This window comes from Chelmon rostratus, chromosome 8 (genome assembly GCF_017976325.1).
Source record: "Chelmon rostratus isolate fCheRos1 chromosome 8, fCheRos1.pri, whole genome shotgun sequence".
Taxonomy (NCBI): domain Eukaryota; kingdom Metazoa; phylum Chordata; class Actinopteri; order Chaetodontiformes; family Chaetodontidae; genus Chelmon; species Chelmon rostratus.
Window position 1 is genome coordinate 6,044,542 of NC_055665.1, and position 134,502 is coordinate 6,179,043.

Genomic DNA, 134,502 nt, shown 5'->3' on the forward strand with positions numbered 1-134,502 from the left:
AGATAGAATAGAACTAATAGAGCTTTTGGTGTGACCCTTCAGCTCCGTTCTATTGAAAGGCTGCTACAGGCCGGTTTCTGTCCACGTCCAGGTGGGTTAAAGCGACAGCTGACCCGAAACAGTTGAATAGGGGAAGTGATGCTTTTAATCAGACCAGAATTACTCCTCCATGATTATGATTTGGCCACACAGCCCTGCATTGAGCCCGGCCCATCAGGTGATCTCAGGAACGCAGAAAAACATCACGTGGCTACGAAAAGATTCGCCCGCCTTGCAGGAACACATTGTGCTGCCGCCGGTCACCTAAGTGAAACCCTCAACTGTGCCGTAATTCAGTCTCAATGGAAACAGAAGTCATTTTGGTTGGGAAAAAAAAAAAGCGGGCAAATATTTTAATCAGGTGGTCAGATATGTCGTGGGAGGGGCTAAGTTCCTGAAATGCATCATCTGCTCAGGGCTCCAAATGCAGCCTACTTTAAGATTAGGAAACAGATGTGTTGGCTCTCCATCATGAGGAACCTGAAGCAGTCTGTTGATGCTGAAAGAAGTGAAGGACACTTCAAAGAAAACCCAATGAAGTTAGTCAGTTACTAACAAGCTCTCATGTTTGCTGAAGGACTTCTTTGTGGGTCAGCTACCACAACCTACATCCAAACCTAGCCATCTCTAGTGGCTTACAGTGAAGTATTCTAGCAGTGGTGGGGTAAGGATGATTGTTTTTACAGATCATTTGACTTAAAAAGGTGTTATTGACTAAATGCTGTGGCCATGCATAATTGATTTATTGGTCGTATTAATCTTGAAGAGATCGGAAAAGAGATCGGCTGCCCATGTCAGGCTTTCGATTACACCTCAGGGATGATTCCTCTCTCTGTGAAGAGCAAACCAACCACTGCAAAAAGCTTCCCATAGCATGTGCATTATGTTCCTAAAATGAAAAAAAAGGACAGCCCAAGCCATTCCATTGTGACCGTTCGCTTTTGCATCTGTTGCATCAGTACGTTGCTACTGACAGCGGAAAACGGCGAGTATTAGAGAGCTTTAGCTTTACTGGCTAATGCAACACGTGATTAGTCAGAAATTTGGTAATCAGCTTTAAATCGATCCTTTGTCCGTCCTTTGCATTCAGATTTTCTGATATTTTACAGAAAACAGTCACAAAGCTATGTGCTTCATGGATAACATGGTCCAAATAATGTGTTTATTTTTCCGTATATTTTCTAAATTGCCGACACTTGTTGTACTTAATTTTTTTTTTATAGTAACAGTGGGTTAAATGTGTAGTATGAACAGGCGTCATAGCATCATAGATTTTCAGCTCATTGTTTTGGTTTATAGGTGATAATATGTCAGCGCTGTGTTTGCAGTTTGCTGCGCTGCCCCCATGTGGCCAAGAACCAATTAATTCCGGTTTAAAGTTTTTGATTGGAGTCTTTATTTATGAAAATTATACTGACTCAGGCCTCTGCATCAAACAAACTGAGTACAATGAAGAATTTCTAAAACCACAGACTTTCACCTCTCGGTCCCCCTCCTCACACCGTGATCCTCTGTCCTCCCTCCTCACATACCAACGTCTGGGCAAGACCCAACAAGCTTACGTGGCACTGCTATCTGAATACGTGTCAAAGAAAACTCTCAACTATGGAGCTTTATAGCTGGTGTCACAGAAAGTATGTCTGCTGTTGTTTTCAAAATGTAACCTGAGGCGTCTTTCAGATCCTTTGACACCTCGTCCCTTTTTAAACAATGTGCAAGCAATGACTCCAATATCTGTGACACCAGCACAAACTATGCGAAGCCTTCAGACATCTCCATCTCCTTGGAGCACCTCAACTCTTCTGATGCAGGAACACAAGTTCTGGCCAGTTAATCAGTATTTTTTAACCTTTTTTATTAAACCAGAGCTGTGTCGCTGAGAGCAAGGCTTTGTTTTACAGAAACACTGTTAACACCGTTGAGATCCCTTTTAAAAAACACATGAATTCATCACAGGAAGCACATTTTACATGTTTAACGCATGTTGGAAGCCATTTCACATGTGGAAAAAGTCACATCAAAAAGGCCAATGTTAATTTGCAAATATTTATTAAGTGAAATGCAAGAAATCATCATGTGAAAACAACAGTTTTACATGTAAATATCAAATGTGAAACAGTCTCATGTGATGAATTCAGTGTACGCATGTGATACTTCACATGTAAATATTTAATGATGAGTTTCACATGTACTTTTTAGTTGGGCCTGCACAAGCACACTCAGTGGTGGGAATGAGGGTCAAGAGAAATGTTGAATTTTTTTTGCTCTTTTCACCTGACTGCTGCAAACAAGTCCAAAAATCATTCTTAACTTGCATGCAGTTGCAGCCATGTGTTAGTCTGCCTTTAAAAAGAGCCATTTGTGAGTCACATCAGCTTCCAGACCTGCTGCACCTGTAAACACAGGTTACATAGACGTCCCACACCTCATCATTCAGGACTGATAACACACGAAAAACACAGACATACCTGTGGTGCTGCCCTAAGCCTCTCTGTTTGTGCAACAGGAATTCAGCATGAATCAACAAGTGCGTTCGAGGCACCTGCTGTGATTTTAATGGGGGCTGAATATCGTAGGCAGGTGCCTCAACGCTCACGGCTCGAATGTGTTAGTTGCTGTTGATTGGCTGTTGTTTTAAAGCACAGTTTAGAGCAATTTTCAGCTACATACTTTACCTTTTTGAACCACAGAGCAATGGTTCAGCTCTCTCATGACACTGTCAGTCTACGCACATCCGGCTGCTCGTCAAATTAGTATGAATGTAAATAAGTGTAACAGAAGTGTACTGTTAGTTTAAATGTTAAAAAATCGTTTTTCTTTTTATAAAGATTATTAAGATACCATGACTCAGTGTTTTAATGATTTTCTCATATATGTGAGTTGTTTATAAATCCTATAATAACATTTGTCTTTCATCATGTTTCATGCTTTGTCAGTGTCCTTCCTCTCCCCACATCCTCCTCCAACGTTCCTCTCATTTTAACCCAGCTCTTCACCAAAGTTTACAGGCTGAAAATATGGAAATACATCTGTAAAAACAAACAAAGCATCTGGGTTTTTGTATTCAGCTGTCACAAATGCAACACTGACATTTATTATTTCCGAACCTAACATTCAAGAGATCATCCACACAGCTACGTCTATCAATACTGAGACGATCTGTCTCAGTGTCACTCTCATCACCGCTCCCTTCTCAAAATGACAAAACAGTGCACATGGCACGATGAGGAAAAGCCACAGTTCAGCAGGTGATACCCAAGTATGTGTGTGTGAATTTAGGAGCCTGAACGCCACCTAGTGACGAACAGTGTCACCACAAGTTGAGGAAATGAGTGACATGAAACCACACACAAATACACACACATAGTTTATTAGGTACACCTACTGTGGTTAAAACTACTGCAGCCTGATGCAGCAGAATGGTCGGTTTTTGTTAAAGCCGTTTTAGAGAGTTAAATCAACTTCATGGTCACATATGAGTTTGTGGTGCTGATGAATTGTATTGCTTTGTAATGAAAGGTGTTTCTATTATTTCATGATTGTTATTGTAATTATTCAACAGCACCAGCTGCAGCCCTCTGAAGAAAAACTGAATAACAGTAACTGTCAGTGATGGTGACTCTTGTGGATGTGCCCAATATTACAAATGACCAAATTACCAACAGAAAGTCCTGATATCTCTGACTCAGAGTTACAACAGGGAGCCTGACGTCAACGTTTCGCTCTCAACTCCTCGTAATTACAGCCAGACATGTTTGCACCAAAAACCACAGATTTTCTTTTTCACATTGCTGCTTTTGCACCACCCACACAAACCAGGAAGAGCACAAGAATAACTGAGCTTTGGAGGTGATGGTGGGTGTGTCTTAGGCTAGCTATTTCCCCATGCTTACAGGCTTTCCCGGCTCCAGCTCCTTACATAAAACTCAGGTCAGGTCACTTCAGGTCACTTCTTTCCCTTAAAATGTCAAATGTAATCCACAAATCAGTTTTCACTCACAGATCAGATACATCAAACAGCAACTTTTTATGTATTTTAGACAAGGTGGTGTATTTTTACTACAGCAGGTTTAGCATTAAGATCACAATCTTAATATGTTCACTGGTCTGAAGCAAATAAATACAAGTCTGGTTGGAGGGTAGTTAACCAGAAAGTGCTTGCTTCATCGTTTGCCTCGTCATCCTCAGTGTCAGACTCCGCCCAAAAAAAACTCTTTCACACAAATGACAAAAACAACCCGTTCAAATAAGTTTTTTAAAATAGTTCTTTTTATCGCTCGCCTCACATTTCTCAGACATGACTACCAGTAAAACACATCTATGACTCTGTTTGGTCTGACTCTTCGTTAAAGTTCACATTATTACAGAAGTGTGTTTGTTTGGGATTTAGAAGGATTTGCTTGTTTTTATACGCAAGTAAACTGAACCTCTTTGGGTTTTGAACTGTTAAATTAAACAAGAAATGTCATTACATGTACACAAAACTTTGGGCTCTGCAAAAATGTCATGGCCATTTTTCATTGCTTTCTGATATTTTATACCATTTTCAAACTCACACTCATTAGACAGTGTGCTTGCTGTCTTCCTCTCACTCCAGCGTTCCTCTGACTTTTCCTACACTCACACCTTTGAGATATCAACCTCCTCACTGAAGTGAATGGACTTTTATTCTTGCAAAAAAACAAACAAACTCGAAAACACTGTCTTTGTACAGCTGTCAACGTTTCTTTTTATTCAAGCAAATAGACTTTGAAACATCATTCACAAGCTGATAGAAACACATTTGCAATCACACTGTGCCACAATACAGACAGATTTTCCTCTTCAACATAAAATTGTAGTCTTGGTGATTAAAGCAGGTTTGATTATGTTCAGCTGATATATGTAGCCCGATTCCAAAAAGTTGGGCCGCTGTGTACAAACAAATAAAGGAGTGATGAACTCTCTGGAGATACAATATATAAAATGTCTGACCTCACCAGCTTCATTGATTTTTGTAAATCTCTGTGACCGCTGTCAGGAAACACATTTAGTTCACAAATGGTTGCTTTTTTTTTTTTTTTTTAATTTTACACAGCGTCTCTACTTTTTTGGAATAAAGGTTGTAGGAAAAATGATTACAAGGATTACGATCATGCTTGTTCTTACTCGTACAGGTTTGTGTTTGGATGAACTGGTTTTAAGCACCAGGGCTGGTCAAGAGGTCTTCGGTCAACAGCGGCTGGTAAATCTCAACATCTCTGTCGCCCTGCTGACAGAGAACAAAGCTGTGAATCCTACAGTGTGTGTTGACTAAATTAATCGACACTACAAACAGTAATCCAGCTGCCACTACTGTACACCAAGTACAGCCTCTACCATTACTACTACCTCTAATGCAGCTGATGTTGGTAGTCCAGCAGCTACTCAGAGTACTACTACAAGTACTTCAAAGCGCTATTTTACTGGTCTGTTTGTGTCGCTTCGTACCTCGACCTTCTTCCTGCCGAGCACAGCCTTGATGCCAAGAACAGAGAGGCTAACGCAGACACACAGCTGGAGAGCAGCCAGGACAATCATAGTAATGTCCATGTCCAGCACCATGCGCTGAAACAGGCAAGAAACAAAAACATTTTTCCATTTAATTCCAACAGATTTCATGAAAACTTCACTTTAAAACAGATGTATCAATGATTTACTCTCAGTTTTTTAAATGACTTCTATATTCTATATGATGTCTGATTGTGATTTTTAAGACACAGATGGAAAAAATCTATATTTTTTCATTGTCAACCCTGACCCTGATATCGCTGAAGGTCCAGGGTGCAGGATTTAGTAGCAATGAGGCTGCAGATCGCCTCACCCTCCCCTTTGGCTAAATAAGCCCAAGAAGCGAATGGCGCTCTCAAGAGTCAGCGTTTGGTTTGTCCGTTCTGGGCTACTGTAGAAACACGGTGGCGCAACATGGTGAGACCTCTATAGATACAAAGGGCTCATTCTAAGTAAGTGAAAACAAAACAATTCTTACTTTCAAGTAATTAACACTCACATACTCACAAATATCTTATTCTATTTCTGCCATTTTCTGCCAATAAATCTGCCTAAATCTTACACACTAAACCTTTAATCTTACTCCTCTGTGCCATAGAGCTCCATTGTTTGTATATTACTATGAGTCAGCCTCACATACAGTATCCTGCTGCAGTAAATACTCACTTCTAGATAACCAAATGTGTGTAATCTGCAGGAGGAAAAATACCAAACAATGGACCATTAACTCCTCTTTGGGTAACGTTCACTAAAATCTACAGAGCCCAGCTGTTTTTAGAAATTGCCTTTTAAAAATGTTTCTAAAGATTTCTATCATCAGTAGAAAAGAATGGGCTTTGGCATAACAGCCACAAACAGGGTGGAGAAGATGGAACAGTCCGACATGTCATCGATCGTTGTTTTTTTAATGGGATTTGTTGACAGTAAAAAAAATGGAGCATAAAAGCAGCTTTATCCTTTCACAGCATGCTTACCTGGTAATAGTACGCCATATATATGCAGTGTTCTTCATAAGTGCGTCTATCGTCACACATCCTGGTAATCCATTCTCCATCTCCTATGTCTATGGCGTACATCACAATGCCAAAGATGGACATGATGGCTCCGATTATGTTCATGAACACGGCGAAGCCCACCTGAGAGGAAACACTCTGTTATTCTTTTAACAGTGCTTCACCACAGTCGACATTTTTATTTCACCCAATTTTAGTCTTAAGCCCTTTTTAGATATGTAATACGTAACATTTCCTTTTCTTTTTTTAATCCAAAAATACATTAAGATCAGTGTCATCATTTAACACAGGGATGCACAAAGTGGGGCCTGCAGGTGTTACAAGTGAAGAAAATGGGCTTTTGGGCATTCAATCGTTCGCAACTGGACCTCGTCAGTTTGTCTTAGAAGACGTTTTGCCTCTCATCCGAGCAGGCTTCATCAGTTCATGCGCACCAGACTAGATAGGACAGCTCTAGTCCGGACTAGAGCTGTCCTATCTAGTCTGGTGCGGATGAGAGGCGAAACGTCTTCTAAGACAAATTGACGAGGTCCAGTTGCGAACGATTGAATGCCCTAAAGCTTACAATGACCTGGATGAATGAGAATATTCACAGGCAAGTGAAGAAAATAAGCATTAAAACTATAATATAAATCACTGTTTATGCTGCTTTATGCTTGTGTGGTAAAATGCTCTTTTAATATATAGCAAATTAGTTATTTTCATAATCTGAGCACGGCAGGCAGAGTCACACTTTGAGCAAGAAGTCATTAAATTAAGGGAATTTGGGATCCTCATACTATTTTGCATCTTAAAAACAGAACAGGTGTTCGGGCCACCATTAAGTCCCAGTTTTGGCCCTCCAGGGGAAAAAGTTTGGGCACCTCTGGTTTATTATTAGAGAGCAAACTCTGAAGTGTTGATGATTGAGATGCTGAATTTATTCCAGTGATTTAAGAAGGCGGAATGAGATGTGTATGTTCTCTGTGTATGTTTAACCTCGTGCTGCTGCAGCCTTTACATGAATTTCAAAGCATTCAAGTGAGTGTGCTGTGCTGAGAGTCATGCTGCCGCAAGGCTATCATGCAGAAGTGGCCAGACACGAGGCCAACATGTCAAACTGCCATCATGCTAACATAAAGGGGTGCATGTCTGAAAGGGTCTTTAGTCTTTACTTACCGAGCAAAGAGAGGGGAACCGGCCAGCCAAAACTGACACGAGTCCAGCTGCGATGTACTGAAAAGAGGATAGTAGGCAGCTCGGTGAAATTCATTACATTTGGCAATACTATTTTTCAATTATTTTTTTAAGAAGCAAACAAAAATCTCTGTCAAACCTGTTTTTGCCATTATAGAAGTAAATTAAGAAATAAATATCCTCTCAAGCTAATATTGACACAATAATATTATTTACCACACCACCCAGCCAGTAAGCAACTCCCAAATGAGCAAAATCATCAGGATGATGGCTGATTCGACCCGGCCCGAGTCCAATGTTGAACAGGCCCACCATGATCAGTACAGTCTGTAAAAGATTAAAAACAGCTGAATCTCATATCGTCCTACACCTGAACAACTTAACATCTTGATACTATTATGAATCAATGAATTTTCTCGCACCCCAAGAGCTGAGACCACATTGGTCTGCGTGAGTCCCTCGTACACTGAGCAGCACGCTGGACTGTAGCAAAGACTCTTGAGGATCTGGCACAGCGGTGGTAGCGTGCTCTCACTGTCACTTGCCACAGTGACCACAGTCACTCCCTTGTTTTTGACCACAGTGATGGACATCTCTCCTGATGGTTGGATGGATGGATCTACGCAGGTCTTTATTAATCCGGCTGGGAAACTGCAGTGTTACAAGCAAAATCACACATTAAACAGAAAAAACAACAAAAGCATGAATTAAGACATAAATAACATAAACCAGAAACGGAACTGGGGAAATACTCTAATAATCATGTTTAATGCAAATATGTTATATATTGCCTTGTATAGAAAGGGAATGGTGCCTCATTGAAACTGAATTTATGACAAAATATACAGTGAATCTATATATACAAACACAGGAATGTACAAGTAAGAAATATAACGGTATAATACAGAGGTCAACAACAGTACATTGAAAATAATAATAATAAAAAAGTCATGTTTTCAATCAATCTGAGTATGAAGCACTTCAGTCTCTGGTATTTACAAAACCTCAACCATCAACAACCCTGGGGCGGGGTCAGAGGGGTGGCTAGTCTGCCTGGTAACCCCTCCAAACACAGTAGGAAGCTGACAGGTATCACAAAATGACCACAAAGAGATGCAAAACAACCACAAAGACACAAAACACAACTCAAAATAAAAACAAAAGGACTGCAAACAGACACAAAACAACTACAAAGAAACAAAAAACAACTACTAAGAGACATAAAACAACTACAAAGAGACATAAAATGACCACAGAGACTCCAAACAACTAAAAAGTGATGCAAAACAACTGCAAAGGAAGACAAAATGACCATAAACCGACAAAAAATAACTACAAAGATGACGACAGAGACCCCAACAACTATAAAGACATGCAAAACAACTACAAAGACACACAGTGCAACCACAAAGACACACACAGCAGCTCAAAAGAAACACGAAACAACAACAAATCAACACAAAGTAAGTAAAGAGACAACTACAACAACAACAACTAAAGAATCGCAAAACTAAAACTAAAAAGTGACACAAAATGAGCACAAACCAGCACAACCAGACAAAGACGACCACAGAGACTTTGAACAAAAAAGAGACGCAAAACGACCACAAAGAGACACAAAACTACAACAAAATGAGAAAGCTGCTTATTTGACATTCATTTGTTACGCTAATTAAACAGTAACTATTAATCATATACAGTTTATTACTGCCAAGAACCACAGGCTTTAAACTTGAATCTTAAAACATTTTAATTTTACACACGTGTCCCCTTCTTTAAAACAGTCTGAACTCCACATTCAACAGCTCCTGAGCAAACCGCTGCATATAAAACCTCCATGTGCAGATGTGTAGCCATACCAATGTGCTTTGGGGCTGTATGAATATAGCAGAGCTGCAACACTTAGTTCAATAATCAATTAGTGGATTCAGAGAAAATGAATCTTCAATAACAACTGACTGTTGCTAACCTATGATGGCAGAAAAGTCCTGAGCTGTGGTTTTGTTGTGTGGAAATGAATACAAGTGCTGAACTCACTGTATTCACAGTTCTATCATCCAGCTGTTGTGTGAGGTATTTGACACCTGTGATAAGGTGTTCCTGATCAGGTCTCAAATAAGAATCTAATACTAACAGGTTCCAGGCTCCCGAACAGGTTTTGTGATTTTGAGGGAGGAAGCTGGGTTTCCCAGAAATCGCCGCACTTCCTAGGTTCATCATTTAACCCCCTGATGCTCAGGCTGGATGTGCGAAATAAAAACTTTCACAAAAATCAGCAATGACGCTTTTAAATAAAGCAGATATGCACTCACACACAGCAAAACACACATAAAACAGTTAAAAAAAGGGTAAAATAATAAAATAAAGCTTTGGAATATATATTGACTATTTCCATGACTCACCATGTTTCAGCCCGTATGAACATGATTTAAAAACATCAGCCAGTTAACAGCTCAATGAACACACAGCGTCTTTGTCAAGTTAAACTTATCATGAACTGTGTGTTTTGGAGCAGAGAACTCACCTGGCTCGTCCTGGTTTATGATTTCCTGAATCTGCAACAGTCTGCTTTATGCTGATCTCACACAGCGACAATACATCTGATACTTCCTGTTGCCTGTTTGATTTCTTCAAAATAAAAGCGTCATTTCAAAAATATCATCCGTTTTAAAATTAATTCTGAACTATAATAATTAGCCGCGGCAGAAGAAGGTAAATAATTTGCTTTAGAAAAGCAGCTACACCACAATGTAAGTATGTAATGTACTTCACTTTTGTCCATACTCAGTATAAAGAGTATGAGGTAGTACAATACTTCCCTCAGATGCTGGAGGTACAAGCACAAGGTGGGAATCCTCAAACAGAGTGTAAGACACTGAAAACAGCACTAAAAGTATACATAAAAACTTCAAAAGTACACATAGAAACAGACAGCAGAAGCCTTATTTTCAGGTTCATGTTTATATATTTCAGATGCTAGACTCCATGAAATCTTGTATAATATATATACCTATTTTCTGTTTGTACTGCTACATAATTAAATATAGCTATGTTGTTTTAAGGTAAGATACTTCCTATATATATGTGCACTCATGGGTAAAAACAGGTAGTGTGACTGAGATCTACCACCAGTCTAACAGTGTTAACAGCAGTCCAGTTATGATGGTGGGATGCACCTTCTAATTGGCTAAATGCTTACAGGCTGTGGTGCCTGCAAACATCTTTGAGTTTAAGAAAAAAAGAAAATCAGGGGTTTTGCATTAGCTATTACAAACCACACCAAAATATAAAACACTGTATAGTCACATTATTTGTAATTTTTTAATATATTCAAAGCAAAATTTTACAGTTATATTTTGTCATCTATATCTCAGCATATGTGCAATCCTGTTTCTTGTGCTGATTTGCTGAAAATGACAGCACATTAGTTTACAGAGCAACATTAAAACATTGCTTTACACTACAAGTCACTGAAAAAGATATATAAATATAAAAAAAACTTAAATGCTCATGTTAATGTTAACATCATACTCATCTGTTATTGAATAAAGTAGTTATGTTTTATGAGGTTTAACAGACTCTAACACCAGATTCTGACAGAGGAGGCGGGAGACAGATGTGAGTACAGTAATGTTTTAATTAATGTTCAGCAAGCAAACCAACAGATCCCAAGATGAACGGAATTCAATGGTGCACAGTCCCTCAAGCTCCTGATCCGAATCCTCGGGCCTAGCAGACAGAACAGGTCCAGATGAGGTCCAAGGGGGGAGCAGGATGATCTAAAGTCCAGGAGAGGAGTCCAGACAGATGAGATCCAGACGAGGCTTGGAGTGGTAGGTTTTCCACAAGGAGTCTCAAAGGGAGAGCAGACAGGGAGGACACAAACGAGAGAAGGTGACTGGAATCACCTGAGCACAAACATAGGGACAGGTCAGGGTACTGAGAACAACAGATACAGACAGACTGGTAGACGAGGCACATGAAGGGCTTTATCGTTACCACACCGGTAGGCCGACGATTCAACAAACACTGGTTGTTTGTCCGGGGCTCTTATACTGTGTGGTCTTGATTGTACGATTGAGCACACCTGTGCTTGAGCTCACCTGTGCTCATTCAGAGGAGAGGCTGGCCCGGCCTGTCGACCCCGGCCCGGAGTGATGTCACTCACTGGACTGACAGGGGAGAGACAGACAAGAGACACAAGGAAGGAAAAAACAGGAGCACAAAAGGCAGAGAAGGAGGAGGAACTGCAGATCTCCACAAAAGCACCTGTAGCATCTGTGTTTATTTGAGCAAGTTTGCGTTTAAAAATAATTCACAAGCAGATAGAAAGAAAAATTAAACTCACATACAGACTGGCACAAAAAACAAAAAAAAAGTGTCCTTGATGCAAAGCTGTTTTAATCACTTTCAGCAAGTGTACAGTATGTAAAAGCACAAGTATTACAATGATGTGCAGCTTCTTCATGCTTCCATGTGTTCAGCTGAAGGGACTTTAAGCAGCAGGAGTGGTCAGGGGGATGACCTTCACCTGTGGCTGCTGATCTTCAACATCCTGGAAAAAAGTTCACTTTAATAAAGCAAAAGACAGGACAAGTAACAAGTACTAATACACAGCCCCACCACCCCAGCTGTCCTCTTATTCATGAGTACATGTGTGCTTTGTCGTCTTGGTTCGTACCTTGTTCATCTCACTGGTCAAAGCATTGATGCCCAGAATAGTAAACCTAATGCTGACACAGAGCTGAAGAACAGCCATGGCGATCAGCGTGGTGTCCATAGATGTCAGCAAACTCTGATGGATGACAAATCAAAGCAATTTTTAAAAATCTAAATCAGTTAAAAAAAACATTCAAGCTAATGTTTTCACACTTTTTCAGTGCATGACTCTAGCCATGACTTATTCTGTATGACTATTTCCCTGCATTGAGTACTTTTACTTTTTTACTTTAAGTATATTTTCCTGATTAATTACGTGCTTTTATTTAAACATTGTCAATTTTGTTTGTAATGAAAGTATTTTACAGTGTGGCGTTGGTACTTTTACTGAAGGAAAAGCTCTGAATACTTCTTCCGCCACTGCGTGCTTGTGGTTTGGTTGTTTACCTGAGCAAGGAGCGCCACATTTCTGCAGTTGTCACCATGGCGATCAGCATAGTTCCTGCTGCGGTCGCACAACCAGAGGAGAGAGGCATTCGCCAGGTCTATGGCGTACAGCACAATGCCAGTAATGGCAAAGATAGCTCCAGCTATGTTCATGAACACAGTGAAGCCCACCTGAGAGGACAGATGGCTTCCATTAAAAAAAGAAGTTTAACTAAGAGGACACATTATCATATTTACAGTACTGTACTGCTTATTTCCTTTCATTTGTTAATGGAGTTTGGTGAGCTCTACTTACCAAGCAGTTGGAAGGGAACTGTCCGGCCAAAATGGACATGATTCCAGTGACAATGAACTGAAGAGAGGTCAGCACACACCTCATGTCAGTGACAATCAAGCAGAAACCATTCTGTTTACCTGCAATATTACCAGGAATTGTTTTTGCTCATTTGTGTCCGTCAACAATATTATGTGTCACGTAAAAACAGCTTTTAAGCAAGAGACATTGCAGTGATGTGTTCTAATATTAACACATCAATGTAATTTTACCACAGCACCCAGCCAGTAAGCAGCTCCCAAGCTGGTCAAATCTCCAGGATTTGTGCTTGTTCGACCTGGTCCAAGACCAATGTTGAACAGGCCCACCATGATCTGTATGGTCTGGAAAAGATTCAAAGCTATTAAATCTCATTGATTTAACTGAACATCTTAAGACCACCAGTTAATATATTTATGTGTTTACATTTACTTTAATTCCTCTCACCCCAAGAACAGTAGTGACACTGGTCTGCATCGGCCCCCGGTACGGCGAGCAGCTCTCTGGACTGTTGCAAAGGGCCTTCAGGATTTGAGACAGTGGTGGAAACATGATTTTACTGCCAGCTGTTGCTCTCTGGTGTTTGACGGGCATCTTCACAATCCTGCACGCACACCTGAAACATAAAAACATGAAGTCTCTTTAGTAACAGTGACGGATGTCTCCTCTTGACCAAGTCTGTCCTCTTGAATTGACTTGAAGTTAAAGCTCTTAAGTTGCTCATTTCGTTTTGCAGGTGTGTGTGTGTGTGTGTGAGAGAGAGAGGGGTGGGTGTTTGTACAGGACAATGGGTTAGTGTATGAATGTGTTTAAGTTTCAGCACCGGGAAAAGTAAACAGAGAGTCACTGGTATGGACCAACAACCCTATCAAATCCAAATATGCAGATGTATTACCGCCATGGTTTTTCTATAAGACAGCAAGATTACATTTACTGTCCCTTGCTTAATTTTTTTATTTAGTGGCTATAAAATAGGCTGCAGAAGATTTAGCTGCTGAATAAAAGCATTGCTCACTTCAGTTTATATTGGTGAAAAGTTTTCTCTATAGTTTAGTTTTTAATTATTTATCACATAGTCATACTTTTTTGGACATTCAAAGCACAATCTGAATCTATTGAATCCTCTATAATGACATACAACAAATCAAGTTTTGTCATTTGGAAGCTGGGTGTCCTGCTCTTAAATTTTCTTTCAATTCTGCTTTTTCTGTATCGCTTATGAGCGTTTTTAATCTAAACCTCTTTCGCAGACATCCAATAACTCACCTCTCTCACTCAGACAACAGAAATAAAATCACATTTGGCAAACTGTACCATTGAAAATGTCCATAACAGCCAGTTCACAGCTCACATTAGAGCACATGAGAACTCACCTAGAAATGGTTTGATGCTGTAGTTGCTTGTCTGGTTCCTCTGCCAGCAGCCTCAGCTCATCTGGCAGCAATAAAAAATCTTACTTCCTCTATGAACCGCCCAATTTTTTCAGAATAAAAGCCCCATCTCCACACAAATCAACGGTACTGGCAGAAGCAGTCAGACAAAAGTGCATGAGAAGTCTTACAGAGCAGTGGAAAAACACAAATTATATGGTTTATAGTTGTATATGTTCAATATCATGACTGAGCAGAGGACGGCTACTTCGTGAGTCAGACATCACTCTGTACAGTCAGCTTCACATTTCTGGCTGCAGTCGTAGGTAACTTGGCATTTGGTCCTTGTGAAGATACAAAGTTCAGACAGTTCACCTGGTGCAGGCTGGACAGTGTCAGTCTTGTTGGATAGTGCACATGTGTTAGGCTTCTCTAAAGATCCCAGGTCATCCTGATCTTATAATGTCACCATTCAGAATATTCTCTTGACATAATGTTGTCCTTCATTTCTAACCACTGTGTGTTCACTCACTGAGGGTTTACAGTTTTTCTGGCAGTGCTGGCGGGTCCAGGAACATCAGAACATCAGATCAGGGGCGAGTTCTTTAAGCTTGAACATTGTACTTGAAGTAACGCAAGTATAAGTACTTTGCCAGTGATGTGCATATTAAAGTGTTAGTAAAATGGATGCCTTCATGTGTGGATGGCATTTTTATTGTAGTGAACTACTTAAAGTTTTGGGGAATTTAATCTTCAAAAACCTCAATCGTATAGAGACATTTTAGTTTAATTTAAACAAACTTGTTTAAACTGTAACAGAAAAGTGTCTTGAAAACATTAAAGAATAAGGCTGCAATTAAGGTGAAAGTTGAGTTTAAACAAGTTGATTTGCAATGAAAACACAGATGTTGAGATGTTCCGAACACACACTTCTCTACTTTTATCGGGGGAAAAAACTGTACATCAGGATTTGAGTAAACGTAATTAGTTATTTCTACCACTGGGTAATAGGTTTAGGTAATAGCAGTGACTCAGCAGTAACAGCACACACATACAGATGTTCAGCTGGACTGACACGCCTGAGCAGACTCGCTTTAATCATTTTATTTAACTTTCATTTTAGCCAGAAACAGCATCTAGAAAAAGAGGAATATAATGATACAAATGACCATACCATAGTCATCGTCTTCACCTCACACTGGCTTAATATTGTAAAATAGCAAAAAAGGAAGTAAACCCATCAGTCCATCAATGTCACACACATGCACCAACTGTCCTTTTAACCACAAACACAGTGACTGTAAGGCACATTACTGGATAGAAAATTATAATAAACAGAAACAATAAAAAAAACATCAACAGAGAATGAAACGGACAGCAGCATAGATAATAAAGTGCAGAATATTACCACTATAAAATATTAAGTGCAATGTTTTTTAAGCAACACTTCTAGGAAAAGATTGTACCACATTAACCTGTATAAATCATTGACGTTACAGTTCATACAGTCAATGGTGTAAATGCACAGAGTTCTAGTAACATATGATAGTAAAGCAGAGACTTTCATTTAGACTGTAGGGTCAGTGGTGACTTCCTCCAGCAGTCTTTTGTAGAGTTCTGGGTCATCAGCGCTCTAAAAGAGAAAAAGAGCATCAGTCAAACACATAACAACATGCAGACATACTGAAATCTTTAAGAATAGCACCTATTCACAAATTCATACAATGAAAATCAATACCACTCTCATGTCTGTACACTAAATCAGCTTAGCATGAGCATTTAAAACAAGGAGAAACAGCTAGCCAAGCAGCACTTCTTTCCCAAAATGTCTATTCCTTTAATCCCATCCTTAATTTATGTCAACCTTTAATGGCAGAAACCAGATGAAACGAAAAAAATCCACTTCCTGTTCTGGCTGGCACGGAACAAGGAGACAATATAAAAGTTTGAAAAGTGGAGTCCGAAAAGTTAGAAGTGAAACTACAACCAGATGTTCAAAACATAAACACTCAAACACAAAGGAGGAAGAACCGGAGCATTTGTGTTCAGTCAGCATTTCCTGAATAAACGACACTTCCAACAGTGAGACATGAGTCTGCAGACTCCACCTTGTCTTCTCTCTTCTCGCTGCTCTTCAGAGCTTTGATCCCCAACACGACACAGCTGATGGTGATGCAGAGCTCCAGGACCGACAGGACGATCAGCACAGCATTGATGCTTTGTGCAAGCATCTGGTGGGACACAAAAAAACCGTGTTAACTTTGAAACGACCCACTGCCTTCAAGTTTGGGATTTTTTTTGTGTATTTCCTATTGACATTTATTTCTACCTTAGCATCTATAAGCATGTTGCATTTTGACAGCTGTGAACAGATGTATTTACGGACTCTGAGGAGTTCAGAGGCCCAATGTTGAAATTAGGGAATGTTTTTTTGTGTCAGAGTGACTAATGGAGACTTTTGAAGTTTTTTTCAGTACTGGCATTTGGCAGTCAGGAAACACGCTGTAATTAAATCCCTCCAGGTGTTTGTGCACCGACAACGTCCATCGACTAAAAGTGTTTGTTTCTGCCACTGCCAGGCTCAGATTGTTACAATAAGTGTCTGACAACATAATGGAAAGGATCCCTGCAGAGAAACATTTTGTTAAGAGTAAGATTTGTTTAACCAGAAACAGCTGTTGTATCACTCCACCAGAGTCCATTCACAGAAACAATTATTTAACATTTTCTAAGTATTAGTTTATTCTCTGTGAAGCCTATTGTGAACTCATGTTGAGAGGTTCCTCATAAAAAATGTGTAAGTCTGTAGATGGTACCATTTAATACGATATCTGTGAAATAATTAAAACCTTACATTTTCCACTCATCAGTTATACAGGTTGTATTTTGGGTGCTGAAATGACATTTTCCACACTTACCATAACCAGTGCTTCGCCCTGCAAGCATTTCTCCATTACGATGTCCTGATGAGGAGATGCAGTTGGCCTTTCGCTTTCCCAATAATCATCATGACACATCCACCACAACGACATGCTTACTATATTGATGATGTACAGTACGATGGCTGCAATGGCAAAACAAACTCCTGCCAGATTCAGGAACACATTGAGGAAGACCTAAAATAAAAGGACAAGTCAGCTTAAGAACAACCAAACACAAACCCACAGCAGGCAATAAACAGCATACAGTCACTCGTGGAATTAAAGTCACAGACTGTCTCATCCTTCACACTGATCGCTGCAGTGGAAACAGCTGCGTGGATGCTATTAACTTTAAGAACCTGCAACTCTGTCAAAGAGCCTTGGAGCAAGACACTAAACCTATATTCTGCCCTCTCCAATGCAAATACATACTGTACACATGTGAGACAATGCAGGTGTGTATATTGTTGAGGGATTTATGACGTTCCTTATACCAAGTGCAAAATACTGCATTTTATTTGTCTTAAAATAGAACAGGAATTAGATGATAAAAAAATGAAAGATGACATGAGGATGTTATAAAGCTGAACTACTCACCAGACATGGACTGGGGCACTTCTCAGACAAGATGCTCATGATGCCAAAAAAGATAAACTGGAGAAAAGACAACAAACATCCACGTCATAATCATTAACCTCTACTTAATATTATTGTTTTTAAAGCATACACTAGTTAGGCTACCAGCTTGTTGCAAATCAAATTCATGGTACAACTGCAAACAATCCTGGGTGTGAAAGAAAGGGGGAAATTGTAGAGTTGATTTTTATGGATTTCATCATTTCACATTTAAAAGTGAGCTCAGAATGTGTATCCAGACTGTCCCAAATGAGAAAAACTGTTCTGTGGATCTCACTGGAATCGACTGAAAAGCCCTAATCAAGCTACAACTGTCTTTGCACCAGCTTTGGGAGAGACTCAGGAGCAAACAGATGTACATTTTGTCAGGAAAAAGAACATTAAAAATACAAACACAACGTTAGCTTTCTTACAATTCCTCCAAACCAATAAGGAAACCCGGTACTATCCATTTGCCATGAAGAAGCACCACCACTGCACAAGAGGGTCGCTCCAAGGCCGATGTTGAGCATCCCAACCATGATGTGCAGAGCCTGTGGAGGAGGAAACACAGCATGAACAACAAACAGCTGTAGAGTATCACTGCAGTTACAAGATGAAACAGTTTTGGAGAGCAACGCCGTGGTGCAGAACAAACTTTTACTGGACCACTAGCTCATAGTTTCATGGTGTTTATAAAGAGAACATCACCTGAATGCAGGCAGATAGCTCTGACAGTGTAATGGAAAAACTCTCTTATGTCCGTGAGGTTGCATGCCAGTTTCACTGTGTGCACACACAGTTTTGCCAAGTGATAATGCAGTTGGTTATGCAGGGTTTGGAAGCACAGACTGTATTAACTGTTAATTAATTAACTACATCATTGTAACTACTGGGTCATGGCTACATATTGATTGGATTGATGTATTTTAACATGCAATATAAAAATAACTGCTGTGTTGCACTGCCTCTGGTGCTATGATGTATTTATTGCGATGCAAACTGGCAGTACTTTTTACCTGTTGGAGATGTGCGTAGCTGCACATAAAGAAAAAACCCTGCCTCATAATGTTGAGACAAGCAATGTGATGCCCACACACATAGTGAATTTCTCCATTGTGAGATCAATAAAGTCTAATCTTATCTAATGCGTGTGGCTTCTGTGGTCAGTGCAGGAGCTTACGTCAATTATAAGGGAAACTAGTGCTGCAAAGGTGAAGATTAATTAAAGACAAAAAGGGCAAAATTGTCTCATTCTAGCTACTTAAAGGTGAATATTTTGTGGTTTCTTCACTCCTCTATTACAGTAAACTGAAAATTTTTGGGTTGTGGGCAAAACAAGACATATGAGGGCGTCAACTTGGTCTGATCGACATTTTCCACCATTTTCTGATGTTTTATGGACCCAACAAATAATTGATTAATAGAAAAAATAATCAATAGATTAATCGACAATGAAAATAATGATTAGTTGCAGCCCTAATGGACAGGCTGTGCTGCATGCATGCTGCGGCAGACGCGTCCCGTTACACTGAAATGGACAAAAGTTCACAGAGCAACTTCAAACATACATTATAAGGTTGTAACTCACCCCCAGGACTGACTGAGAAGTTTTCTGGACCCTCCTCAGGTGTTCAGACACAGAGCAGCACACAGGGCTGTAGCAAAGGCCTTTGAGGATTTGACACAGTGGAGGACAAGGACTTTGGGGGTCAGAGGTCAAAGTGAACACAGTGACCCCGTCAGCCTTGGCCATGGTCGCAGACATCCTGCCTGTAGATTGAAAGAGACAAGAGGGTACATAAACTTCAAATGTGCTGAATCAGGTTATGGTTGCTGATTCTTTATCAAGCAATAAATCCTCATCACTATTATTTTTCAATCTGAAAACCAGCTGCAACTAAGGCTGTTAAAACTGATGTGCACTACAGTTTCCACTATAATGAAAACAGTAAATCATAAATGATGATCACTGAAGTAATATATTTTTTAAAAGCTGTGTGCTATGTCCTGTCACTTTCAAAAACAGGAAACTGTTGATGGATTGGAGTCACATTTAGACAACATTTTAAAAGAATGCTCCTATTATTGATTATTTTCTCAATTAATTAGTGATTTTAGAGGGCTGGCAGGTCAGTTTAGTCAGCAGGAGGAGTGCTACACAAAAAGCCCTCATTATAAACATGCCGTTCAAAAGACGTTGGTAATTATCAGTGAGGCAGGACCTGATGAAATATCTAAGAACTGTACCATCCAGCATTTTTAGAGCTTGACCCATAGTAGGAACTGAAAGTCAGGACATGATGGCCTCTGTTGCTTTGATTGTGACTTTTCTTTCCTAAATCTGTTTACCAACTTCATGGAAGAACGACAACTAGTAGCTGCAGTATTAAGTGCAGCAGGTTAGCTTATGGGTTTTTGTTAAGTAGAGGTGTTTTTTATTATTTTGCCCACCCCATTTAAATTAATAAGCGTTGGCTAAATGACATAAATGCATCTCGGTATAATGCAACACAGTTCAACTACACCACAAACTACACCTTTCTTGGCAGTTTCATCACCAATTGACCATTATAAGCTTTATAAAAGCATGATTCAGTGCATAACCGTTGTAATAGACGGCGTTAGTGTTAGCTAGGTGTGCCTCAAAAACCGGCAACTGACTGCAGGGAGCAAGTCATGATGGAGTCAAACCTGTGTTGACGGTTATTACTCCAGATCAATAAGGGAAAAAGCTGTAGCTGGTTTGAGCTATAACATGGTCCGCAAACATTATGTCGGTCATATGTGTTTATTCGCAACTTAAATGTAAAATAATCTCTCACCTTTAATTTTCAGCATTAAGACCTCTGATATAATTACCGAAGTACATTTCATATTCTTCGTGTTACCGAGATTTCCCTCCGCATCCTTTCTCCGTCAACAAACAGTCCTCCTGAGATCCAGTTTTTTAACTGCGCACATCTGTTTTACGTCACTTTTGGAAAAGCGTCACGTTACGCACAGGCCCAAAAGGTAATCTAATTAACTGGAATCAGAATAATAGCGTTCTTAAGTAACCACAGTTCACCTTAACCTAAAATATATCGTAATGTCAGCCCGGGACCAGTGTGATCAGGCAAGTTTGGGACAGTCATGCGAAACAATGTAGAATGACGTCGTTCTCCAGGACTTACCAGGGGAGGAAAAAATACAACGTGAAGCAGCAGAAAGACAATCTATTCCGACGGACTGTAGGAAGTGTTTTAAACTAGCGTTGTCTATGACATAAACTCCAAAACAGCGGACTGCGTCTTCCCGTCTCACCGGTTGAAGGGTCTGTCTTCAGTCTGCCTGCGGTCTGGGACGGTGTGTCATGGAGTAGGCGTGTCCTGCATCTACTGTACATCTACTTGTGTCGAGTGCTGCCACCGGTGGTCAGAAGCTATATTGCATTAGCTGAGCGTTAAAGATCATTTTTTTCCTTTAAACAGTGACATAGAAGACAGAGAGAGACAAAAACTTAAACTTAACCCCAAAAAGAGCCAGTGGGATTTTTATCAAATATTGCTATAGTTTAATATGATCCTATATACGCATCATGGTAATATAGCTTCCAGCCACGAGTGGCAGCACTGTGCGCAATGCTTCTCAGCAGCGCTGCAGTCAGTGAGTATGAGCGAGGAAGAAATTACGCGCCATCTTGGATTTTACATGGGCTGTACTGATTTTAACATAAATCACCAGAATTTTATCGGGATTTAAGTCCTGTTTTTGTGTTTTAATCCTGCCTGACACACATTTCTTCTCTCCTGATAAACTGCCAAGAAGTTCATCTACTCTCCAGTGAGTGCTAATTTGAAATATTAATCAATTCACAAACTTGTTGAACACTGAATGCTTAAATGGATGGGTTCTCTTTGGTAGCAGTTCAGGACCTTAAATATATATAGAACAAGCCTTGGTGCAAATTTATTAGGTTACTTTGCAAATCAAACACAGAGTAAAGACTTACCTTTTGTGTCTGTTTGAGTACAGACAAAACCAAATATCAATCAAAGCCAGCAGCAGGTTATCTTAGACTAGCTGAGACATAATCCACAGTCGACTGTTTATTTTTACATAACTTGTTAACTGTGAGCTTTGGAGGTGCTGGTAGGCAAAATTTGTTGGCTTTTGACAGAGCAGGGCTAACTGTTTCCCCATGTTTCCACTCTTGGCACAAAAACAAAGCCTTGTTCTTAATCAGTTATTCTGGTTTTTGACCACATAACATATGCTATAAGCTTTTACGAAAAAAAGACACTTCATCCACCTCAACAGTCCCTGCTTTTCTCAGAATATGAGCATACTGTACATACTATTTTTCTGTCAGCACGGTGCTGCTCCTGACTGGCCTCAGTTCCCTGTCAACTGCAGACCCGTCTTTGGGTTTATTATGGTTGATTTTTGCCCTTGCAAATTGAAATTTATGAAGGAGCTTTTTTTGATAGGTGGGAGTGCTGGCCATGCAGATGGTAGAGATGACTTTGTCTCTGGGCAGGGAACCTGGATTGATGATGTCTTAACTCTCATACCATGTGGTGATGGTACTGGTCTTGGTTTACTAGAGGGAGATATCAGAAAAATAATAGAAGCATTTTCATGAAGTGCTGGACAGATAACAGAGAGAATGAGCAGTCAGCTAGCTGTACTGACGCCTTGTTGAGTCAGCTGGTGAGAAACTACATGAAACAAATTAAATAATGCTGTAATAAAACTTCCACAGACATGGCGCAACATTTTTAGGCATGTCTTGAAGCCCATGTTTCAAGGTGTTCATATGTAAAATGCTCACTTTCCACCATGTCTTCATGGCATATCTGCAGATCTCTTCAAATGTCTTGCCCCAAACGTGGGGAACCACACTGTGAACACAAACCAGAGTTAAGATGTTAGGTTAGTCTCCAAATCCAACAAGCATTTAATCTTTTAGCAGCTGCCATAAAAAAAAAAATCTGTTGGTTAACTACATCACTCCAAATCCCCACTGTTGGAGGTTTTGAATGCAGATGTGAATGTAGACCTTTTATTCTCTGCCACCTTATGACACAGGCTTGACACAATGTCAGACTGCAACGCCTCAAGGGGCATGTTGGACAAGAGCAAAGGAAACACAGGAGCAAATCGTCTGCAGGTATCAAGTCGGCATGGATACTCACCTTCCCAGGCAATTCTGCCACTACTCCACAGGTTCATCTGGTCCATCAAAGGTGAACCCCTGGGCCTCTATATGATGAAGACCTTCATTAGTAGGACAGAATCAAAATCGTTAAACCAAATTAACTTCCTGTGCCTCTTAAAGTCTCTTTAAGAGGCACAGGAAATATTGATCAAATATGGATGTACTGCTCATTTTCATTATCAGAATAATAAGACTTGAAAATGAAGATTTATATCATGTGAATAGTTGTAGAAAATATTTATGAGTTACTGTATATATTGCATATAGAATTTGGGTTCACCTAGAAGAAATTGTTAAAAATGAATTTTATTACAATTACATGTTAATTAATTGCAGAAACGTAACCAACTAATCCGTGAAATCTGTTTAGTTGTGGTTGCAAATAATGTGCTCAAAGTAACTCTGGCTCAGGTTTTACTCAAATCAAAACATGTTATGAATCCTTTCTTCACCATAACAACATGCACAGATGGGTTACAACCAAGTGGGGTAGCTCATTTTGCTCATTTAGACCAGACAGTATAAATAATGGACAGAGCTCAAAGGTGAAGCCAATGTGAGGGTCCTGTATTCTACTTAATGACCAGCAGGGGGCATCACCACAGTAGTATTTTCCTGATGGATTTATGTTCTCAATTACTCAATTCAAGTCTTCTTCAATACTGCATGATGTTCATTTTGTAAATTATGGTCGCATTTAGAGTAAAATACGCAATAAAGCATGGGACGTTTAGCACATGGCCACTGCTTGTCCTTGGGTTCACACTTAGATCCAATCACGATGTAGGCATAGAAGTGTGTATCCATGGCAGCTCCACCCTCCAAATACACCCGTCCAAATAGGTCACTTCTGGCCCCAACAAAACAAGATGGGAAAAGCTATAAGGCCAAACCAGAGGCTTCAAAACAGTAGTCAACAAATCAATGGGTGATGTGATGGTGGCTCTGTCCAGCATTGTTGATGATTAGCACCAAGGTTATTCATGTGTTGATTGACAGGGAAATAGAATAACTGCCTCATGTGCAAGTCTCACTCAGACAGTTTGTGGGACACTGACGTTCTGCTGGGACTGTGGGTTGACGTTTGTCCCACAGATTAACCACATGAATGACCACTGACTGGCAATACATGGGAATACATCAACCTTGTGGTAAACTGAGTCTACGTATCTGGCCCGGTTCCATACCCAAAGCCCACTACACAGTGGCAATTGAGCCATCGTGAGCCAGTTCCTTACTGTCTGCCCAATTATTGCACAACAGAGACACTACAGTCACAGTTGTGTCTCAAGGGGCAATATTAAGCCTAAGGAGTCTAGTTACAGATTACAATTTCAACAAGACCAGTTACCATGTTCTGAAACAGTGTCATCTCAAGATCTGAGCCCAGCTCTCCTCAGGAGGGCAAAGCCACGCATATTCTCACTGTGCAAGAGAATACATCAGAATAAGTATTCCAATACATGAGACATGAATTTACCCACATTATTCTAAAGCAGGAGCCTGGCACAGGGCTAATTATTATTAATTATAATAAGAAAAAACTTCATGTCACACTGTGGCTATAACGGCTGTATTTGGAAATATTTATGGTGAGTATTCAACCATTTCTTGACTGACAAAACATTACAGCCCTCTCCCTGGATTTTTAATTTCCACGACCTCATCAACTCCCTGTCAGTTCTCTTATTAATCACTTCATTAGCATAAATGAAAGGCAGCATGGAACCATGTAGAGCACTTAAGTAAAATTCTGCAACATTTCATACACAGCTGCTGATTGATAGCTTGTCAGAAAATTAATTAAAAAACAAGTTTGATGAGAAATTCTTAATATATAATGATATGAATAGTAATAATGGTAAACAGTTACAGGTTCCAGCTTCTCAATTGTGATTTTCTTCTGGTTTTCTTACTCTTCTATGATAACTGTTTGACAAGATTTGGGTTTTGAACTGTTGACAGGACAAACCATGTGCTCTGGTTTTCGTAATTTGCTTTTATGGTTGATTAATCAGACATCCATCACAAAGAACATGTTATTTTCTGTTATTCTGACAATGTTAGACGTACATGCAGCTCACATTTATCACTTAAAGAATGCACCGCCGGTATGAGTGGTGGGCGGGACTGAGCCAGTGATAGTAAGTATGTAAAGTTAACGTTAGAGCCGTGATTGCTTCCTGAACGTGAACGTGAGACAGCCCAAAACTTAAAATAGCCTGTTGCTGAACGCGTGTAAGGAAGGTTTCCCAAAAGCAGGAAGCTACTGACCAAACATGAGCACAAACACTCCGTATGAGCATTTGTCTTGAAGTAAACCTCGACTGTGGCAAACATTAATACAAATTATTGTGCGTATTAAATTCTACGTGGAAATTTGCCAAGATGTCGCGTCCAGTTTTTGAATTTATGCAGACATTTCAATAATTAAACACGTAAAATTGGTGTTTAATTATCAATATGTGACGCTACTCATTAAAACACAGTGGTTACGAAGTTATTTATTATGTATACAGCACAAACTCACTCACCATAATGTCTCCGTCGCTGTCCTCCTGCTTACGTGAGGGGACCGTGCGTAATGACGTCGACGCGTTCTCGTCGACACACGTTGCGCCGTCTCGTCACATTTTAAATCAGCTCGCAAAATCATAACCCAAGAAATTGTTTATTAGCCTAATGTTTGGCTTAATCCCAGAGTTAGACCTTCAAGACACCTCATGCCTAATTGTAGTTTAAGCAGAAATTATGTCTTTGTGTTTATTTTGGGTTTTATATGTATTTTTTGTAATAATCGATACAAACACGCTGAGATTTTTGCTCGTTATACTTCCCTGCACATTTCAAATGACTTTTAGCTGATAAATTCTCAAGTCGACCATTACAACTTTATACTGGGTAACATTTTCAACTAGACAGAGCTAAAATATACTGACATGTATAGACTAAATTATCTCCAGCAACAATTATCTTACTCAGCTCAGGTCTGTATTCTGATATCAGTGTGGGTATCTTACTCAGATGCCCAGCCCAAACGGGTTTACAAGGCAGACTATACATACATGTGAGAGCAAATGTACAAATTGTAAGAAAACATGAATAATATATTTTGTATAACTTCATATTTGACATGCGTCAAATAAACAGAGCGCATAAAAACGGTTATTATTTAGTCTAGTAGTTCGTCTTTCCAAGCTTTAGAAATGCAACTAGCCCATGCTCAAAGCCCATGCTCAACCACTCAGTCCAAATTCTCATTCAAACCAAAATAATTCAGGATTCTACATTCTTACAAAGGTGCAGTCACATGGTCAGACAGATTATTGATAAAGTAGCCTACAATACAACTGTGCATTTTATTCTCATCGTCCAGCCAGCCGGTAAATTTGATCTCACGGCAGATGATAAGACATTCTACTGGATCGTGCTAATTAAAACCCAGAATTTAGAATTTAGAACGTGCACTGGGCTGAGACGGTCACGGAGCTCTGACGTGTGCCCTGCTACGTCCGGCAAAGCCACGCCCATGTTTGTCGGGAGTCTCCATTCATGAAGTCTGTACAGGAAAACTGTCTGTGCAACTACGGAACCGGAGAGTGGCCAACAACAAACCATAAAGAGTAGACTGCATATACTGCACTTCATATCATCGTCCTCCCTTAGACATTCTGTGATAAAGTGATGGTGTGGAGAAAAAAAAATTAGAGACTATTTTAGTCAATGGGCTCACATAATATTTTAGTCTTCAACAGATGTCCTTAGTGAAAATGAGCTAAATGGCTATTGTATGAAACTCAGACACCAAGCTGTTATTATAGGAGCAAAAACACAGAAAAGCTAATGTTCAGAGTTCAACCATTCATTATGCTATCCTGGTCAGTCATAATACTGTTTTATTTTAAATGAAAAATTTATTTTAAATGAAAAATGTTAAAGAAAACAGGGTCTGCATCTTGAAACAGGAAAGAATAAGGCTGCTGCACTAAAGACGAAAATTTGCGTTTGAAAAGTCTTTAAAAATTAGCTGATTTGTGATGAAAGCTGGTTGAGAAGAAAATTAATCTTTAAGGTTCCATCCAGATTAAAATACCTTGATAAAAGAGAGATTCTTTGAATAACTCTGAACAAGTGTCTGAGCAAGCTGTTAATGTTTTTCTATTTTTGCAAAATATGCAAAGTAACTGGTAATTGGTTCGCAAACAAATGTAGTGGAGTAAAAATTACAATATTTCCCTTTGAAATAAAGCAGGTGTACAAAAGAAACAGTCACATAAAGTGCTTCAAACCTGTACTTCAGTATTTGAGTTAACGTACTTATTACCACCACTGGGTAAGACTTTAGGACATTGCAGTGAATCAGCAGTAACAGCACACACATGCAGTATGTTATTTTCACAACAGGTAAAATAACAGGATGTTCAGCTGGACTAACACGACTGAGCAGACTCGCTGTAATCATTTTATTTAACTTTCATTTTAGCCAGAAACAGCATCTATAAAAATAGGAATATAATGATTTACAAACGACAGAAATCGTCTTCACCTCACACTTCAGCTTCTCTTTGTAGTGATCGCTCCTATGTGTACACAAAGAGCACAACTGCTTATTAAACAGATGGCAGAAATACAAAAAACAATTAAATATGTAACAGTCAAATGTTTCATGCAATTCATTTTCAAATTAAAATTTAAAATCATCCCCATCAGTCCATCAATGTCACACACGTATGAACTTCCCTCTTACCTACAAACACAGTGACTGTAAGGCACATTACTGGATAGAAAATCATAATAAACAGAAACAATTTAAAAAAACAGAGAATGAAATGGACAGCAGCATAGATAATATAGTGCAGAATATTACCAAAAATACTCAAAAATATTTGGTGCAAATATTTCTAAGCAACCTTTGTAGGAAAAGACGGACAGAGATCGAACCATCTGAATTTGTTTAAATCATTGACGTTACAGTTCATACAGTCAATGGAGTTCTAGTAACATATGATAGTAAAGCAGAGACTTTCATTTAGGCTGGAGGGTTAGTGGTGACTTCCTCCAGCAGTTGTTTGTATTTTTCTGGGTCATCAGTGCTCTAAAAGAGAAAAATAATATCAGAAAAGCACATAAAAGGTGCAGCCATAGCACATAACTTACATACAAGCATGAATAATTGTTTCCAGCAGGGGTGATTGTAATCTACATTTTTGTATCCTCTTGATATTTCGGCATCTTAATCTTCACAATATTAAGAGGAAAATACAATTTGGCAGTGAACTCCAGGAAATCAATTTTTTATTAAAATTACGTGTTCATGTCTATACTGGCAGATTGTAAGATTCTTTCTTAAGAAATATTGCCACAAACTTGTTCACTTTCTCACCGAGAGTTATATGAGAAGATTAATACCACTCTCATGCCTGTACGCTAAATCTAAAGCTGCATTTTAGCATGAGGACTTAAAACAGGGAGAAGCAGCTAGCCAAGCAGCACTTCTTTCCCAAAATGTCTATTCCTTTAATCCCATCCTTGATTTATGTACATCATATATGGCAGAAACCAGCTAAAATGACAATAATTTACTTCCTGTTCTGGCTGGCACGGAACTAAGGGGACAATTTAAAGTTTGAAAAGTGGAGTCCGAAAAGTTAGAAGTAAAACTACGACCAGATGTTCAAAACATAAACACTCAAACACAAAGGAGGAAGAACCGGAGCATTTGTGTTCAGTCAGCATTTCCTGAATAAACAACACTTCCAACAGTGAGACATGAGTCTGCAGACTCTACCTTGTTTTCTCTCTTCTCACTGCTCTTCAGAGCTTTGATCCCCAACACGGCAGAGCTGATGGCGACGCAGAGCTCCAGGACCGACAGGACGATCAGCACACCAATGACGCCGGTCTGAAGCATCTGGTGGGACACAAAAAACTGTTAACTTTAAAATGACCCACTGCCTTCAAGTTTTTATTTCAGGCTGCGAGTTATTATTACGGAAGCACATTTATTAATCAAAGTAAATAAAATGAGGATATTATCTCATATTTATGACTTCTTTATCTCATATTTATGAGGTGAGCTGAGCTGAGGTGACATTTTCCACACTTACCAGAATCATTGCTTTGGCCTCCAAGCATTTCTCCATCACGATGTCCTCTTGAGGAGATGGTGTATCGTATCCTGAACTGTAATCATTATCACACATCCACCAAAAACTTAAGAGGGCTATGTTGATGCTGTAGAGTATAATGGCTGCAATGGCAAAACCAACTCCTGCCAGATTCAGGAACACATTGAGGAAGACCTAAAATAAAAGGACAGGTCAGTTTAAACACAACCAAATGCAAAACCACTGCAGGCAATAAACAGCATACTCATGGAATTAAAAAGTCACAGACTGTCTCACCCCTTCACTCTGAGAGGTTTGCAGTGGAATGGATGGTGTTAACTTTAAGAACAACTCTGTTCTGCAACTCTGTCAAACACTATATTCTGCCCTCTCCAATGCAAATACATACTGTATACATGTGGGACAATGCAGGTGTGTATATTGTCGAGGGATTTGTGACAATACATGTACCAAACAAAAATTCTGCATTTTATTTTATTTGTTTTATTGTAGTCTTGAAATAAAACAAAAATAAAATGATAATGAAAAGAGAGATGACATGAGGATAAAGCTGAACTACTCACCAGACATGGACTGGGGCACTTCTCAGACAAGATGCTCACGATGCCAAAAAAGATAAACTGGAGAACAGACAAAAAACAAAACCTTTAAACTTCCATTCTTCCACAAAAACACTCAAATTTACACGTATTTTCAGTATCTTTGTATTTTTGAAGTGCCAGGAGGGAAACTAGGTTACCTTCAAATGTTAAATTTTTGCCACTTCAATAGAGTCACTGGATCAACCCAGTAGAAAAGTCATGCCTGTGCCTCTGCTTATCTGACACGCAAATTCATTTTTATCTTTGAAGATGGCCTCTTCACTGAGTTTGAAACCCCTAACATAGACAGGAAAGGACTAATATTCAGCCACCTCAAATCATGTGTACCACAAGTTGGTAAAAGCCAACAACAGAAGACCTATACGGTGGATCTCCTGGAACCAACTGAACAGCCTCAGTGAAGTTGCATTTGTCTTCACCAGCTCTGGGAGAGACAGGTGAATTTTGCAAAGAAAAAGATCATTAAATAACACTCGCTCACCGTTCCTCCCAACCAAAAAGGATATATTTCAGCATCATAGAGGATCGCTCCAAGGCCGATGTTGAGCAACCCAACGATAATGTGCAGAGCCTGTGGAGGAGGAAACACAGTATGAACAGCTGTACAGTATCACTGCCGTCATCAGGTGAGCAGCCCTGTGGTGCAGAACAACCTGTTACTGGACCACTTTCTCTCATCATTTCATGGCGTTTTCTGAATCCAATATAACCAGAACATCACCTGAGGGCAGGTACAGATCCCTGACTGTGTGATACAAAAACTCTTATAACAACAAAGAAAGACTTTAAAGCTGAAGTTCACAGAGCAGCTTCAAACATATCAGGATATAACTCACCCCCAGGAGAGACTGAGTAGTTTTCTGGACCCTCCTCAGGTGCTGAGACACAGAGCAGCACGTAGGGCTGTAGCAAAGGCCCTTGAGGATTTGACATAGTGGAGGACAAGCACTCTCGGGGTCAGAGGTCAAAGTCAACACAGTGACCCCATCAGCTTTGGCCATGGTCACAGACATCCTGCCTGCTGCTGTAGACTGAAAGAGACAAGAGAGGTGGAATCAGGTGGAATCAAACTACCATAAACAACCTTAAACTCGGTGCCTGGCCTTTCCTGTCGGCCGCCATTCCAAGCAACTGCATGTCTTCTTCTACAACACTGTTTTGTTTCCTGTTCCCACCAACCAGCTGTTTCACATCATCTCTCTCCGGTTCGCAGCTACGCGGCCCACAACGGTGTTAAATGGCCGCTTTCGTAGCGAATCTCACTTTCTAGCAGACTCAATGCCACGTTTACAAACTTGGAATGAGACACATGACACATTATTCCAGCCAATCAGTGACGGGGAAACAAGTTGCATTGTGAGTTCTGTATCTTCCACTTCCATATCCACAACGACAGAGCCCGTGTTACACCATGACAGTAATGAAACATAAGTAACATCAGATATATTACCTGACCTACTTGGTATAAAAATGTTTTACTTGCTGAGCCAGAACTCACTGTCTTTCCTTTGGAATGACACATCTTCGCCAGTGTAATGTTAATTATTGAGGCTAATCTCGGGCAGCGGATGCTCTGGATTCCACCATGTTTCTGTTTTTGTCAGCTAGCCCAGTTTTTAGTGTTGTTTTCTTGACAATGCAAGTCGTGAATTCGGGTGGCGCAGTCTCTGAGCGAGCACTGAATGGAGGGTGTATTTGTTTGGCTGTTTAGTCCTGGAGGGAGCTTTCTAAAAACTAACATCAGGTCACAATAAAGAACTTGAACTTGAGTGCAGTGCCTCTGAGCAGCCCCGTAGTCCCAACACGCCATCTTGGATTTTACATGGATTGTTTTGATCTTGACAGACATCACTTTTTCTCTCCTGACAAGTTGTGAGGAAGTAAATCTAAACTCTGAAGAGTTCTAACTTGAAATATTTGTCCATTCATAACCTTCATGAGCACTGAATGGCTTGAAAATGGATGCATTCACTTAGATTGCTGTGCACCACATATACTGAAGACTGGATAAAAGGTGATCAGGCTTTAGTAAACTACACATAATCTATGAATCAAACACAGAATAAAGTCTTGCCTGTTTCTGCCTGTTGGGAGTAAAAGCAAAATCTAGATGTTTGTACTCCTCAACAAAGTCTGGCTGATTGTCGCTACGTTTGTTTCTCAGTTGTTTGGAGACGGAAAAGAGGAGGAACTCTGTGAACCTCTTCCAGGAAGTACCTCCCTATGTCTGGAAGCCTGAGAGAAAATTAACCCTTTGTTGATAATTCAGCTAAACACAAAGAGAATTGCAAATACTCTGGTTTGATTTTGATTTATTCCTTCAACCTAAAACAAAGAAGTGTCATGCAGGGCCGGAGCCAGAAGTTTAAAGATCTTGAGGCCACATCGCCAAAGCACTTAAACTTTATCTAACAGTTAAGTTATATTAACTATTCATTTCACTTCCTGCAGTGAGAGATAAGGGTCCAGTTTGTAGAATTTATAGAGAGAAAGGACTGTAATGTTGAACAGCTGCTGGCCTGAATTTGTACATGTATGTCATTATAATGCACAGTATGTCAGCGCACTTTGCTGTATTCCTTTAAATCGTTGAATCCATGTACTATGTGATGTAGAGCAACTGCAGGATGGGGGGTGGGGGGGGATCTGGTTGCCACATGGGTGGAGGAGAGGGCTGACTTCTCTGGGTCTTAGTGGGTGTAGCATATTATGTTACTTTGTTACTGTGTTTGTTGTTGCAGTTACTATTGTTCCACCTTTGTTTTAATGAAAACTATTTAATGACAAAAAAGACAATATACAGTATTTAAGATTTACCTCATCAGCTTCATTGATTTTTGTAAATATCTACTTATTCTGACTCTGACGCAGTTTCAACACGTTTCAAACAAGTTGGGACAGGAGCAAACAAAACAAAAGACTGGGAAAGACGTGGAATGCTCCAAATACACCTGTTTGGAACATTCCACAGGTAAACAGGTTGATTGGTAACAGGTGATAGTATCATGATTAGGTATAAAAGGAGCATCCTGGAAAGGCTCAGTCGTTCACAGCGAGGATGGAGCAAGGTTCAACATTTTGCGAGCACAATACATGGTCTTAGGAACACTTTGTAAAATGTTTTTATTTACGTTTTACACAGGCAAACAATTTTTATGGAAACAGGGTCGTAGGTAAATATGTCCTGTTACTAGATAAGAGCTTACACAGTTTACGCACACACACGCACACACACACACACACACACACACACACAGAGTTGTGTTTCCATCATTTTTGGGGGACATTACATGGACTTGCATTCATTTCCTGGAGAGCTTAACCATAACCTAAACCAAACCGTAACCCACATCTGATTTACATTATGGGGGCTTGTGTTTTGTCACCATAACACAGGTGAGTCCCATTAGTAATACATGAGTAATACATGTTCACACACACACAAACACACACACACACACACACACACTACTGGATAGAAAATCATAAAAAATGGTAACAATTGTAAAAAAAAAAACAAAATAAACATGAATGAATGAAATGGACAGCAGCATATATAATATAGTTCAGATAATTTAAAAAATACTCTAAAATATAAGGACAAATATTTTTAAGCAACCTTGTTGGAGACTGTACCTGATAATTTGTGTAAATCATTAATGTTACAATGCAGTCAGTGGTACACATGCACAGGATTATAGTACCACAATGCAGAGACTTTAGGCTGTGGGGTTAGTGGGGAATTCCTCCATCACTGCTCTGCAGGTTTCTGGGTCACCAGTGCTCTAAAAGACAAAAATAATATCAGTAAAGCAAATAAAAAAGGTGCAGACATACTCAAACCTTTGAGAACAGCACATATTCACACATGAGATGCACTCATGGACTGTACTGTTTCCAGCAGGGATGATTGTAGTCCACATTTTTGTTCCACTTTTCTCTTCTGAATTTAGGCAAATTTCACATATAGAGAGAAAATTTGCCACATTTTGTGTGGATGTCCAATCAGTGTTGATGGTAAACGTAGTCAATTGGAGCGTTAAATTCCTCTGAAGGTGCTGTATTGACTGAGAAAGCTGAGTTCTTCTCCCGCAAAATCCTTTTTGCACCAGCGGCATCATTTGAAGTGTGCGGTGAAGCAACTGGTGTCAAAGAAGGACTACCGGCTGTTTCAGCTTGGATTTCTAGCCTCACGCTGGGTGCAGCTCTTCACAGAGTGCAGAACAACAAGTGGTGTAAAAAGGAAAACTAGAGGTTGGTTAAACAACAGGTACAGCAGTAAGATATGAGCTTGTAGACTCTACCCTGTATTCTCTCTTCTCGCTGCTCCCCAGAGCCTTGATCCCCAACACGACACAGCTGATGATGACGCAGAGCTCCAGGACTGACAGGATAATCAGCAAAGCATTCATGCCTCTCATAAGCATCTGGCGGGACACAAAAAACTGTGTTAGCTTTTGTGTATTTCTATTTGACTTTATTTCAGGCTGCAGGTAATTACTACAGAAGCACATTCACTGACCAAAGGAAATAAAGAGGAGACATTCTCTTGAAATTACGGCTTCTGTATCTCATGATTATGACTTACGAATTCTTAATTTTGAGATGATATGAGTTACAGCGTATTTATGACCCGTCAGATTCTGTGACTTGAGGAGGATTTTGACAGCTTGGATGCATTTCTGATGGATGACTTTGTATCTATGAAACATCTCATGCTGGTTTAGCTGCTGCTGAACGAACACAGCGACTCTCAGCAGATCATGTTGACGGACTAATTGTGATGATTATCGTGTTGTCACTCTTAGATTTGAGCTTTAATGTCCTCGAGGGGATATTTGGTTTACAGACAGCAGTCAATAACAACAAAGAAAGAATACAACAGTGTCTAATACAGAAACTCTCCATCAAAGATGTGCAGGATACTACTGCTTAATCTCACGCCCATCAACATAGCTGCATTAGGTCATCAGGACTTCTGATTGGTTATTTACTCAAGGAACAACATACCTTACAAATAATAATGTTGATATCTCCCACTGTTTCAAACTAAGGAGGAAATGAAAGCTAATTATATCAGGTAGTGCCATCATGCCTCTGTCTTGTGACAGTGATGACTGATAACCAACCTGATCCTATGACAAGATCTGGACCTCATAATTATGAGATAGTAAACTGTGATTATGAGGTGCAGAAATCATAATCACAAGATAAGGCCTCACAAAAGTTTTGTGGCCACTGCAGGCTCTCACTTGGTCAGAAAGGGGTGAGGCGATCTGTATTCAGGTATTCGGTATCTACCGCACTGCTAGATGCCCCTAAATCCTACACACCTTTAACATTTCTTCTTCATTACTTTGTTCTCTGTGAAGCCTGTTGTAAACTCATGTTGAGATGTTCTTCAGAATCATCATGGATGGTAACTTTTCAGTTGTACAAGTTGTATTTTGACTGCTGTGATGACATTTTCTACACGTACCAGAGTCAGTGCCTCGCCCTGCAAACACCTCTCCATCATCATCTTCTCCTTACTGGACGGAGCTGGCGTAGTGTATTCTGGATATTCTTGTTCATGACACATCCACCACAGGTGTATGTTTGCCATACTGATGCAGTAGAGTACGATGGCTGTAATGACCACAGCAACTCCTAGCAGATTCAGAACCAAATTGAGGAAGACCTAGAATACAAGACATATCGGTTAAAGTACAACCAAACACAAATCCAAACCAGGCAGTAGTAAAAAGTCACAGACTATCTGATCTGCAACCCTGCCAGGGTGCCTATATGTGACGCTACATGAACCATTTTATTAGTTGAATTTAACAAGAATAAGATGATAATAAAATGAAAGCTAATGTGAGGATGTTACACGGTGAACAATGAACTTCTCACCAGACATGGACTGGGCCACTTCTCAGACAAGATGCTGATAACACCAAGTAACATAAACTAGAGAAAAGACAACACACAAAATCCTTAAACTTGCATTCTAACACACAAACTTCATGTGAATGTACTCTGGTGAAGCAGCACACTCCATCAGTTTACCAAACAACAGCAACTGGCAGAACTTAATTTTCAGGCTGTGGTAGGAGACTAGCGGGTCCGGCTTTGGTTGTTGCATGTACAATTATGTGTCGCCCGTCACCAGAACAAAAAGGAAACTAAGCAATGTAAAAGATTCAGAAACCCTTAAATCTGACGAAATGTAGTTTATTATGTAATTATGGGATATGAGATTGGAGATTAGTCCTGGAAGAGTAGAATCTTAAGTGTTTTCCTTTTATATCAAGCTCCAAAAAAGTGTTGCATGTTTGATTTAATTTGCTTTACTTTGCATCAGGAGTTTTGCAATGTGACTTACACATGCACACATAACAGCCTCGTTGCAGCCGGACTTTAGAGTGAGCTCAGACCATGTACGGACCATAGACTGCACTGACTGTACAAAACATGGTTTCTGGGTTGCCGTTGTGAAGCTCAGTGACAACGTCTCCCGCTGCCACCATCTTGGCAGCACCTGACTCCACCAAACTCACGGCTAATCCAAAAATAGTTTTTGTAGCAGGCTGTAAGCGTGTTAATTTCTGCTGTAAAATTGGGCATTTTAATATGGAAGTCTATGGGGACTGACTCACATTTGGAACCAGCCTCAAGTGGCCAACTGCTGTTTTTGGCACAATGCCTTGGCTTAATTTTTCAGCCCCAGAGGTTGGTGCTTGGTCAACATTAAAACAAGCTTCCTCACCATTCCTCCAAACCAAAAAGGAAACAAGGTATGCTCCATCCCCACCCAAGTGGCGCCACCACTGCTACAGAGGATGCATCCAAGACCGATGGTGAGCAACCCAACGACAATATGCAGAGCCTGTAGATTAGGAAACACAGCATCAACAACAAACAGCTGCACAGTATCACTGCAGTTACCAAGTGACAGTTAAAGTTAATTAGAGAGCAGCCCTGTGGTGCAGAAAGATGTGACTGTAACATGGCAACAACAAAAATGTGCAGCTTTTGACTGAGGCCTTGAAAATTTAGTCAACAGATCAACAATTTGTTTTTAATTGAATGGTTCAGTCAAAGTTGAAATCAGAACTGAGTGAGGAAAGAAAAGGGACTAAAGGAAAAATGAAGTGATAGAAATACTTTAAAGCTGAAGTTCACACAGCAGCTTCAAACATATCAGGCTAGAACTCACCCCCAGAAGTGAGAACTGAGAAGTTTCCTGGACCCTCCTCAGGTGCTGAGACACAGAACAGCACACAGGGCTGTAGCAAAGGCCCTTGAGCATTTGACACAGTGGAGGACAAGGACTCCGGGGGTCCGAGGTCACAGTGAACACAGTGACCCCATCAACCTCTGTCCTGGTCACAGACATCCTGCCTGCTGCTGTGGACTGAAAGAGAGAAGAGAGGACATAATCTGCTGAACCTGGTTATGGCTGCTGTTTCTTTAACCTTAAATGAACATAAACTAACCTTAAACTCAGTGGCTGGCCATTTCTGGTTGCCGCCATTCAAATGGTGACTCAAAGCAACTACACATCTTCTATAACAACACTGGTTTGTCTCCGGTTCCCCCCAACCCACAGTTTCACATCGTCTTTCTCCACTGTCCAGCTGCACAGCCACAACAGTGTGAAATGCTCATTTTGAGAGTGAGTCTGAGTGATTTTCTAGTAAGCTCAGTTTCTCAACCGGTAACTTTATGGCGAGGCAGGTGCTCAACTAAGGGCTTTGAGACTGATGTGCACAGGACAGATTCCACTATGTCTTGTACCTGAGGTTAAAGGTGCACTTCACAAATTCTACACACAAAGATGAGTTTAATGAGCAGAAGGCATGCTGCGCAGCCTATGGAAACAGGCGTATAAGGTCTGATGATCCTGTAGGGACCTTATGTAAGATGCATATGACAATAAAAAATCCTGAGCACGTTGTATCTGAGCAGACCTGCAGGCAGTGAACAAAAAGTTCTACCTCATCTTGGACTATTGATTTTAAGAGAAATGCCCCTGCACCCGACACACACCTTTGCCTCTGCTGTGAAGTTCATTTGTCTCCCTTTGAGTTCTAACTTTCAGCCATTAATAACCTCGGCGAGCACTTGGTTGTATAAAAGGATGTGTTCACTTTGATAGAAGTGCTGGACCATATGCACAACACGACCAGGCTCAAATGTAATGAGGCTTAAACAAAGTTATTCTATGATTTAAACATAAAATAAAGACTGACCTGTTTGTGTGTGTTGGAGTAGAAACCAAACCTTTGCGATCGTATTCCAGCAGAAACAATCTGTGTGCTAGGATATTTGTTATTCAGTTGTTTGGAGAGGGAAAACTACTGCCACCCTGTTCCAAGAAGAACCTCCCTTCATTTGGAAGCCTGGTAGCAATTTAACCCTTTTATGGTCATTCAGTTTAGCATAAATTGTAAATTCTCAGCTTTGATTATGCTTTTAAGTGCTATTCTTACGACCTAAAACAAATAAAAGGTGGCAAAGACATGCAGAGCGATAGCCAGAAGTTTAGAGGTCACAAGTCCACACTCCTCAAGCATGACAACAGCCTTTTTATTTCATTTTTTAATTAATTTAACTGCTGAATTACCACACCAGTTAAAAGTTTGCACTTCCACAGTCAATGGTTTATTTTAAAACTACAAAATAACACATATGGAATTACATAGGCAGGAAACTAGAATTAGTTTGAGCCATGTGGTTGCAGGCCTCCGCCAGCCAATTTGCGGTTTGCATCCATGTACATCCAAACTCATATATGTAGTGAAGACTTCAGAGGCATTTAATAAAAATTGTTCACTATATTGACATGTATGATTGCAGTGAGAAACATGAGCCTATTTTTCCACAGGAGTACAGAGGACTGACAGAGAGCTTCATCACATAGTGCAACAACAAACAAGTTTGTTATCAGCAGAATCAATGAGCTACAAATATGGACAGCTTCAAATATGGACGTTTCTGCAAAGAAGCGACAAATTGTAAAACTGGCTGCTTCACACACATCTTCAACCCAGCAGTGTGTCCAAACTTTTCACGGGTTCCGTACGATTCCTGTAAATTTTATCTCGCTACATGATTACCTAAATGCAGGACTTTGGTGCACTGCAAGGAAAAACGTCAGTTAGTTTGTGGATAAATGCTAAATTCCTTTGATTTTATTGAACTGATTTAGATTTACTTGCTAAAAACATAATATATAAAGATATTGCATGAAACCGCATGAACCATTTTAAGTATGATGATGGATTCAATTTGTTAATTGTAACACAAGAGCACAAGAAAATAAACAAACATGACCTGTTAACAGAGGACAGCTTAGGAACTGGAGCTCGACCGAGAAAGGCTTTACAGCTGATAGCAGGGATACAAACAATCACATATGTTACAGTCAGTTGGTTTGATGCCTTTACGTTTTACAGGCTCAGTATTGTCAAATAGCAAACTAAGACCCCATCAGTCCATCATGTCACACACACATGCACAAACTTCCCTTTAAACTACAAACATAATGACTGAAGGCACATTACCGGATGAAAAATCATGATAAATGGGAACAATGAAATGGACAGCAGCATATATAATATAGTGCAGATAATTATAAAAAATACTCTGAGTGCAAATATTTTTAAGCAGTCTTCGTAGGAATAGACCAGAAGTTTGGGGGTTAATGTTACAATGCAGTCAGTGGCACAGGATTGTAGTACCACAAAGCAGAGACTTTCATTAAGACTGTAGGGTTAGTGGTGACTTCCTCCAGCAGCTTTTTGTATTGTTCTTGGTCGTCAGTGCTCTAAAAGAGAAAAATAATATTAGTAAAGCAAATAAAAAGGTGTAGACATACTCAAACCCCAAATACGATGCTACAGCTAGCAGGTGATTATTTTAGCAAGTGAGATTGACCAGAAGTTCTTTACATTATGGCTCTGTTCATACATTGGGAGTCAAACAACAAGGAACATAAAAAGAAAAACTACAGCATTTCTGTTCAGTAAACAACAGGTACAACAGTAAGATATGAGTTTGCAGACTATACCCTGTTTACTCTCTTCTCGCTGCTCCTCAGAGCTTTGATCCCCGAACACAGCTAATGGTGACGCAGAGCTCCAGGACTGACAGGACGATCAGCACAACATTCATGCCTCTCATAAGCATCTGGAGGGACACAAAAAGGTATTTACTTTAAAATCTTGAAAACAGATTGAGTCATACAAAATTAATCCCTCTCAATCATCACTTATGATCCATTAGAAGTGTGTGTGGCAGTGTGTGTATCTGCAGACCTCTGCCTGTATATCCTTACTGTGGTGTGTTCAGGACCTTTCTGGGCTTCAGCCTTTCAGCAGTGGGTGTTAAACCTGGAAATCTCCACTTACATCAAAACCACTGGTCCTAAATTATTACCATACAGAATCCGGGCATCTATTGAGTCATGAGGAGTGTTGAGAGAATAGTGTTAGATCATTTTCTCAGTGAGGTGCAGAACAAACTCGACCCACCGCCATTTGCAACTTTTCGGTTCGAGGACAGTGCTAATAAAAATGCCTACATTCTCACTGTCTCAAACTGAGAAAGAAATAAAACAAATTAAATGAGGGCAAATGGTCAAATCAATAAATTAGTTTGTCTGTAAAACACCACAATTTTTATCACAATTTCCCTGACCCAAGGTGACATCTTCAAATTATTTGTTTTGTTTGACTAAGAGTCAAAAACAATTCAGTTTACAATCATATCCATCATACAGTATAAAGCAGAGAATAGCTGCAAATCCTCATATTTTAGAAGCCGAAACCAGCTCATATTTAGCCTTTTTTGGTTGATAAATGATTTAAATTAGATTTACTTTTGACTGCTGAGATGACACTTACCAGAACCACTACTCTGTTATCTCTATGCGGATAGATGGCCTGGAAGAGTAATCTTCATCACACATCCACCAAGAGCTTACAGTGATGCTGTAGAGTACAATGGCTGCAATGGCAAAACCAACTCTTGCCAGATTCAAAATCACATTGAGGATGACCTAAAATACAAGACAGGTCAGTTTAAGTACAACGACACACAAATGAACAGCGTACAGTGCACTCAAGTCCAAAATTTATTTATTGTCTTGCAATAAAACAATAAGTTGATAATAAAATAAAAGATGACATGAGGATGTCATAAAGCTGAACTACTGGGGCCCGTGTGTCTCTTGTGCAAAAAACACTTGGCAGGGTTTGGGGAGCTCCTGGTGTTTCTATTATTATGTCCATCCATTTTATTTCAATGAGGACAGGCTAAATAACAGAAACACGACTCTGTATAACCCAACTACACCACAAACTACACCCTCCGACATGAAAATAAAGTTGATTCAACAGCGCCAATAAAAGCTAAACATTATAGCCTTCATTGGAAGGACATATTGCATGACTGTTGTGTTGAGCTGCATTAGTCTTGGCTAGCAGCAGGACAGCTAAAGGGTGAATACCTCACATTGAACTCCTTTTGAGAAAACTCTGATTTCTCTCCGTATTATTGTGGCCCGGCTGATCAGTTTTCAAACTGCGCAAATCTGTTTGACACCACTTTTAAAAAAAGCATAACGTTACACACAGCGTCTAAATATGTCAAACCTCAAATATATCGTTAATTTAGCTCGGCATCAGAGTAAAAAGAACAACAAAAAAAAACCATTTTGGCTCTCACAACCAATGTAGGAGCCATGAAGGCGACGTAAAGGTTTGATTATGCTCTTGATTTGTTTTGGTATTTTTTCGTCGTGGCAGTGATTTGTGGAATCTGGGTGGTGTCACTTAGTTGATTTAAGCACCTGTTCACCTGTGTTCACGAGGGAAGAGGTTTGAGTGGGTCGTATTTTTTGTTGACTGCACTATACACGTTTAGTCCATTGATCGCTGTTTGTTAAGTTGCTACGTTGTTTAAGTTGATAATCTTTTTTATTAAAGCACTTTTTTCTAAGTTATTTCTGTGTCGGCGGACCATTGGAGAAGCGCGTCAGACAAATAGATCATAGGCCCGTATCTCATCCTCTAAGCGACATCCTGGTTCTTGAGGTCGCTACAGCAGGTGTACAAAAGAAACACTCACATAAAGTGCTTCAAACCTGTACTTCAGTATTTGAGTTAACGTACTTATTACCACCACTGGGTAAGACTTTAGGACATTGCAGTGAATCAGCAGTAACAGCACACACATGCAGTATGTTATTTAACAACAGGTAAAATAACAAGATGTTCAGCTGGACTAACACGACTGAGCAGACTCGCTGTAATCATTTTATTTAACTTTCATTTTAGCCAGAAACAGCATCTATAAAAATAGGAATATAATGATTTACAAACGACAGAAATCGTCTTCACCTCACACTTCAGCTTCTCTTTGTAATGATCGCTCCTATGTGTACACAAAGAGCACAACTGCTTATTAAACAGATGGCAGAAATACAAAAAACAATTAAATATGTAACAGTCAAATGTTTCATGCAATTCATTTTCAAATTAAAATTTAAAATCATCCCCATCAGTCCATCAATGTCACACACGTATAAACTTCCTTCTTACCTACAAACATAGTGACTGTAAGGCACATTACTGGATAGAAAATCATAATAAACAGAAACAATAAAAAAAAAACATCAACAGAGAATGAAATGGACAGCAGCATAGATAATATAGTGCAGAATATTACCAAAAATATTTAGTGCAAATATTTCCAAGCAACCTTTGTTGCTATTTCCAAGCAACCTTTGTAGGAAAAGACGGACAGAGATCGAACCATCTGAATTTGTTTAAATCATTGACGTTACAGTTCATACAGTCAATGGAGTTCTAGTAACATATGATAGTAAAGCAGAGACTTTCATTTAGGCTGGAGGGTTAGTGGTGACTTCCTCCCTCTTGTATTTTTCTGGGTCATCAGTGCTCTAAAAGAGAAAAATAATATCAGAAAAGCACATAAAAGGTGCAGCCATAGCACATAACTTACATACAAGCATGAATTATTGTTTCCAGCAGGGGTGATTGTAATCTACATTTTTGTGTCCGCTTGATATTTCGGCATCTTAATCTTCACAATCTTAAGAGGAAAATACAATTTGGCAGTGAACTCCAGGAAATCAAATTTTTATTAAAAGTAGTGTTCATGTCTATACTGGCAGATTGTAAGATTCTTTCTTAAGAAATATTGCCACAAACTTGTTCACTTTCTCACCGAGAGTTATATGAGAAGATTAATACCACTCTCATGCCTGTACGCTAAATCTAAAGCTGCATTTTAGCATGAGGACTTAAAACAGGGAGAAGCAGCTAGCCAAGCAGCACTTCTTTCCCAAAATGTCTATTCCTTTAATCCCATCCTTGATTTATGTACATCATATATGGCAGAAACCAGCTAAAATGACAATAATTTACTTCCTGTTCTGGCTGGCACGGAACTAAGGGGACAATTTAAAGTTTGAAAAGTGGAGTCTGAAAAGTTAGAAGTGAAACTACGACCAGATGTTCAAAACATAAACACTCAAACACAAAGGAGGAAGAACCGGAGCATTTGTGTTCAGTCAGCATTTCCTGAATAAACAACACTTCCAACAGTGAGACATGAGTCTGCAGACTCCACCTTGTTTTCTCTCTTCTCACTGCTCTTCAGAGCTTTGATCCCCAACACGGCAGAGCTGATGGCGACGCAGAGCTCCAGGACCGACAGGACGATCAGCACACCAATGACGCCGGTCTGAAGCATCCGGTGGGACACAAAAAACTGTGTTAACTTTAAAATGACCCACTGCCTTCAAGTTTTTATTTCAGGCTGCGAGTTATTATTACGGAAGCACACTCATTCCTCAAAGTAAATAAAATGAGGATATTATCTCATATTTATGACTTCTTTATCTCATATTTATGAGGTGAGCTGAGCTGAGGTGACATTTTCCACACTTACCAGAATCATTGCATTATCAAACATCCACCAAAAACTTAAGAGGACTATATTCATGCTGTAGAGTACGTTGGCTACAATGGCAAAACCAACTCCTGCCAGGTTCAGGAACACATTGAGGAAGACCTAAAGTAAAAGGACAGGTCAGTTTAAACACAACCAAATGCAAAACCACTGCAGGCAATAAACAGCATACTCATGGAATTAAAAAGTCACAGACTGTCTCACCCCTTCACTCTGAGAGGTTTGCAGTGGAAACAGCTGCATGGATGGTGTTAACTTTAAGAACGTGCAACTCTGTCAAACACTATATTCTGCCCTCTCCAATGCAAATACATACTGTATACATGTGGGACAATGCAGGTGTGTATATTGTTGAGGGATTTGTGACAATACATGTACCAAACAAAAATTCTGCATTTTATTTGTCTTGAAATAAAACAAAAATAAAATGATAATGAAAAGAGAGATGACATGAGGATGTTATAAAGCTGAACTACTCACCAGACATGGACTGGGGAACTTCTCAGACAAGATGCTCACGATGCCAAAAAAGATAAACTGGAGAACAGACAAAAAACAAAACCTTTAAACTTCCATTCTTCCACAAAAACACTCAAATTTACACATATTTTAAGTATCTTTGTATTTTTGAAGCGCCAGGAGGGAAACTAGGTTACCTTCAAATGTTAAATTTTTGCCACTTCAATAGAGTCACTGGATCAACCCAGTAGAAAAGTCATGCCTGTGCCTCTGCTTATCTGACACGCAAATTCATTTTTATCTTTGAAGATGGCCTCTTCACTGAGTTTGAAACCCCTAACATAGACAGGAAAGGACTAATATTCAGCCACCTCAAATCATGTGTACCACAAGTTGGTAAAAGCCAACAACAGAAGACCTATACGGTGGATCTCCTGGAACCAACTGAACAGCCTCAGTGAAGTTGCATTTGTCTTCACCAGCTCTGGGAGAGACAGGTGAATTTTGCAAAGAAAAAGATCATTAAATAACACTCGCTCACCATTCCTCCCAACAAAAAAGGATGTATTCCAGCATCATAGATGAGCGCTCCAAGGCCGATGTTGAGCAACCCAACGATAATGTGCAGAGCCTGTGGAGGAGGAAACACAGTATGAACAGCTGTACAGTATCACTGCCGTTATCAGGTGAGCAGCCCTGTGGTGCAGAACAACCTGTTAATGGACCGCTTTCTCTCATCATTTCATGGTGTTTTCTGAATCCAATATAACCAGAACATCACCTGAGGGCAGGTACAGATCCCTGACTGTGTGATACAAAAACTCTTATAACAACAAAGAAAGACTTTAAAGCTGAAGTTCACAGAGCAGCTTCAAACATATCAGGATATAACTCACCCCCAGGAGAGACTGAGAAGTTTTCTGGACCCTCCTCAGGTGCTGAGACACAGAGCAGCACGTAGGGCTGTAGCAAAGGCCCTTGAGGATTTGACATAGTGGAGGACAAGCACTCTCGGGGTCAGAGGTCAAAGTCAACACAGTGACCCCATCAGCTTTGGCCATGGTCGCAGACATCCTGCCTGCTGCTGTAGACTGAAAGAAACAAGAGAGGATATAAACTTTAAAATGTGCTGAATCAGGTTGAATCAAACTACCATAAACAACCTTAAACTCGGTGCCTGGCCTTTCCTGTCGGCCGCCATTCCAAGCAACTGCACGTCTTCTTCTACAACACTGGTTTGTTTCCTGTTCCCACCAACCAGCTGTTTCACATCATCTCTCTCCGGTTCGCAGCTACTAGCCCAGTTTTTAGTGTTGTTTTCTTGAGCGAGCACTGAATGGAGGGTGTATTTGTTTGGCTGTTTAGTCCTGGAGGGAGTTTTCTAAAATCTAACATCAAGCCACAATAAAGAGCTTGAACTTGAGTGCAGTGCCTCTGAGCAGCCCCCTAGTCCCAACACGCCATCTTGGATTTTACATGGATTGTTTTGATCTTGACAGACATCACTTTTTCTCTCCTGACAAGTTGTGAGGAAGTAAATCTAAACTCTGAAGAGTTCTAACTTGAAATATTTGTCCATTCATAACCTTCATGAGCACTGAATGGCTTGAAAATGGATGCATTCACTTAGATTGCTGTGCACCACACATACTGAAGACTGGATAAAAGGTGATCAGGCTTAAGTAAACTACACATAATCTATGAATCAAACACAGAATAAAGTCTTGCCTGTTTCTGCCTGTTGGGAGTAAAAGCAAAATCTAGATGTTTGTACTCCTCAACAAAGTCTGGCTGATTGTCGCTACGTTTGTTTCTCAGTTGTTTGGAGACGAAAAAGAGGAGGAACTCTGTGAACCTCTTCCAGGAAGTACCTCCCTATGTCTGGAAGCCTGAGAGAAAATTAACCCTTTGTTGATAATTCAGCTAACCACAAAGACAATTGCAAATACTCTGGTTTGATTTTGATTTATTCCTTCAACCTAAAACAAAGAAGTGTCATGCAGGGCCGGAGCCAGAAGTTTTTTTTTTTTATAATATTTTATTTATACGTTTTCAGTTTCATAAACACACAAGAACGCAACCCAACAACAAGGGAACCTTTCCGCCCTCCCAAAGGGAGGCAGACAAAAGACAAAAAGTAAAAGAAAAAAAATCAAAATAAATAATGATAAATAAATAAAATAAAACCAAAAACTTGCTCTTCAAGGATATAAAAATATAACAGTTAGCAAAGCAATCAGCACCAAATTGGCTGAGCTAAATATCTAAAACATTTTTATACATAAATACAGCACATATACACTGGTCAGATTCATATCCACAAAACAAGTGCTTTAGTTAGTTTTGGATAAATGAAATAGAAAAGGTTGCCACATTTTGTCAAATTCTGCAGAGTTGTAGGAAATATTTTAACAGATTCTCTCCATGTGCAGCAAGGCTGTAAGTTCAGCTAGCCATGTTTTGAAAGAAGGGACATCTTCGTTTTTCCAAAGGGATAATATGTTCCTTTTTGCAACAACCATGCCATATTTTATTGTCTTTCCTTGTAAGAGGGGTAGAGATACTAGATACTGGGTTCCGCACAAAATAGCAGTGTATGGGTCTGGTGGGATATCACAGTTGTATACATCAGAAAAGCATTTAAAAATGTCTGACCAGATTTGTGTAGCTTTGGGCAAAACCAAAAGAGGTGGCCGAAGGTGCCCTCTGCAGATTTACATTTCGGGCAAGTTAGTGAGACTGAAGGGTAAAATGAGTGTAGTTTGGTGCAGGAATAATGTAGCCTGTGGAGTACTTTAAACTGAATAAGTTGGTGTCTAGAGTTTATAGAACAAGTGTGAATAATTTTTTTGGGACTAGATTCCCAACTGTCAATGCTGATTAAAATGCCAAGTTCACTTTCCCAGGCTTCCTTTAAATAATGTGTGGAGACCGGATTATATGCTGCGAAAAAGTTCACAAATCGGGAGACAAGTCTCTTTGAGTCAGGGGCCTGATTCATAAGTTTATGCAGTTCATTGGGGGCTGGGCATGATTCAAAATTTGATATATTAGTGCGGATATAAGCTCTTATCTGAAGGTAACGGAAAAAATGTGAAGGCGGGAGTGTGTACTTTTCCTTCAGCTGTGTGAAGGTAGCAAAAGTATTGTTGATGTAAAGATCTCCTAAAGTGATGATGCCTTTGCTTTTCCAGATCTTATAAGTTCCATCTGTAAGTGAAGGTGGAAAGGCATGATTGTGGCAGACTGGAGTACAAACAGAAGTTTCAGGCAACTTTTTCCTTATTTGATACCAAATTCTTACAGAGTTTTTAACCATGAAGTTATTACCTGCAACAGCCTTCAGAGGTTTGGTTAGAGAAAAGAGAAGTGCAGGGAGAGAGCTTGTGGGGAGATCCTGTTCAATTGCAAGCCATGAAGGGGTGGAAATGGAAATCTTGCCAGGGTATGCATCTTGCCAGTACACCAGTGCTCTACAGTTAGCAGCAGTTAGCAACAATTAAGTTATATTAACTATTCATTTCACTTCCCGCAGTGAGAGATAAGGGTCCAGTTTGTAGAATTTATAGAGAGAAAGGACTGTAATGTTGAACAGCTGCTGGCCTGAATTTGTACATGTATGTCATACTTTGTCACTGTGTTTGTTGTTGCAGTTACTATTGTTCCACCTTTGTTTTAATGAAAACTATTTAATGACAAAAAAGACAATGTACAGTATTTAAGATTTACCTCATCAGCTTCATTGATTTTTGTAAATATCTGCTTATTCTGACTCTGACGCAGTTTCAACACGTTTCAAACAAGTTGGGACAGGAGCAACAAAAGACTGGGAAAGACGTGGAATGCTCCAAAAACACCTGTTTGGATCATTCCACAGGTAAACAGGTTGATTGGTAACAGGTGATAGTATCATGATTAGGTATAAAAGGAGCATCCTGGAAAGGCTCAGTCATTCACAGGCGAGGATGGAGCGAGGTTCAACATTTTGTTAGCACATGACTGTACAAAGGAGATAAATACATGGGCTTAGGAACACTTTGTAAAATGTTTTTATTTACATTTTACACAGTGAAACAATTTTTATGGAAACAGGGTCGTAGGTAAATATGTCCTGTTTCTAGATAAGAGCTTACACAGTTTACACACACACACGCACACACACACACACACACACACACACACACACACACACAGAGAGAGAGAGAGAGAGAGAGAGTTGTGTTTCCATCATTTTTGGACCTCAAGTCTCTGGATGTTGTGGGGCTGTCTTGGCTGACACGCCTCTGCAACATCGCGTGGCATTTGGGGACAGGGCCCCTGGACTGGCAGACCGGGGTGGTGGTCCCTCTATTTAAGAAGGGGGACTGGAGGGTGTGCTCCAAATGTAGGGGGATTACACTCCTCAGCCTCCCTGGCAAAGTCTATTCCAGGGTACTGGAGAGGAGAATTCGGCCAATAGTCGAACCTCGGATTCAGGAGGAAAAATGCGGTTTTTGTCCTGGTCGTGGAACACTGGACCAGCTCTACACCCTCAGCAGGGTGCTCGAGGGTTCATGTGAGTTTGCCCAACCAGTCCACATGTGTTTTGTGGATTTGGAGAAGGCATTCAACCGTGTCCCTCGTGGCATTCTGTGGGAGGTGCTTCGGGAGTATGGAGTCCGGGGCCCTCTACTACGGGCCGTCCGGTCTCTGTATGACCGGACCAGGAGCTTGGTTCGCATTGCCAGCAGTACGTCAGACCTGTTCCCAGTGCATGTTGGACACTGGCAGGGCTGCCCTTTGTCACCGGTTCTGTTCATTATTTTTACGGACAGAATTTCTAGGCGCAGCCAAGGACCGGAGGGAGTCTGGTTTGGGGACCACAGGATCTCATCTCTGCTTTTTGCGGATGATGTTGTCTGTTGGCTTCTTCGAACCAGGACCTCCAGCATGTGTTGGGGCGGTTTGCAGCCGAGTGCGAAGCGGCTGGGATGAGAATCAGCACCTCCAAGTCTGAGGCCATGGTTCTCAGACTTGGTGGTGGCTTGCCCCCTCCGGGTTGGAGGAGAGATCCTGCCTCAAGTGGAGGAGTTCAAGTATCTTGGGGTCTTGTTCACGAGTGAGGGAAGGATGGAACGTGAGATTGACAGGCGGATCGGTGCGGCAGCTGCAGTAATGCGGTCGTTGTACCGGTCCGTCGTGGTGAAGAAGGAGCTGAGCCGAAAGGCAAAGCTCTCGATTTACCGGTCAATCTACGTTCCCACCCTCACCTATGGTCATGAACTTTGGGTCATGACCGAAAGAACGAGATCTCGGATACAAGCGGCTGAAATGAGTTTCCTCCGCAGGGTGCCGGGTTGCTCCCTTAGAGACAGGATGAGGAGCTCTGTCACTCAGGAGGAGCTCAGAGTAGAGACGCTCCTCCACGTTGAGAGGAGCCAGCTGAGGTGGCTCGGGCATCTTTATGCCTCCTGGACACCTTCCTGGGAGGGTGTTCCGGGCATGTCCCACCAGGAAGAGGCCCCAGGGAAGACCCAGGACACGCTGGATGTGTCTGGGGAGAGAGAAGTCTGGGCATCCCTGCTTAGACTGCTGCCCCCGCGACCCGGCCCCGGATAAGCGAAAGACAATGATGGATGGACTCTAAAATATAAGGACAAATATTTTTAAGCAACCTTGTTGGAGACTGTACCTGACAATTTGTGTAAATCATTAATGTTACAATGCAGTAAGTGGTACACATGCACAGGATTATAGTACCACAAAGCAGAGACTTTAGGCTGTGGGGTTAGTGGGGAATTCCTCCATCACTGCTCTGCAGGATTCTGGGTCATCAGTACTAGTTTTTTTGTCTTGCTTTTTGTGCAAGACAAAAATAATATCAGTGATAATGATGGTAATGACATCATCCACGTCAGAGGTAGTTGTCTAGAGACGCTGGATGTTGATAACATGCCACCACGGGCTCAGAGGGGATTAGCACCAGCATATCATAACAAAATATTGGAATATGTTCGCCGCAGATTATGTGTTATATAGAGGCTGCGCATGGGTGCCCCCGAGTACTCGCATTACACGCGATATACGCGCCGCTCCTCTGGGGCTAATTTCTTCAAAATGACTCCAAATGCCACCAAAGTTGTCTGGGTGAGTAAATGGGCGTATTTAATGCTACAAATAAGGTCCAGTTGAAAAAACGAAAGTTATCCTTTAAAGCTGATGAAATGTGGTTTATTATGTAATTATGTGATATGAGATTGGAGATTAGTCCTGGAAAACGAGAATCGTATGTGTTTTCCTTTTATATCAAGCTCCAAAAAAATGTTGCATGTTTGATTTAATTTGCTTTACTTTGCATCAGGAGTTTTGCAATGTGACTTGCACATGCACACATAACAGCCTCGTTGCAGCCGGACTTCAGAGTGAGCTCAGACCATGTCCATACCATAGACTGCACTGACTGCACAAAACATGAATGTAGTGTCCGTGATGACACCCACAGGTTTCTGGGTAGCCGTTGTAAAGTTCAGTGACAACGTCTCCCACTGTCACCATCTTGGCAGCGCCTGACTGCACCAACTCAGGGCTACTCCAGCCTGGTTGCTGACACCTAGTGATTAGCTGTCACTCAAAGCAGCCATGCCCATGATTATGCATAACTTTAAGTCTTAATATAATTTGCAGTTGTCATGGACAGGGAAAACAGCCATAAAGACCCAAAATGTTTTTGTAGCAGGCTGTAAGTGTGCTTATTTCTGCTGTAAAGTTGGGCATTTTAATATGGAAGTCTATGGGGACTGACTCACATTTGAAGCCAGCCTCAAGTGGCCAACTGCTGTTTTTGGCACAATGCCTTGGCTTAATTTTTCAGCCCCAGAGGTTGGCGCTTGGTCAACATTAAAACAAGCTTCCTCACCATTCCTCCAAACCAAAAAGGAAACAAGGTATGCTCCATCCCCACCCAAGTGGCGCCACCACTGCTATAGAAGATGCATCCAAGACCGATGGTGAGCAACCCAACGACAATATGCAGAGCCTGTAGATTAGGAAACACAGCATCAACAACAAACAGCTGCACAGTATCACTGCAGTTACCAAGTGACAGTTAAAGTTAATTAGAGAGCAGCCCTGTGGTGCAGAAAGATGTGACTGTAACATGGCAACAACAAAAATGTGCAGCTTTTGACTGAGGCCTTGAAAATTTAGTCAACAGATCAACAATTTGTTTTTAATTGAATGGTTCAGTCAAAGTTGAAATCAGAACTGAGTGAGGAAAGAAAAGGGACTAAATGAAAAATGAAGTGATAGAAATACTTTAAAGCTGAAGTTCACAGAGCAGCTTCAAACATATCAGGCTATAACTCACCCCCAGAAGTGAGAACTGAGAAGTTTCCTGGACCCTCCTCAGGTGCTGAGACACAGAGCAGCACACAGGGCTGTAGCAAAGGCCTTTGAGGATTTGACACAGTGGATGACAAGGGCTTTGGGGGTCAGAGGTCAAAGTCAACACAGTGACCCCATCAGCTTTGGCAATGGTCGCAGACATCCTGCCTGCTCCTGCACATCGAAAGAGACGAGAGAGGACATAAAGATCTGCTCAATCAGGTTATGGTGTTTCTTTAAAAAAGCAATCCTTGCTGAATCTTAACATGAAATCCTCGTCATTATTATTTCCAATCTAAAAACCAGCTGCAACTAAGGCTGCTAAAATGACTTACCCATACTCGGAACTTAAAGTCAGGACATGATGAGCTCTGCTGCTTTGATTGTGACCTAATGTGTCTCTTGTGCAGAAAACACTCGACAGGGTTTGGGGCACTCCTGGTGTTTCTATTTTTTTGTCCATCCATTTTATTTCAATGCAGGCTAAATAACAGAAACACGGCTCTGCATAACACAACACAGTTAAACTACACCACAAACTACACCCTCCGACATGAAAATAAAGTTGATTCAACAGCGCCAATAAAAGCTAAACATTATAGCCTTCATAGGAAGGACTTATTGCATGACTGTTGTGGCTACCATTCTTACTCTCATTCTTATCCTTGAAAAAAAATGACAGAGAAAAAAAGCCAAAATGAACTGCAAAATGATCTAATATAATTTCTGAAGATATTGCAATTATTTACCATGAGCCTATACAAGCCATATTATTATAACACATGTGTAAACTACATGATATTGTAGTAATATTGCTTCCAGCCAAAAGAGGCAGCACTGCATCTGAGCAACCCTGTACACAGTGAGCGAGGAAAAAGTTAAGTGCCATCTTGGATTTTGTATTGGTTGTATTGATTTTAACAGAAGTCACCCGCATTTTAATCGGATTAAGTGCTGTTTTATGTATTTTAAACTGGCCTGACACACACTTTTTATCTCCTGAGAAGTTGCCAAGAAGATGGTGGGTTCGAACTTGAAAAATGTATCCAAATGTATCATCAAACTTGATGTACACTGAATGTCTTTAATGGGTGGATTTACTTAGGTAGCAGTACAAGACCACACACAAAATAAGGATAGGCTAAAATTTAATTAAGGTACTTAACAAACTGAATCAAACAGAGTAAAGACTTACGTTTTTTGTCTGTAGAGGAGCAGAAGCAAAACTATTTTGCGCCACCTGATCTCTCTCACTGTTGTGCAGTTATTGCTCGGTAATGGAGGAGAGGAGCTTCCTTCCAGAGGACCTCTTTCCAGATGTACCTCCCCCTGATATGGAAGCCATCAAGAAACTTAACCCTTTGCTGATCAGTCAGCTAAAAAGGATCATTGTGAATACAGTGCATTTTTATTTGTTTTCCGTTCTTACAACCAAAAACAAAGAAAAGGTGGCAATGACATGCAGGACATGAGTCCAGATTCCCCCAGCACAACCCCATTTTGGTCATTAAACTGTTCACTTGTCAATTACATTTTCTGTAAGTTTTATCTCACTGCATGATCTAAATGCAGTCTCCAGGACTTCCTCGCACTGCCTGGATAATAGTCCAAGTGGAGAAAATGATTCCTTTCAATTTGTTGATTTATATTTTGTGGATAAAACAGTAAAATAAAAAAAAGATTGCATCAAATATACAAGAATCAGTCTCAAAAACAGATAGCTGACATGAAACTGAATGAGACATTTCATGTGTTGGATTAAATTTGTTAATTGTAGGTTAAAAACTCACAAGAAAATAGGAAAATACGACCTGTTAATAGATGACAGTTTAGAAACTAGAACCCAAGCAATAGATTTTTTTTTACAACTAGTTATTTAAACTGATGGCATGAATACAAACAATTAGTAAAACATCAGAATAAAATAGCAGCATTTACAATTCAGTGCAGATTAAAAAAATACTTATAATACTAATATTTTCAAGCAACCCTTATAGTAAACGAATAGCTTGGCAGAGACTGTACCTGATCATTAGTGTAAATCATTGATACAATACATACAGTCAACGGTATACATGCGCAGGATTATAGCAACAGCACAAAGCACAGACTGTCATTTAGACTGCAGGGTCAGTGGTGACTTCCTCCAGCAGTGTTTTGTAGAGTTCTGGGTCATAAGTGCTCTAAAAGAGAAAAATAATATCAGAAATAGACTGTGTAGTGTCTAACAGGTTAGACATGAGTCTGCAGCGTCTACCTTGTTTTCTCTCTTCTCACTGCTCTTCAGAGCTTTGATCCCCAACACGACACAGCTGATGGCGACGCAGAGCTCCAGGGCCGACAGGACGATCAGCACAGCATTGATGCTTCTTAGAAGCATCTGGTGGGACACAAAACTGTTACTTTAAAAGCTTTAACCACCTGTGTTTTATCTAGATTTAATAAGATCAGTGAAATGTCTTTTGACTTGACCCATTTCCTTCAAATTTGTTGTTTCAGTTCTTTTGGTGTATTTCTAATGAACTTTTATTTTGGGCTGTAAGTAAATACAGGAAATTATGCAAATTGTGAATGTGTTTGTTGATTGGTGTCCGGCCAGTTTTATTCAGCTAAATACCAAGAAGATCAGAACAGGCAGAAAGACACACCAACAAGTAGCTATCAGTGACGACTGTACTGAAGTTTTAAATTAATTCTAATAAACCAAACTAAACTTAAAAAAACTCTAAACTGTGGTGGTTGGTATTGTCTGTGCTGTTAATTTGAAGGTCCACTTCCTGTGTTCTGTTGTGTTGGCTGTAACTTTACGTTTTGTTTTCCTGAGGCTCCCTTCCCCCCCGATGCGTCGAGGAGTGATTGGGCACACCTGAGTTCACTTCCTGAAATTAGGACGCCTATTTAACCTTTTTGGAGTAATCGTTTGTCTCTTCTCTTTTCGTTCCAGTGCCTCCCATGCCCACACAGCCCAGCGCTCTCTGGACCTCTCTGAGTTTGTGTTTGTTTGGACCTCACGCTGCCAGCGACTGTTTGAGTTATTGCCTTTCTTGTGAAAATAAAACTTTTGTTAACCTTCTCCGTTTCCGCTCCTGGGTCTCTCTCTCTGCACCCGCCGTCACAGAATACTCTGGCCAACATGGACCCAGCGGATCCGGACCCCTTTCGAGCGGCACTCGCCCATCAAGGACTACGTCTCGGCCAGCACGAGGACATGCTTCGGGGAGTAATGGAGGCAGTACAAAATCTCAGCGTCCAAGTCCGTGACCTCACCGCTCACCTCAGCCGCACGGACACCCGTGGCTCGCCTTCCTCCTCCAGTCCCACACCAGCGCCACCCCCACCAGCTACCGCTTCAGCCCAATCTACCTCTCTGTCTGTCTCTCAGCGAGAACCTTATGTGCCGGCCCCCGAACCCTTTTCAGGTGAGGTTGGTAATGCCGGGGGGTTTATTTTGCGCTGTTCACTAGTATTTGATCAACAACCCCTTAGTTACCCTTCTGATAGAGCTAAGATAGCCTATACGGTCAATTTGTTACGGGGCAGGGCAGCGCAGTGGGCTACAGCGTTATGGGAACAGCACTCCCCCATTCTCTCGTCTTTCAACAGTTTCTCGAGGGAACTTAGTCGTATTTTTGATCATTCACGACAGGGGCAGGAAACTGCTAAACGCCTATTCTCTCTGGCGCAAGGAGTGAGATCAGTGGCAGATTTCTCTATCGACTTCCGTATCGCAGCCTCAGAGAGCGGGTGGGGGGAGTTAGAGCTACGAGGTGTTTTCCTACGGAGTCTTTCTAGTGAGTTAAAGGACGAATTAGCTTCCAGAGATGAGCCTGATTCTTTAGAGTCTTTAATTTCCCTCGCCATACGTATAGATAACCGCTTGAGAGAGAGACAGAGAGAGAGAGCCCAGACTCGCCTCTCTCATGTTCACGAGCCAGTTTCCCTCGCCCTCCCTTCAGCCAGTGGCGGATCCTCCGGCCATTCCGCTGCTCCCTCCACGTCCTCCTCCCACCCTTCGGAGCCCATGCAGTTGGGTCGGACCCGTCTCCACTCTAGCGAGCGGCAGCGACGTTTCAACCAGCGGCTCTGTATCTACTGTGGCCAGGGAGGTCATTATCTCGCTAACTGCCCTCAGACGCCAAAAGGGCAGGCTCACCCGTGACGGAGAGCGCACTGGTGAGTCAGACATCCCCTAATATCAGCTCTCCCTCCCGCATTACTGTTCCCTCCTGTCTGCTTTGGGGTCGTGAGTCTCTTCCCATAAGAGTTCTGATCGACTCAGGGGCAGACGAGAGTTTCATCCACACCGAACTAGCCACCCAGCTTAAGCTTCCCCTTGAATCCCTCCCGGTGCCCAGAAATGTAACCGCCTTAGACGGCCGACGTATAGCTCAGGTCACTCAACGTACGCTCCCTGTCACGCTCATAATTTCCGGGAATCATAGAGAGGACATCCAATTCTTCGTCATTCCTTCTCCTCAGATCCCCCTGGTGTTGGGCCTCCCCTGGTTGCTTAACCATAACCCCCAGATAGACTGGACTACTGCCAGTATCACCACCTGGAGCCCATTCTGTCACGCCCACTGTCTTCGTTCGGCCAACCCCTTTTCTTCCCGTGTTTCTCCACCACCTCCCACGCCCCCTGTCCTTACCTCCGTGCCTCCCGAGTACCATGACCTAGCCCCGGTGTTCAGTAAAGAGTTGGCCCTGTCCCTGCCTCCTCATCGCCCTTACGATTGCTCCATAGACCTCCTCCCTGGTGCCCCTCTCCCTTCGAGTCGCCTGTATAACCTGTCACGCCCCGAAAAGGAAGCCATGGAGACATACATCCAGGATTCCCTAGCCTCTGGACTCATCCGCCCCTCCTCCTCTCCGTTAGGGGCAGGCTTCTTTTTCGTTAAAAAGAAGGATGCCTCCCTTCGCCCCTGCATCGACTTCCGTGGACTCAACGACATCACCGTTAAGAACAGGTACTCTCTCCCTCTCATCGACCCCTCCTTCGAACCACTCTGCTCCGCCACCATCTTCTCCAAACTAGATCTCCGTAACGCTTATCACCTCGTCCGGATAAAGGAGGGTGATGAGTGGAAGACAGCTTTCAACACACCGTTAGGTCATTTTGAATATCTTGTCATGCCCTTTGTCTCACTAACGCCCCCGCAGTCTTCCAGGCTCTTATTAACGATGTCCTCAGAGACATGTTAAATCGGTTTGTTTTCGTTTATTTAGATGACATATTGATTTTCTCTCGAGATTTAGAGGAACATAGGCAGCATGTCAGACTAGTGCTTCAGAGACTTCTTGAGAATAAACTGTATGTTAAAGCGGAGAAGTGCGAATTTCATTCTGACTCAGTGAGCTTCCTAGGCTACATCATCGCCAAGGGTCAGTTAAGACCCGATCCTGCCAAGATCCAAGCGGTCACGGATTGGCCCGTCCCCACCACCCGGAAGGAGCTGCAGAGGTTTCTCGGCTTCGCTAACTTCTACCGCAGATTCATCCGTGACTACAGTAAGGTAGCTCTTCCCCTCACTAGACTTACTTCTGTTAAAATCCCCTTCCTGTGGTCTCCTGATTCCCAACAGGCTTTCGCCCAGCTTAAAGCACTGTTCACCTCCGCCCCAGTGCTCAAACACCCCGATCCCGCCCGTCAGTTCGTGGTCGAGGTGGACGCGTCCGACTCCGGTGCTGGTGCCATCCTTTCCCAGAGAGACCCTCAGACTCACAAACTTCATCCCTGTGCTTTCTTCTCCCGCCGCTTATCCCAGGCCGAGCGGAACTATGACGTCGGGAATCGAGAGTTGCTGGCTGTGGTTTGGGCTCTTCAAGAATGGAGGCACTGGCTGGAGGGTGCTACGGTTCCCTTTTTGATCTGGACTGATCATAAGAACCTCGCCTACTTACGCACCGCTAAGAGGCTGAATCCCCGCCAAGCCAGATGGGCTCTGTTCTTGAGCCGGTTCAACTTCACCCTCTCCTATCGCCCCGGTTCCCGTAACACTAAGCCCGACGCCCTGTCCCGTCTCTTTGCTCCTCCCTTGGACTCGGAACATCAGGATGTCATCCTCCCGCCGGCTTGCATCGTGGGGATGGCTACATGGGAGATCGAATCCCTCGTGCTCAAGGCGCAGAAGCAACAACCGGACCCGGGTTCCGGTCCCCCCGGTCGCAAGTTTGTCCCGGATTCTGTCCGATCGCAAGTCCTCCAGTGGGCTCACTCCTCTAGACTTACCTGTCACCCTGGTTTAAACTGCACTCTTCAGTTCCTCCGCCAGAGTTTTTGGTGGCCCAGGATGTACCGTGACACCCGTGCGTTTATTGCCGCTTGCTCTGTCTGTGCCAGGGGAAAAGCTTCTCATCATCCCCCTGCGGGGTTACTGCACCCCTTGCCCGTCCCAAGCCGCCCATGGTCACACATCGCCGTAGACTTTGTTACTGGTCTTCCTCCATCTGAAGGTAACACTGTCATTCTAACTATTGTCGATCGCTTTTCCAAGTCTGTGCATTATGTTCCCCTGCCTAAACTGCCTTCTGCCCTCGAGACTGCTAGTCTACTCGTGTCTCATGTGTTCAAGCTTCACGGTATTCCCCTCGACGTGGTTTCTGACCGGGGTCCACAGTTCGCTTCCCAGGTGTGGCAGGAGTTCTGTAAGGCGGTGGGGGCCACGGCGAGTCTGTCCTCTGGTTACCATCCCCAGAGTAACGGCCAGACAGAGCGAGCAAACCAACATCTGGAGTCCGCTCTTCGCTGCGTGGCTGCTCATCATCCCGTCTCTTGGAGCACTCACCTGCCTTGGATTGAATATGCCCACAACTCCCTCTCCTGTTCGGCCACAGGTATGTCACCGTTTCAGTGCTGTCTGGGTTATCAACCCCCCTTGTTTCCCGAGCAGGAGACTGCGGTGTCCGTCCCCTCTGTGAAGGAGCACCTCCGGAGGATTAAGGAGGTATGGCAGTCTGCCAAAGCTGCTCTCACTCGCTCCACGGAGAGGAACAGACGGCTGGCCGATGCTCACCGCGTCTCCGCCCCCGAGTACCGACCGGGTCAGCAGGTGTGGTTGTCGTCACGGGATCTTCCGTTGGATGTCGAGTCACGTAAGCTCTCTCCCCGTTTTGTCGGCCCATTCGAGGTGTTGAAGGTCATTAACCCGTCTGCTGTCCGGCTCAAACTACCAGACTCTATGAAGGTCCACCCCACCTTCCATGTTTCTCTGTTGAAGCCGGTGCGTTCCAGCGAGCTCAGCCCGCCGGCCGCCGCCCCGCCTCCCCCCCGCCTCATTGACGGTCACCCCGCCTACACGGTGTCACGGATATTGGATGTCCGTCCACGCAGTCGTGGTTTCCAGTTCTTGGTGGATTGGGAGGGTTACGGTCCGGAAGAGCGTTCCTGGGTCTCCAGGGGGCTCATTCTGGATGACTCTCTCCTTCGGGACTTTTATGCCGCTCACCCGGACAAGCCGGGTAGAACGCCTGGAGGCGTTCGTTGAGGGGGGGTACTGTGGTGGTTGGTATTGTCTGTGCTGTTAATTTGAAGGTCCACTTCCTGTGTTCTGTTGTGTTGGCTGTAACTTTACGTTTTGTTTTCCTGAGGCTCCCTTCCCCCCCGATGCGTCGAGGAGTGATTGGGCACACCTGAGTTCACTTCCTGAAATTAGGACGCCTATTTAACCTCTGCGGAGACGCTCCTCGACGCCAGAGTATACTTCCACGTACCGTGGTATCAGTTGGTCTCAAGTCTCTTGTGGTAAAGTACTTGTTGATATCTCGTTAAACCTTTTTGGAGTAATCGTTTGTCTCTTCTCTTTTCGTTCCAGTGCCTCCCATGCCCACACAGCCCAGCACTCTCTGGACCTCTCTGAGTTTGTGTTTGTTTGGACCTCACGCTGCCAGCGACTGTTTGAGTTATTGCCTTTCTTGTGAAAATAAAACTTTTGTTAACCTTCTCCGTTTCCGCTCCTGGGTCTCTCTCTGCACCCGCCGTCACATAAACAGCATTAAGTGATCAGGGCATGTGATTGCAATTATCGATAACCACCTTAACCTTTTCCTCATATTTACGTGATCTGGATCTCAAAATTATGAGAAAATAAGATCATAATTACAAGATGGGGAGTCATATTGTTTTCAGTCAAATCAATAAGTCATTTTGTCATAAATGGTAAAAAAAAAAAAAGTTTATTTTAAAAAATTGTAATTTCCCTGAGCCCGAGGTGACATCTTCAAATTGCTTGTTTTGTCTGACTAAAAGTGAAAAAACACCCAAATACTCAGTTTACAATCATACATCATATAAAACAGACAAACTGCACATCCTCATATTTCAGGGGCTGAAACCAGCTCATATTTAGTTTTGTTGCTTGATACATGATTTAAACGATTAATCCATAAACAGTTAACAAAAGATGAATTAATCAATTCAAATAATCAATAAGTCCTCCATTTTCCACTCATCAGTAATATAGCTTGTATTTTGAACATTGAGGTGACATTTTCCACACTTACCAGAATCAGTGCTTTGCCTTTCAAGCATTTCTCCATTACGATGTCTACTCGAGGAGATGGTGTACTGTTTCGTGAACGGTAGTAATAAGACTGACACATCCACCAACCCCATATATGTGCCACATTGATGCTGTAGAGTACAATGGCTGCAATGGCAAAACCAACTCCTGCCAGATTCAAAATCACATTGAGGATGACCTAAAATACAAGACAGGTCAGTTTAAGTCAACCAAACCAGGCAAAACACAGCAAACAGTCACTCATGGAAATAAAAACACAGACTGTCTCACCTGTGGAATTTGTGACGTTACATGTACCAAGTACAAAATTCTGCATTTTGCCTCTTTATCTTGGAATAAAACAAGAATAATATGATAATAAAATGAAAGACGACATGAGGATGTTATAAAGCTGAACTACTCACCAGACATGGACTGGGGTACTTCTCAGACAAGATGCTCACGATGCCAAATATGATAAACTAAAGACAAAAAACAAAATCTTGAAACTTCCATTCTTCAACAAAAACACGAAACTTCATGCTGTTGCAAACAAAATTATTTAACCCTGCAGCGTATATATGGGTTTAAACATTCAAGATTTTCTGAAGATCTAGAATTTCTATAATTTGTGTGTGTTGAATGAATCAGATTGATAATGAAAATGTGAAACAATCTTTCTGAGTTGAAGGATTGCTTTTGGAATACAGCCATGTCATTATTATTAAATCCCTAGTGAATATTATTATTCCGTTTTAAACCATTCACTACTTAGTTTACCAGATTGTTGCAGAGCAAAGATAACACTGAATTTGCTTTATCAGTGATGCAGATATAAATCCCCCCTATGCAGGACAAGCTGAGAAGCAACCATGATTCCATTGGATGAAAGGTAATGGTTACAAAATGACACCTCAAGTTCCAAGAGGCATGTTTGGCAGTATATGCAAGTTTAAAAATCATTGGTACAGCAGCACACCTTCCAGGAAGACAGTAAAATTTCTCCTTTAGAGGAATCAAATGTTTGAAAGAACAGCTGAGAAAACCGTGCATTACTGCCAGAGACTTGCAGCAATCTGATGAAAGCAGGAACAAAAGTATCAGTACAGGAGAACCCTAAACAAGCAAGGACATCTAACATGCGCTCAGACTCAAGGGTTCTGGACACAAAATGCAAAACTCAAACAGCAAGGATAATCAAAAACTCGAAGGCTGGTTTTAACAAAACTCTCTCAGATATTTACAAGGCAAGAACAAAAGGCGCTTGGTCATCAAAAGTATAAACAAAAGATGCTAAGGTTTCCATAGGGCAAAAACTAAAATCAAGAACATCTTCAGGCAAAAACAAAGGTAATCAAAACTCACTGGCGAGGCAAAAACAGGCAAGGTCATGCGATAAGGTACACAGAGTTCACAAGACAATCTGGCACAGGACAACGGGAGACTATATATACACGAGACAACATGAGCTTGCTTACCAGTACTCCCAACCAAATATGAAATCGCGTGTCTTGCATTTGCCACCCTGCGCCACTATGACTTGCTTGGAGGATCACTCCAAGGCCGATGTTGAGCAACCCAACCATGATATGCAGAGCCTGTGGAGGAGGAAACACAGCATGAACAACAAACAGCTGTAGAGTATCACTGCAGTTAAAGGTGCAGAGCAACCCTGAGGTGCAGAAAACTACTGTCACTGGCGGCATCACTTTTTTTCACAGTTTCATGGTGGTTTCTAAATGTAGCTTTCTTATATAAACAGAACATAACCTGAGGCTCTACAACAGGTACAGAGCTAAGACAGTGTGATGAAAACGCTCTCCTGAAGTGACATGGACAGAAGTTCACAGAGCAACTTCACACATGTAGAATAAGGTTGTAACTCACCCCCAGGACTGACAGATTTTTCTGGAGCCTCCTCAGGTGCTGAGACACAGAGCAGCACACAGGGCTGTAGCAAAGGCCTTTGAGGATCTGGCACAGCGGAGGATAACGGCTTTGGGGGTCAGCGGTCAAAGTCAACACGGTGACCCCATTAGTTTTGGCCATGGTCACAGACATCCTGCCTGCTCCTGTAGACTGAAAGAGACAAGAGAGGACATAACCTTTGAATCTGAACTAAGGCTGCTAAAATGACTCATACTCGGAACTTAAAAGTCCAGACATGATGAGCTCTGCTGCTTTGATTGTGACCTAATGTGTCTCTTGTGCAGAAAACTTTTTCTATTATTTTGTCCATCCATTTAATTTCAATGAGGACAGGCTAAATAACAGAAACACGACTCCATATAACGCAACACGGTTAATCTACACCACAAACTACACCCTCCGACCATAAAGTTGATTCAACAGCGCCAACAAAAGCTAAACATTATAGCCTTCGTAGGAGGACTTATTGCATGACTGTTGTAATGCTGCAATACTTGCTGAATCTTAAACATTAAATCCTCATCATTATTATTTCCAATCTGAAAACCATGGAGGTCAACACCAACTGTGGCGAATGGTGTGAACTGAATCACATGCACAGGTAGGTACCACAGACTACACCGTTCCCGATCATGTTTTGCATCATGGACGTCACGTTACAGCTAATGACGATGGCCGACCAGTTGATTGTGTTTCTTATCACCCTGTATTATATGACACAAAATTATAAAGACGATGACCTGAAGGGCAGTGTGTGGAGTAGCACCACTAAAAAATAGGCTATGAGGAAAGTGAGTTACATTGGATCCATCTTGGATCTTGGATTTTACACAGGTTGTAGAGATTTTAACAGAAATCACCTGCATTTCATTGGACTAAGTCCTGTTTGTTGTCTTTAACCCACCAACACACCCTTTCTCACCTGAGAGGCTGACAAGAAGTTCCACCATCCTCCAATGATTTTGAACTTGAATGTTTTAAATGGGTCACTTCACTTAGATCGCAGTACAGGACCATGTGGAAAACAAGAAGTGTCCAAAATTGAATTAGATTACTTTTCTAACTGAATCGAACATCGAATAAAGTCTTACCTTTTGTGTCTTTGAGTAGAAGAAGATCCTAAATGATTGTACTTCACTCGACAAAACCTGTCTGACTGTATGTTTGTTGCTCAATTTTTGTTTGGAGAAGAATAAGAGGAACTGGTGTCAGCCTGTTCCCAGAAGAACCTACCCCCACCATGGAGCTACAAAGAAACTTAACCCTTTGCTGATCCTTCGGCTAAACACAAAGAACTATAAACAAGACTCTTAAATAAATTAATTAGCATTTTTATGCAATTCTTACAGCCTGAAGACAGTCGCTGTCACACAGAGGTAGACACTCAGATTTTATTGGCTAGGTGAAACACAGGGCAAAGTGTTGACATTCACCTTTGGGAAGTGCACTCCTTTGACACACACAAAAGACACGAATAACAATGTGCAGCAATATTCTCACACGTATAAAAATGATTCATATAGGAAATGTAATCTGCATTACTTGCGTTATGCAAACAAAACAGGAAAAAGGCAAAACTCTTCAAAATCAATAGCAGGGAAAGTCCAACCAACCCTGGGAGCCAAACACAGCAAAAGCACGAGGCGAAGTCAGAGGGAACAATCTGGCAGAGACATGTGGAGCTGGTGGGGGTATATGTGCAGGGAAGGGAAGGAGGGTAATCAGGGGCAGGTGAGTAAGTGGTCTCAGGTGGGGTTGATGAGAGGCGGGAAAACACAGGAAACTGAAATGACACAAGAGGTAGAGTTACAAAAATAAAACAGGAAACAACATGACAGGATCCAGAATGTTACAGTGAAGCTGCTAAAGGGATTTTTTAGATGAGACTGTGTCAGACAGGAGTTTCAGACAGGACATTCTTGATCTAATTTACTCAAAGATAATTCTGTCTTATCTTAACTTGTGTCTTATTTTCTTTCCTTAAGTCATGAATTTCTATTGATTGTGGAAACAAAATCTGTTGGGCAAAAAGAGACCACTTTATTTGGTGGTAAATCAAAAACTGAGCTCACTTGAGATGTCAGTAATTAATCCTAATTCCAAAATTATGCCTGATACAGCGGGTCAAAGTTGAACCTGGAAGCTGGTGTGTAAACTGTGATGAATGTTTCCATCAGACATTGCGGATAGTTTGCCTTTTTTTTCCTCTTCTAAATGAGTTAAATGAGTTTGGGTTGCCCTGCAAGCGGTCGACTGTTGACCGACCAACAGACCGTTATTGCCATCAGCAGAGCCACTGAGTTCATGGCTAAGAACTCAGAAGTAGCTCCACCTTCATCAAATACACAGTAAAATGCATTCAAACATAAATGCATCAATAATCAATTAATTTAGATTTTAACAAAGTGAAACTCATACTGGCCCATTTTTTTCTGAATTTACTGTTTTTACCTTTGATACTTGAAAGTAAATTCTTTCTAATGAGCTTCCATTACTCTGAGAAGCAACATTTTCAACACACAACTTCCAGAGTAGTTTTTGTTACTTTTCCTTCAGTGAAAGACCTGAATACTTCCTCCACTTCTCCTTCTTAGTTAAATCTCACTCTGTATCAGCTTTTTATCCAGTAAGACTGTTTCATTAACAGTTCTTAACAAGTGGCTCTCATCCAGATAATCTAATCTTATCATTGAGAGGTGAAACTCTGGAAGTTGATAAGACTCTCAGTTAAGAGCTATTCTTTTCTTCCTCCTACTGGCAAAAATATCAAATGATTTTTGCTTTTCAAATGTCTGTATTCTGTAGAGAATACTAAAAGTTACAAATGCTGAACATTAGGTTGCTATTCACAGGGGCGACATGGACTATAAGGAAGGCTCAAGTCCAACATTTTGGACTTGATGTGTTGCTGTGATGCCCCTGTTGAATCTTTGAAATGCTTCTTTGTACTGTTAAGTCTGGTGGAAAAGCTGTCATACTGATAGCCTTTGTTTCAAATGTTACCTGTCTGCTCGTGGAATTAACTCTGACCATTGAGATGTGCAGGTGTGAAACATTTTTCATTGATAACAAACCCTGTATTGTTTTCTAGTTGAAAATTTTCACATTCTCTGTAGAGTTCAGCTCATCTTTATCAAAGTTAATTATTACAAATTACATTTTATGCTCTGCAAGGTGACAGTAAAGTGCAACTTGAGGCCAGGAAAGCTCTTCCTGCTCCATCTCTCTGTCTCTTTTCCTAAAAGATAACAGTATGACACATGACAGATATTCCTTTTAACATTTAAATTTAAAGTCTTGGTTCTTTCTCAAGGATCAACAGGAGCTTTACAATCACCACTGAGAAATTTAATGTTGTGATAAATAAAACAAATCTGCCTGTTTACTGTCTCTCTCTGCTAACAAACTTTGTGAATTACCCATATCCAACAACTCAGTTTCAGAATCATCAAGTTTTTCATGTTTGAAATACCCCAAAACTGCTAAATAAGCAACCACATACCTAATCTGAAATCTTGTCGACACTACAGTAACCTCACACTTTTGGATTATTTCTATATTTAACATAGATTAACTCCAAGGTTAACATTAGAAAGCTGTCATTTTAAGAACAGCTAAAGGCGCGTAACAACTTTCTCTCTTTTAGACTGGGCTGTGAAATGTTTCATCACATGAAAATCTTTCAAATGCTGCTTTAATTACAAAGTAAATACAACTGTGTGCCGGATTAGACATATCAGTAAATATAATATATCAGTAAATATAAGATATCAGCTGCTAAACACGTAATGGTGCAATAATGCGTCTATGTATTATCCATCATGTTTCCGGGCTTTCATGAGCTCACAATCTAAGACTTTGTTTTGGCGTTTAACAGACGACAGCTGCAGTTACAGTGACCTACATTTTCTCTCTGTTGTTGAAAGACCTTGCAGATCAACCACACAAACACTTTTTATGGTAAGTTCTAACAATTTCTGTAGGTTAAAACACCCAACAGGATATTTAGTACTTAAAATATGTGCAACATTAAAATGCTTCTTATGAAACAGTAATGATATTGTAATAATATAATAACACATACGGCAGCCACTCAGCTGCATGAGTAATTTTTTGATACTTTAAGTACATTTTGCTGATAATACCTCAGTAATTTTACTTGTAACTGAGGATTTTTACATTGTTGTTGTTGGTACATGGTGTGCATCAAGGTGGCATTAGACTTCACACAAAACCACTCATGCAAAAACATTAAGAAACACAAGCTTCAGATCAATGAGGAGGCAATAAAATGAAATTTATTTTGCTCATATTTATGGTCAGAACATGTTACTGCCATTGCTTCTAAAATTAATCAGTTCAGGACAGAGCTGAGAAAGAAGAGGAGAGCTTCAGTCTTCAGATTACATTGTGGATTTGCAGACATTTCAGCTGTAACACAGTGTGAACAGTGACAAGCAATGAGAAAGCCACAGGGAAGACTTCATAGTGATCCATCAGATTCAAACCATCAACCTCTCAAACACATGATGGGGCACATTGAACAGAATTCCTGAACGTCTACCAACGGTTTAAATTGATAACATCTTGAATGAGGTCAAAGCCGGGGAAGTCCATGGCAATGATACCAAAGCATGGTCTGGGCTGATTTGGGAAGAACTGCGTCAGGTATTGATTGAGCCATGGGTCTACCTTTTCAGCCACTCTTTTTGGAGTCAGGAACATTCCCCAAAAAGTGCCAAGGCCGGTGCCGCTAGTGTAGGTCAGGACAGCATTATCACCTCCACAAGCTTCAGCAGCTTGGCTCAGCTGTTTGATTATCCTGTTGTCTTTATCTTTAATGTTGCTAACCTCGCTGCTACCTTTCCCATCTGGTTCGATGAGAGGAATTCCTAGTGTGAAGGTGCTCTTCTGCAAAAACACTATTTTCCCCCTGATCTGACCCATGTTTGGCATTCCGGAGGTCACCCAGTAGTGCTGGTTGTTGCCAATCAGACTCTGAACCATTTTATTGATCATGACCTTCTCAAAAGAATCTGCTCGCACTCTGATGAGCACTGCCTCCGTCTTAAACTCTGACAGGAAGGCCTGGATAGTGTCTAGGACCTCTTTCAGTGTGCTGTGCTGGTACATCACCCCATGAATGACATAGAGGGTGTCACCCAGTGCAAACACTTTGAGATCCAAGAAGCGAATGCCAGCCTTGAGCTGATCCGTCAGGGACCAGGCCTGGCATTCAGCCTCTGGACCTCCGTACAGGGCCATGCTGTCATGGGTACCAGGGATGGTGATGAGAGAGAGGGTGCGGAAATCCTCAACGCTTGCCATCCATGGAATATTGTAGGACCCCGGCAGTACTAGGTTGCCCTTGTCATTGAAGAACAGGCCTTTTCCATGGCACAAAAAGCTGATGATTTAAAACAACATTTTATAATGTTACAATAACTCCAATGCCACAAAGTTACAGTCTACAAATATCTATGCATGTATTTCATTTGCAAATCTGTCATATTATACTTACGTGACAGACAGCAAAATATAGTTGAAAAGCAGACACTTGTGAGCAGTCTTCATTCTTGCAGACAGATGAGCAATCTAGCGAATAATTTTTAAAAATAATTATGCATTTATCAAAGGAAAATTACCAATTCTGAAAAAAAAGACATGCATGGATAAATTCCAAATGCTTCTAAGCACACACTTAGAAGGTTTTAATTAACAGTGTCAACTAATTGTACTGTACCTTGCAGGCAGGAAGAAGTCACTGCAAACCACTCCAGTGGTAAGAATGTGGACTGCTCAACAACAAATCCTAACTTATATTGCTTGGTTATCTCCGAAATTCTAGGTGTGGACCACAGATATCAGATGTGTGACTGATTGTTCTTGATGAAGGACATTAAAACATGTTTGTACAGATTGTGGTGTTTGTTTCCAGTGTTTGAGAAGGTGGGTCGCTTTACCGGAACAAAAACGTGGGCCTGATTAGATTTGATTTCTAACAGGCATTATCTCAAATGCTAGCACCTGCAGCAGTGCAGCAAAAAATATGATGACTAGACTGTTAAATAAGAGTCAAAATAGCCAAAAATGTGTGAGCTATTATCTCTACCATGTAGTTGGTGACATTACGTTGAACGTTTGCCATCAGTAACTGAACAAAAGCTTATTAACTAATTAAAAAGACTCAGAACTGAGGAATACATACTAGTATTTGAAACAGACTGTGTGTACAGGTGGTGAGGGACTGTATGGAAGGTAGGTATGGTCGCACTCACACCAGTGTGTCAGTAAAAAGATCAGGGGTGGGATTCAGATTTAAACTTTACTCCAGGCAATGAGATTCATCATGTCCAGGTTACAGCATGGCAGATTCCAATATATTCACTCTGTTCAATAAATATATCTGCAATTGTGCATTTTGGTTTACAGGAAAACAAGGAAATAAACTTACTGGTAATTATGTACAGTATACAGTACATATGAACTACATGCTTTGCCAGTATGTAGTTTCTGCAGCACGTAGCTCCTTATTTACACTATATATGCATCCATTACTCTGTGAATGCATTCGTCAACAACAGAACAACATAATCAAAGTATGCAACAAGTATTAGCCTGCCTGCTGGTAGAAAAGCTGGGATGCTGTGGAAAACATAAATGAAACAGAATGTTATTATGCTTGCTAAAACAGTCCAAAGACAATACATTTAATGTTATATGTAATGTGACCGATTCATCTTCATTGATCTGTATAAATATCTCCTTATTCATTCTGAATTTGATGCAGCAACATGTTTCAAACAAGTTGGGACAGGAGCAACAGAAGACTGGGAAAGTTGTGGAATGCTCCAAAAACACCTGTTTGAAACATTCCACAGGTAAACAGATTCATTGGTAAATGTGATAATATCATGATTGGCTTTGTCATCTTAAAACTATGAGAAATACCCTGAATTATATAATTTACATATATATATTATGATTTATAGTAATTCCGTTATACATTTCAAATCAATTACATGAAATTTCAGCAATTAAAAATGCGTCAAAATAACAAAATGATTGAAGATTCTCCATGATTAAATGCAAATTTCTCCTTGGAGATAAATAAAGTATCTATCTATCTATCTGTCTAAAGGCCAAAATTTAAAGCTGTTGTTTAACTAACGACCACCGGATGGCAGCAACAGGCCGATGAAGCGTCACTTTCCCGGAAATACCAAAGAAGAAGAGGAAGCAGGAAAAATGGCGGAGAAAAACAGCTCGGACCAAACTGGGGAAACAAATGTAGATAAAAATGCTACTCCCGGAGGATCTATGATGAAGGTCACGGTCAAAACCCCTAATGGAAAAGAAGAAATTGCGATTTCGGAGGATTCTTCTGTCGCCCAGGTGCGTTAACCGACCTGTTTTTAAAATCTGGTAGCGGAAATCACGCTACGATCACAAAACGTCCCCTCATAAACTGTAGGGGAAAGGTTAAAACGTTATCTTTTTCAACAGCAGACTTCATCGTCACATACATTTCCTCTGTCCGCATTAATAAAATGTGTGTGCGCGGAGAAAACAACGTTTTGGTTCAAAATGTCCGAAGTCAGTAGACATTTGTGTGATTACGGAAATAGCAGGGAAGTTAGCGTGTCAGAGCTAACGTTTAAACGTTAGCTTTGCAGATGTGAAACATCGCGACATTTACATTTGATACTACATAACTCTAAAGTTGAAAGTGCAGTGAAATTAATGTTAGTTCAATTTGACCGAAAGCGATAACGACTTGACGTTATCTGACATTATCTGTGCAACGTCAATGACAGGTCGCTATCTCAGTGACTGGGTGGGGTGTTGACCAACATTACTAAGCAAATGTAAGTGCCGATAACGATCAGCCACGCATCGATACTGATCTGTGAGGCTATTTGTTAACCTATCAACCTTTACACTGTCAACCAACTGTTCTTGCGCATTAACCTATTGACGGAGCCCTTAACCAAAACTCTACCGTCAAGCTTCGGTTTTTTTGCCTGCATGTCCACACATACACAAGTGCACTCTGTAGATGACAGTTTTATTATATTTTGCATGGAGACCAGGAAACCAAAGAGTTACCTGTTTCCAGTGTTGGAATATTTTCTGCATAATTGATGAAATCCAACCATTTTTAGGATGAGGTGGGGACAATATACACTACAGTAAACTAAAATAATTAAGATTTGAAAACTTGATTCTTACACACAGACTCACAGTCCACACTGTGGACACAGTGAAACTGTGTCTTTTGGGGACATCCTGCAGTTGCTCATTTTGCCTGGTTGCTAATCTATGCTTGCTCTTGTCTCATTTGTCCAGTTTAAACAGGAGGTATCCAAAAAGTTTGAGGCCAAGCAGGAGCAGCTGGTGTTGATATTTGCTGGAAAGATTCTGAAGGATGGTGACACTTTAAACCAGCATGGTATCAAAGACGGGTTGACTGTTCACCTTGTTGTCAAGACGGCCCCAAAGTAAGCACTATTCATAAGATGTGTGTAGGTTGAGAGGCAAAGGTCAAACCAGATCGGGGTCTTATTTGATGGGTGCTTTCTCTTTTAAGATCAACAGGTGGCGGTACGTCTCAGACCAGTTCCAGTTCTGCAGCGCCTCAAAGTAGCAGCAGCAGCTCCAGCACCACTGTAGCAGACAGAACAGGAGGTGGCACGAGTCAGACACCGACACAACCTGCTAATGCAATGAGTAAGAATGTGAACATGTTTTAAATGACTTGCTTTCTTTTTCCACTGCAGTGAGTTTAGTCTTCCTAATTCCTATCACATAGATTTGTACTGATTATTCCCAAGGGGGACAGTGAGCAGAAGATGAATATAAGTCTCCAATTCACAATAATTAACACATGCACATTAATAGAATTAACACATTGGTATAATAATGTCATGTAATAAAGTGATGGCAAGATGACACAGAGAAGGAAATACCACAAATAGACATTGTGAAAAGACAACATGTGAAAACATGCTCAGTCTCCCCCTCCTGTATTTTAATGATATGTATCATGTATGTTGTTGATAGCATGAATGGAAATTGTTATAGCCTTGTCGGTGAGTCAAAAACATCAGTCACACACACACAAAACCAAGGGCTTATTCAGTGTTTCAGGGAGGTCCAGTGTTGGTCAACCCTGAGAGTTAGGATGGAGGCTCCAGCATTCAACCTGGTTTCAAAACATACTTCATTTACAAGCTGACATTTAGTTAAGAAAGTTCTGCTTGTTATTTCAATGAGTGAACATAAATGCAGTTTTGAAATCCATCCTAATATTCAACTGCATTTCCACACAGACTTTTGCACCCTAAATCTTATTTTGCAAATCCCCCCCCCTTGTGTGTGTTCTGAAAAGCTTCTGTAACAGTGAATTTCGCCATTGTGAGATTAATAAAGTTTTATCTAATCTAAACTAATCTACAAATATATCTGGTTGACAGTACATACATTTGGGAGGACCAATACATCAAAATTCTATAACAAAACATCATTAAAATTCCACATCCCAACCATGTGGGAGTACACATGGTAGACATAGCATCATGGAACAAATCTCCATCTTTATTCCTCTTTCTTCTCCTCCTCAGGTGGACTCGGTGACCTGTCCGGCCTGTTAGGTCTGGGCATGCGTTCCTCCAACTTAATGGAGATGCAGCAGCAGGTACAGAGTCAACTGATGTCCAACCCACAGCTGCTGTCACAGATCATGGGGAACCCGCTGGTCCAGAACATGATGTCCAACCCAGACCTGATGAGGCAGATGTTTGCAGGCAATCCTCAGATGCAGCAGCTCATGGAACAGAACCCGGGTGTCTCCCGCGTGTTCAACAACCCCGAACTTATGAGACAGGTCAGGTCAGAGCTTTCGTGTTAGGGTCATGAGACGCCAAGTCAAGCTCAAATGTCCACTCATCAAGTGAACATGTGTTAAAACTTGCAATAGTTTGACAGACCCGAGCAACTGCTTTGTGTCTGTGTTATGATACATGCGTTCCCCACTGCCTGGGCAGATCTCAAACATACCCGCACTGCACGCAGCACTGTGCTTGACCACATGTTTGTGGTGCAAACTGTTCTGATTGCTGTTACTTGAAATGTTGCTGTCTAAAAGAGCTGCAGAACCTTAGCTTGTCCATATCAAGCTGACTTAGGTTTTGTTTGTCCCAGTGACGGCAGTAAACAATTAAAAAGCCTCATGTAGCAAATCTTAATTCATAATTGTATTAATTAGTCTGTGAGACGAGAGTAGTTCGCTTCTCAAAGCAGTGTAGCTGACTGATTATGTGCGTCAAAACACCCATGCCTCTTGTTTCTGAGGTAAAATCAAACACACCAATGCTGTCTTGCATTAATTCTCCAGAAATGCAGCAGTTTTATGACATTGGCACATCGGCTACTTTACCTGTATTACTCCCTCTGTCAGTATCATGTGTCCAATATGTGCTCCCTCTGCCAACTCGGAGCTGCCAACAATGTCCCAACAAGGTTGAGGATTGACTGTGATAGCTATCATTCCAGACAGAATGTCACTTCTTCTTCTTCCACCCCAGCTCTCAATGTTTTTGTTATTTGATTTTCTCTAGCCTTGAGAAACCATTGAGCTGGCATGGAAACCAGCAATGATATAAGAGATGATGTGTAACCAGGATTGGGCGCTTAGCAACCCTGAGTTTTGGGTTTATACTGCTCTACGGAGAATTCATGCAGACATCTAATTTGGTATCTTGTAATCATCTTTCAGGACTTTGGGGACTATGCTCGGTTTAGAGTTGACTTTTGTCATGTTTGTCTTTGCAGATGCAGAATCCTGAAACACTGTCCATGCTGTCTAACCCCAGAGCCATGCAGGCCCTCATACAGATCCAGCAGGGTCTGCAGACCTTACAGGCAGAAGTCCCAGGATTCATGTCCAGGTACCAGCTGTTTGCTCTAAGTTGAATACTTTAAGCCTGTATAATTGTCTTAATCTGACAGTCCATTCAGAACTAATTAGAAGTCCTTCAGTCATTTTAATCATTAAGAGAAGTGCCTCAACTCAGACCCCATAGATTTTATATGGGAAGTTCTCTGACTACAGGAAGTGACGCATTGTAGCAAAACTTCAGAGCAAAACATCGACTCTTTTGGTAAATAACAGTGAGTAAGTAACCTGAGGCGCCAGATGGTTTGTTACACAGAACCATCTGGGAAGTGGTCTTTGGAAACTGTTTGGAAAAGGGCAGGCACTTTGAAAAAAAGAAAAACTTGGCAAATGATTGGCTGAACCATCTGTCTATCACTGTCTATCGTGGGCTCTTAAATCAATGAACCATATGATGTTTGTAGTAGGACTCTTGCTGAGGCCACTTAGAAGAAGAGTGAAAAGGTCTTTTCCATTGAGGAAAGCCTTCAGTGCCATTCTTGGCTCTTTCAATTAAAAAATACTCCCCAGCCCTGATATAACTGATACTACAGCAGCATCAATGCTAACTTCTTTGGGAGCCGTCGTTATGGTTTTTAATGCTCGCCCATAACTAGTGGTTCCTCACAGGATGCTGATTGGTCCTGACCACTGTGGCCTGGCCAGAAACGCGTAACTTGAACCCTGGCACGATGGACTCTCAGCTCTTGTGATCTTGTGTGATCTCATGTGATCTCACGAGTCCAGCTGCCTCACATTGTGACTGAGGGCTCTGTTCAAGGAAAGCTCAGCTCACTAAAGGTTTAGATATTGGCTCTTGGATCTCTGTGGCCGGTCTGGTAAACACTATTCATGCTGTGTTCAGTTTAATCCTGTCAGCTCACATGATTTGTAAGTTTACATTAGTTGTAGGTTAATTTGTATGAAGAAACAGTAAACTGTTGTGTTTAATAGTTGCTAAGTGTTGGTCGTGGTCATTTGAAGTCACACTATATTTAGCTAAAATTCACTGGAGTTACCAAAACTGTTTTTTTTGACATCATCATGTGTTCCCCTCTTTAGATCTCCTGGAGGTTTTGCGGTTCCTCCAACTGCAGGGGGCAGCATCCCTCCAGTGAACCCTCATCCCCCTGGCATGGCCACAGGATCCAGTCTCCCCTCAGCCAGCAGTCCAACTCAGCAACAGCTCATGCAACAGATGTTACAGATGTTTGCTGGTGGAGGGCCATCAGTATGTTTCATCCAATTAACCGAATTTGTCCTGCTTTCTAAAATCAGACTAGTTTTTCAGCAGGTCTAATTCATTGTTAACAAATATAGTAAAATTAGTAAGGGCTAAATTTTAGAAGGTTTCAGCACTGAATTAAGTTTAAGTGAAAGTGCTGCACATGTCAGTTGACATGGAAGTTCTGAAATAGTTTAGTGTACAAACTGAAAGAAAATGTCAGTGTCGGCTTAAGTGTAAGCACTAAGTGTAAGAGTGTATTCTGATGGGAGTTGTTGGAGTTATGAGAAGATTTTTTTTAGAAATGTTTGTTGGAGTCTCTTCAGTCAGCAAATAAGCAGCTGCTGACATCATGCGCCATCTCTTCCCTCACAGCTTCAGACTCCGGAGGACCGTTTCCGGCAGCAGCTCGAGCAGCTCAACGCCATGGGCTTCATCAACCGCGAAGCCAACCTGCAGGCACTCATCGCCACAGGAGGGGATGTCAACGCCGCCATTGAGAGACTGCTGGCCTAACTCACTCAGTCCATGGGTTGAGGGTGGAAGACTGGGAGAGCTGGGGGCTGGCATGGGAGATTAAAAAATATATATATATAAATAAGTGAGCACAGTCCTCCGTTACATGCAAGTTTGACCTGACACCCAAATAGATCAGTGGAATTCCAATCACTTGCCATCTCCTGTAAATCACAGTAGGGATGAACAGGGAGGCTGGGAAGTCATAGTGGTAAATGAGTTGGAAGGACGTTGCTGGTTTCTAACAGAATTGATCCTTTGCTTGATGCTGTGGCTGCACAGCTGCTGTGAAATGATGCCATGACTCTCACTGCCACTGAGTTACTCCTGCCAGTGCATGATGATTTCTGACATGAAAAGTGCTCAATGACTGGATGTCTACATGATGTTACCAAGGAACTAACTTTTTTCTGTTTTACTTATTTTCACGTTATTTAATATGAACAGATTGCATTCAGGTGGTTAGATGAAGAGCTTTGAATAGGTAGGCTGAATGGTGCTCTCTGTCTGGAGAACCAGCTTGTTTTTACATGTTTTTTTCACCCCTTTGCCTGGTTGACTGGTAATTATTGAACTTATCTCCTCACTGAAATTTTCTCCGTGACAGGTTCTGCTCTGTATTCCTCTTGCTTCTCTGAACTATACTGAATCTCATTGGTATGGCACTGCTGGCTAAATGTCTGAGGAGGAGGACAAAGTTTTCTGGTTGTTGGACCAAGGCTATAATGAGTGTGGATGAGAGTTGGACAGTGTGACATTTTATAGAGTGAGAGGATAGAGACTTTTCACCTGGTAGAGATTTTACAATGTTGAGCTAGATATCCCTTTGATATCTCTGGTTGTATTGCCAGCAGTGATGTTGAAATTACAGGATTTTCCTCAAGTACATTTGTCACGTTTTTCATTCACAAAATTAGCCGAGGAAAAACAGAAATTACATCTGATTGTTTTAATCTAATTTGTTCTCCAGTGAAAGTGCCACAATCACAGTGTCGCCTTAAAAATCACATAAACCTTACAATGGATTTTATTCTAATCACCATGTGATTTCACTGTTCTTGAACAGGTTTGGTTCAAGCTGATTTCCTGTCGACTAACAGTGTAAAAGTAAACAAACAAGTAAACTTGGACCAATTTAGATTTTTTTTGTTCTAACCTATTAAACTGTATATTAAGTGTCAGGGCTCTGATGATCATCAGATTGATTAATTGTGGTTAAAGATGAAAAGCCGTTTGAGAACTGTTTTGAAGGTGATCCCAGATAAGTTAAACCCCTTCACAATAAGTGGACTGCATTTCTATAGTGCTTTTCTCACCTTACTGACCACTTAACTATGGGGAGAAATGAAGGGTTCAGTGTCTTGCCCAAGGGCACTTTGACATGTAGTTTGCAAGGTTTAGGGATCGAACCATTGAGCTGCAGCTGCCTATCACTGTTGTGAAGTTCCATACAAGCAGTAGTGCCTAAACATTGTGTTGGGTTCTGCAGTATACGTATTGCTAAATGACCTGTGAAATCATTGTATGTCTACCCACGAACAGATAAATTCAGTTCAGTTCAGTCAATTATTTGCAGTGTGTCTCTTGTCTATTCCTAAGTCTGTGTGAAATTTTTACTTTGGCAATGCAATTTGTCATCTGTATTATGTTGAATTTAATCCTCAATTGAATCCTCATATTGATTGCTGCCTCCAGTGATATCTGAAAGGTCTTACAATGATGTTACTCCTACTAAAAAATTAAAATTGAAATGATGTCTTTGTCACTGACAGTCATCTGTATAGTAATTAAGTAAATGTAGCAATGCAACAAATATTATTCCAGGAACTGTAAAAGTCTGTATTGTGCCTTTATCAAATGTAAGTACAGTTATTTAAAGTAAAATTCCCTATTTGTTATTGCTCATTTCTTAAAAGTGTGTTTTCTTTGGTCTAACAGTCTTAAATGTATTTGGAATTTGGATAGCTTGTGCTAGAAATATTGATATGAAACTTTAAAAAAAATCTTAGCAGTGTTGCACATGAAACTAGTTGCTATAAACGTTCGATAAATGCACATGAGTTCAAATAAAGTTTTACTTCTGAAATATTAGGGGTTGAAAAGTGTTAAGTTCAAGTTTAAGAAAAATTAGAAATACTCACGTAGAGTGTTACCTGAAACTGTAGCGCTGTACTTATCTTGATTATCATTTAGATAAACATAGTAAATAAAAATATGTAAGTAAATCAGAATAAAAAACGATATCCTTTCATCGATCTAGTTTTTTAAGATGCATTCTGTTCCTACAATTCCCATAATGCGTTGGGAAGGTACCCGGAAGGAGAGGAAAATCGTCAGCTGACTTGAGTTGATGAGTTGTTTTTGACAGTTAAAAGGCTTTTTAGTCATTTAAAAGTAGAGTTCCTTTGCATTATCAGTCGTTCGTGAGTAAAATAGTTATGTTACGACCAAAGGCGTTAACGCAGGTTCTCAGCCAAGCGAACACAAACGGAGTCCAGAGCACACTGTGAGTATAGGTAGCTAGCTGGCTAGCTAGCCGTGTGCTAGCAAGAGGCTACTTGTAGCCTACAGGAGTTAGTATGGTTTTTGACCATGATACAGTATGTTGTTGTAACGGTTACAACTACGGGCTTTTTGTCATATGCGGAAATTTAAAGAATCTGCTAAATATCACGATGAATAGACGATCGCCCTGAATGTTACTTTGTTAGAAACCGTAAGCTAATATTAACATCAATGCATTGATCACAAACAGCCATAGTAACAGTCATCCCATGTTGTCTGCAAGAAGTAAATACTAAATTATCTGAAATTTAGGGACTTTAACTGAAGAATAAACGTAGCGTGACTTCCTGTTTTTGTTGTTGATTTGTTATGCAATCGTTTTGTGTATGAAATGTCTGATTTATCCGACCAACATTGAAAATCCCAAAGATATTTAGTTAAATATCACACATGACACGTTTGACTAGAAAAGTATTAAATCCTCACATGTGTGAATCTGGAAAAGTAAATGTTTGGCAAATTACTGAAACGATTGATATAGCTGCTGATTAATTTTTTTTTGTTATTTTTGTTTCTTTAGGTCATGTTTATTTAAACTGTTCCTGCATGTCTATAGATGCTTTCTATAGACATGCAGTATTAATATGATGTTATTGTAACTGGAATTAAGAACGGTCTGAAATGTAGTTTAATTAAACTTGCAAACACCTTGTATTAATTGGGACCACAACATTATCATTTAACTTGAAGCAAGCAAGAAACATGTTCTGCAACCTACACACAACACAACATGATGCTGTCAGATCCTGCAGTTTTAGTTTTTGCCAACAATTTTAGCTAGTTTGATAGAGGATCATGAGTAAAATCTGTCAAATGACAGCCTATAGGAAAATAATTTCACATGTTCATCAGCTGGATACTCAAACATTCATCTTTACATTCCCACCAGCTTGCTGAATAATGAAGGTTCACTTCTGGCGTACTCTGGGTATGGGGACACTGACGCACGGGTGACAGCAGCCATCGCAAGCAACATCTGGGCGGCCTACGACAAGAACGGCCACCAAGCCTTTAACGAAGACAAACTGAAATTCATACTCATGGATTGTATGGTAAGAAGTGCAGTTCTTTAAAAACGTTGCAGCTGTTTATGATGAGTGATTGTGGTGTGGACGGTTTAAACAAACTCACGTCTGGCAAAAGGAGCTTGATTAGTAATAAGTGAATTCAGACACCTTTCATTGGCACTTAGTAACTCTCTCTTTCTCTCCCTCTCTCCTTTTCTCTTTCAGGAAGGAAGAGTGGCCATAACTCGTGTAGCCAACCTACTGCTGTGTATGTACGCCAAAGAGACAGTGGGCTTTGGAATGCTTAAAGCCAAGGTGAGAATTCTAGCACTTTTGCTGTCAATGCTCTCATCAGTCATTGGTTACCCATACAGCCAATGCCCTGCTTTCACTGGCATGGTATGACCTGCGTTCGCTGTGGTTTGCTGTTCTTGTCAAGGTCATTTGTATATTTTGGGTTAGAGCATTAACATGAAATAACACCTTTTCAAGCTTTGTGTTGAACATCCCTGACTTCCACCTCCCAAAGAAATCAATTAAGTTGACATTAAATGAGTTGTCACCGCTGGAACAGTTTTGAATGTGTCTTAATTCAGTCACCAAGGTTGGCGATGCACTGCTAGCTACTTGTTCGATGAAAAATTGGATTGCATATAGATTTGGACACTTTCTCACAGCTGGTCAGTTTTAAATGTTACATGAGAGGAACTAGAAATAAAAAGATGTGAACAGGTCAGACAAATATGTGCAGGTGCCAGGTTCTTCTTGAAGTTTACAAGCTTCAAACTTTAACATACTCTATGATCAATGCACAATCAATGTCTTCTCCAATAATTTTCTATAAAAGCATGGTGGTCGATGTGTCTGCAGCATAGATTCTGATTCCATTTGCAGAAGAGACAGAATTTCTGAGTCAAAGTTTGAACGATGGACTGAAACATTGCAACGTTCACAACTGTAGCTTCTTGATGTGGTAGATTTCAAAACGTGTACACTTGAGACTTTTCACCCCAGCTGACTTTGTGGTATGTTGACTCAATCCCAATTAGCTAAGCCTTAAGCGTTCTTTGAAAATTACTTGAAGAGACCAAACTGCAGTCAATAATACTGTAGAAATATGTACTAGTTGACTGCACGATGGCCACAATTAACAATGATTTCCTGTTATTTTATTATTTAAATCTGCTGTTTATTTTCTCAATTAATTCATTGATGATTTCATTTTTAAAACATGGCAAAGTACTGAAAAATGCTGATTGTAACTTTTTAGAGACCCAGTTGATAACACCAAATGTCTTGTTTTGTCTGACTAACAGTCCAAAACACAATTGTATTCAGTTCAGTTTGATGTCAGACAAGCAAAAGCCACAAATACTCACACCTGAGATGCTTAGACAATCAAATATTTTGCATTTTTGCTTGAAAAATTACTCAAACAATTAAAATAGTCCTGTTGTACTGTACAACATGATGTAGTCTTGAACTTGACGTAAAACTAATCATGTCATGTTGACTTGGTAAAAAAAAAAATCTGTTTTCCTCAAAGTTTACATTCAAAGGAAGCCTGATTGTGCAGCTTGTATGCTACAATGTCAGATTGCTAATAAGACAATGGCTTAAACTCTGAATACAGCCATTGTTAACACTGTCATGTGTCTGTTGTGTTTATAGGCAGAAGCACTGGTGCACTACCTGGAGGAACCATTAACCCAAGTGGCAGCGTCATAGTGGAGATGCGATTGAAACTCTGCCTGTTGCTTCTGCCTGCCAGGGGGGAAAAAAAGTATATGATCCAGGTCATTCATGCACTACTATAACATTCTGTGTAGGTGCATGTGGTTCTGAGTGTGTGTGTCTGTGTCTGTGTGTGTGCGGGTGTGTGTGTGTGTGTGTGAGAGAGAGAGAGGTGTCAGTGTATTTATAATCATATGGTATTGAAACAAATAACTTGTATGGGTTTTTAAATATTTCCCCTCTCCTGTGGCTCTGTTCATCTAATAGTCTGAAAGTCCACTTAATTTGTCGGTAGGAAGTCTGAGTGTTCGACTGCTGAAATGATTCCATTATCAGCTGGTCCCACGGTTGATTCATTCATTTGCAGTTTTCGCTCAAGCGTGCCGAGAACAGTTAAGCAGAAAATTGAACATTTTGAATCCTATCAGAGGACTAAAATGCATATAATACAAAGGCTTGTGGAAACCCTCAGAAGAATTTCTGCCTGATGAAATGCATTATGATTATTTGCTAAGTTTTGTTTCACAGCTGTCAAATAAACAATTTTTGGACAAATATTCACACAGTCTTATTTTGTGTTTATGCTCAGAGATTGAATTGACTCATAGATTATTTCAAAGCTCAAACATCAGATCTGCCAGGATTCAGTCTTCTCTGTTAGACATACTATAATAATATCTGTGTTTTTAATGTCGCAGTAGAAAAAGCCACCTGAGGAAAGCTTGATGGAATCTCTTAAATCAATCAAAATACCCTTTTATAAAGCTTAGCATTGTTATTAATTGACTCAGATATATGCAGAATAAAGAGCCAGGAAACACTCATGTTGCTATTTGTTCTTATTGGAAAAACAAATTCTTTTTTTCACCTTTCCATGATGCTGCTGAAATAATCGTTTGGGGATTTTGTTTTTTCAACATTAACCAGTTTTAATTTCTCAATTTATTGCATCTTCAGCTCTCTGACATTTTCCTGTAGATAATCACAGGGTATACTGTTACTTGTTGCCTCAAAACCTGAAATGAATACTGATAAAAGTCATTCGAGTAGCATAGTGATTGGAAAACTGAAAAAGAAAAGCCTTGATTCTAAGTCCTTTTCCACTTGAAATCAGTTGATTTGTATCCGATTGATTTAAACAAGATTTTTCCTTCTGGTGCCTTTGTTTCACACTGCATGTCAGTGTTTACACACAGGCATGACGAATATTGTAAGCCATTTTGATGACTTCCTGCTAAAAATCTAAGACTAGAACCTTCAATTATTTTAACAAGGAAACAGTCTGAGGTACATGGCTGAGTTAACCATAGCAGGGCTAAAAAAAAGGCTCATTAATATCTTGTTATGGTGCATTTGTGGCCCAGAATACAAATTCTACAACCCTGTACAGTTAGAGTGACCTTGACCTCTTTGTCAAAGAGAAATTGGAGGAACATGAAAGATGTGATTAAATTCATAGAAATATCAAGTCTCAGCAAGTAGGGAAAAAAATGAAAGCTTCTTTTGACAGTGCATTTATGGCAGAGATGTTACTGAAATGACCAGGTGCAGTAATTGTACAGGACAGAGTCTTTGTGAACAAATTGGAACAAAAGATGTGGATTTACAAAAGGATTATAACAAAAAAGAAGGAGTGAATTGGTCATTATTGACAGAAATGTCAATATATCATGCATGTGTGCAGATTCCATAAAATCATAGTGCAATTTTTTCTGATGTTCAGCAAAGAAGAGACTGTTTAAAAAAAATCACAAAAATCGTTATTGTGTAATGTTATAGAAATATTACATAAACTCTGTTTCAGGGTGGTTTCCACATGTAGTAATGAAGCAACTCACTTCCTGCATGCAGGAATTTGATTGGTCCAGCAGGAGGCGCCTGATACACCCTCTCAGCTGTACCTGCCAGTCGCCCCACCTGTCCAACCTGCCCCGCACTGACTCCACCTCCACCGCTGTCCCACCACTCCCTGACACAAGCCCCGCCTGCTGCAGCAGAGCAACCTGGATACCCTCAACATGTCCTGTTCAAACAAGCCAGCTTTCTATTAACTCATACAGGGAAGGGTAGCGAAGGGCAGAGAGCTGGTGAGTGGCATTCATGTGTCAAAACATTTTTGCAGCCATTTTCTCTCGTGAAGCCTGAGGAACTGAGGGGCAGGCTGGTTGTGGTGTGAGTCAGTGTCATCTTACATCCTGCAATCAGCCTCTGAGTGCTGGAGACGCGGCAGTAAACTGTGGGCTGCCAACACTGAATGGACAGAATATGGGGTCAGATGAGCCCTACAACTTTGTCTTTAAGGGTGAGTACATGTTCTGCTTACATGAGTCGATTCCCAGGTACATCCCTAAAGTCTCTGAGAGGTGTTTATTTGTTCCTTTGTCCTTCAAATTATACTTCCTTGTTTATTATCAACTTGGGATTTTCTGAGAGCAGTTATATGTGTGTATGAATGTAGTAGATTATTAGTAGTAACAGTTTGGTATAATGTACAGTACATAATAATACACAATTTGGCCACTAATAGCATGCATTTGTATGTCTGTTTTTGCTGTTCAGTCAGATGTTTAGGTAAACATTGTATGCAGGTATAAGCCTCAAAGCACTTTGGGTGAGTTGCATTATTACAAAGTTGCGTGATACAAGCGTCACATCAGCAGTGCAGCACACTGTCAGTGGGTAAGTAAGCCGTAACCGTGCGTACTACAGCTGACTGCTGCAACCAGGATGTGTATTTTAATTCCTGCTTATCTGCAGCATTCCATGCAGATCACTATAACAAAGAGTGTCTGGTTTAAAGCAGCATATCAGTGCCAAAAGGCAAAGTACTTCACTCACGCAGTAGTTTTGCCAAATAGAACACATCCAGTCTGTAGATTTGTCAGTGTACCTGCGCTGGACTGGAATTATGCTGTGTTCTTTGAAAAGTTGCACATTATGCTATTCACTCTACATCCTGCACTCAGCCTTAATGGGGCAGTAATCATTTCTTACATGCAGCTGGTTGAGGTACCAGATGGCTCTTGACTGATGTACGAGAGAAGTGAAAGGTTCAGGTATAGTCATTTGACATTTGGGTACTAATATGGCATGTTGATAAAAGGCACTGCAGGTGAATGGTAAAGCCAAAGTGACCGTGTCCGAAACATCAAATAGCATCAGTCACGAGTCTCACTGCAAAATGAGATCATCAAGTCAGTTTTATTCATGCAACCTAAATCACACCTAACAGACTGGCCTTGAAGGGCTTTTGGGGGAAGCCCAGGAGCCTATTGGTTAAGGTGCATATCACATAACGACAAGACCCCTGGTCTGATTCCACCTGAGGACCTTTGTTGCATTTCATACCCACCCCCGTCCTCCCACACTTCCTGTCTATCTCTACACTGTTATCAGAAGTGTAGGCAGAAATACTCCAAATAATATCTTAGTCTAATATCTTCCCTCACCCTTAAACCACACAAAATGACCTTTTAAAGAAATATTTCAACATTTAGTTTTTACTGTCTTCACATTTTTGAAAAATGAAGCTACAGCCAGCAGCTGGTTAGCTTAGCATAGCATAATGTCTAGAAACAGGGGGAAACAGCTAGTCTGGCTCACTACTCAACACATTGTATTTCATTTGTTGAGGTTTTGCAGAGGGTTATGTGCAGTCTCGGCTGGGCGACGTGCCTCCTGAGTCTCAGCTGGTTGTCTAGCAACCTCACGGTGACAACAAGACTCCAAGAAGTCATTGCCACCTGTTTCTGGGCCTTATGCTAAGCTAAGATAACTGCCTGCTGGCTGTAGCCCTATATTTACTGTATAGACATGTAAATGGTGTTGATCCTCGCAGCTTACCCTCAGCAACAAAGAGAGTGAGTGTATTTCCCAAAATATTGAATTATTTCTTTAGTGGGAGGGAAAAAAGGGAAGAAACCTCAGGAGCCACACCACGGGAGGGGTCCCTCCTCCAGCCCGTGAACTGTGAACATGTTCTCGAACTGATTGTTATCACGGAGTGAACACACTCACTTCTGCAGTGGCCCTAAGCAGTGTGTGCTACAGTATCTTGAAAGCATGAGCAGGTTTTCCAATCAGTAAAATCACGTTCTGTGGTTTGCTTGGAATGTGAGCCTGCATGCTCTCGACTCTCCGCACACTAGCGAGGTAGCGAGTAGCGAGTTTATTTTATGCCAGCAGTCACTTTTTCAAAGCCACTTTATTGCTACTGGACTTCTCTTTGTACTAGTCCACAAATTTAGATAGCTGGGTATTTAAAGTTAATTTTCAAACTAGTACACATGTGCTCATGTACAACAACGCACATTTTAAAAACCATTATTGACCATTAAATATGAATGAATAAATAGCCTGTCAGAATGAAACTGCTCTGTTGAAGATACAGGATGTTAGGCCTGTAATAATAATAATAATAATAATAATAATAATAATCTGTGTTTATAGAGCATTTTTCAAAATCTGTGTCACAATTTGCTTCACAAAGGCAGCAATATAAAACAGATTATAAAATTATCAGGTTTTAAAAGAAAACAAATAAAAAACAAGACAAAAAAAATCTATGAATCACTGGAGGTGACAGACTCAGCCGACCTGGTTTCCTCAGGCAGATCATTGTAGAGCCTCGGGGCCCTGACTGCTCTGTCCCCTTTAGTTTCATCCGGCCCTGTGGAACAGACTAAAGACCTCTGCCCCAGGATCTTGAGGTACACACTGGTGTGTACAGTACAAAGAGGTCAGAGGAATGCAGGGAGAGAGGCCATGAAGAGCCTTAAAAGTAATCAGTAAAATCTTATAATCTATTCTGAAACATACAGGGAAAGTGCTGTAAAGACACTAAAAGCGGAGTGATATGATCACATCTGGTTGGTTCAGGCAAGTGAAAAGGCTGCTGCAGTAATTAAGACATGATGAAATGAAGGCGTGTAAAATGGTGTCTGTGTCTTCAAAAGTTTAGATGAAGCTGCAGCTCCAGTCCTGAAGGTCACAAAAACGCACAAATGAAAATGTAATCCTCACTGAAACGCATCAAGTTCTTCACAGCTTCCTCAGGATCAACAAACCAGGCCACCAAGAGCTCCAAGGCCTCTTGTCCCGTATCGCCATAGAAACCGGGGGTTTTGTTTGCACAAGAAGTTACTCAGTGGTGGAGGAGAAGAGGGGAAACAGGCATTCTCACCTCACCCACTGGAAACAGAAGGGGCAAGTAGAGCAGCTTGTAAAACATTCTTGATGTGAGCTTAGACTTCAGGTTAAACATACTGTTAGTAAGAACTGGGGCCAAGTGTTTTGTGCTGTCTGAGTGTGCCTTTGTGGGAAACAGCAGGTGTTCAGGAAAAACATGCCAGCTTTTAAATCTGCGCTTCTGTGACTGCTGAATAGTGAACGAGTGATTTTTAACCTCCAGTTAAAGTACATTCTTGACCCTGGAAACACTACAAGGTCCATTAAGTAGCTGACCTTAAGATTAAAATCACATACTCTTCTTCTGCAAATGGAGTCCTCACATGGGAAGATATTGTTGATGTTCAAATTAGCTTTTTTTTTTAAAACATGGACTTTGTGTCCACGTTGGCTTAAAAGTTGAGGTTCAAAGTTCATTCTTGACAGTAGAAAATAACTGAAAGGTTAATTTCCAAACTGTTCCGCCACTTTAAATCAGATCACATGATCCTCATCGGCAGATGGAGATGGAAATTTGAACACCTACAGTTCCATGAGTGGGCAAACTCATTTGCTGATGAAGATCATGTGATGTGGTTGAAAGCTTTATGGGGAGATTGTTTTTTCAGCAGTCACCAGTGGTACAAGAGGTATTCAGGTGTTAAAGTAAAAATAACAATACCACAATGAATTAATACTGAATTACAAGTAAAAACCCTGCATGCAAAATCTATTGAGGTAAAAAAGTATAACAAGCAAAATGTACTTAAAGTATCAAAAGTAAATGTAATCATTATAAAACCTGACCCACTCAGAGTGTTACATCCAACATACCGTGTATATTCATATACATTTCAATAATGTCATGGGGGAGCTAATTTTAAGAATTTTTACTGTTAGATATTTTAATCTATTAAAATTTAGATTTTATAAACTGATCATGTGTTTTATGTACAACTCTTGACCTGAAAAGTGCAATATCTCCCTCCGAAATGTAGTGGAGAAGAAATATACAGCATCAATAAATGAAAATAGAAAATAAACCAATAAAAACCCTGTACTGCAGCAAATGTATACATCACTGACAGTCTCGTGTTTCATATGGTTTGAACATCTTTTTGCTGTCTCTTGAAAGGTTTCCTCATGCAGATAGCAAAGTTCAATACATGAAAATCTGAATAAACCAAATCGTGTGTTAATGAAAGTTTTTAGCCCACATAATTTTGAGTTCACAGTAGCTCTGACCTGTGGAAAGCTGGAAATGTAGCCATATTCAGTAAAAATCTTGTCATTTTCACCCTTTCAATCAAATTGTGTCCCTGAAAAGCTGTGTGAGGCACCTCAGAAGGTCAGTACCACTCTCACATGTTGGTCTATGTTAAATATGAAGCTAAAGCTAGCAGACAATTAGCTTATCTTAGCATAAAGACAGGCGGGGAAACAGCTAGCTGTCTCAAAGATGTAAAAATATCCAACTACCAACACCTCAGAGGCCCACTAATTAACATGTAATATAGTTCATGTATATATATATATATTAGCATAGCATCAGGACAGGAAACAGCTAACTTGACTCCAGATATTTAAAAAATACTTTTTTGCCTGGGTTTAGCATACAAGATATGATCTATGAATTATTGACTTGTATAGGTGGGTCTTTTTACCTTTGGACACAGTCAGGCTAGCTCTGTCCCCCTGCTTCAAGTCTTTATGCTAAGCTATGCTAATCAGCTGCAGACTATAGCTTCATATATAACGTATACAGACACGAGAGTCGTATCAATCTTCTCCTCTACCTCTCAGCAAGAGAGTGAATATGCATATTTCCGCAAGTGTCAAACTGCTCTTTTAACTCCCAGCACACCTTAGTTCAGCTCACACACCCCAGTATTAAGCTTCGACTGTGTTATCCAGCTGGGCAGAGATCCCAATGCTTCCATGTTTTCACAGCGTTGTCATACTTTCCTATCTTACCCAATCAAGCCAAGCCTTTTTTCTCTCTGACTCAGCTGCAAACAACTGAAACCCAAACATTAGTCACTGAAATGCACAGAGGGGGTGTCTGTTATTTCCTCTCCTGTTTACCCAGTAGGTAGGTTCCTCTGACCAACATAAAAGGAAGTAGCAGCTTAACTTGTTCCACCTGATTTGGAATCACCTTACATTCTTACAGGCTGTTTTAGTTCCCGAAACAAAGGTTCGTTTGTGGGAGGTTTCTACCTCAAAAATTTTCGGTTTTCTAGAGGAGGAAGTGTGGCCTTCCCCTCTTGAAAAGTTGACAAATATGTATTATTATATAGATATTACAGCAAATTTGTCCTTCAATTTTGTTAAAATAGGTCTCTTAAACATTAATCACATGTACCAACAGCGAGTCATGAGTGGTTTCAGATGGCAGCAGAGCTTAGAGAGAAATGAAGAATACCCACACTGAAAGGAAACTAAAAGAAAATCTACAAAATGTCTATAGTTATCTCCTCTGCTTCTACCGCCACAACTCTGTTTTAGTCGTGCTTGTGCTGTGCTGGGACGGCCTCCGTCATCTCCCTACCAATCAATAATCTGGTGTCTTCTGTTATAGGCCGACATCACACATCGCTCCCCATGCAGTATTTCACTCAACATGTCCTCTCTTGGTATTATTTACTCTGCACGCTTGAGTTAAAACAATTAACTGATTAAGCATGAAGGTGTGGTGCTGTTTTCAAAGAGCATCATATCTCTAATGTTGTAATTAGCCCCAGACTAAGACAGCCAAGACTGAGGACAAGACAGACACACCTAGACTAAAGGCTTCAGTTAGGAAGGGCTGTGAAGGATCACGTGAATGTCGCAGGATTGGAGTTTTGTCTCCTTTACCCAAGAAATACTGGGTTTAGTTTTGCAACAACCAAATCCCAGCCTCCCCCTTAATACTTAGTACTTGGCTTTACTGTGTTTTGTGCCCTCTGCAGTGGTTCTAATAGGAGAATCGGGAGTTGGAAAGAGCAATCTGCTGTCTCGCTTCACCAAAAACGAGTTCAGCCATGACAGTCGCACGACCATCGGGGTGGAGTTCAGCACGCGGACAGTGCAGCTCAACGGCTTCACCATCAAGGCCCAGATCTGGGACACGGCCGGGTTAGAGCGATACCGGGCCATCACTTCTGCGTAGGTGTCAAAGCCCATTACAGCTTTTATAGATCCATTAGGATTTTCATTCTCACGTACACACACTGTATAGAATGAATGTTTCATTTTCTAGCACATCTGGGTATTGTTGCAGAAATGTGCATTGCTTTTCATTAGATTTTGAAGGCATTCCTGCAGTTACTTTCTGATTAAATATGAAAGTTTTGCTCCAGTGTCCATTATATACTCTTTGTTAAACTGAACTATTGCAAACCCAAAGAGAGGGGTGCTGACCTTGTTCCTTTCAGTCCAGTTAAGGCATATAGACATGTAAAGATCCAGAGGGTCCCTTATTTAAGTTGCAACATGCATTGTGGTTGTATTATTTCATGGTCTTTCATTAGTAAAGAAACTGGCAACTGATCCATGGAACCAGTAGATGTGTTCATCGCTGATCTTTAGAGGTGCTGGTAGCTGGCTAGCTGTTTCCCCCTGTTTCCAGTCTTTGTGCAAAGCTAAGCTAACCAGCTGCTAGCTGTAACTTCATACTTATTGTATAAACTTACTATCAATCTTCTCATCTAAGTCTCAGCAGGAAAGCAGATCAGGATGTTTCCCAAAATGTCAACCTATTCCTTTAAGTAGCAAGTAGCAGCACAATTTCATCCAGTAGGTTAAGCCATCATTGATACATCTAACAATCTCTGTAGGCACAAGGTTGTGTGTGTTCAGCTTGTCAGCGGGCTGTATCTGTACCTGTTCTATTTGTGCTTATCATAACCTTATTCAACTAAAGCTTATTCACAGAGTTTACTGGACTAAGATAGAATAACACTCTGCAACAGAGGCCATCAGACCAATGCAGCTCTTACCTATATATTCTGGTCTTGTCCTTCTCTAAAACAGTTTTGGCAATCTAACTTCCCTTTGTTTCAAATAAATACACTGACCCTTGACCTGTAGTCACACTTTTCAACACTACTGGGGAGACACCTCATTCTACAGAACTGGAAACAACAGATCCCTCCACCTTGATTCAGCAAACACAAGGAGCCTTTTGCATCGGGAGAACAGCAGATACACATGGAGGAATGACACAGAGAAGTTTGTTAAAAAATGGGAACCTTTCTGATCTGATTTAATTCCCTTGAAACGTGGTGAGTTCTCCTCTCTCACGGGCTCTTACCAGACAATATTGTGTACATTGGTTCCTAACAATATATCAGCCTTGAGATCACCACTGTATGTGAAGTGTTTTCTGAATTCATAAGGAACCTAATGCAAGTTTCAGTAACAATTTCCCTTACGAGTTATTAATGAGTACTGATGTAACATAAATGTATTGTCTGCTGTGATAGTGCTAGTGGATGCACTGTTTTGAAAACTGAACTTGGTGTCAAACATCCACACTTTTTCCTAAGCAGACACACAGAAAGCAAAGACAGTTTTTTTTTTAAATCAACATTTCATGCTTGATGTCTTGCTCCATAGTTGTTGAGCAACCAGTATGTCGGCATCTTAAGGTGTTGCTGTTATCAGCCAAAACACACGCAAGGACAGACGCAGATCCTCAGTTTCCTCCCACATTACCTGAAAATCAACCAGCACATTCTCATCTCCTGGCAGTTTCCATCTGGCACACTTAGCTTCCAAAATCCAGCTGGTTAGAGCGGAGACCTTTGCTTGAGCACACCAGCCCTCAATGGGTCTCTGTTCTATCTGAGGGTGCCCCTGATTCAGTCTTTTTTTAATTAAACTAGACGGATTAACAGTGTGGAAAGTGGTTTTAAAACAAAAGGACCATGTCAATTTTATTTTTAAGACATGGAGAAATCTGAGGATATGCTACACCGCTGGATTAGCCCTTTTCTGACAGCTTGGCTTTTTGAGTAATTACTTGCCGACTTATTCCAGTACGCAAATTCTCACTCCCATGGAATTTCTCATTTGTGCTGTAACAAGCAGCTAAAACCTATTAAAGTGGAATTAATTATGCCAGTGGAAGAGGGTAGCAGAAATGTAATTGTGAAGGAAGTACCGGTTTGTTCATGCTTCAGAGCAATCGTCACTTGTTAATTTTTTTCAGTTGTCAACAGGAGAAACTGCTTATTCTTAATGAGGAAAAGAGAATGCTTAAAGGGTCCATAATCTACAATTTTATAATAACAATGGATCAAATGACTTTGTGTTGAATCCCGCAACTTTACTATTATGGTTCATCGCCGCTGCTCTCCTTTGTCATTTCCATCCATAGGAGCCTATGTATGCTAGCTGTTACCATCTAGCTGGTGGAGAGCATTAATCAGCTAAAGAGCCAAACATTTTCCTCAGGGATTGGTGGAGACCAAAACAGAGCTTAAAATACAGTTATTGCAATTATTGGATTTATATTCGTCACTTGTTTAAAAGCACAACTCCAAATGAATGTTTGTTGCTCCCTTACGAATGTGTAAAAGGGTAAGCATTTGCTAACAAGTCGGCCATATCAGCTTAAAAGGTGATGCTATATAAGTGTTATGTTATGGGTTTTTTTTCCTCAGCCCCCAAGTGGCCAAAAAAATCTGTTATTGTCAAGCATCAACCTTTCAGGGCTGGCTGGCTCCAAAAGCAAGTCCGTTCCCATAGACCCCCACAATAAAATGCCCAACTTCACAGCGGAAATAAAAAATAATGATGCATCAGGCTGTAATGATGTTTACAGCCTGGTCTCTGTAGCTAATTTCTCCATTCGTGACAACTATATGGGGGTGAATTTTATATAACTCACTCATTTAGATTATATTAAGGCTGTGTCTCAAATAATGTTTATTATGAGCATGGCTGCTTTGGGTGACAGCTAGCTAATTGGATTCAGCAACTAGGCTTCATTCGGCCCGCCTCAGCTCCACCCACGCTCCACCTCTGCCCATTTTTGGATTAGCCAGGAGGTGGTGGAGTCACTGGCAAGATAGCGATGGCCAGAACTGCTGTGGCTGAGCTTCACAGCGGCTCCTCAGAGACATATGACCTAAGACATCCCAGACACTACATCCATGTCTCATACAATATGGTTACTACAGGTTTTTAGTGTGCAGATTGTTAATGTTTAGCTACATTAAAGTATTTTCCACCTTTATTTTATAATATCACCTTCATGTAACCATAGCAGTGCCACACTGACACCTAAATGTCACATAAGGAGTAACTGTAAATCTTCTCTGAACAGGTATTACAGAGGTGCTGTTGGAGCCCTGCTGGTCTATGACATCACCAAACACCTCACCTATGAGAGCGTGGAGCGCTGGCTGAAGGAGCTGTATGACCACGCTGACCCCCACATTGTGGTCATGCTAGTGGGCAACAAGACTGACCTGGAGTCAGAGAGATCTGTGCCCAAGGAGGAGGCTCAAGACTTTGCAGGTACAAAGTCAACAAGTGCTACTGCTATGCTGAAAATCATTGCACTGGATCATTGTTCATGATTGGCTAATGGAAACAATGGATGGAAAAGATATATTACATGATGTTGTTATAGGGCCCATTGCTCCCCAAAGCTCCCGTTTCTTTGATGATTATACATGAGAAGATCAGTGGTGGAATTTTGTGATTCAGGGAATGTAGCTTTAAAGTGACACTGGTAAGAAAATGATAAATAACATTTAAAATGACTAACAAAACCTTATTCCTATTATCTAGAAAAGAACAGTCTTTTGTTTCTGGAGACTTCTGCTCTGGATTCAACTAATGTGGAGGCAGCATTCAACAATGTCCTAGCAGGTAATTCATTTTAACGTATTTAACTTTTATCTGCTCCGTTAAAAGATGTTACATAAGTATATTGTTCATGTCCAAATCTGCAGGGATACAAAGAGAATCATATTCTTCTTACCAACACAGGAAGGTGGTCATAGTTTATGAACTGTGTGGGTGGCGTGGCTGACTGCATTACAGCATCTTTCTGTGTGCATGTGGGTTTCCTCCAGTTTGCTCCCTTGAATGTATTTCCCTCCCTGTCTTTCCCCTTCAAAGACACATATATGATGTGGGCTGGATAAACAGTTTCCCACAAAATGCTGGGATAAGGCTCCGCCCTGACTGACCCGGAGTTTAACCTCACATAGCCAGACTTCCATCTCCTCAGCTCATGGAGGTTTGGAGAAAGTCTAGGTCTGGAAAAGGTCGGGATAAATTGACCTATGGTAGTCCCGCGGCAGCCGTTTGATTGACTGCTCTGGGAAGAAACCTCTCTTGTTGGTTTTTGGTTGGAAATGAACAACTTCACCTATTTATCTCATTTTAAGTGTTGCTGTTAGGCTTGTGCAACATGACCAAAATCTCATATCCCAACATAGCTCATTTCAACAAAGCATCATATAGCACATTATCTGTGAATTCAATGAACTGAATGCGCCATAATCTGCAGTTTTGTGGTCCGTGTCAGGCTTTTCATACTCAAACCATATCCATGTGTCAGAAGCAGCTCCTCTTTTAGCTGCCAGCTTCTTGTTTTGTCTTGGCTGGTCGGAGTCCGTCTCCTGTTTAGAATTACCCTCTTCTCTGTCACGTTCACTCTTCTTCCATGTTTTTTTGTGTTGCCTTCATGCACATTTGCTGCCTGCATCCATGCAGTGTGGAAGAATGCAAAGTGTTGTCCAAAATAATAAAAAATAGACTAAAAAATAGACTTTTTTTCTATCGTCACATGCTATATATAATCATACCGCTCAGCCCTAGTAGCTGTCATTTTCTAATCTACTTTTATGCATCATGGTAGCCTTGAATGAGCAGCATTGGTACTTTGCTTTGCTTTAACACTTGTCGTACTTATTTCTCTTTAAGCCTGTGATCTTCTTCCTATTCTAGCCTAATGTAAATGTTTAAAATGTGTTAATTTTCTGCCACAGAGATTCAGAGGAAGGTGAGCAGTAAGGAAGTGGTTCGGGGCTCCATCAGTGCTGTGTCCTTGAACAGCGCCAAAGCAGAAAACAAAGAGGAGCAGAAGCCCTGCTGCAGGAACATCTGATCACAAGATGCTTCAGGAGCCCAGGGGCATCTGGGTGGGTGGCAGGTGAACTCCTCCCTCACCCGCAACCCTGTGCTTAGAGCTCAACGAGAGGCGGGCAACCCTGGTTGCCAATATTAATGGTCCTGACTTAAGTGATGTCACTTTAAAATGACTGATTTACAAGTTTTACAAGCTGCATGGTGGCATGATGTATTCAAAAGATTTGTATATGTGAACAAGCGCAGTCAAAACTTGCATGCGATTGCCTGGCCTCCAGCATCACTGCTCGCAGCTTTCTCGAGAGCCGCTCATCCAAACTACTTCACACTCGACACAGCACTTCCTTTGGTCCTCAGCAATACACACAGCAAGTATGAAGTCGATTAGAAGACCGGTTGTCGAGAAAATTGAAGGACAGTCAGATATTCCTGCCATTTTAGTTAGATGAATGTAGCTGGAGACATCAATCTTTCAACAGTCCCTCCTGGCTATTGTGCAAAGGAAAATAATAAAACACTTAACTGTGTTACCTGTATTTATAATGCATGCAGAGAATTGGAGTAACGTAGACGCATCATGGCATGTGTAATGTTTTATATGTAGCTGACACACTGGCGGATACTGTGAGTACAGACTGTGAGTCTTGCCGTCACTGCTGTGCACGTTTCCAGCCGATGATGTAGGATGATTTCATTTCTGTTGAGAAATAAACGATTTGTGGAGACAGTTGGCCTACTGCCTGTTATTTGTGTCCTGTAATAAAAGATGGGTCTTTTTCACAGAGGACATTTTGACATGTCACAAGAAAGCACAAATGGAAATAATAAAATGAACGGTGGCTGAAATCAGTTTAGCTTCGGTTTCAGGGTCCTGGTATCGTGCATGCTGGCTCACTGTCACACTGCTATTGCTCGCTGGAAAACTTCGGAGAGTAGAGCCATTATTTATGTTATTAGTAACACATGTGCTTTGCTTCAATGACAAGTCAACATGTCTGCAATGATAAAAGCCTGGAGGATTTTCAAGTAATTAGGAATACCAGATTAGTAAGGTTTACCACTTCAGAAATGATTCAATTCAAGTGCAATGCTTGTTTTCAGTCACAATAACACACACACATATACACACAATAATAAACTGATGATTTCTGTGGTGAGTTCAACGCTCTGGGAAACACTGTGTTAAAGTCAAGTATTAAACCAGATTTGGGCAAGATCTGTTTCTGATCCTGGCATTTCTCAAACTGTTTCATATCAAATGCCTAGCTGCATGAGACGTTCATAACCTTACAGGACCTCCATAATAAGGTCTGAAAATTCTGAGGCTGCAACAATAAAACATATGACGACACGAAAAAGATGTAGAAAAAGTTGTGAGAAAAAACAGGATACATTTTAGATGTATGGTAGCATCTCCGTCTGACAGAACAGGTCAGGGGTGGGCAACCTTTTCAAGCATTATATCTTTTTCCTCTGACTGTGCTTCGGAAAATACCCGGCCCAATTAATGTTGGCTAAATACAGCCAGAATGAATGCACAGGCCTCCTTAAAGGGCTGGAGACATATGATAAAAAGTTTTTCCTTCCTGCTGCAAATTTAATAACAGCTAAACCAAACCAGCTGTCATTTTATGGGAAATTAGTGGATTGCCTTATAATAAAAAAAAAGAGGAGTTGAACCAATACAGCCGATATCAGCCGGTCTGCGGTATCCATGTCTCCATGTCTAATATGATGAGGCAGTTCTCCCCTGACCACAACAACATGAAAACTGTATGCAAAACCTGCAGTGAAATATCATTTTATTGATGTGTTTTATCACTGACTCATTAAAGGCTGAAGGCTTTTACAGGAACTGTGCCAAGCATTAAATTGTAGGAAATACCAAAAACCCTTCAATATACTGAACATAATGACTGTTTAGACTATGTGTTGTTCTTCACCTTTTACACTACAATCAATTTAATGCATGGAATTATTTATCTAGTTAATAAGCATGGTACATTTGTTTATATCTCAAGCAATATATCCCACATTTTAGGAGCCATATCTTAGAGTCTCAGCGGTGTCTCGACTGCTGACAGGACTTAACACTTAACAGACTGGTTAAGAAGGCCAGCGCTGACCTGGGATGCCCCCTCCACCCAGTGGAGGTTGTGGGAGAAAGGGGAATAATGGCTGAACTATCATTGCTGATGGAGAACAATCCCCCCCCTTGCAGGATTCTGACAGCACTTCAGCGACAGGCTGAAGGAGAGATACTGCAGGAGTGAAGGAGAGATACTGCAGGTCCTTCCTTCCTGCTGCTGTCAGACTTTACAATCGGCGCTGCTCCCAGTCGACCACACACATCAAAACTGACAAGTTCACTCATGTGCAGTATTGGTCTGAATTGTGCAATATCAATATTTCCAATGTGCAATAGTATGAATTGAGCCACTGTCTGTTCTACTTATTATATTGTTTACTAATTTATTAGATCTTGCATTTTTTCACTGACGCTTCTTACTATTACAGTATTACAGTATAACACTGCAAATTTCCTCACTGCGGGATTCATAAAGGCTCATTTCAACTCTTGTATTGCCTGGATGTTGCATTGAAAATATGTTTTAAATAAGTAATCTGGAGTTTGTGATATACTGTGTTTGCTGTTTGTATAAGAAGCTTGTTTCTGTTTTAGTATTGCAGCTAAAATATTTTGGATTGACATGAAAAATCTCTGTATAACAAATTTGAAGATGCTGCTGGTGGAGGAGGGATGGACGATTTCAAAGACAGTGATAGCATCTTATACATTGCTCACCTGTTTTTGATGTTTGGGAAATGTCAAATCCATACCAATAAATTCGATGTCCTTGGATCCAGTGCCACTTTCAGTATCCGTCTGGATATCCTGAAACTTAGTCAGAAATGACAAAAATTACTCAGTTTTGATGTCTGCTTTGGAGAGCTTTTGAAAGCATATTTTCTCTGTATCCATTCTCTCATTTAATTAGCATCTTCTTTTAGCTTATATTATACTTTTGCGTATGCCACCAAGCTTTTTACTTGGTTGCACATTGAACTTCATTTAAACTTGAAATGGTGAAAATTGATATATCAGTATCTGGCATTGGTATGATCACTACATGAGTCCTTGTATCTTTCCTGCGATCCACTGAGCAGACTGCACAGCGTGTAATTCAAGGTGAACTGCAGGTATTTTATGTGCCATAGACTGTGTACACATTACCTGCGGTTCACCTTGAACTATTTACCTCCATAGAAAGAGGAGAAAGAAGAGGGGGCATTAATAAACTTTTGTTTTGCTGACATTGGTGTTAATCCCGCTGTCCCACAGACCCTAATGCTGCACGAATAAAAATAATTGAAATCCATCCTTTTGCCATTAAAGAGACAAACTATGGGAGCGACCATAGAACATTATTGTTACACCACGTAAACAAATGTGTCATGTTTTTATGGCTGCCACTTTCGCCATTATTTTCATTAGTGATTCATCTGCAGATTGTTTTCTCAGTGAATTACTTTGTCTTTAAAATGTCAGAAAATGCCAGTTTTGATTTCCCCCGTCAGAGATGACGTCAGCAGTCTCGACCAACAGCAAAACAATCCAAAGATACTCAGGTTCCAGTCACGCATGTCAAAGAAAAGAATCACATTCTCACATTTAAGGAGGTGGAACCAGCAAATATGCTACTCGATTATCAAAATAGTCGCTGATTGATTTTCTGTCAGCTGACTTATCAATTAATTGATTGTTGGATTTATAAATGGACTTGTGAGGGATGTTCAACATCACTCACAGATGTAGAGAAGTCATGAAAGAATGGTGTATTTAACCATGTTTTACAGAATGAACGCCTGATTTTTTAATAGATTATACTTTAGTGTGTTGTCACTTCAAAGACAAATGCAAATTAAGTCCAGCGAATAAGACAAGGCTGCTGTGACACGTGTAGCTGTGATATTTGTCATACCACCGCTTGCCAGCTGGGCTTTGCTGCTGCTAACGAACCTGCTGCTTGACATTACCTGTTGAGGCGTGGGGGCCCGCAGACGTCATCGAGTTAACGACGAGCGGTCAAATCATGAAAGACATCCCAGCGCACCAATCACGTCAACGCTCGTGACAGGTGTCGATCAGCTATTGACCATTAGGAGCGAGCGGGGGGCGGGACCAAGAAACTGACGTTACGTCGCAGCCTCGGTAATGGCAAGTGACAGAGGGTGAGAAAGACGAGGCGAAACTTTTTCCAACTACTAGTTGATGTCAGGATTGTTTATGCGTGATAACAGCAGCAGCATCGTGTTGTCCGACTCCGACAGTTATTCAGCGTTGCTGTCGTCTGGGTGAGAGTTGACCGTCTTTCGTGAGAGGCTAAAGTCGTGAACGGTGGTCTGTCGGTCGCGAAGCAGCTGAATACACCAGAAGTTTGTTCGACTTCGAGTGAACACGTAGAGTCGCCGAAGAGGAGAAGCTATGACGAACAGAGAAGACGAATATGACTATCTTTTTAAAGGTGAGTCGCTGTTTACATTTTAGCTAGGCGGCTATTTTTTACCAAGTCTACACCTGTGAGCGAGTGTCATTTGATGCCGAGGTGTTGACCCAACAACGGACGACATTTGTGCCGTTTATCAGACCAAACGTTCGCCGGAGACAAAAGCACCTGCCGTGAGCCGCAACTTTGACTGTTTGCTAGTTGTGACACCAGTTGCGACATGGTGTTACAGCCGTGTGATTGCAGCGTTGACAGGTGGCTTGTAAGGACTTCCATGTATCGCGTTAAGCAGCATCTGCGGTGGAGTCATCATCTTGCAGGCCGATGATGCAATCATCTTAGGATGCGGTGTCGGGGGTCATAAACTGTGGCAGGGCGACGGATCAAATCAGCCGCCATCCAGGCTTGTTTAGAGTTTATTTAAATAGTTTCACACCTGAGGACTTCACGGTTTGCTGGAAATCATCCGTGTTTGTAGTTTGAATGAGCGTGCAGGTCTTGACACTTCGGCAAAACCATCTTCTCTGTTGTTAATAGCAGCTATTACTTGCTCCAATTATTACACCGCCTTAAAAAGACAAACAGTTGTCAATATGGTCTCACAAACAAAATATATAAGCCTCATTTATAGATATGAACAAGCTTGCCTGGTGACCAGATCTTTTAATTCTCCACAATATGCAGAAATGTTGTGTCACCTGGTACAAATAATTTGTGTAATTTGGGGTAAAATGATTGTTCCCCCTTCCCATTGTTGCCCCCTTCGTTGCACCGTGTCACAAGGAAGGGGAAATGAAGTGCTAATGGGCTGTTCAAATATAGCACACTAAACAAGCATTTGTTGTCAAACTGGAAATACCTGCATGGAGTGTATCTGTGTGGCCACAAAGAAGCCCTGTCCCTGAGCACAGAGGAGATGAGATTTACTCACTCGCTCACCCATTCACCCACTTTGGGATACAATTACATGATATTTGGTGACCAAATAGCAAAGCTATCTGAATCGTGTGCAGCCGTGCAAAGACACCGATAAGGCATCGGCTGACGGGCTTTGGCTTAAACCAGGAAAGAGCTTGTTATGGCTCTCCTTTGTTCCTTTAGCCTCCTTTTCTCCCTTGCTGTTGGACAGCATGAGTCAACTTGGGTGAGCTCGTAGTGAGTCACATAAACCTTTCTCTACTGATGGATGCATCGGCACAGGAAGTCATCCTGCGGTCCGGCTGAAGTCATACCCCTTTTTTTGTACAGCTCATTGTCATTTTAGCCTTGTGTATATATGTATATCATACTAATTCCTCATTTCCTTTACGTCTTTCTCCCAGTACATCTCGTTTTGTCTTAAAAGCACATTTCACGAGCCAGTAAACTATGTTAAAGCAATGTGCTTCTTATATATACGTATATTTAATGCTTTGGATCTCATTAATGCATTCAATACCCTAAAGTCAGTGCTGATGAGAAAATAATGATCCAGTTTTAATAGAAGTATCTCTTTTAGATTGCCAGCCTTAGCCAGCATTATACACTGCTTTAATTTCACATAAATGTAAATGATGAAATTGGACAAGAGATGGTGATCTTTTATTCCATTTGTGTGGATTCAGGAGATATCAGTACATCAATTAATATCACTGAGCTGCTCTCAGATGGGCAGTATTATTTAGCTTCAATCTTCAGTTCTACATTCAGACAGTCGTAGGCGAGGGTACATCACTGCAAGCACAGCTGCATCGTATGATAGAGCGGCGTCATATCTTTGCAGCTGAAGAATGCAAACCCAACAATAGGTTAGTGAATGGGCGTGTAATGCAGGTCTGATAATACCTGTCTGATGGCAGAGGACCTGGAAATGGTTGCATAATGATTTTTGTCCTCCGCCCATGATCTTTTGTGTCAGATGAAATGGAGAATGACAGAGTTACATTTTTGGCATATAGGAGAGCCACACTGTTGGCATGTGTAGCCCCCACAGTTTTGCCATATTGTGATTATTTCAAAGTGTATATAAGCCAGCTCTTAATATGGGCAGGGTTCTGTTTGTGTCTTCACAGTTTGCCTTTAGAATTAGCATTATTGCTTAAATGCACGTGTAGACACAGTGGTCGGTTTGTTAATGCAATTTCAACATTCCATAACAAGTTCCTATTTCCTAACATCAGGGCGGTGTGCTGGTGTGGTAGGTTCCTTTTGACAGACTGACTCACAAGATAATTGTGGAAGTAGTTTTCTGACAAACACCCTAATGATGCTTGTTTAAGTACATTTTAGGAGAAGATCCAGTAGAGGAGGCACATTATTGTTTTTAGGCTCATGATTACACACCAAGCATGAAAGGGATAGCTCACTCTAAATCGTAGATGTAAGTCATTTACTTCTCAGCCCATGCCTGTAAAAACTCCTGTGAAGTTTGTATGTAAGTCAAAACAAGGCATTTTCCCAAGTGTAGTCATCATTAGGGATGTTGGCAGATTTGATGGCTTTTTTAGGCTTTGTTTGGAAAGTGTAAATTGGTGGCCCTTTTACTAAAGCAGTTTATTGGAACATTTAGACATAACTGCATTTTGTGCTTGGCATGTGCACAGACTTCTGCAGAGTTTTGGCTGAGAATAGATGAGTGTTCAGTTTTACTAACATATATTTTGTAGTGAATTTTTAGATTATACACAGCCTTTACAACAGCAGGACAAACTACTCACACAAATTGATTTGTAATCATGGACTATTTACTCCCGTTCTGTCAAATGTCGTCAAGACTGAAGTACATTTGACAGGTAACATCTGCAGCAAATAACTGGTTTAACCTGGATTAATGTGCTCAGTCTGCATGTACTTCCTGAAAAGTGCAGGTGGTTCTAATATTTTGTGTACTCGGTGGGAGTCCCCTGAATTTCTGCTTTACCTCAGCTGGGAGCCACACATCGTACGTACGTCATAGCCAGGCTCTCGAATAGAAATGAAAATCAAATTTAATTATGAAAGACAACCCATCTCATGAAGTGTAACTTGCCTGTTTAATGAACTGTTACGCCAAAGGTCCATCATGAATTTGCCTTTACAGCTGCAACTATAAAGTATGCTGTGCTGCTCAAACACAATTATTACAGTCTATTCTCCATATGAATTTTTCATTCTTGAAAATTAAATTGTGTTGTTCCCATCAGTTAAAATAGTTAGATTTAAAAAATTAAAGAGACATTTTGTTTGCAGATAGAGCAATACAGCGCATGACTGCTGCTGATGATTGTTCCTCTTCTTTGTCTGAAATTTTTTTTTTTTTCTGTAGTGGTGCTCATCGGAGACTCAGGTGTAGGGAAGAGTAACCTGCTGTCCCGCTTCACCCGGAATGAGTTCAACCTGGAGAGCAAGAGCACCATCGGGGTGGAGTTTGCCACGCGAAGCATCCAGGTAGAAGGCAAGACCGTCAAGGCTCAGATCTGGGACACAGCTGGACAGGAGCGATACCGTGCTATCACTTCTGCGTGAGTACAGTACATCATTGAAGTCAGCACACATGCAGACACACAAGCCCACAGGCACTGACCACACAAGAATGTTCTCGATATACCTACATACTACGTGACAGTTGTTTGATTCCAGTCTCTCTCCTGTTTCCTGTCTGCCTCTGCCTCCATCACTGTCTGTGTCCAATAAAAGTACAAAATGCCCAGCAAAAAACCCTGTTATTCAAAGTCACATGAAGTTTGGCTGTATTGCGGATGACTGGGGGCTGTCATTTAAGGAATATAGACTTCCAACCAAAGGCCATCCTCCGTCCATAAGTTCTACCTTAGTTTTCCTAAAAAAAGCAAGGAAGAGATATTCATAATTGATTAAGACTCCAAAATGCACGTTTTTGCCTCTGGGATGGAAGTCTTTTGTTAATCACAGCTTTCTCCTCATGTCTTGGTCATGTTTCCATCCCGACAGTTGTCACTCCTTTTGAGTTGTCGACCTGGATCCGGCAGCCAGCTCCGAGGCATTGGCATGTACTGTGTCAAGGCACCACTGGCATTGAGAAAGACATCTTTAATGAAGACATTTTCTTGTGTTTCTCAGTTTCTACCATTGTTGAACAGGCGTCCTTGTGCCTCAAAGCTGGCCGAGCCCATGTGACACACTCACAAAGAATCCTGAAATCAGCAGGCTCTAACAAGACAAAAGTTTCAACTCCAATTATTATGATGTTCATCTCCTCTTTTCTTGTCCAGTTACTACCGTGGAGCGGTTGGAGCTCTCTTGGTTTATGACATTGCCAAGCATCTGACGTATGAAAATGCTGAGCGCTGGCTGAAGGAGCTGCAGGACCACGCTGACAGCAACATAGTCATCATGCTAGTGGGCAACAAAAGTGATTTACGCCACCTTAGGGCAGTGCCCACAGATGAAGCCAAGGCTTTTGCAGGTATTGTCCCTGTGAGGGGATTGTATGTGTTGTGTGCGTGGGTTGTGTGGGCACATACAATACTATTCTGCCTCAGTAGATTATCGCCAGTTTAAAGATGTGATAATTAGCATAGATGAACTGACCTCCTAGTTGCTGTAATTAGGTCCTTCACTATGTTCTAATATAACCATGTGTGTTGGCTGACAGTGAATTTAGTTCATGTTCATACTCGTGTCATTAGTTTTAAAGGCAGATCTCATAAGATATTTTACAGAAAGTGTGTCCACCAAATAGTGTGTGTCCTTGGCTTGAGTGTATTTCAGTATATGTTAGAAAGCACAGCACTTGGTCCAAAGGACTTAATTTAAATTAATTACACTTATATGTATCTTGGCCCTCAGAGATTTTCAAGGCTTTGTTTCAGAGCAGGTTTATTTTTCACAGTCAACCTTGCAGTTCATTTAAGTAGAGTCTAAGTATAATTGCCAACCTTTTGACACTCTTATTATTTTAGAATGGTTGCACCACATGTTTACTCTTGACCTTGAGTTTTATTGGCTTGCGTCCGAAACAGTGTTGCACCTCTTTTGGCTGGTAAATGACTCTTGAGGACTGCCTGTACAAAAGTCAAATACATGAGTCGTGTTGATTCATATTAGAGGAAATAAATTAATTTTTGTTGCTAGATAAATACCATTTTGACCAGTCAGTGCTTTCTGTTGGAACTGATTTGTTTTTCTGTACCACCTTATTTACGATACCTAATTTGCATACAGACCAAGTGGTGGACACGTCCATGCAAAGTATATTATAATGGCTCTCCTCAAAGAACACGACAATTTGGACCAATCAGTGGCCCAATCTGATGCTTCTGTGTGACAATTATCCCACCTATGATAGTAACCATTCATTTTATGCTCAATTTTATTTTTGCTCATAATCTCCTTCACACTTGGAATTGGAATGTATAGATTACAATTATTAATTAATCTGTGTAATAGCTTTGTCTCTAAAACTGCAGAAGACACTGTAAACACCCATTACAGTTTCCTGCAGCCTCAGGTGATCATCAGATATCATGTTTTGTCCAACCAACAATCTAAAACCAAACCTATTCAAGCAGTTAACTCTCACATTTGAGAAGCTTGAACAGCATGAAAGGGGCAGCATTTTTGCTTTTATATTTACTTAAACACTCAATTATCAACTTACTATTCTGTTGATCAACTAATCAATCAATTGAACAGTCGTTGCAGCAAGTAAAAGTACCAGATATTTGCAGGCAAGTTTTTAACTTTTCAGTAGGAATTTGTTCATGCTGTTATTGGCCTTTTCATTCTGACATGTCAGGGTAAAGCAAAGGAGCAAATGATAAAACTAATGGTGGCTGAATTCCAGTTAGCTGCTTCAGTTTCAGGGTCCACCAAATGCTAATATCCCGGAGAACTAATTTGAGTGTTTGTTTAATTTTGTCAAATTCTGCTCCACTTTTAAGCCTGAGAGGGTGCTGGTGACAATGAGAGAGAAGTATTTTAGAAAGAAACACATATTTACACAGCAGACATTTTCATTGATGACATTACAAGAAAAGCACAGGTGTAATTAACAAGATTAATAACGGCTGCTCCAGGCTCCTGGCATTGTGCATTCTGGCTGGCTAGCATGACTTACTGGAGCACATGAATGGACCTAAGTCAGCGTTAAAAGTAACACCTGAGCTTGTCTTACTATGACAAGTTAAAAAAAGAACTATTTTCTAGAGTAAACTCTTAATTTATCATTTGAATAAAATGTACAGTGTATTACCATTGCCATAGTCTGTAAATGTTGTACAGCAGTTTAAGATTTTTAAATGGAATGAATGATCTCAGCAAACTATATTCATTTTACAAAGTTTTTTTTTAAATCAGAGTGCAAACCATTGTAGTCTTTGCTGTGTCTTAGTAACATCATTGCATTTCATCAGATTGTAAATCTACATTACAGAGCAGACCAGTCAGCTGTCACACAGCCCATTCAATTTTCTATAATTACAAAGCAGTTCACAGTGAGCAGTCAAGGAGCAGTTGAAATGAGTAAATTTCTGGGGAGAACCCTGGAGTGAGTGCATTATGCAGAAGAAATCAATCCCTGAATCAGTGCAGTGTTAATGCCTGTACAGTACCCCCCAGCTCAGTGTAGTTCTGAAAGTGAAAAATAATGCCGACCTTAAACATATTGTGGCGTTGTGCGCATGTGTGTTTTACAGAGAAGCATGGCTTGTCTTTCCTGGAAACATCAGCATTAGACTCAAATAATGTGGAGTTGGCTTTCCATACTATTCTCACAGGTGAGTTTCCCATTTGTGTTTTTTTTCTTTATATTTTTTAGTGTTTATATCAAATCATAGAATGGAAGTGCATTTGCACCTGAGGGCACTGATGTTTTAAAGCTACTAAGCTGTCTAATGATAATGGTTTATATATACTATACATTGATTTGTCTTTTAAGTGTAACATTTCCATGCAGACTTTACATAATAACACCCATCATCTGCCACTAGATGGCAGCAAAATCCATCTTATCAGTTCTCCATGCCCATCACTGATGTGCAGTCTGTGGCAAAAATACCCCCTGAATCTTGTTTTTAAGGTCAGAAATATGGGTGATTGGCACACTGAAAGACCACTCAGCCAATCAGTCCTGAAGATGGTGAATCACCAGCAAATCACTAAGAATTGGTCTCTGTTTGTGGGCACAAATCCACTTTGAACCATCGTACTGGATGCATCTGTTCAAGAAAGAAATTGTGATCCTGGTTCACACATATGATTTCTCAACTAAATGTCTGTGAGCAGCTCCCCCAGCAGGCATATAGCCATGCTAACGAGTTCATGTGATGTTGGAGATTTGATAACATGGAGAAAAAAGCAATCGTTGTGACCGAGTCAACCCCTGGAGTGCATAAAGGGACAATCCAACAGTGAGTGGTGCTTCCGCTTCAGTCGCTCCAGGGGCTATCAGTCTGCAAGTATGTGCCCCAGACGCCTCAGCTTGTGCTGTTGCGATCATTCCGCCCAAGCCACAGCTTTATCAGTAATTTGTAAATCATAAAGAACTTCAGACCAACAAGCCCCATTGAGCTAACGTTGCTAATTGGCTCATTAAAGGAGGGGAAGAGAGGAAGTTAGCAGTGCATTAGCAGGCCGGTAGGAACTCAGCTTTATACCCAGTGGAGCCGAGAAGACGTCACATGTAGATATCAGCAGCAGACAGATCGTAGGTCGGAGAGGGTCATCCTGATGGATTATTGTTTGTATAGGCACAGCAGACGGTGCTGTGTAGGGTCTGTAGTAATGAGTCATAGTTTCACCACCTGACGTGTCACGTCACAGTCAGCCAGGACTCTTGTTTTGCTTTAAACCTTCTTGCTTCATAGGCAGTTTTTATTTCAGGACTGTTTTGTTCCACATCTGGCTGTAGTTTAGAGTTAAAGCAGCAGTGTGCCACAGTAAGTCAGAGGAGCGTTTGCAAGAGTCCTGCTCTCCTCCCTCAAGCTGATCAAATGACCTCCCCAGTGGCTTCTAAGACAAAGTTTAGCCAAATGGCAGTCAGAAATGTACTGAAGAAGCAAATATGATGACAGATTAACTGCAAAAAACACTGAAGTTCACCTGGGTATTTGAAAAGCTCTTGTCTGCTAAATATGTAACTTTATTGTATTTTCTGCTTACCAGTGTGAGCAAGCTGGGTCACAGAAGCAAGACCCACAATGTATAGTATTCATTTAGTTATTGTAACTTAAATGTAAAATGTATTGTAGCTTTGGGGAATGCCTAAAATGAGACTTGGTACAGCCACATGACATAACGATGCCAGTTTAGGATGGAAAGAATCCCTTACTGCTGCCAGGAGTCTGGATAGAACAGTTGTTGTTCAGTTTTGCCATGCTGTTTGTCCTTATCACAATATGTCCCACTGTTGGCTGGATTTATAGGCATCTACACGTAACTCATTCCCTTTCACCCTTCTCTCCATCACAGCCATCTACAACATCGTGTCACAGAGGCAGATGTCAGGGCGAAACGACTCAGACTTCTCACCAGCCTCCAACGTAGTGCCCATCACAGTTGAGCCCACCCAAAACTCAGCCAATAAGGGTGTCTGCTGCCAGAACAACTGAGACCTTACCACTGACCTCCTTCACCTCCAGGCATTGGAGAAACAGCCAGATAGACAGAGACAGACAGTTGGACAGGGAAAATGGAGAGACAGGTAGAAAGAACCATTTCACACAAAGACACTTGGGTTTATTTGTCTATTGTCTGGTTAAGAAAACTTAATGCAGCGTGAAGAGGGGGGCCAGGGAAGGAGGGATACTAAAGAAGTTTAGATAAGCAGACAGGGGGTGTGGTGAGGGAGGATTAGGATGAATGGAAAGAAAACAGGTGAGATGCACTGTACCCAGTGCATTAAGCTTTGAAAGAGGTACATGATCAGAACTGATTCACAGTCTAATGAAAAATTTAACACATAAGGTCCCTTTTGTATCACATCACAATTTCTGTCTTTGCAAACGGTCTCCCTTTTGAAAGCTCTATTTTACAAGCCAGTAAATGCTTTCCCTCAGTTTCCCACCAGCAGGATATTGGCCAATAAAAATCCACATCCAAAATACTGAACTGCAACCCCTATGTCACCACTGTCACTCCCATTACCCTAAATGTATAATATTTAGAAAATAATGTCCCTTACAATATTTATTGAACACTAGATTAAGGTCTTGTTTGGCCAAAGGGTTTGCCATTTAACACTAGTTGGCTTAGATTTTTCCACACTGATCGCTTCACAGCAAAGGGAGCTCTCTTGCTTTTAGATGCTTTTGCTTTCACCCACAATCGTATCTCTATGTGGAGAAGCTTGTAAGGGTAACTACCCCTCAATAATGGAGGAGCAAGGGCTTCAAATCATTTTTCCTAAATCCCTATGCTGGAATTTGGTCGAAGTTGGTTCAAGTAGTGTTCCACCAGACCTCTCGGAGCAATAACATCCCTCCCGAACAGTGACATGTAATTTCTTTTTGATTGCCTCTGATCTTCGTTTGGAAAGCTTTCCTGCTCTGTGCACACTTGGTATAGATGAGTCATGCTCTTGTGATTTTTTGCACAGCGTTAACTCTAAATGAGATGGGATAGCTGTATCACTAGCAAACGGGTTAACTGCCTCACATGTCGGTGGGATGGAAGTATTGGCTCTGCTGATAACTGTTTCACCCCTGCCCTGAACCTTTGGGTGTAGTAGAAGAGGATGGGGAATTGGTTTAAATGCATGGACAGCCCGTTGCTGCTGCCTGCTAGCTGGGATAGATGGATGGATAATGTTTCAGGGGATGAGGTAGTGAGGGCACTCAGCCCTGCCCTGCTCCTGTGGTCTCTGATGTACCCGAGATGGCTTGTTTTACTGTAAGTGAAATCCTCCACTGCCTGCTCACCTACTCCTTTCTGTCTCTCTCTACACTGTATGTAACTGGAATAGGACTCTGCCTTCTGGGATCTCCCTGAGGTCTGCCCTCGCTCTCACTTGTCTTTATTTCCTGTGGCGGGGCGGGGGTTGTATTCAGGAGCCAGGATTGGGTTTGTTAGTATCTAATAGTTCGATAGATGAGGAAAAGCAGAAAGGATGGATGTGTAAGGAAGAGCTTAATTAAATCCAAAGGTTATGCACACAGATGATGTTTATCCTGCTGATGTGTTTCCACATCAACACTGACTTTTTTTGACTTCACAGTTCTTAAACTGGGTGGTGTAGGTTAGGGCTTTTTAACAGTTATTCTCATATATGTATATTTGGACTGCATATGTATAAATAAATCTCATTTGTTATAGCCTGCCTCTTCTCATGTCTATTTAAGATGGTTTTAAAGAATAAAGGCTGCAAGTGGCTGTCTTCTTCATTAGTGAATCTGGTAGAAGGCAGTTAGTTGCATGAGTCATGAGTTGAGGTGATCACAGAATACTGACATGGCTATATTATATAATATACTGAAAGTCCACCATTACAACACAAGATATTTGCTCTAAAGTGATACTGAAATACGAAGAGTCAGCATCAAAGGATCAATTCAGCCATAGAAACGCCCTCTTCAAACAAGAAAACACCATTGGTTTGAATTGGAGATCATTTCATTTTTGTTTTATTAGAAACATTTACAATACATCTTGAATCTTGGAAAAATAACAAAGAACCAGAACTAACATGGCGCAGATACAATAATAATAATAAAAATGTCTCCAAAAAATGTAATTCACAAAAAAACATGTGCTATAACAAATAAACCTGCAATATCACATGCCTTGTAAGGGCATGGCATACTGTAACAGAGTTCAAAGACTTCTTCTTTTTTTTTTTCTTTTTTCTTTTTTTTTTCCATCCATCAAAGTTGACGGTCAGCCACAGAGGGCCACATTGGTAACCCTCTTTCACTGTTCACAGAGAAACCAGAAACTAACGCCAGGTGATGCTGGCCCAAAAACTAATGCACTACGACCACTATTAGACCGGTATGAAACACCTCTACTGTGCTGGAAAAATTGGAAACGCTACCAAAGACAAACTGTCAGACTGTATTGGCCTCTTTGGAAAAGGCTGCGAGTTTCACCAGCGAGTGCCACTTCAGTCCCCATCCTTAACATGCAGCAGAAAATGTGCCAATGTAGTGTTTTTGTCAAGTTTTCTATATCTGTATCAACTCTTACACAAACTAAGAAGTTCAAGTTAATTCATATGAGGTGCAAACAGTCTTTCATCACTAACAGGTAACTGAGAATACAATATCCAACTTTGATATGGGAACTGAAATGCTCTCTTAGCCTGGCTGCAAACTCATGTCAACTTTCCAGTTTCCAAAGAGACTCCAACTATGAAAATCTACAGAGGAGAAACAGCCCAAGTGCTCCGATGTTAAAGGATAACACAGGACCTGCACCGTTTCTCCCATCTAAGTGACCATACAACATACATGCAAACTAGTACGGTAATGAATCTGTTGTGTGTATATGTGTGCATCTAGTTACATAGATCTACTACACAGTGCGCTGTTGTCCTCTCCTAGATGCCTCCGCTCGATTCGCACACTTCGCCTAATAAAAACATTAGGGAAAGTCTCTCGTAAAGGCTTTCTTCAAGCTGATTATGCTCTGTCGCTAGTGATCACAAACTGTCTGAGTAGTAGATGTAGAAAATGTATGAATGAAAGTGTGTACAAGTCATGTGTGGCCCTACTGGCGAGAGGGCCACAGCTGCCTCATTCATTCCAAGCGTTGCAGTCGTAACATGTTTTATACGTTTGATAAGTAAAAGCGAGTTTAGATTACAGAGGAAATGAGTAATGTGTTTCAGTCAGTAACATGGGGTTAGTTGAAGGGGGGAAAGGGGTTACAGCAAGCAGCACTGCACAAAGAATGCTGATGCAGGAAAAATATATAATTGAGGCACAAAATTGATGCTCTGTGACTAAAATATCTCCAAATTCTAAAAAATATTATATTATTTTCTGTAATTATTCCATTGTGAATGCACTGATGTTGAGTTAGTGCATGTCTGAAGTTAAAATTTAAGCTATGGTTTAACTCTCGCTCCCTTTACTTCATTTACCGTGAAGTAGATGGAGAAGACGAGCGTCCACAACTTTCATAAATAAAACTTCTAAACTTCTTTTCTCATTTTACTTATTAGTAGAAACTGACTTCCCTGTGTTTAGAAATATATTAACTTCTTGTAATTTTAATTAAAAAACAAAATGTCTTGAGATTACTCATAAATATGTTGCTTCATTTTTTTTACTTTTCATAAATAACATCCAGATACTGACTTTTGTTCCTCTGCTTTCTATGAAATAATAACCCATGTTAGCAAAATAGATTTGAGACATTGTAATATGTTTTTTTTTATTCATTTTAAGTTACTTTCTATAAATGTATGTGGAAGAACTCAAATATAGTCTACGTTGAAAACCTGTCGCAAATCCTTTCCAAAAAACAAACAAAAACTTAAAGCTCACTTGTAAATTGACAAAACAATAAGCATAAGGAGTGCATTGAGTTGAGTGGTCTTTTTTTTTGTTTTTTGTTTTTTTTACATTCAAATGCATTACTTGCTCAATGTGTGATTTAGACAGGTTGGTACAGTTGCTTAAGTGCATCCATTGAAAATAAGGATTTCCTATCACTCCTTAAAAGGGATTCTACATAAATGCATAAAGACCTTTTCATATCAAGAGAAGAAAAACATCAACAGTTTCTACCATTACTATAATAGTAAGCTTAATACAATATTGTAAATAATACTAACAAGAACTTAATGAATCAAATGTCACTGTGAGTCACCCCACCCCTTTGTTGCACCACTGAATTAAAAAGTATTTCATACTGGGTGAGTTGGACAAATGAAACTTACACCTTAGCATATTCTTAAGAATCATAATTAAACTTTATGTATCAATTAGTTAAACTACACGGTAAATATATGATTTTAAACTGATGTTCATTTTAAGGTCTTAAAGCTTTGTATACACTTTAGGTATCAGGCTGATGAATTCTTTATGTGATCTTAACTTTTTTTTCTGATAAATCTTACCTACTGTACTATATTTTACTAACATGCAGTTAAACTTAATGATACAGTTAATGGCTCTCTAAACGATATCAACTAAAACCACAGTGCTGTTTTGTTCACTGTCACCTTGTTTACATCTAAACGTAATCCTTTACGGTTTACTCTGAGGGTCTGAAAAGTTAGGAATTCTGCCTGAATTTTCACTGACTTGTCATTGTCAACACAATTTCCTTCTCAGTCTATTTATCTTTATTTAAATGACTTGGGCAGTCCCTTTTGATCACATCAGGCAAGTTTTTCAGAAAGATTAAGACACTCCCTGGACTGTTTTTCTCCCAATAACCTAACCAGGACAATAGAAAACTACTCAAAGGACTGTGTAAGTGCCAGGATGTGCTTTAAGCTGATCTCTTTGGGGAGAAGTAAGTCTGTTACCGACGCCTCTGTAGTATTAAACTAATCTTACAACACTGAAACATGATATGCCTTCGTTTCACATCGAGTGAGTGGCCTCTAAGACTTTTGGGTAAACAGAGTAATTCTAGCTATGAGATTATTTCTTAATAATCCTGATTCAATAAACTCTAAACCAAGCAGAATTTGACGCTAAAATAAGTTCACTCAAGAGATAAGTTAGCTCTCCTTGTGTTTTTTTTCCTCTTTGGCTATGTCTGACCTTTTTCTTTCCAAAAAAATACAGATGAAAAAGTTGGTGCAAATCAAATAGAGCCACGAAATCAGAAACTTATTATTACTATATGAACAGAAATCATCTTAAGATATGCTAGAAGTAACACGTCTGCCCCTGTATGTAATTAAACAAAGAATAATGAGCGTAAGGAATCCAAGCTCTTCATATGGACACAACGTGGCTGCAGTAAGAGGGTGTGACTGGAACAGTACATCACATCATGTTGTCCTACCCTCCACCTCTCACTGCCGGGTGAACGTTTTCGACCCGAAGCCTTCAAGACATCAGTCTGTCATAAGTAAAGTCACCAGCTCCTGCTTTTTAACAAACAAGACGGACCTCGCTGCTTACGTTCTGGCCTTGTTATTTGTTTACACTTGAAGGATCACTTTTACAGCGCAATGAGATTCCCTCGATGTCACAGAAATCACACTTTCATCATTTCGGTGCTACTCAGGAGAGGGAATCCTTAAGTTTGTCTTGACCCACATTGTGATCTGATTGATATTCAGTGTTTTTTTTTTTAAAGAAGGCAATCAAAATGACTAAAACCCTGATGAACACAACAATTACTTATCCTGAAACTGTTACTAATTAATTACATCTCTGTTTCTACACTGGCATGAATCCATAATGAATTTTAAGCAAACATGAGACAGAAATGGAGAAATGGTATTATCTTAATATGAAGGTCAATTTCTGAATAGAATATTATTTAAAGAACTGACTAAGCAGGCTCCTGTGTTTATTGTCCCAGTATAGTCCTATTATTGCTTTTCATCCTAATATACATAGAAACTGATTTATTCATTAGGGGTTAGGTTATTACACATACTGTTCATTGAGTTTTTATTTGAGACTGGATTTATACATCAGCGGCTTCATAAAGGATATTCATTATTACAGTTTATAGTAGTGTCTGGTTAATTTCTTATCTATATATTTGGATGAAATACTAAGTTAATCAGTTTAAATAATATTTCTTAAATGTATGGTTCTATCTAATATACTATTATAGTCAAAAGGATGATGGGGCGCATATATAAAAGATTTACTCTCCCTAAAACTCATTTTGAATTCCATACGCTAAAACATTGACAATGACACCTTCAGTTTGTAAAAATAATCAAAACCTCACTTTAAGCGGGCCTTTGTCTGGATGTTCGTAACCGATACACATACTGTATTTACATAGATGCTCAGAGTGCTTTGCCATAAAGTACAATACTCATCAACTTATACAGCGTCTAAACGGGGAGAATCTCCAATAAGCCCTCTCTTCATTAAACCAGTGCAAAACTCAACCAAGTCATTAGCATTGACTAAATGGATGAGAGGTCTCCCAAATTACCACTAGTACTACTGTAGTATTAAGAAGAACAAGAACCACCATAATACAAAAAAATGATAGGGAATCCTTATGTGCATGTCTTTCAGATTCTATGAAATGTATTTCACCATCAGCGGTCGGTTTGGTATTAATCACATGCGCATGTTTGTAATAAGGTGCTCTACTTTATATTTTGAGTAAAGTGTTTTAAGAGCCTAATTTCCTGAATCCCTCTAATCCCCACCCAAGAAGTTTGATTCACATTCTTTTCTCCAAAAATAAGTACTTTAAAAGTCGTTTCCGGGGGCGGTACTATCAAAGGCCAAAGTTGCTACCTTGTACGCCAAAGTAATGGCAATATTTTAATAAAAAATGTTAAGGCAGAAAACTAAAACAACAAAAATACTAAGTTCAAAGAACAGTGTCATACTGCCTTGAATTTGATGTTGAAAGCTTAAGCCAAACCAATGTGCAATGTCTCCATCCATAACATCATAACTATTCTTTATTTCTACATGTGTAGATTTCAGGGTACTTTTTCCAAGTACAGTGCTTTCGCCGCAGTCCGCCCGTAATGCGAGTGGCCTGCTTTGTGTGTGTGTTTTTTTTCAAAAAGGAGGGGCCTTTGTGTCCTAGAAGACACAATTTGTAATTAATTCTTTTTTGAGACAGAAGCCGAGTTGAATTGTTCTCCAGTACAACACAAGAGGGGCCTGCTGAATCAATGGTGTTCCCCGTCAACACTACTGGCCCACATGTGACGACATCTCAAAACTCGCTGCGAGACTTCAATGATCAATAAAACTGCTGCAAGGTTGAATTTTTTGGGGGCATGCTTCTCTCTTTCTCCAGCCAAAATGTCCCCTCCCCTATCATTCAACAGCTTTAATCCCTACCCCCATCCGCTCTCCTCTAGCCCTCTGAAATCCCCAGGCTGGGGCTAAGGCAGACGCAGAGGGTGTGTAATTTGATTCAGCATGAGTGCTGGTTAAATGGGGCGTTTCCTCTGCTTTCCTGTCAATTACAATTGTCTGATTTCATTCTGGAAGCTCAAAGCAGGGGAGGGGGGGCTGCCATTGGCTGAAGCCCGGGTGTCCATAGTGAAGGGGCAGCTGCAGGATGTCCCATACAGTTGCGAGCTGACACGATCTGCACTGGCGCTGTCACACAAACAGAACCCCATACAAATTTCAGGGCGGTGCAGTTGGGGAGTGGAGGGGGAGTTAATGCTGCACCCTGTGCGATAACGTCACGCAATCTTTCTTTTAAAGGTGAGCTCGCACATTTATTTGCAGCTGGTATACTTCGAATTGTGCGACAGTGAAAACAGGTAACTGGTGTATCTCCCGATAACTGTAGATAATTTATTTTGCTCCTGAGCCTCCCCTCGTTTGGCAGGCGCTGCCAAATTCAGCTAGTGTCTTTCAAATTTTGTGTGTGTGTGTGTGTGTTTTGGGACAAAAGAGGCCCCCTCTCCCCAATAGGGATAGCTCAGAGCAGCAGAAAAGGAGGGAAGGAGGGGGAGGAAGGGGCAAGAGGGAGTGGAAGGAGGGGGTCCTATTCGCCCAGCTGCATCCAGACCATCCAGCCCCCTCTGTGCCTGTAACAGTGGGGTGGGGCAGTAAGGGGCTCGCTGCGGGACCCTGTCCTACCCCTCATACAGCTCCAGAGTCCCCACACGGTCCGCACCTGGACCGACCCATTTGCCTAATTATCAATGAGTAGATCCAGGCCGTGTCCGAGCACTCTGCAGCCCACGCCGCTACCAGGCCCAGACAATACGCCCCTCTCAGAGAGGCCTACGAAAGCAAACGTTCGAACTGTAAGCAGGGGGGAGACATAAAAGCCAAAGAAAAGAGAGAAAGAAAGGGGGCTAGGCGAGACCTCCAACTTGGGGTCACAGCCACAGTGTGCCATGAAACACCTGCTCCTGTACAGCTTTGCTAATTACAGGGGAGACAGCTGGCCCCTCGGAGCTCACACATAATGCTGTTAGAAATTGGGGACGTGGAGTAAGGATTACTGATTTGGGACTCTGTATTTTACAGTGTCAACTATTTTAATCGGAGTCTGCTGCTGATTCAGGAAGCGTTTTACAGTTTCACTCGGCTTCTGTCCACGTACTAATTCTCCTCCTTATTTACAGTGCACACCTCCGAGAAATGCTTGTTGACTGGAGCTCTTGCTGTGCCCTATATCGTTCAGCGACTGTGGCCAAATGACCACACAAGACAATAAAGCGCGGTTAAGGTGGCTTTGAAACAAGTCCATTGGGGAGACAGATATCGAGAACTAGCCAACTGGATGAATTCCAAGGCTTTTGGCCTCAAATTAAATCAGTGCTTTAAGCCAACCGAGGAACCACATGCTTTTCAAGTGCCACGAGGAGCAAGCATTACTGAATCTTTTCAACAAACTGCAGTGACCAAAGTGTAATCAATGGCTACTGGAAAGAAAATTTTACTGATACTTTATACAACTTTCATCTAACTCTGTGAATAATGATAGCAATAAAATGTAACCAATTACTCTAAATAAACAATGTAATGTCCTAACCCCATTTAGGATTAATCTGGTTTGTAAGACTTTAAGGTATAAGAATGAAATATGGGGATGTCTTTTGTTTTCTTGCAAAGAGTACTCGGCTTCAACTAGAACCAATATATTCACATTTTCGTTTTGCTAAAATTAATATCTATTTTGGACCAATTATATCGAAACCACAATCACAGTAAAACTCAAAACGCTGTATTCATCTTCATATCAGCTCCTGAAATTTCAAGGTATGATTGAAAATCCTATTTTAGACCAAGATGATTGTAAGGTGCAATGAGAATTCTACATTTTTTTTTCCTTCTAATAACAACATCGACTTTCTAGGTCAGTCAGGTGCAGATTGGGTACCTCAACAATCATCTTCTTCCTTCCATATAAACCCACTTCATGGTAAAATAAAAAATTTGAATAATAAAATGTTCACATTACTGTCTACCTCTGCCTACACTGTGATTCATGAATGAAAAACAGCAGCAGTCAAAAAACTGAAAATGCAAGGTACTATACTTCTCTTATAAACAAAACTTTTATAAAATATATATGCATATATATATATAAAAGAAAAACTTAAAAATATTTCTTATACTTTTTAGTAAAGCAAGCAGTGCCTTCTAAAATATCTGCTTGATTGTTTTTAAATTTTCTGAAAAACAAAAATGTGTATTATAATAATAATCATAATAACAGTAAATAATTATTGAACAAACACTGACAAAACTAATGATAAAAACTGATGTGGTTCCTTAAGAGAATATTCGGATGGCCTGTGTGACCTGGGTGTGGCACACTGGGCACTCCGGGTGGTTGAGCTCACAGATTCGGATGGCACACTCCATGCAGAAGAGGTTATGGCCACAGGGCACCAAGGCAGCCGTCACTTTGCTTTCGAAGCAGGTCATGCAGTCCCGCACAGTGGCCGGCGGCGAGTCCGGCACTGGCAGACGGCCTGGGAAACCCTCGCCGGCTGAGGTGGGCTCACTGTGGGCGCGGCGGGCCTGGGCATGAGGTGAGCCGGCTACGGGCACAATGCTGGTGACTGAAGAGTTGTTGGTGCTCCCACCTCCGCAGGGCTCGGGTAAGCCAGGGGAGAGTCTGGTCAGGGGGAGTGGGAGGCCTCCAAAGCTCTTGGAACGCTGCTGGGCATAGAAGGCCACCTGTTTGGGGTAGTCAGGGTCACCCCAGCTCTGGGTACCCTCTGATCCAAAATAAGAGCAAGGCTTCTCTCCAGAACTGGAGAAGTTGCCCTTGTTGTAGATCCCCCCTCCCTCGCCTCCTCCTCCCCCTCCCCCTCCAACCATGGCATCTGAGAAGTTCTGGCGGTAGCTGCTGGTGAGAGGCTTGCGCTGGCCCCCCTGCAGCCCCCACACCTGCTGTAGCCGGCTCTCCAGACCACCGCTGCTGCCCGCTGGGCTGCTTCCACCGTTCGGCCCCAGACAGTCGTTCTCATTATTGTGGTCGTGCAGGCCTCCTGTTCGGAAGGCGATGTGCGCTTCGATCTCCTCGCGGGCCCGCTCGGCGTTGCTCGGTGACCCTGTGATTTCAAAGACAGGGTCGCGGTCTCGACTGGGAGTGACGATGTAAGTGCAGGTTTGCTGCTGGATGCGTTTGATGGTGGATCCTTTAGGCCCCACTACCAGCCCCACGACACGGTATGGCACTCTCACCTGAATGGTGGTCTGACCTGGCAAAGGTGTGGGCGGGGAGCCACTAAAAGACACACCCAGCTTGTTGCGGGATGCCCGGAGCATGGAGAAGTGCTCTGCAGCAGAGATGATTTCACGGCGGGCCAGTGCAACATCCTCCTTCCGGCCAGTGATTAAGAACACAGGCTCCTCTCCTCTAACGGGGGTTTTGATGTAGGTGTTGGTCTTGGCCCGCAGGGCTTTGATCTTGCAACCTGCAGAGACACCAACACACATTTTAAAATAAGTAAATATGATACATCGGTTAAATTTTGTGACTCCAGAATCAAGTAAATCGGTTACAAGTGAGAACGCAGTTATCGAGCTTAGCTACAGAAATCCTCAACTCTCCTTTGTTCACTGCGAATTCTGATTTGTTCACCGGTTATGACTAGCTTAGTTTAATGTAATGCAGGTTTCTACTGGCAAGGGAGTAATTATGAGGATTTATGAGGTTTCCAGCACCTATGCATTAGTGTGCTTTTTCACTGTACGTATTTATTAGCTCTAAATCAGACACACATCTTACTAAGAGACACGTGGATGGTGCAGAGGTATTGGCCAGCATAGACATGGCTGTTTTGGAGGGCTAAGAGCTACAGTAGATGCAATACATTTACCCCATGCTGGTGAGCAATCACTTGGTGACCTCTCCTTGAACCTATGAGACAATACAGTCGTCCCACATATGCTTTGTTTTTGGGCCATTTACTGCTCTAAATCTGCCCTGTTTTTGATCAGTGTGTAATAGTTCACTCAATTAAGTGCTTTTAAGGCAGAATCGTAATGTGAGAGAGTGCAGGTTAATGTTATTTCATGACAGATTACCTGACATTGTAATGGGGCAGAACAGGACATGCAGTAAATCATTAATTATTTTCATAGGACTGTCAAGCACACTTGAGGTCAAGAGGAACATGGCAGGAAAAGATGTACACGTTCTGTTTATGTTACACACTATGAGGAATGCATCAAGCATCCACGGGTCAGCTTTCATTCAGAAATCCAAGCAGCTAGGTCTCATTAAGACACGTTTATTGACGACTTGAACGTGACTTTCCCGTCTCGACGTGTCTTAAAGAGGCCAGTGCGTCTTTCTAGACAAGGAAGAATCACCAGGCACCCATCTGTCTATCTAGTGAACAAATCTAAGCTCATCTTACCAGACTCCAGGTGATTCAGATCACACAGCACATCACTGCATTACCTATCTGAAAATCGCAGCTGCAGATATCAACACACCTTAAGTTGACGATGAATGTCGCTCTAATGCTACTAAATAGGTCCACTTTGTTCAGGAACACTTCCTTCTCAGGGACCAGTGGCACAGACAGGATAGTGATACTCTGAAGCTTTAATATTGTTCGTACCCAAAATCTGAAAGTCCCTTTATGACCATTGCCTGGTATTAAGCTAATAGACCTGTCCATGCCAAGGGGGATCAAAGAGCAATTGCCAAACTCCCTTCCTCGAACTACATTGCACCTTTTAATTAGTCCAAATTAATGTCGCGATTGAAGAATTATCTGTAAATAAAATAGGCAAAGATTAATTAATTGCAACCAGAAATTGAGGTCACTGGTGACAGATTTATTTTCAAGTGTTAAACTGCGGTATAAGAGGTGCCTGTGATTCAAAACAAAGCCACCCCTGATCTGAAGAGCTCCAGAGGAAGGTACAAGAGCATCCTCGGGAATCAATGCCTGCGACTCTGACAGCAGAAAACAATCATATCCAACCCTTTCTTCATGACAGGATGCTCTGTTTGCCAGATTCACCAGGCGGGCTGTGATGCACGGTGCCGAGAAGAAGGGGGTGTGTATGTAGTGCCAACTAACGAAGGGCCCGATTCAAAAGTAGCTCGACTCAAATCCCCCAAAATCAGCACTTCTTCTCGGTCAAGGCAAAAGGGTCCTCTCGCTGCACTTGTGCTCACTGGATCCACCCTCCGGCTGTCTTCGGTTACCCTATTAAAATTCAAAACTTACACTTCAGAGTAAAGAACAGGAGCCGCAATGAGAGACAAGGGGCACTTAGCAGCACAAAGTAAATCCACATTACCACAGCGGTGGAGCAAGAACGGAGAATATTGGTCAGAAGAAGCCATCTCAACTCCTCTGAACCCCCTCTGACATTATTCGGGACCTGCTTGTTTTTGTCGCAAGATAAATCAGGATTTGCTAATGGTACCGTAGCCACCCTGCAGTCTTTGTACTCCTCAGTCCAACCGCCTATTACTCCCTCTCCTGACAGACAACCATGTGGTATTGAGAGTGTGCAGTGAAGTGGGGCTCTCGGGGAGCCCCTTGTGTTGAGCTCCAAGGCGTGACTCCCATTCAGCTTTCAGATGCTATACTGCCCTTCCGTCCCCAGCCTTGTCTCTTCCGCCCCTCACACCCGTGGGTTCATCACAACAGTTGACAATGGGTGCAGCCACAAAAACACCACCACCAAGCAGAAGAGGAAGAAAGACCACAAAGGGAAAAAAAAAATTACTTATTGGTTCCCTGCTTCAAAACCAACTTCAGTTCAAGCTTGTTTGCAGCTTGATTGCACATAAATATGGAACTTGGATAGAATCACCCGACAACAGCTCCACTGCAAATAAGCACAAACAACAGAATATTCCGTTTTTAAAAAAGGATTCCCACCTCCTGGTGCAACTTCTCGCTGAGTCACCCTTTAAGGCCATCCCGTGTGCCAAGCAGCAACACTGTCCTAATGCGCCCCTCCCCTCATCCCCCGACTTTCACACCTTTGTTTGACAGCTGCTGTCATTCAACTTCAGGTCTTTGTTCAATAAAAAAAACCTCCAACTGCAAGAAAAACGGGGCAGAATCTGTAATGCGCCTGGAATTGAACTTTCCAACTCCCCCATTTGAAAAAAAAAAAAAAAACAAGTGGACCACGCTCGCTCTTTTGTCCAATTGTGTCACTGGGGCAGTGCGCAACATAAACAACGAGCTGAATAAATTTGGAAAGAGGCGAAACATCCTCCACCACTGAGACCAAATGTGTAAATTCGCTCGTTTTCCAAGCGATCATTTCCGAGTGAAAGACATTCCGCTCCTCGCCCGCCGCACGTTGCCTTTTTTGAACAGTCTGGCGCGTCTCAGACGACAAAGGAAGCAAGTGCTCTCCGTGCTCCAGTGTGTGTCTGTGCGCTGACATTGATGGCGTGGATGTAGAATAATTCGCCCAGCAGGGAACGGGGCTCTCTCTCTCTCTCTCTCTCATGCCTCCGTGCAAAATCACTCAAAAGCAAAATAAACACAAAGCGGCGGACGACTTGTTTCAATGTGTGAGTGTTGCGACGAGTAGACGAGAACTTGCACATTGTGGCAGAAAAAAGTGGGAGGCTGATGTCTCGGGGGAGTGCAAAAAAAAAAAAAACACGCGAGCACACACACACACACCACTCCCTTTTCTTTGTCAAATAACACCAGGTAACAGTTAGAGAACAAAAAAACAAAGCACACGGGAAAGCACGGCGGGGACAATGCAGTACTGCGAGTGGGATAAAAGCACAAGTTTGAGGGGAAATAATTTGCAAGCCAGCGGTTTACCTTGTCTCCCCACTATTTCGGCCACATGTTCAGAGCTGGGCACTGGGACGCATTCTGTTATGTTGCAGCCTCGTCCTTTCGTCTCACTTGAGGAGCTCTCGTACAGGGCGCACAACTTGCTTTTCCCTTGCAGGATCGCCGTGTCCCCGCCACCCCCGACGCTGTTCGTGTGGTTGTGGTGGTTGTTGTTATTGTTGCTCCGGTCCTGTACTCCTGTTGTTGGGGCTCCGCCGCCGTCCTCGCCTTCCCCGAGCCCCAGCAGAGACAGCTGGCCCAGCGCGACCCTGAGGGCACGGGAGTCGTCTTCCTCCTCATCGGGCGGCACAAGGAGACCTTCGCCTCCGAAGCCGGAGCCGGCCAGATCCCCGCCGTAGCCCCCATTTTTCTCCATGATCCCTGCTAGAACCAGCAGGCTAGGCATGGCTAACAAAAGAGTGTGTGAGACAAAGACAGGGGAAAGAGACTGGAGAAACAGCACCCGTGCCGCCTCCTCCTCGCCCCCTCCTCCTTCCAATTCCCCCCTTTGCGCTAGTCCCTCCCATAGACCGGCCCCCTCTCTCTCTATCCGCCAGACTTTCAGTACAGTAGTCTCTCTCCGAGCTCCAGGCAAACGGGACACAAGGCCGTCTGCACGATAGATGGGGCGGGCGATGTGTTGCTCCACCCAGTCTGGTTTACACTGCTCCCCTCCTCGCCGAGACAAAACGAGCCGCCCTCCCGTCGTACCATTCCGTCTCAGGTTCCCGAGCCTGTGGCACCTCAGACCGAGCTTCCTGCCGTCACCCAGGCTGTAGAAAGGGAGAAAACACCGCACCGTTTGCCTCCTGCACCGCACTCGTCTGGACGCGCAGTCGCTCGTAGACGCAGAGCTGCGGTGTAGCCTCAAAACCGCATTTCGGTTACTTATGTAAGGTTGGCCGTCCAGGAGGTAAACAGTTGCGTATCAAAAGGTGCAAGTACAGTGCGCACATGGTCCTCTGGTGGTGCTGCTGAAAAGATGATGTCAACTTTATCATCCAGAGATGAAAACGAGCAGCTCCTGCTTACAATGAGGGGCATCACGGACCATCTGACATGAATTTTGGGAGAAAAGCAGTTAGTGACATTTTCTAAATGTGTATGTGTGTGTTTGGGGGGGGGGGGTCCGCCCACCTCTATGTAGCCGTGCTTTGCGGCAGGTCACCGCGTTGTTGTCTCCGGCGCCGTTGCGCATGAGGATGTTATGTATAGGAGGAAAAGAGGCTGTCTGGAGGGGGCGGTGGGGGCTGTATGCGAGGAGGAGAAGAGAAAGGGAGTTGTCAGACAGGCGTTGCAGACCCTATGCAGCGGGGGAACATCAGAAAAGCCCTCGCACATTTCCCGTTAAAAAAAAAAAAAAAAAGGTTTTGCAGCAGCCCCGGTGAACAAAGAACCGCGCCGTTCGTTTCGCGTGCAGACTCCCCAAGATGTCCTCGACAGAAGCCACGCCTGACGGCATGGTTGTAGTACAACACAAAGACTCAAACTGCATTATTATTAATATTACTATTAATAATGATAATAATAATACAGTCAATGCATTTAGTCAGACTTTCCCCTTTTGGAGATTTTTTAGGTTTCAAACAGGTAGCAAAGTACCTTCAACTTAAATTCATTGGCATTAAAACCTGTACATTTTCATTTATCTACAGTAAATAAAAAAGTCAGAAAGTCAGAAAAAATAAAGGAGAGTTCTCTCATGGTAAAATTATTTATATACTGAGTTATTTATTATTATTACACTTGGGTCACCACCATGGATAAGAATGAGGCAACACTGGACCTGCTATATAAACTGCCATACAGTGCTGAGCAGCCACTGATGTCCATGTTTTCAGCCTCCTCAGAGTGTCAGTCTAACTCAAGCTTAGCCCGTCGGTACCATCTGTGCATATGCACGGTGGATGGGATGTACAGTGAGTATGGGTTGCGTAAGGCTACCTGAATGACAAGGCAAACTCTGGGGATGTTTACTCTGAGAAAACACTTCGCCAGCCACATTATTTCCCCACCCCACCACGAAATAAAGACATCTTCATGCACGTGTTCAGGGAATCGCTGAACTTGATGTTTAGTGTGTATGTGTTGGATTAAATTTCTGGGAAACCTCTTGGTATTTGTGCTTTGTGTTCCCCGGGGAGGTGTCGAATTCACGCTGTGCATTTTAACCCCATCCATTAAATTCAGTTTATTACTCTCCGTCATATGTGGTGTTTTCCCAAAACCGTAACTGCATAACTGTAATAACAAAAACATAAACACACAGTCTTCCATTTGGGCTTACATGACAGACTGAGCGTGGCATGTGACTCTTAGAGAGATTCAGCATGAATATTTTAGCATTTCTAGTGAGAACGCCTTCTGCCTTTTAATAACACATAGAATGGAGCAACAACATAATCACAAATTTCCAAACACCATGTCTGAAAATAGAATACAATATAAATGCTGTGCTCAAATGGTGCCAGAAAGATAGAGCAGGTGTATTTACATGTATAATCACGGTCTAGACGCGCTCGCCGGGTGCCAATCAGAGATGGGGTTCATTCCCCAAGGGTGTGTTGCAGATGAGAACTCACGGGGAGACTCCTGGTATGAGTCCAGGATTAAAACATCCCCACTCCACCCAATAACATGGGTAAAAAACAGCAGCAGGAAGAGGGCAGGATGGCGTGATGCATGAAGGACCAGAGGGTGGGCCCAGGGGGTCTGCCCCCAATCCCCACCCCAGCCAGCGGAGAGGCCAGAGGATTGGGTGAGAGCATTGTTGGGATGCGGACGAGCACCACACGAGGGCCAGCCTCCCAGCAGTGCGCCGAGTCTGCCAGTGTGTCCAAGAGGTCGTTTGGCTCCATTAGAAGGGGTCTGCTGGGAGGCCAGAGCCCCAATCAATACAAAAAAAAAAATGGATCTGGGATAGTGTTTCCCCCCTTTGACACACCCCTCTCTGCCTGGATGTGTGAGTTTGGTGAAGCCTGTTAGAGGCCTGATTGGTGATGCTGTTGTACCACATAACCTCTGTGACCCTGAACTAAACCTTCTCTGGCTCTGAATGGACCACAGCAGGTCCGGTTTCCATTCAGACCTCACTGTCTATGCCTGTGTGTTACAACTGCCGTTTGTACACTTGTGTTTCTGTGTTTCTGTGTGTGTGTGTGTTAGCTACAGGATACTTGTGAAACCCAGAGTGCTGAGGTCATGTTACTTGCACACAAAAAACCTCAATGATCTTGACCATCTGTTCGTCACAGTAGTGCTGCTTCTCGTTTTTTCCCCCCGATGAAAGGCCGACTGGCATGTTAGGGGGAGATGCTGTGGTTTACTGTGCCGCAGAGGCACATACCAATCCCTTTGTCCAAGAGCCCATGCAAATATTCCTCTCACCTATGGACAGTGTCTCTTTCAAAGAGGACGGGCTTAATAGGCTGTTAAGACATGTCTGAGAATCCCTAAGGGACATCCCTTTGACTTCCATGGCCAGATGTCCTTTTCAAGACTTTTCTGGTGCCCCGCTGTCACTTGAATGAGGCTTCTGCAAGCACAAAGGGATATGTTGGCTAAGCACCACGTGCTGATGCCACAGTGAACGGGCTCTCAGGGATGATGTAAGACCTCATGCAAATGATACCACATCTTGTGCTCGTAAGCTGACGAGAGGCCTGAAGTCTGAACGAATGAACTGCAGAGGCCAACTTGCGTGTCGGGTTTTCCCTTCTGCATTTTTTTTTTATAAACTTTTATTTGTTTTCTCATTTGTGTTTGTTCTTTTTTGTTGTATTTGTTTGTTTCTTGCACTTTTATTTTTCCAAGGGAGAGCAGGGCAGGGCAGCAGCAGCGCAGCTACTTACAGACAGACTGCACATAATGATACTGAAAAACAAAAAAACAAGCAAACAATAGAAAACAGAGAGAAAGGGGGTTTGGAGAGGTAGTGGGGGAGTACAGTTAAAATTGAAAAGCCTCATCATAGTTAAAGCAACTGAGTGTTTGTTTAACCTCGTGTAAAAATCACCGGTTTGTTCAGTTTTTTCTGCAGGTTGACCATCATGCAGGGACCCAGATAATGAGGCCTTTTCATCCCAAACTCTGTTCCATGTTTGGGGTAAGTTGCAAAAATCACTCCACTAAGCTCCACTTGTATAACCAAAAAGTGAAGCCCAGTGTGTACATTGTTTAAAACTGCCCTTTCTTTCAGTCATCTAATACGAGACATGACAGAGAGACTCTGTAAAGTTATTCAATTCAAATCTAGGTTTTCATTCCACATTGGAGTCAATCCTATTTGGTCTGATTATTCACTTTTACAATGCTTGGGGATTTGCTCTGTGAGCAGTGTGATCCATAAGTACACTCTTTAGAAAACTACTGTTTGTGTGAGTGAAACAGCTTAAAGTGTTGTCTTATTGCCAACTGGCTGTTTTTTTTTGGACAACAATTTGTAGTATTATTATTACCGATTAGCCTATTAATATTTTTTAGTGAGTAAACTGGTAGTTTAGTCAATGAAATGTGGAAAAATACTCATAGCAGCTTCCCAGAGCCCAAGGTGACGTGTTTAAATTGCTCGTTTTGTGCAACCGACAGTCCAAAACCCAAAGATATTCAATTTGAAAACGATATGAAACAGGAAATCCTCACTTTTCAGAAGCTGCAGCCAGAGAATGTTTGACACGTTTGCTCGATAAAGAAAATAATCAGTCATCAGAATGATTTTTGATCATTTTGGCGACAAACTAGCTAATTGTTTCAGCCCTACTGTGGGTGTGAACATGCTCGCAGCAAACCCTTTGGTGTGATGAACATGCCGGCACTTTTTCCGTCTTTAAGCTCTGCTCATGAGAGTGTGTGATTCTGTTTACCCCGCACACACGGACGCGGAGGCAACTACAGTCTCTCCCCACCTGCTGTGAAATACTCACATGCATATGAAGCTGTTGACCAGCACACACACACACACACATGCACACTCTCACCTCACCCTCTAACAACACACACACTTGCACTGGGATGTTGTGATTGGGAGAGCTGGTGTCAGCTGGGAATATGAGTCAGGTAGTATGACTTCATTGCTTTTTACGGGTATTAGGTCATCTCTCCTCTCTCCTCTCACCACCCCCAACCCCCCCCCCCCCCCCCCCCCCCCCACCCACCCACCCACCCACCCTCGTCTCTCTAATCACATTGATGCTGTACAGTCAGTGACACGCCTAGTGATGAGTAAGACTCACCTCGCCGCTTGTTTCCCGTACGGTGGTGATCTCACACACGTCACAAAGAGCTCTGAGCTCAGGAGTCCTGCTTCACTTTCTCCTTGGCGTCTCGTTTTCTCATTTCACTGACTGTAATGCAGACATTGTGACAGTCAGTTGATTCAGATATTGCTTTTACTGTACACAGTGAAAGATTGCAGTTTTTAATCCGGGAAAGGATTAAGTCACGCGATCAGTGTCACACTGTAAAATTACTGCGCGGGTCACATTTGAATTAAGAAATTGTTGTCACCGAATCATGATGGCTTGTTAGAGTTAAACCCTCTCACACCTGATTGCACATGATGCCGCTTTAATGCCCTTTATGATTTTGTGTATCATGGATAAAATGCAAAGTAGATAAGCTGCAAAAAATCATTAATGTCACTTTCAGAAATCATCAGTGGTGGAAAGTAATTGAGTAGATTTGCACAAGTACTGCACTTAAGTACAATTGTAGACAAATCTGCTTTACTTGAGTTTTTTTTCATTTTATGCTTCTTTGCACTTTTATTCCATTACATTCAGAGAAATATATTGTATACTGATAGTAAATTAAATACTTTGTAGATTAAGATTTTGCACACACAATATATGATACTTTTATGAAATATGACACTTTGTTTTAGATTAAATTATCTCCACTTTTGCCAACTACAACATTAAAATGTTGCTTGCGCAGTAATTCATATGTAATAGTATTACAATACTATAGGCTAACACACTGGAAGGGGACATTTTGCACCTTCTAAGTACTTTCGATGCTTTAAGTGCATTTTGCTGCTGGTGTGCTTTAATTTTACACAAGTAGCATTTTGAATAGAGGACTTTTGCCTATAAAAGAGTATTTTTTTTAAAGTGGTATTTCTACGTAAAGGATTTGAATACTTCCTCCAACAGTGCTGAGTACTTCAACTCCACTACATTTCATATTTTGTACTTTACACTGCACTCCCTAATATTTTACAGTAACTTTGCAGATTAAGTCTTTACATTAAAAATATACAATATTTTTTTTATAAAATGTTATCCAACAGTATTTAAAGTATAAAATAAGTCTCTGTTGTTGTTTTTCATGCTTTGTGGTGAAGGCAGAGACTTTTTTTTTCACATTGTGTACAATTAAGTTAATAAAAAGCAAGAAATGCTGCATTCAAGAGCATCTTGTAGTACCATTGTGCATCTATCCAGTGTAAGACGGACATTTCTACAAAACCAGTCGACAGGCTTTCACATGGAAACTGAAATCTGAACACATGTACGCCTGATGATATGCTGTACTGACTGTTTGATGTGTTGTATAATTATTTAATTCTTTCTTTAAGATATATGTGACCAGGCCTTCTGGAAAACAGCACTGCAACTGCATGGTGGAGCAAATTATCTTGGTGATTTTCAAGCAAAAAGAACGAGATGATATAGGCAACATTATACTTGTATAAGAAAGGGGGTCATTCAATGTCATGTTGTCAGTTTTTCCCAGTACTCTAGATATTTCTCTATCACTTTCTCCATGCAGTTCATTTTGTTTACAATTACTCGCAGTCCTTTGTTGGAGGGTGTGGCTGCAGTCATTTCCGAGTGATGGATTTGTTGCTGGCAGCCAATTGTTTTTTAAAGCGATATTCATCTTGAACCACAAGTTCATCTGATTCTGATCATCTGACAAAAGAGCAATCAGCTTTTATCTGGAAATAAATTAAAGGAAAAGGACAAAAAATATGAAAATGATCAGACATGTATTTTTTAACTATGCTGCCTCCAGCATTTATCCTGTCCCTGATAACCCCTTTGAATAAACTGAACTACAGTAGATTCAAGTAACTAAATAAATAAAATTACCTTCAGCAGCTCAACCAGCTACAACATTAACCACAAAAGCTGATAATAACTAAAGTGTAAAAATATATGATGATGTAACACTATTGCCACAATGCCAGAAACATGTTGACCATTGGGATCTATTTCTGTAGGCAAATGTGATCTGAAAGCCACATCGCTGGTTCTTAAGGTACTTCTGTGTCATTTTGATTGTCCTAATGGGGCATTTTGAAGGGTACAGTTTTGCTCCAGTGCATCAAAATACGTCTGTTTGCCGGATCATGCAGACTTACAGTTGACTGCCCTGAAGATACAGCTTTAGCTCCAGAGTAAGTGTGGGTGCATTCCCGGGCCTTATTTTCTCAGAGATCATGATGCCTTCAAGTGACCCACAGTTCTATTCCATCATTTATGAACATTATGAATGTAAACAAACCATCTAGAGCTTGGTAACATAGGTCATGTAAAATTCATGTTCAGCTGTTACATAATGATGAGCGCCCCGCCAAGAGCTTGGTAAAATATCTCCTGCAGCACCCTTCAGTTGTTTTTAATTTGTGCTTTTTGTTTGCGTTTAGAACGAGTCTGGGATCACGGGGAATTAAACTGACTGCACTATTCAACTGGGCCATCTGTACAGCTTGATAGTGGCAGTCGTGCTGGTATAGTTGCCTTGAGGAGTGGTTGTATGACGCTTCCTGGCTGCCAGTTTAATTAGATTACGAATTCATGTGAAACCCGGTTCAGGTCAGTGTATCAATCACTGCCAAAGAGGGGTCCGTGGAGGGGCCCCTGAGGGCTCTCCAGGGGGTCCTGACTGAAATGGATACTACTGTTATTGCATTCAGAGAATTCATTCAAAGTGCATTGATGATTGTTGTGATAGCAGGTATCTGAATCGGAACAGCTCTGTAGCCTTCAGATTGCTTATTGTCCAACCTTCATGCATGTTCGCATGTTATTTTGCACAAACTTCACCCGCCTTCACTGAAAATCCTCACCAGCTAAAAATAATGTGAGTACTCAGCGGACCAAGGCGTTAATGATGGTCGCCAGGTGGCGCCTATAGGCTGCATTGTAATTAGCAGAGATTGGCAGCCTAATCAAGTGTGTTGATTTGCAGGTGGCTGTCGGCTGCAGGCTCGGCTCAGAGGAGTTCGCCTTCACCGATTTGTTCCAAGATAACCCGGCTCAGTGGATAATATCATGATTAACCGGACTGTCGACATTTTCAAAGGTCAGTAGTGACCGTGGAAAGGAGGGGACGTGTTTTAAACGACTGCGGAGAAGCTTCATTCTTTCCTGAGCAGAGCAGGTAAGACGTCCAGGCTGCTGAGTGAACGTGTCGCAGAGGGATCATCTTTCAGCTGACAGGTGTTTTGGCTCCGTGTTTTCTTTCTTTTCTTTTTTTTTAAAGGACTCGGGCTGGGTGTTGTGAACCCGTTCGTGAACTCTGTGACTCATGTTGGAGCCATCACACACAAGTTTTCATTCGGTGTGTCGGCCAGTGGATGGCGCCTCTCATCTTCTCTGAGCCTGTGAATGACCGGACACGCAGACAGAGAGAGAGCAGGGAAGACAGGGGGCGCCAGAGAGGCGCAGTGTGAGAGCTGCAGCAGCGTCACCGGTGAGCAAACACCCAGCCACTGCTGCTCAGTACAATAATAAGCTGTATTTACTCAAGGATTGTACAGTTTTGAGGTGTTTGTACTTCATTTGAGTATTTCAGTTTCCGACTGCTTTCTACTTCTACTCCACTACAATCCAGGGGGAAGTACTGTTAACTCCAGTACAAAAATATAACTTTAGTTACTTTGAAGATTCTGTTACTTTGCAGATTAGTCCACTGATTCACAAATGACTGAGTCAATAATTATGTATAAACCAATAATACACATTTGTATTATTCATAATTGAGCCATTCTGCCTGTTTATGACATCAACTTTTAGTGCTTTAAGTGCTTTTTGAAAACATGACAACACCATTTTTACTGAAGTATAATATGAGTGCTTTTCCCGCCACTGCTCCCAGCTAAATCCACAGCAACCTAAGATCATAAATCTCAACTTCGTGAAGGTTGTAATGATCAGTTTGTGTTGAAGCTGTTTTAGAGAGTTGTTGATTGGCCTCTGTGGTCATTTTTAGGCTGCAGTTTGTGATGCAATTGTATCACATTATACTTAGAGGAGTTTTTGTTATTCATTCTACCCCCTTTATATGAGTGTGGGTACTTTATGCTGACAGTGTATCAGCCTATAAAGGGTGACATGTAATTAAAGTCACTGAATATTTAGCTTGTGTTTTCTCTGAGAGCAGTGGCTCCCACCCTTTGAGTGTATGTTGACACAATACTTAACATGCTGGTGTGTACATAGAAAGACTTATTGGTGATAAAAAGAGGTGCATCTCAGCCAGCGGTGAAAGAAGTGTTGAGATTGTAAAGTAAAAGTAGAAATAACGCAATGTAAAAATGGCTAATCATTATTATTATTATTATTATTATTATTATTATTATTATTGATGAGCATGTAAGACATTTGTGAATGTTGTAGCTTGCTGTGATCAGTTAAACTTCAAACTTTATTGGTGCAACACCTTTTAAACGGGCGATTCAAGGTGCCTCACAGATGACTGACAAGCTAATAAGACAGTAAACAGCAAAAATGCCTGGAGATGAATGCACGCGAGACATAAAACTGATGAAAATTTAGTAATAAAAACAAGCGAGGGGAAAAAATACACATGGAGTTAATTTTCTGGTATAATGAAACATCATTTATTTGCTCATTAATGTGTTTTTAAAATCTTAATCTGAAAGTAGCAGTCAAATGAAAATGAACTTAATATTTAAGTAAAGTACTTCTGAGTTGTACTGATGTGAATCAGACACTTTCTGCCACTGATTGCAGCCACACGCAGTGGAAGTACAGAGTGATTGAGACACTGACAGAATGTGCTGGCAGGAACAGATGTGGCTCCAGAGGTGAGTCTGTTCACCGCCGAAACATCACATGAATACCATTTTCAAACCCACAGTAGTTCAAGATTATTCAGTCTGGTGTTCCGTCCCATCTACAATTTCCTCAAATTCCCCTGGGACTGTAAATGACTGTAATGAGTCAAGCCCTTGATCCTTCGCCATGATCTGTTTAGACCCGCCCAAGAAAGAATAGTCCCTCATCAGAGATGACACATTAAGCTTCTAGCATTATTTATTCGACATTTCCCGCACATTATGGACTATTCTCGAATGAATGTACATGCGATTGAAGGCTGCTGTTACCATTTTGAGAATAATTTGCTTAGTTTTAAGCAAAACAAAGGCTCACAAAGCAACAGTTGTTTGACATTTTTACATCTTATGCTTGTAAACAGGACAAATTATCAAACTAATGTTCGATCTATATTAAGAATAAATTGTTCACGTAGCATATCTATAGAGCAGGCTCTTGTGCATTGGATAGCGATTTGGTAACAGTTCTTTAATGATTAATGCCCGTGTGAACAATGGCCTCTTGATTCCAGAGATAACACAGAGAGAGACTGCTTTAGAATTAGAGCTGCTGACGAGGTACGAAGCAAGAGCAGATGAACGCTCGAGGACCGTTAAGGTGTTTCTGAGTAAGTGACTCTGTTGGCTTTGTCAAAGGAAAGATTAATGCTTCTGTGAATTTTTAAACCATACAAATCAGTCATCGTCGCTTCAACACGTTATCTGAAAAGTGATCAAGACGTGATGCACACTGTAGGTCTGTGCAGGAAATGGAGAAAAGGCGATAAGGGATGAAAAACGGGAGCTTTTGTATGTACTGCAGTGCACGTGTGAGCGGGTGCTCAGGTTTTACACTCTTCATAGCTTCTTGGCTCTGAGTTCCTTCCCGCAGAAAATTTTCCCTTGCTGAAATTCTTTTTTGTCATTGCTTTTTTTTTTCCCCGGGAAAGCAGCAAGTCAGTCTCCATCTCCTAATGGAGAAATAAAGCCTCAGGATTGCACAACAGGCACGCCTTGTTTTTCGCTGCCCGCTTGGAATGCCATGAGGGCAGAGGGAGAGAGAGGGAGGGCGAGAACGACGAGTGAAGCAGGGACAGGAAGAAAACTGACTGCTCACGCATTGTTCAGTACTTGTCTTGTCTGGTGAGTTGCATCACAGTCCATCATGCCTGTTCCTGTCTTTGCACTCGATGAGTGCGTCGGGGCCTCAGAGTCTGTGTCAGACAGACTTGAGTGGAAGTAGTTTATTGTGGACAAGTGACGGTTTGCTTTTTGAACTTCCCATCATGTAAAGCAGCATGCAAATAATCTTCAACAATTAATAACTTGTAGTTTTGTATCTATTTCAAAAAACATACTCATGTCTTGTTTTGCCAAATGTATGTAGGATAGTCTTTTTCTGGACAAATATCCTGGCCAATGAGAGCACAGATCCAACCGGTGGACATGCATCACTGTGCAAGTTACTGGAAGAACTGAAAGCTAAATTTATTAGTTGTTCGTCAGAAAAATAATTGGCACCTATTTTAATGCACAGGGCTCCATACAAAGTTTTAAAAGTGGCTATCAGGCCGGTAGCCAGGCAGCAGCTTTTGACTGCTGAAATTGATAATATGGCCATTTTTAGTCACCTTATATTTTGAGTAATGAAGATACTATGTAGTTATACGTCCTCTTAATGAGGAAAATGTGACATAAAAGAATGTTTATTTTGTGTTTTATCTGCTACTTTAGAGAATTTGAATCTGAACTGTTATCAGTAAAGATGTCCACGCTCGTTCTCTTGTATGCAGAATACCAGCAGTGCAGCTGTTGTCGTGTTCTTCACAGATCCGGCTAACTCTGAAGGCTGTGCCAGCTCCTGCAGCCTCCACCTCATTATGTTGTTGAGCTGCCAGCTCGTGTTGCTTCGAGCTCCGGTGCTTGTCTGTCCCGTGGTTCTGTAGGACGTGTTACCTGAACTAGTGAACTTGATGTTATTTATCGATGTGCATGTTGTGCAGCATAATATTCTGTCCAGCTCAGAGATGCAGGGATACTTTGCCTTCACAAGTTTCCTGTTTGTCTTTTGTTCAGGTTCATCTGGTTATTTGTCAGTTGAGTCAATGTTGACAGGTTAGTCGATGTTTTCACCCTCAGTCAAACAACTTTGTTTGCTTCTGTCTGCCGAAACGCACCGACACACTTGCAGGGTTGTCTGGTTCAGGTCCTGACTGTAACAGCAATATTTAAACACCACTAATGCAACAGACATTCAAAGATTATTTATTTTGGGTTGCATGCTTTAAAAAGTTAAAAAAGTGGGGGCCACTGATGGTAGCCAAAGGCCAAAATTTGTTTGCCAAATTTTCAAAATGGTTGCCAATGTCAACCTGGCAACTGTTCCTATCGAGTCCTGATAGGTTCAATGACTCACTTTTCAAGCAAAAATGGCAAACGTTTGCTGGTACCACCATGCATTGTGATGCTTTCTTTAGTAAGATTGTAAAATCAACATCTTTGGCTTGTGGACTGTGTCTTGTTGGGCTGTGGAAAATTGTTTTGACCATTCAAAGGAAAAAAAACAACAAAATGATAATTGATTATAGCCCTAGAAGAGTGATTTTTTTCCCCTTTTATTTTGTTTTTATGGTTTGTGAACAAAGTTTTTTAGGCTTGAAATGTTTGCCCTGGTAGTTCTGTGCTTATTTAATTATTGTTTGTGCACAAAAACAGTACAAGAAAAGGAAAGACGGTTTGGAGAGCCGTAGAAAAGCTTGTGTAATGTTGTGATGTTTGGGCTGCTAGCCAGACATTCTTGCTTTAGTGTGATTTCCAAAGAAACACGAGGGCTGAAAAACTTAAGATGGAGCGATAAAGAAAAAGAAAGAGGTAGAGAGGTGGCGCAGGCTGAAAAAGTGAGCTATTTGTAATGGGGATATGTGACTCAGAGTCTGACGGCTGCTTTCCACTGGAAGGCCACACTGAAGCCAGGAATACTCCCTTCGCCACTGGGCCTGCCCCATGCCCAAAAACAGAGATGCTGTCTTGCCCCTTGTTTAACCACATGCACATACACAGACACACACACACATGAATGGACTGACTTCCATTTCCATGGTGTTCAGATGCACACACACATACACAGAAACTGTCTTTTTCCCCTGCATCAGAACTTGATTGGACCTGTGATTCCATTAACTCCACCCCAAGGAGATAAATATAAGACCAGGATCAACTTGGTTCTGAGTGTCAGACCTTTAGACTGTCAAGATGACTTGTGGATGTTATTCTGTCATTTACTGGAAATATAATGCAAGACATTTGTGGACTTTTTCCTCGTTGGATTCAGTGGAAGAGCTTACTGACAGGTTATTTTTCTGCCATGGATAGCACCAGGACCCCGCTCTGAGGTGATGAATGATTTCTATGTACTATGGACTTATTTTATCATTGCGATGTGGTGTTTTTTTTTTTTTTTGTATGTGTGTGTGCTGAGGTCGTCTCTGTTCCCGTCTGAAGCAGAGAGGCTTTTCCTTTTGCTCCCTGAAGTTGAACCAGAAAGAAATTTCCTCCTCCATGTATTTACTTTCACAGCCGTTTTCACACAGAAAAGTGGGCTAAGAATGTATTCTCCGTAG

The 134,502-nt window shown here is 41.3% G+C and overlaps 13 protein-coding genes and 1 non-coding gene across 20 annotated transcripts; 4 read left to right on the forward strand and 10 right to left on the reverse strand.

The window, feature by feature from the left end:
• Positions 1-4,744: 4,744 nt before the first annotated feature.
• LOC121610585 lies at positions 4,745-10,436 on the reverse strand. Of its 3 annotated transcripts, none has more exons than XM_041942771.1 (7): positions 10,282-10,436; positions 8,180-8,408; positions 7,974-8,084; positions 7,740-7,796; positions 6,543-6,704; positions 5,509-5,625; positions 4,745-5,290 (listed from the first exon to the last, which is right to left on the reverse strand). In XM_041942771.1, the coding sequence occupies exons 2-7, from the start codon at positions 8,348-8,350 to the stop codon at positions 5,219-5,221; spliced, it is 690 nt and encodes a 229-aa protein (XP_041798705.1). In that variant the 5' UTR covers positions 8,351-8,408; positions 10,282-10,436; the 3' UTR covers positions 4,745-5,218. The 3 variants fall into 3 exon arrangements, with proteins under 3 accessions (XP_041798705.1, XP_041798704.1, XP_041798703.1); XM_041942770.1 differs by lacking the exon at positions 10,282-10,436 and adding an exon at positions 10,160-10,197 and having other exon boundaries at positions 4,745-5,287; XM_041942769.1 differs by lacking the exon at positions 10,282-10,436 and adding an exon at positions 10,160-10,197.
• A 1,670-nt stretch (positions 10,437-12,106) lies between these two features.
• On the reverse strand, positions 12,107-14,717 carry LOC121611019 (high affinity immunoglobulin epsilon receptor subunit beta-like). The gene is made up of 7 exons (XM_041943374.1): positions 14,550-14,717; positions 13,624-13,792; positions 13,410-13,520; positions 13,159-13,215; positions 12,864-13,034; positions 12,439-12,552; positions 12,107-12,312 (listed from the first exon to the last, which is right to left on the reverse strand). Exons 2-7 carry the CDS (start codon positions 13,768-13,770, stop codon positions 12,253-12,255), a joined length of 660 nt encoding a protein of 219 aa, XP_041799308.1. The 5' UTR covers positions 13,771-13,792; positions 14,550-14,717; the 3' UTR covers positions 12,107-12,252.
• A 918-nt stretch (positions 14,718-15,635) lies between these two features.
• Positions 15,636-25,865, reverse strand: LOC121609884 (transmembrane protein 176B-like). Of its 5 annotated transcripts, none has more exons than XM_041941635.1 (11): positions 25,820-25,857; positions 24,637-24,710; positions 23,263-23,329; positions 22,899-22,968; positions 21,259-22,667; positions 19,674-19,855; positions 18,517-18,636; positions 18,065-18,121; positions 17,465-17,662; positions 16,655-16,777; positions 15,636-16,179 (listed from the first exon to the last, which is right to left on the reverse strand). In XM_041941635.1, exons 6-11 carry the CDS (start codon positions 19,848-19,850, stop codon positions 16,114-16,116), a joined length of 741 nt encoding a protein of 246 aa, XP_041797569.1. In that variant the 5' UTR covers positions 19,851-19,855; positions 21,259-22,667; positions 22,899-22,968; positions 23,263-23,329; positions 24,637-24,710; positions 25,820-25,857; the 3' UTR covers positions 15,636-16,113. The 5 variants fall into 5 exon arrangements, with proteins under 5 accessions (XP_041797569.1, XP_041797572.1, XP_041797568.1 ...); XM_041941638.1 differs by having other exon boundaries at positions 22,423-22,667; positions 23,263-23,344; positions 25,820-25,847; XM_041941634.1 differs by having other exon boundaries at positions 23,263-23,344; positions 25,820-25,843.
• LOC121611105 lies at positions 23,058-23,195 on the reverse strand. The gene has a single exon (XR_006007082.1). It is a non-coding gene; the product is annotated as a small nucleolar RNA SNORA17 (small nucleolar RNA).
• Positions 25,866-27,733: 1,868 nt separating the features above from the next.
• Positions 27,734-32,210, reverse strand: LOC121609885 (transmembrane protein 176B-like). Its single transcript, XM_041941639.1, has 7 exons — positions 32,090-32,210; positions 30,852-31,046; positions 30,497-30,586; positions 29,977-30,033; positions 29,393-29,587; positions 29,074-29,196; positions 27,734-28,380 (listed from the first exon to the last, which is right to left on the reverse strand). Exons 2-7 carry the CDS (start codon positions 31,026-31,028, stop codon positions 28,315-28,317), a joined length of 708 nt encoding a protein of 235 aa, XP_041797573.1. The 5' UTR covers positions 31,029-31,046; positions 32,090-32,210; the 3' UTR covers positions 27,734-28,314.
• A 931-nt stretch (positions 32,211-33,141) lies between these two features.
• On the reverse strand, positions 33,142-38,339 carry LOC121609883. Its single transcript, XM_041941633.1, has 7 exons — positions 38,253-38,339; positions 37,217-37,414; positions 36,767-36,886; positions 35,911-35,967; positions 35,495-35,695; positions 34,320-34,442; positions 33,142-33,800 (listed from the first exon to the last, which is right to left on the reverse strand). The coding sequence occupies exons 2-7, from the start codon at positions 37,394-37,396 to the stop codon at positions 33,735-33,737; spliced, it is 747 nt and encodes a 248-aa protein (XP_041797567.1). The 5' UTR covers positions 37,397-37,414; positions 38,253-38,339; the 3' UTR covers positions 33,142-33,734.
• Positions 38,340-42,307: 3,968 nt separating this feature from the next.
• On the reverse strand, positions 42,308-46,306 carry LOC121609887. Its single transcript, XM_041941640.1, has 7 exons — positions 46,189-46,306; positions 45,357-45,551; positions 45,002-45,091; positions 44,482-44,538; positions 43,981-44,103; positions 43,660-43,773; positions 42,308-42,967 (listed from the first exon to the last, which is right to left on the reverse strand). The coding sequence occupies exons 2-7, from the start codon at positions 45,531-45,533 to the stop codon at positions 42,908-42,910; spliced, it is 621 nt and encodes a 206-aa protein (XP_041797574.1). The 5' UTR covers positions 45,534-45,551; positions 46,189-46,306; the 3' UTR covers positions 42,308-42,907.
• Positions 46,307-52,684: 6,378 nt separating this feature from the next.
• Positions 52,685-63,410, reverse strand: LOC121610615 (membrane-spanning 4-domains subfamily A member 8-like). The gene is made up of 7 exons (XM_041942816.1): positions 63,341-63,410; positions 62,208-62,399; positions 61,799-61,918; positions 60,746-60,802; positions 60,322-60,519; positions 54,080-54,202; positions 52,685-54,005 (listed from the first exon to the last, which is right to left on the reverse strand). The coding sequence occupies exons 2-7, from the start codon at positions 62,379-62,381 to the stop codon at positions 53,940-53,942; spliced, it is 738 nt and encodes a 245-aa protein (XP_041798750.1). The 5' UTR covers positions 62,382-62,399; positions 63,341-63,410; the 3' UTR covers positions 52,685-53,939.
• A 3,399-nt stretch (positions 63,411-66,809) lies between these two features.
• si:dkey-152b24.7 (1-phosphatidylinositol phosphodiesterase-like) lies at positions 66,810-67,823 on the reverse strand. Its single transcript, XM_041943388.1, has 2 exons — positions 67,771-67,823; positions 66,810-67,656 (listed from the first exon to the last, which is right to left on the reverse strand). The coding sequence occupies exons 1-2, from the start codon at positions 67,821-67,823 to the stop codon at positions 66,810-66,812; spliced, it is 900 nt and encodes a 299-aa protein (XP_041799322.1).
• A 1,663-nt stretch (positions 67,824-69,486) lies between these two features.
• LOC121610573 (ubiquilin-1-like) lies at positions 69,487-76,827 on the forward strand. The gene is made up of 7 exons (XM_041942752.1): positions 69,487-69,644; positions 70,599-70,750; positions 70,840-70,979; positions 71,873-72,135; positions 73,083-73,198; positions 74,248-74,416; positions 74,786-76,827. Exons 1-7 carry the CDS (start codon positions 69,498-69,500, stop codon positions 74,924-74,926), a joined length of 1,128 nt encoding a protein of 375 aa, XP_041798686.1. The 5' UTR covers positions 69,487-69,497; the 3' UTR covers positions 74,927-76,827.
• A 409-nt stretch (positions 76,828-77,236) lies between these two features.
• Positions 77,237-80,787, forward strand: lamtor2 (late endosomal/lysosomal adaptor, MAPK and MTOR activator 2). The gene is made up of 4 exons (XM_041942932.1): positions 77,237-77,432; positions 78,381-78,543; positions 78,724-78,813; positions 80,170-80,787. The coding sequence occupies exons 1-4, from the start codon at positions 77,365-77,367 to the stop codon at positions 80,224-80,226; spliced, it is 378 nt and encodes a 125-aa protein (XP_041798866.1). The 5' UTR covers positions 77,237-77,364; the 3' UTR covers positions 80,227-80,787.
• Positions 80,788-82,216: 1,429 nt separating this feature from the next.
• rab25b (RAB25, member RAS oncogene family b) lies at positions 82,217-94,213 on the forward strand. The gene is made up of 5 exons (XM_041941547.1): positions 82,217-82,534; positions 88,353-88,548; positions 91,715-91,908; positions 92,185-92,265; positions 93,393-94,213. Exons 1-5 carry the CDS (start codon positions 82,498-82,500, stop codon positions 93,509-93,511), a joined length of 627 nt encoding a protein of 208 aa, XP_041797481.1. The 5' UTR covers positions 82,217-82,497; the 3' UTR covers positions 93,512-94,213.
• A 3,482-nt stretch (positions 94,214-97,695) lies between these two features.
• Positions 97,696-108,250, forward strand: rab11al (RAB11a, member RAS oncogene family, like). The gene is made up of 5 exons (XM_041943110.1): positions 97,696-98,018; positions 101,284-101,479; positions 102,209-102,402; positions 104,633-104,713; positions 106,407-108,250. The coding sequence occupies exons 1-5, from the start codon at positions 97,979-97,981 to the stop codon at positions 106,544-106,546; spliced, it is 651 nt and encodes a 216-aa protein (XP_041799044.1). The 5' UTR covers positions 97,696-97,978; the 3' UTR covers positions 106,547-108,250.
• A 3,843-nt stretch (positions 108,251-112,093) lies between these two features.
• Positions 112,094-121,222, reverse strand: mex3a (mex-3 RNA binding family member A). Its single transcript, XM_041943109.1, has 2 exons — positions 120,802-121,222; positions 112,094-117,450 (listed from the first exon to the last, which is right to left on the reverse strand). Exons 1-2 carry the CDS (start codon positions 121,220-121,222, stop codon positions 116,297-116,299), a joined length of 1,575 nt encoding a protein of 524 aa, XP_041799043.1. The 3' UTR covers positions 112,094-116,296.
• Between the last annotated feature and the right edge of the window lie 13,280 nt (positions 121,223-134,502).

Coding starts and splice junctions, on each gene's coding strand:
- LOC121610585 (XM_041942769.1), bottom strand. CDS start 10,182: ATGTTCATACGGGCTGAAACATG. Junction 8,409..10,159: donor TTCATACGGGCTGAAACATG/GTGAGTCATGGA, acceptor GTAACACTGCAG/TTTCCCAGCCGGATTAATAA. Junction 5,626..6,542: donor ATATGGCGTACTATTACCAG/GTAAGCATGCTG, acceptor TGCCTGTTTCAG/CGCATGGTGCTGGACATGGA.
- LOC121611019 (XM_041943374.1), bottom strand. CDS start 13,770: ATGCCCGTCAAACACCAGAGAGCAACAGCTGGCAGTAAAATCATGTTT. Junction 13,521..13,623: donor GTGTCACTACTGTTCTTGGG/GTGAGAGGAATT, acceptor AATCTTTTCCAG/ACCATACAGATCATGGTGGG. Junction 13,035..13,158: donor AGTTCCCTTCCAACTGCTTG/GTAAGTAGAGCT, acceptor CTGTCCTCTCAG/GTGGGCTTCACTGTGTTCAT.
- LOC121609884 (XM_041941637.1), bottom strand. CDS start 19,850: ATGTCTGCGACCATGGCCAAGGCTGACGGGGTCACTGTGTTCACTTTG. Junction 18,637..19,673: donor CTTCTCAGTCAGTCCTGGGG/GTGAGTTACAAC, acceptor CCTCCTCCACAG/GCTCTGCACATCATGGTTGG. Junction 16,180..16,654: donor GCGAGAAGAGAGAAGACAAG/GTGGAGTCTGCA, acceptor TTTCTCTTTTAG/AGCGCTGATGACCCAGAACT.
- LOC121609885 (XM_041941639.1), bottom strand. CDS start 31,028: ATGTCTGTGACCATGGCCAAAGCTGATGGGGTCACTGTGTTGACTTTG. Junction 30,587..30,851: donor CTACTCAGTCTCTCCTGGGG/GTGAGTTATATC, acceptor CCTCCTCCACAG/GCTCTGCACATTATCGTTGG. Junction 29,588..29,976: donor AGTGCCCCAGTCCATGTCTG/GTGAGTAGTTCA, acceptor CTTTTATTTTAG/GTCTTCCTCAATGTGTTCCT.
- LOC121609883 (XM_041941633.1), bottom strand. CDS start 37,396: ATGTCTGTGACCAGGACAGAGGTTGATGGGGTCACTGTGTTCACTGTG. Junction 34,443..35,494: donor AGGGCGAGGCACTGACTCTG/GTACGTGTAGAA, acceptor GTGTCCCGCCAG/ATGCTTATGAGAGGCATGAA. Junction 33,801..34,319: donor GCGAGAAGAGAGAATACAGG/GTAGAGTCTACA, acceptor TTTGTCTTTTAG/AGCACTGGTGACCCAGAAAC.
- LOC121609887 (XM_041941640.1), bottom strand. CDS start 45,533: ATGTCTGCGACCATGGCCAAAGCTGATGGGGTCACTGTGTTGACTTTG. Junction 45,092..45,356: donor CTTCTCAGTCTCTCCTGGGG/GTGAGTTATATC, acceptor CCTCCTCCACAG/GCTCTGCACATTATCGTTGG. Junction 44,104..44,481: donor AGTTCCCCAGTCCATGTCTG/GTGAGTAGTTCA, acceptor CTTTTACTTTAG/GTCTTCCTCAATGTGTTCCT.
- LOC121610615 (XM_041942816.1), bottom strand. CDS start 62,381: ATGTCTGTGACCATGGCCAAAACTAATGGGGTCACCGTGTTGACTTTG. Junction 61,919..62,207: donor AAAATCTGTCAGTCCTGGGG/GTGAGTTACAAC, acceptor CCTCCTCCACAG/GCTCTGCATATCATGGTTGG. Junction 54,006..54,079: donor GTGAGAAGAGAGAAAACAAG/GTAGACGCTGCA, acceptor TTTCTCTTTTAG/AGCACTTATGACCCAGAACT.
- si:dkey-152b24.7 (XM_041943388.1), bottom strand. CDS start 67,823: ATGAAGACTGCTCACAAGTGTCTGCTTTTCAACTATATTTTGCTGTCT. Junction 67,657..67,770: donor TATATTTTGCTGTCTGTCAC/GTAAGTATAATA, acceptor TTAAATCATCAG/CTTTTTGTGCCATGGAAAAG.
- LOC121610573 (XM_041942752.1), top strand. CDS start 69,498: ATGGCGGAGAAAAACAGCTCGGACCAAACTGGGGAAACAAATGTAGAT. Junction 69,645..70,598: donor AGGATTCTTCTGTCGCCCAG/GTGCGTTAACCG, acceptor TCATTTGTCCAG/TTTAAACAGGAGGTATCCAA. Junction 74,417..74,785: donor TTGCTGGTGGAGGGCCATCA/GTATGTTTCATC, acceptor CTTCCCTCACAG/CTTCAGACTCCGGAGGACCG.
- lamtor2 (XM_041942932.1), top strand. CDS start 77,365: ATGTTACGACCAAAGGCGTTAACGCAGGTTCTCAGCCAAGCGAACACA. Junction 77,433..78,380: donor AACGGAGTCCAGAGCACACT/GTGAGTATAGGT, acceptor CATTCCCACCAG/CTTGCTGAATAATGAAGGTT. Junction 78,814..80,169: donor TTGGAATGCTTAAAGCCAAG/GTGAGAATTCTA, acceptor TTGTGTTTATAG/GCAGAAGCACTGGTGCACTA.
- rab25b (XM_041941547.1), top strand. CDS start 82,498: ATGGGGTCAGATGAGCCCTACAACTTTGTCTTTAAGG. Junction 91,909..92,184: donor GGAGGCTCAAGACTTTGCAG/GTACAAAGTCAA, acceptor CCTATTATCTAG/AAAAGAACAGTCTTTTGTTT. Junction 92,266..93,392: donor ATTCAACAATGTCCTAGCAG/GTAATTCATTTT, acceptor TTTCTGCCACAG/AGATTCAGAGGAAGGTGAGC.
- rab11al (XM_041943110.1), top strand. CDS start 97,979: ATGACGAACAGAGAAGACGAATATGACTATCTTTTTAAAG. Junction 101,480..102,208: donor TACCGTGCTATCACTTCTGC/GTGAGTACAGTA, acceptor TTTCTTGTCCAG/TTACTACCGTGGAGCGGTTG. Junction 102,403..104,632: donor TGAAGCCAAGGCTTTTGCAG/GTATTGTCCCTG, acceptor TGTGTTTTACAG/AGAAGCATGGCTTGTCTTTC.
- mex3a (XM_041943109.1), bottom strand. CDS start 121,222: ATGCCTAGCCTGCTGGTTCTAGCAGGGATCATGGAGAAAAATGGGGGC. Junction 117,451..120,801: donor CGAAATAGTGGGGAGACAAG/GTAAACCGCTGG, acceptor GTGTCTCTGCAG/GTTGCAAGATCAAAGCCCTG.